We start from the raw sequence: 119,160 nt of genomic DNA, 5'->3' as shown, positions 1-119,160 counted from the left end.
CCTAGGCTTTTGCAGCCAGAGGCTCAAACAAAATGTAAAGGAGGGAAAGCAAACAAACGACCAATAGGTAAGGCAAACCATCGTCCTGGGGGACGGAACACTCCCCGCTAAATTCCCAGGATGTGGGAATTTACCAATCAAAAACATACAAACACCTTTGTATACACAACAATAAAACAGTATAAAACTTACACACTTTGGACAAGCAACACGAGATTGCTGGTTGGTCTGTCCAGGACAGACATTTTGTCCTTACTATGAGTCTTTACCTGAACTTTTCTAACCTTACCGTCAGGGCAAGGAAAGGTCTTTAGTATAATGCCCATAGGCCAGGCATAGCAGGGCAAGTCTTTGTCCTTTAGCAACACAAGGTTTCCCACCTTGAAATTGTCCTTTGGGGTTTGCCAGAGTCTTCTGGTTGGAAGCTGGCTTAAGTATTCGGCCTTCCACCTCTTCCAGAAGTGGTTGGCTAAGGTCTGCACATGCAAAATTGGTGCCACAGTCCGACCAAATTGACTTAATTGGCCCTCTGAGGGCTACAAACCTTTTCAAGGCATTTATGAATGATGAAGTGTCCATTCCCTCTACATCCTCAATATAGACAGCTCGTACTGACAAACAAGTAAACAAAACCGCACATCTTTTGTTATTTACAACACCACCCCTGGTTTTCCTAGTGACAACCTCCCAAGGACCAAACACATCGATTCCCACATGGGAAAGGGGTGGGTCTGTCAAAGTCCTATCCTGAGGTAGTTCTGCCATTAACTGACTTTGACAGTTACGTCTGAGTCGCCGACATTTGACACACTTAAAAATAACACTGCTGACCAAACTTTTAGCATTTACCACCCACAGGCCTTCATTCCTAAGGGCTGCCTCAGTTAGAGTTCTACCCTGATGATGAATCCTTTCATGGTGATGCCGAACGAGCAGCAATGCAGTGTGACTATTAGGGGGTATGATGATGGGGTTTTTTATGCACGCCTTGAGTTTAGCTTTGGCTAACCTTCCTCCAACTCTCAAAATACCCTCCTTGTCTAGAAATGGGTTTAACTCATTTAGAAGACTTTGATTAGGGATGTTGAGCCCTTGTTCTAGCCTAGCTATTTCCTGCTTGAAAACAGATCTCTGCACTGACTTGAATATGACGCTCTTAGCCTTTATCATATCCTGGACTTGCGAAGGCTGACTATCTTTGCAGACTAAGCGATGTATAAGCCTAGCAACTGCTCTAAGAAGACTGTGCCACTCCGAAAAACGTTCAAAATGGTGTCGTTCCAGACAAGATCTTTGGCCCATCTTGATTTCTGTGGTTGATTTGCAGGCTTTCACTTCTGCACTTCGTGAGACTTGAGCATTCATAATGTCCAAAAACCTTTGCTCATCTTTCGAGAGCGCTGTGGCTTCGTCTCTCTCAGAGACTTTGAAGATGGAGGAATACTCTGGAGTTATTGCTTGGCAGTAGACTGAGATATGACTTAGGCAACTGCGCACAAGTGTAGGACGTCCACCTTTAAGCACCTGTGCTTGATTGGAGTCCAACGACGATGGTGGGTGCATCTTGTTTATGCACACTGGGCCTATGACTGTCCAGCCTAATGGCAATTGTTGTGCGATAGGTGCACCTGGAGGTCCTTTAACTTGGTCGTTCACACAGAACAAGCTCGGGCAGTCCGAGCCAAGCAAAAGGGCAATGTCCACATCTGGCCGAAAGGCTGGTATAGCATTCTTTAACCGTCGCAAATGTGGATGAGCCTCCACAACTTCTCTAGTTACAATTTGTTTTTTGTTCCGAGGGATGGAGGAACACTCAATCAGGTCTGGCAACTTGAACTGTCTCTTCTGGTCGCAAGAGGAAACAACAAAGCCGGATGCTATGCGACCCTGCAACTTCTTCTTCCCTACACAGGTGGACATGGTGTAGTCGACCGTCTGGGTTTTTATGTCAAACAGTTGGAAAAACTCTGGAGTCGCCAGGGAGGCGTCGCTTTGTGAATCCAAAGCCACGTAAAGTCTCTTTTTAAGCCAAGGTCTTCTGGCTGGATATAAATCTGCTAGGCAGATGGGATGGCAGACTCTGAACTGGTGCACGTCAGAGCATAGTTCAGTGCAGGCGACCGATGGAGCATCCTCCTGCATCCGTGACGCGGCCTGCATGTTGGTGGCTTCAGTAGATGATCCTTCTTTGGAAAACGTGTCCCCTTTGGCGCGGGAGACAGCGTCAGAGTTGTGCATCGCGGTGCAATGCTTAAGGCTGTTACACCTTGCGCATTTGACGTCCTCTTTGCAGTTGGATGCAAAGTGAAGAGTTGCTCCACAGCACCTAAAACATATGCCCAGCTTCTGTACAATCTGTTGTCTTTCTTTATAAGGCTTCTTGCCAAATTCCCGGCAGTTGGCCAAACTGTGAGGCTTTTGGTGAATGGGGCAGAGCACCTCTTTTACCTCCGAGCTGGGTTCGTCAGTCTTGTGTTGAGTTTCGACTGCCTTTACGCTGACAGGTCTATTGGCCTCTCTAGGTGGTTTCTTGTCCACTTCAGGTGCCTTCTCTGGCTGGGTCCCTTGGTATAAGGTGGGGAGGCCCGTCTGCGGATCATTCCTTTCTCTGGCCGCCCTGGTGATGAACTGGACCAAATGAGAAAATGGAGGGTATGCCTGGGAGTGGGCCTCCTTGTAGTTGAAGACCTCCTGTCCCCAGCGTTCTTGCAAAGTGAAGGGCAGCTTGGTCAAGATCTGCCTCTGGGACAGGTGCTGATCGAGGCACTTCAAACCGGGCAGTTCTGGATTCTCCTTGGCCGACTCTAATTCCGTAAGGAGATCGCTGAGGTCCCACAAGAGTTTGAAGTCTTTGAGTTTTAAAGCTGGGAACCTTTGGAGCTTGTCCATAAGAGATGCTTCAATCTCTGTGCTGGCCCCATACCTCTGCTGCAACCTGGCCCAGGCCTTTTCCAGGGCTTTGTCGGGATCGGCTACGTGGGCTGCGTAGATCTTCTTAACTTGTGAGGATGAGGCTGGGCCCAACCATGCAGCCAGAAGAGTCAGTTCTTCCTCAGGCAATAACTTTAAGTCTCTGATTGCTCTCTGGAAGGTGGCCTTCCAGAGAAGAAATTCCTCAGGCTTGTCCGAAAACTTTTCGACACCCTTGTCCTTAAGATCTCTTCTGGGGCTTCTGATGATGGAGACAAGCTGGGACTCCGGCGTCGAAGGGAACAATTGAGGAGTTTGCTGTTGTGGAGTGGACTCCCACCGTGTACCTTGCGTCAACCTTTGGCCTCTTGGAGGGATGACATTGACCACTGACGAATCGATGGTTCCCTGTGCAGCTGTCTGTAGGGGCCAACTAGCACTCGGCCTTGAGGCCCTGATTGACTGACCTAGGGTTTTAGCAGGAGGCACAGGTAGCTCGAGCAAGGGTGAGCTCCCCGCTATGACGCTCTGCTCTGCAGGAAACTCAAAAGTGACTTTGGGGCCCTGCTCTGGGTAAGGAGAGAAGTCTCCCTGTTCCTCATCCGAAAACTGGCTGTACATGCTGCCAAGGTGCGCAAACACTTTGGCAGAAGGGTCCTGTATTGGTAACTGGCTTACATTTTCTTCTGTGAGTGGCTCAATTAGGGCCTTGGCCAAAGTCTCAGCCCTTACCCTTTTGGCTGCGGCATCCATCTTTATTCTAAGCATCTCTATACGAGCCTGTTCTATTTGCATTTCGCTTTGTCTACGGGCCTGTTCTATTTGCATTTCGCTTTGTCTTTGGGCCTGTTCCATTTGCATTTCGCTTTGTCTTTGGGCCTGTTCCATTTGCATTTCGCTTTGTCTACGGGCCTGTTCCATTTGCATTTCGCTTTGTCTACGGGCCTGTTCTATTTGCAGTCGTTGCTCTTCTTCTTTAAAGGGAAGGGTGAGATCAGCTGCCTTAGCATCAGCCTCCGCCCCCGCTACCTTGCTCTTTAGCTCCAGACGTGCAGCCTCCTTAATGTGCTAGGGAAGAGATGGCACTCCCAGCAGCAGAAGACTTGCTAGAGTGGCTATGTTTAGATGATGCACACTCCCTTAGTTTAGATACCTGGCTAGAGCGGTTGGACTTAAGACTAAATGCCACAGCAGGTGATTTTAAAAGATTGGTCTCATGGCTGCATAAGGAAGACTGATTTCCCTTTGGCTCAGACCTTAGATTAACAGGTGGAGAACTAAATTCCAAGGCATCTAGAATTGCCCTCACCTTATTTTCTTTCTCATTAGTGTCAGCTAAGACACTCACTATTTCTAACTCTGAATCCTTGGCGTTAATGCGCTCGAGGACCTGGACTATCTTAGACACCAAGCCCCTCCAGAGACCGAAGGTCTCTTCAAGGTCTGTCTGTAATATGGATGGCACCCTTGTAATACCCAAGCTCTCAATTCTGTCCATTAATGTTACAATTCGCTCCCATGCCGAACCTAACCTCACATGGAGGAGCTCCTTTTCATCTATTAGATGGGCTAGCATTTTGGCTGAAGGGTGCTTTATCCTTTGGGGCCTTTCATTCCTACTTTCAGCCTCAGAAGGAGGTATACCATCTGTATCATCTTGAAATTGCATAGACATTATGTATTCTTAATAGCAAGTAAATTTACAACAAAAGCAAATACAACATACCAGCAAGTAAATTTACAATAAAAGCAAATGCAATATATAATACAATGCACAGCACTTAACCATAGCAATATATATCACTAAGTAACTATACTTTACAAAGATTGTGACCTTTGGCGCCAGATTTTGGTGGGCAAGCTGCAAAATGCCAACTGACAGCAACTTGCCACTTGATACCTCCCTTGCCCGAGTGACGTAAACTGCCAAAATGGCGACTTCGCCAAATTTTCAAGCACCTCGTGCTCTGCGGCTCGAGGCCTGCCGCCGAAGGAGCACCGAGGCTGGCTTTGGAAAGGAGGAGAGAAGAGACGCCTCCTCCCCGCTGTGAAGGGAGGTCACCACCGCAGGACGATGAAACAGGTCACCACCGCAGGACGATGAAGCAGGTCACCACCGCAGGACGATGAGGCAGGTCACCACCGCAGGACGATGAGGCAGGTCACCACCGCAGGACGATGAGGCAGGTCACCACCGCAGGACGATGAGGCAGGTCACCACCGCAGGACGATGAGGCAGGTCACCACCGCCAGGCGATGAGGCAGGTCACCACCGCAGGACGATGAGGCAGGTCACCACCGCAGGACGATGAGGCAGGTCACCACCGCAGGACGATGAGGCAGGTCACCACCGCAGGACGATGAGGCAGGTCACCACCGCCAGGCGATGAGGCAGGTCACCACCGCAGGACGATGAGGCAGGTCGAAGCCGGCCGAGTGCTCCGGCCGAACTCGCAGCAGCGTTGCCAGGCCTGTCCAGGTTCTAGCCTGGTTCTGGTGGGCTTCACGCCTCAGAGCCAGCCAAAGAACTGTCGCTGGTGCTCCGCGGCTCGAGGTCTACCGCCGAGGGAGCCCTGGACGTTGCTGGGAACTGCACAGCCTGTGCAAACCCAGAAAGCCACTGGGCCACGTGCGCACACGCGAGCCAAATAGCAAGGAAATAGAGCCCCACTATTTGACTCCTTCAGGTCTGAGAGCGGGCTCCACTGCCTCAGACGCTGGTAGAGTCTTTAGGTATGCAGACTGAGCTCAGGCGGAAAAGCCGCGGCCTATACTAAACTTCCTAAACTATAAAAAACTATAAGCCGTGCAAGCTAGCTCAAGCGGAAAAACCGCTGATCTACCTCAAAACTGTGCCGTCCGCCGGACAATAAAAAGCTATAAAACTGAAACGTGCTGTCCTTTATCCGGGCGAACTGCAAATCCCTATAAGCTGTCCTATAGATATTGAACGACTGAGTCTGGATAACTTCAAAAAAGGATGTTTATTCATACAAGGTTGTAAACCTGGCACAGATCTTAAAGTTGCAGAAAATGAAACAAATTTCCATAGGTTTTAGTTGCAGAATTATCCCTGGTTCCAGAAGGCAAAGGTGATTATAAAACCACTATACCCTAATCACGCTGTCTATATTAGAAGGAGAAACACTTTCCTTCCCTATCTTTACAGCAAAGATTAGTTCTAGAAGCGATGGAATAACTCTGCTCCTCTAACTAGATTTCCTATTCCAGATCAATATAATTCAATACTTATCTAATTTGGATAGGCTTAGATTGGCCTGGTTTTGAGGATGATTTGTCCCAGTTAGCCTTGCACAGCTCCAGCACGTTGGAAGACTATAGCCAGAATGAAACTCCAAAATGGAGACTAGACCCTGGTAAAAAGGGCGGTCCTAAGATGTTGCACTCTTTGACCAATCACTGCAAAGAAAACTGCAGCCAGCTCTTGCAGATTCCAAGCCACTTTTCCTAGGCTTTTGCAGCCAGAGGCTCAAACAAAATGTAAAGGAGGGAAAGCAAACAAACGACCAATAGGTAAGGCAAACCATCGTCCTGGGGGACGGAACAACGATGTATTTACAAATACTTTGTCAAAAGTCCATCTCAATACACAATGCACAAACTTGCATTGTGCAAGACTAAAATGTTTTTATCAGTAAAATCCACCATGAACAAAAGAGCCATAGATCATGCCTGAGGGACTGAGAGAAGTCAAAGAAGTCTCAGAATAAATAGCTTACCCCCTGCTATTTGTACCATGCAGGTTTTTGAAGGAAATGCAGTGGTGCTTCTCATATAAGTATTACAACTGTACAGTATTTTGTTCTCCTTTCATAACTGCATCTCTTTTCAAAGTTCAGATTAAGTTTTCTCTTGCTCTGTTTATTTATGCTCCTTCCTGGTGGGTTTAGGGAACCATATGAACCTGCCTGTGGTCTGATTTAAGAGGATTTCCTTTGTCTTGCTGTTCACTCAGCTCAGTTTGGAAAGCTGCCTTTGGATGTACTTTCTGTCTCAACCTGTTTGGGAAGACAGACATAATCTCTTGGTTAGAAGGTTGGTTTCCTTCTCCTTTGTGGATTGCTGTCCCTTAAATGTTTCAGTCTAAAATCCTAGATCATAACTATGAAACTACTGTTTGTGTATCAAGTCATTTCCAACATAGAGTGAACCTCTTACAGGGATTTTTTTGGCATGATTTGCAGGAGAGGCTGACTTGGTCTTCCTCTGAGGCAGGTGTGTGCCTTGCCCAAGGTCTCCCAGTGGATTTCTATGACTAAGTTTTGAATCCTTGTCCTAGAGCTGGCATCACTAAACCACCCTGGCAATCTTTTGACACCACTCATCCATGCAACATAGCAGGCTGAGCTACATGGTTTTTCTTCCAGTATTCTGACAGCTTTTACCAATGTCCTTTGACAAATGTGTGTTTACCTGCAATCTAGTCATCTGTTGACTTAGGAATTCCATAGGGTCTCTTAGACAAAGAATATTCAGAGATGGTTTGCCATTACCTATTGCTGAAATATTGCCAATGAAAGCTTTTATTCCTTGGCAGCCCTCTCTTCCAAAGAACCCTGATTTTCCTTCTCTTCCAAAATCAAATAGGATCTGGTGCCTTTACACTAGTGATGTGCTTTTGTATGGAATTGCTATTCGTTTTGTGTAGGGTGAGACAGTCTTTCCAAAGAAGAGCTTTGGGTCAAAACAGTTTGTTAATTCAGGTACGCCTGTAGTGTTCAGCTTATGAACTACCACAGCCAACAGATGTGCCAATTAGTTCAAACTAAATTGTTTCACTAAATTCATGTAGTCACTTTTTCCATTGAATTCTGGGCACATGTTTTACAAACCAAGGTCATGGAGTACTTGAAGACAACTCTAGCCATGTGTTGATCTGTTTGCTCCTTTGTTACTAAACATATTTATGTCATGTAAGGATACAGTACTAATTTAAAATTAAAACCAGAGGGGGGAAACCCCCAGCATGTACACATGTAAAAGCAAATTAGGCCCCAAGGGTTTCAGGTAATAAAGTAGCAGCAGCTACTTTTCTGTCATGACAACACTTTGGAATTCTTGCACAGGGAGATATCTGCTGGGCAGCCTACCCTACAAAACCTGTCAAGTGGTAAATATCGCAGAAGGCTTTTCCCAATTATTTATGGAGCAGGTGTAAATAAATATTGCATAATACACTCTTACAATTTCACAGATGAGAACTGCAACACATGTGGTGAACCTACATCATAGAGTGGGTAGGATGCCAAAAATGATTGCTGGGGAAGAACATACAAGCTAGGTCAGGCTGCAGCAGTTTGCATTTGCCAGAGCCTATGGGAAAGGACAAGAGTCAACCTCTCCTTCCCTCCCACTTCTGAGTTAACTAAATGCAAACAGCTTAAGCTACTGAAGTGAGCTGAAGACAAAGGGGGGAAGTGGAATGAGGAAAGAAAATTGGGATATTTTAAACCATTTGAAAAAAGCAGGATAACAGAGGAATAATTGAAAATATCTCAGCCAAACTGTGACTGTGTGAAGACATGATGTAATTATTTTTATTGCTACCGAGAAGTTAAATGTGGAGTTTTCAGCAGATGTTGCTTGTCATGCAACCAGGTAACAGGTTGCATGACAAGCATTTAAAATGCAGAAGTCATCTCCAGTTTTTAGTCTGGCAACCCTACCCACTTACTTGAGGCATTGAACCTCTTGACTTAATAGACCATTTTTACATTTTTCAAAAGCTGGAGGATAACATACTTTAGATGCCAGTTGTTCAGTAGATCTAAGAGCATTGTGGTATAGTGGTTAAGAACTGTTATTCTCACAATAGTAGAGTGCCATAAGTATTTATGTCCAATGCAGCCACAGAAAGAACAATTTGAATCAATATGTAGGCGTAAGTGCTGTGCCAAACAAAAATAAACTAAATTTACTGGTAACTGGTTCTTAGATAACTAATTAAAAATAACATTCTAGGCACAAGCCATCACTGGATGAAAGAACATACAAGTAGTTTACATTTCTGTATTAGTTGCACTGCCTGAAAAACTCTAGATACTTCCTTACTCAAAACACAGACGAGATTTCGAAACCACAAGCGTTCACACAGCCAAGCTTGAAAAAACATCCCAGCTAGCAGAGCTAATAATTGGCAGGTTCTGGGAGTTATAATCTCAAAAAATAAGCCTTCCAAGCTCTGTCATACCGTGTAAAACAAACTGAAGAAATTGTATTGTTTTTCAATTTATTGAGTTAAAAAGCAATTGAAGAAAAAAACTTTAAAAGTGCAGCACATACTCCAGCAATCCTTTATTTGTCAAAACCTGTTTGAGGAGTATCTGTTGGGGGAAAGACAACTTGGAACAGGTCACTTCAGCCTCACTTGAAAGGAAATTCCACAGGCTGGTAATGCATCCACTCTATAGAATTAATGCAGTTTGAAACTACTATAACTGTTGTGGTACAAGGCTATGGAATCATGGGAGTTTTAGTTTTACAAAAGGAGAAACATGCCAAGAGAAAGGTGCATCAAGCAAACCCTTGTCATGACCACCTTCCACCTGGAAATCAATATCATTGTGAAAGACTATGTGGGTCCAGAATGGGTCTCCACAGTCACTTACAGACCCATTGACAAGACTCTGCCATTGGAAGACAATCATACTCAGCCACGAGTGTTTGCCTATAGTAGTATAGTAATAGTAGTTTTACAAGGTCTTGAGCCTGCTCTGCCAAAGAGCGCTAGTGCCTCACCTGTCACCACAGGCCAGAATGAACAGCTTCACAAGCTTCAAGGACAGGCAAAAATGACCAAATGTTTCTTGGATCAAGAGTAAGGATTATTTTAGGCTTATAGAAAAGCAAAAAGGAATAGAAACAGAACACATGCATATGGGTGGCAGCCTACCTCACAAAGGAAGAATCCTGGGTGAACCTAGAACAATGACGTTATTGTGGCTTTACCAGTTAGCACCACCATTTCATGATCCTTCTAGCCAATGAGAACTGTATATTTTTCTCTCTCTGACATGTCTGGTCAGGAGCACACGGCTTTGTTTGTTCACATGATTTGTTATTTGCCATAACATTGACTCTGACTTATGGCACCTGTATCATGACTTATGGCACTTGTTTGCTTGGCAGAAATTTTCATAAGAGTTTGCCAGTGCTATCCTCTAAAGCTGAATGGGTTTTACTTTCCAAGGCCACCCTGATGGTTTCCATGGCTTAGTGAGGATCTGAACCCTGATCTCCCAGAGTCCAAAGGTGCATCCAACTTATAAAAGTAGATAAAATATTTAAAATGTACTTTACAGTTTATTTTACCAGCATAGAATACAAGAGGAATATATCAAAGTAGTCAGATAGTAATAGTTTGACATCATTTTAACTGTTATGGCTCAATGCTAGGGAATGTTGAGATTTGTTGTTTTGTGAGGTACTAGTACTATTAGGTGGAGAAAACTAAAGACTTTGCAAAACTACAGTTCCTATGAATCCATAGCATTGATCAATGCCAATCAGAGCCGGCCTTAGGTATTTTTCAAGTGTAGGCGAACAGAATTTTGCCCCCCCCCCCCAAACCAATCACTGAAAAATAAAAGCGTTGGATAAGTGAAAATGTTTGATAATAAGGAGGGATTAAGGAAAAGCCTATTAAACATCAAATTACATTAAGATTTTACAAATTAAGCACTAAAACATCATGTTTTACAACAAACCAACAGAAAAAGCAGTTCAATACCTTGCGGAGGCAGGCCGCAGGAGACAGCAGTTGCCTCGATGGCGCCCCCAACAAGATGGCGCCACAGGCAACTGCCTAGTTGGCCTGGTGGTTGAACCGCCTCTGATGCCAATTAAAGTGATATCAACCTGTATTAAGTTTTTTGCTGCAGATGCACTCCCAGTTTAATGTTCAAATGACTACACTATATTGGTTCTTGCATCCAGGACTCTTGAAAGAAAGAAAGAAAGAAAGAAAGAAAGAAAGAAAGAAAGAAAGAAAGAAAGAAAGAAAGAAAGAAAGAAAGAAAGAGGGGGAAAAAAACTAAAGTCCACATAGCATGAGCTTTGATGTCGTCAGGGTGTCAGGCAATTGCATTTTTAATTTCCCAGGCATTCCTGCATGTTTTACTGCATATTCTCCTTCTGGTTTAGCATTAATGGATTGCTGTTTTTAATGTATGAACTGATTTATTGGTTCTTGCCTGCTGCTTCTGCAATTTGTATTGATTCTGAATGGTATTTGTGTTGTTGAGTTGCTTGTACTGTATTGTTTGCTGCCTTGAGTAATAAGTGCCAAGTGGTGTTTCTAAAGCAAAGCTCTCAGAGATTGTTCTGAATGCCTTGTAAATAGCTCAGAATAAAGTTTGATGAAAGGCAGACCTACTAACTATTTCTGGTTTCATGATCATTATCCCATGATAGTCATTTTCAAACTATAGGAAAGGAGATTCCACCTGAACATCAGGAAGAACTTTCTCACTGTGATAGCTGTTCGGCAGTGGAACTCTCTGTCACGGACTGTGGTGGAGGCTCCTTCTTTGGAGGCTTTTAAGCAGAGGCTGGATGGCCATCTGTCGGGGATGCTTTGAATGAGATTTTCCTGCTTCTTGCAGGGGGTTGGACTGGATGGCCCGTGAGGTCTCTTCCAACTCTATGATTCTATGATTCTACCACAGCTGATTCTGCGCTGTGACGGTGCTTCCAAGAACATACACAGCACTGCAGTTTCCTCCAGACACTCTCTGCGGCTTTACACTTTGTGTCATCGCGCCTGGGGGCTATAACTCTTAGCGAAAGAGGCATGGACGTGACATCTTTCATCTGGGGATTGCTTCTTGCCCTCCATTAGGGAAGTGGAACTCCCAAGGATCAAAACACTGTAGATAACTCAAAACGGGTTTTAATGTTTCAAAAGGTTATCCCTTTAAGAGGCAATAAGCTGGAAGTTTCAAAGGGGTAAAGGAAATATACATTACAGTCTCTGATTGTCTTAAGTCCAAGGAGTTCTGCAGCTGAGAAGCTTTTCCAGGTCCCTCTTTCTCAATGGCTGTGAATGCCGGAGCAATCCTCAGCCTCAGTCCAAATGGCCTATGTTTGAAGACACTGTCTTCCTCTGGTGCCAAAGAACTGATCTGAAGGCGCTTGAGACTCCTCAACGTCATCCAGGTTGGCCTGAACATGAAGCATAAGTCTCAAGGGTAAGAACCTCAGAATTGGTGCTGAGAGGTAACTTAATCAAGGGCTTTTAGAGCCAGGTCTCTCACGTCCATCTGATAGAAAGCTTGATGGTGGAATGAAAAAGGAAACACTGACCCACTTTAGGAAAGGGTGGAGTCAAACAATTGAGCTGAGGGAGCAATATAACTGGTGCAAACAATATTGATTGACAGCTATAAATAACCAATCAATCCAATTACATTTACAGGGTAAAGGCAAAATCAGGCGTGATACAATTAAAGTCTTGCAACGTACAGTTTGACATATAGATGGCGCCACTCGTGCCGTCACACACTTCCTGATTTGTTAATAAATGGCATAAACAGAAAGTACCTTTGAACAAACAGCTGGGAAACAAGGCCTAGTTTGGCAATGGTAAATCAAAAACAAAAGCACCCTCAGGTCCCCCCCCCCCAATATGAATAGAATTCATATATGTGGTTTTGAATAAGAATTCAACAATACAGATATCTTTCTGCATCCATACTATGTCACTTGCCTTTGCATTCCTCATTGCTTAGTTCCTCAGCAGGTTTTGGAAGGATGTTAGAACCCTGGGGTGGATTTAAGAATCTGAATAGCTGGCGGAGATGTTTAAACCTCTAGAAAAAGTAAACAGTGCCAAACCACTTCTATGTATTCCTTGCCTATGAGAACCTTATGAAATTAAAGGGATCATCATAAGTCAACTTGAGGCTCACAACCACACTTCCATGAGTACCCTTAATTGTATAGGGGAGAAAATAATTTGCTGTATACTATGTATTTTCTGCATTGTGTTATTTAGGTTGATAATTTCTTGGGAAGTGCTGACAAAGAAATATTTTGCATTCTTCTAAAGAGCCAGAGTATCATTTACCCTCAGGTCAGGTTTCTTGCTAAGAAGTACATAAAAGAGTTAAACTGGTCCTCTTTCTATGGAACTGGTAGAAAGATATGGAAAGATAAAGACAAAGCAAATCCTGTTTAACTGAAACTAATGCAAATACAAGAAATGTAGGTGGAATGTGCATGAGACCACACGGGGAGATTTCTGGCTGGTCAGTCTGAGAAGTAGGCATCTATATTCACCTTTATTAGGACAAAGGGGTGGAGAAAGGAACACTTTTAAGGAGTAAGCAAGCTACCTAATCTGACTTTCAAAGAGATGGGAGTAAGAGCAAAGCGAAGCAAAGCCAATTTTCCCACTACATCAAGAGTGGAGATTGTTCAGCTTGGGATACTTTTTAGCCCCTTTCAACTGCTAAACAACAAGGAAAACATGGAGAACCGTGCCTCTAGAAGTGTAAAGAGTACAATTATTGGATAAAGACAACCCTTAGTGGCTTATTGCATCTCTTCCCCCCTCCTCTTTTAAAACGAAAAAACCAGTTTAATGCTATTCTGAGCTTTTGGTTGAGAAGGTGCAGGATTGAGGCAAGAAATGGTGCACCTTTAGCCCTCTGAGACTTTCTTTGCTCTACACATGATGTGGGGAGGCAACTGGAATTTCAGTTGGTCACACCTACCACTGAAATAGCTGGCATCAGCTGCAGGACAACTATTAAGCTCTGATGGCTGTAATATTGCCAAGGTGACATGACCACAACTGAGGCTATGAGAAATGCATAGCTTGCAGCATTTACCTCAGAAGGAAAACTGGATAAACTGAGGAGGGAACCTCGTCTCACCGTCTTCACAGTGAGGAATAGAATGAGGAATATTTTGATGGGAGATGTTGCTAACTGCCTTTATTCCAAGGAAGAGAGGGTGGAAATGCTGTGATCAACACAAATGTCTCAATTTTTTACAAAATCTTTCTAAGGAATCATTCTTTGGGCCATTGGGCAGGCACTTTGTTGATCCTTCATCGGGAAGCACAACACTACCATCTTAAGGTCAAAGAAGAAACATGCAAGGCTCTACCTTTGAGTTTCCCAGTTAATTTTTGATCTGTGGCTATTTCAATTCTTCCTTTTGACTATGATTTCACATCTGTTACTTTCCTATGCATCTTTTCCCTTTCAAATTCATGTTCTTACATGACACATCCTGCTAAAGTTCTTCTATATGATCTGGCCCAAGAAATGATTGTGCCCTGAGGCCCGTTCACACTACAAAATTCCAGCACTATGATTCCAGTTTAACTGTTATGACTACATCCTATGGAATACCAGGATTTGCATTTTATGGAGTGACTTTTCAGCCAGAAGACTTTTCACAATTCCCAGATTCCACGGGATGCAGCCTGAAGGCACAGCAAATTGTTGATGTTAGCTTTTGATTGAATCTTTTTTATGTCAAAAGAAAGGATTAAAAAAAAACAAACCACCCCCCCCCCCCCCCCGCTACATTCGGGTTCTTACTGATGGAAAATCTGCTTTTATTTGAGCACATAGTTTCCAGTCTCTCTGTGGACCGGTGTCTACCTAGCACTTCTATTTCAAGCTGTTCCCTTTTGTGCAATACAAGTATCCGCATTTGTATGAATATATGGCAATAATTATGATTGTGAGAATAATAATAATGATTCTTATGCATAATATAAATTTGTGCCATTACTTATAGTCATTTAAAAAAATAGGTGTAAGAACAAATCTACATAATCTATGTTGTTTGTAACTTGGGGACTGCCTGTATTTTAAAAAGGAAATTATGGTAAGGACGCTTCTAGACAACCTCATATTCTGGGACAAATAAATGGGGCAAAAAATTACATTCTCTGACAGCAAGTCCAAACAGGAAGCTGTCAGTCCTGGTAAATGTTCCCCTGGTGTCCTGATACATGTGCTTGTAGCGGATTTTAGAAATCCGCAAGATGGATGGGGCACATTTGCTAGAAGTTTATTTTAATTTTTTTTTAATTGACTCTCCGAGATGTTCTGGACCTCATTAAGCGCTGATGTGGATATATGAATGTGCGCACAAGCATATTTCAAGTCATTATCTCTCCTCACCCTCCTGTTGCCTTTACTTTTTCCCTGTTGAATCCCATTTCTTTTGGGGGTCACATGCCTACCATGCTTGTGCCCACTGTGTAAATTTAAGCTTTGTTTAATTTTATAAACATCAGAACAAACATCCTGCTGTCTTCCATATTTTAGGGCCTGTGTAGAAGGGCCCTTAGTCTTCTTGTTACTTTTAAAAAACAAGGATGTGAAGAGTAGTTTAAAATTGTGTAAATGTAAGAGTAACTAAATTCATTTGGGGACCCTTGAAACTGCAATTCAAAAAGGTAACTTTCTAAGTTCCAAAGGAATAGCTATACTAGTTAGCTGGAACAAAAACAAAAAAATAAGGTCAGCAGTGGGCTCAAATAAGAATGAAAAAGATTTTTGAATGGCAGGAAAACAACCTGCTCTACTCTGTTCAGATGTGAAACGCCTATTTAAATAAAATAAATAAATAATATATATTTTTCTGTATTGCCTCCCAGCCTATAAGAGCTCTCAAACTGAGGAACAAATACAAGCAAATTAAGAATTTTAAAAAACCCATAAAATTATTGTTTAAAAACTTCTAAAGACAGTCTAAAAATTATCATAGAATTCAGTTTTAATGCAGTTTAAACAGCAATTTTAAACAGTGGATCAGCAGTTTTGGATGTCCACTGGAAACTTAGAAGAAATGGAATCAGCCTAATTTCCTCAATCAGGGAGTTCCACAATTAAGATGATATTATTGAGAGAGTCCTGTTATGCATACTTGTAAATCTAATGTTGTAAATCAGTTGCCCCCCCCCAACCCCAAGCCTCTTAATAGCACCTCAGAGACAGCCAGTGGAATGCATACTACAATTCCCTTCTCTGACAGAAATGAAGCAGCTGACGGCTTAAGTTTGCCTTAGATTTTTAGTTTCAGTGCTTTATCAGCATGATCTTTGCTCCTACATTCCATTGACATTCCACATACCCCTGAATATGTGTCTTAGATGTGAAGATACCTCATTTTTCTGCCCAGGAGGAGTTGCTTCACTACTGTGAAGGCATTTGCAATTTTAATGCCCCTAGATCTGTCCTTACAGGGCAAAAAGGTGGAAGAGGCATCTGCCTGCTTAAGCTCCCTCAACTGAACAACATGAACATCATCTACTAAGTTTTAAAAAAGAGGCCCGTGACTGCAACACCATCACTTTCTTATTGTCAATACCTTTGGCATGATAAAGAATTCAGTAGAACTTTGAAAGATTGCACCATGTGTTTCATGCATTTTTGGTTGGCCAATAAAATCCACACTTTTGTGGATTTTAAATTTTGTTTTGGTGCATAGCCAATATGGCTATCTCTAAATATGATTCCACTAAGAGATTATCTCCTTACATGTGCCATGGCTGAAATATATATTCAGTTGTTTTGTGAACCATCCTACCATCTTCACAAGATACACTACTCCACGTTTATATTTCATGTAACTGTCTTAATTATGAGGAAAAATTGCTGAATAGTAGACCTCTCTTCATACTTGATCTTTATCTCTGTTTTTTTTTCCTTTTTAAAGATAGCTTTAAATGGTATTCTCCATTTATTTGAGGAAAAGCCCTATTGAAAACAGGGGCATTACTATTCACTCACTGTATCAACTTGCACTGATGATTAATGCTTAAGCAACTTTAATATTGCACAAGTTCAGAATTTGATACCATTTTAACTGCCAAGTAGGGATCCCATAGAATCCAGAGATGTGTAGTTTGGTGAGATCCAACATGAGATCCAACATGTGCAGTGATTTGAGCATTGGACTAAAATTCTGGGAGAAAGGGCCTGAATCAATCATAGGAAGCCACAGAGTGATCTTGGGCAAGTCACATACTCTCGGTCTAAAAAGAAAGTAATTGCAACATTCCTTTTAATAAATATTGCCCCCAAATCTCTGATAGGTTAGCCATAACACAGAGATGACTTGAAAACACATAAAGGCAACAATATATTACAGATATCCAGCAAAGACAGTTAAATACCTCACAAAATTCTAAGCTCAGAATTCTATAGGATGAAGCTATGGCAGTTAAAGTATCAAATTGCTATAACTATGGAGAGTGTCATGATTGCACACTGATTTTGTTTGCTTTTGCACTATATAACCCTTGGGAGCCTATCAGCCTAGTAAACCTGGTCACCAGACAAGAATAGTATGCATAAAACTTGTTATTTAGGGCCCCAATTCTACCATTGGTCTTGAGGGAATGCTAGGCCCATAAGCTAAAAGCCTGGAATGTTGCTCTGCTGGGTACCATCTACTGCATCATTGATTGCCAATAAGCTTATCTTATAGCAGCAATATGTATCAGTGTCTGGTATTCTTGGAATGGCCTGCAACTACACCCAGCTCTGGCACGGAACTCACTGCGTGCCCTTCCTTTGACACTGCCAGATTTAATCTAAAATTTAAAATGCTGCAGCTCATCCCTCTGTGTGGAATTAACTTCCCCTTACTCACTTTGTTGGTTCACACACCCACACAAACACTTACTACAGAGGATCTGTTCAAGATAAATATTTGCAATCAGAATGGTGTTCAAATGAAAAGGTCAAACTGCTTTATATTTTTTCCAAGCCCACAGATATTATGCCTCCAATAATGTGTAAGCAATTCACAGTTTAAGCATGTTTCTATATAAATCGAAACAGCCACAAAACTATTTTTAATCTTTTTTAGATGAGCTTACTACTTGCAGTAGCATAATGCGGGAAGGTTTGGGCTGTTAGAAACTGACAGCAAATTCTTGGTTCATCTGATTTATTTTGATCGAATTTTTAGTCAGCAAGAGGGAGTGGAGCCTGTGGGATTTCCTGCCTCTTTGTGCCAAAATAACTTGGCTGCCTTCAGGAACTATGGCTCTTGCTTTGTAGCCTCGGAAGGCTGCATTTGCTAATTTTCCTCAGGTAGCAAAACATATAATAATAATAATAATAATAATAATAATAATAATAATAATAATAATAAATTATTATTATGATACGAAATCCAGCATGTCGATCTTGTTTGCTGTGTCATAAAATAAAATAATAATAATATTTATTTATATCCCGCTTTTCTCCCTAAACGAGACCCAAAGCGGCTCACAACATTATATAAAAGACAGTACAAAACTATATATATATATATATATATATATATATATATATATATATATATATACATACACACACACACACACACACACACACACACACATACATACACACACACACACACACACACACAGTATATATATATATATATACACACACACACACACATATATATATATACACACATACTAGCTGTGCCCAGCCACGCGTTGCTGGCTGTTAGGAATTTGTGGGAGTTGAAGTCCAAAAACACCTGGAGGGCTGAAGTTTGCCCATGCCTGTTATAAAGCATAAAAATAAAGTAAATAAATAAAATGTTAAAACCCTAATAAAACTAAAAGGAGAGCTTTGAAATCCATCCAGCTTCCCACGGCTCTGGCCCTTCCATACATCAAGAGTCCACACTGTAGAAGTAATGCATCCCTGCTATGCTATATTTTGATGCTAGGAAAATTTGACTTGCAGTGGAATCAGGGGATGAGATGCAGCTTGATGGGGCACTCTGGCAGAGAAGACGACAAACCTTGTGGAACTGCAATCCCCAGGATTCCATAGCATTGAGCCATGGTAGTTTAAGAGATGTCAAACGGGATTAATTATACAATACAGCCTAAGCCCAAGTCCTTAGGGTTGCTGCGAGTTTTCCGGGCTGTATGGCCATGTTCCAAAAGCATTCTCTCCTGACATTTTGCCCACATCTATGGCAAGCATCCTCAGAGGTTGTGAGGTCTGTTGGAAACTAGGCAAGTGAGGTTTATATATCTGTGGAATAACGCCAAGGGTGGGAGAAAGAACTCTTGTCTGCCTGAGGCAAGTGTGAATGTTGCAATCGACCACCTTGATTAGCAGTGGCCTTGCAGCCATTGAAATCCACAAGCATGTGGACAATTTCAACAGAAAGGAGGAAACCATGAAAATGAACAAAATCTGGCTACCAGTATTAAAAAAAAACTCTAAAATCAGGAGAGTAAATAAAGAACAACACCCAGAAAATAGGGGAATTCCAGACACGAAGCACTCAGGGCCAGCTAACACCACCCAACAAAGAATTCCCCCAGGCAGGAATCAGCCAGGCTTGAAGCTGCAAGGCCATTCAATGCTAATCGAGGAGGCCAACTGCACCATTGACACTTGCCTCAAGCAGATCAGAGTTCTTTCTCCCACCCTGGACCTTCCACAGATGTATAAACCCCACTTGTACAGTGGGCTGCTGTGAATTTTCCGAGCTGTATGGCCATGTTCCAGAAGCATTCTCTCCTGATGTTTCGCCGACATCTATGGCAGGCATCCTCAGAAGTTGTGAATTCTGTTGGAAAAGTATACAAATGGGGTTTATATATCTGTGGAAGGTCCAGGGTGGGAGAAAGAACTCCTGTCTGTTTGAGGCAAGTGTGAATGTTGTAATTAATCACCTCACATAGTTTTCCAACAGACCTCACAAACTCTGAGGATGCCTGCTATAGATGAGGGCAAAACGTCAGGAGAGAATGCTCCTGGAAGATGGCCATACAACCGGGGAAACTCACAGCAATCGAGTGATTCTGGCCATGAAAGCCTTCGACAAGGCATTGGCTTTACAATACAGCCAAAGCCAACGTCCTTTTTCCCCCCCACTCGGCTTCTTCCATTGCGTCACTTCTGCAACTGGCCGGCAGATGGCGCTGAGGTGCGCTTATTCAAGATGCTGCGCGGCGGCCGCGGCGCCAGAGCCTTGCGTGCGACGTCGGGAGGTCCGGCTTGTTCCGCGCGAGGGGGGCTGGTGGGCGGGGCTCCGGGCGTGCGTGGTGACGCGCGTGCCCCGCTTGGCCCCGCCCCTTGCCGGAGCGGTGGTTGCAGGCTCAGTGGTTGCTGAGAGAGCGGGTGGCGAAGGAGGAGGCGGAGGAGAGGAGAAGCACCTGAGGCGCAGGATCCTCTGCCGGGCCCTTTTCCCTTCAGGATGTCTTCGGCACCGGACGCGGCCTCCGGGGACGAGCTGAAGCAAGCCAAGGAGATGGAGGACGCGGAGAAGTACTCCTTCATGTCCACGCTCACCAAGGCGCCCAAGAAGGTGAGGGCCGGGGTCACCTCAGGCCTCAAAGTCGCGCCCTCCGGGAGAGGAACTCTGCACAGGCCCAGGGGAGCGGCTGCCCTGATCACCTCTCGGGGGAATAAGGGAGGAGGAGAAAGACATGTCTGCACTGTAGAAATAATGCGGTTTTGACGCCGTTTGAACTGCCATGGCTCAATGCTATGGAATCATGGGAGTTGTAGTTTTACAAGCTCCTTATCCTTCTCTGCCCAAGGGTGCTGATTCCTCCTAGAATCCTAGGCGTTGGAAGAGACCACAATTGCCACCCAGGCCAGAGAAGCACAATCAAAGCACCCTTGACAGATGGTCATCCAGCCTCACTCCCAGGCAGAGAAGTACTCCTTCCTGCCCATGCTCACCAAGGTGCCCAGGAAGGTGAGGGCTCCTTGTACACCCTGAGCATGTACAGAGTTCCTCTCTCATCCAGCCTCCGATGGCTATCCAACCTCACACTGAGGCAGAGAGTTCCACTGCTGAACAGCTCTTACAGTAGACATGGGCAAACTTGGGGCCCTCCAGGTATTTTGGACTTCAACTCCCACCATTCCTAACAGCCTCAGGCCCTTTCCTCCCCTCCCCCTGTCTGTCAGGTGTTTTGACTGAAAGCCTTAGTAGAGCCAAATGAATGCAGTTGGGCATCGTTTTAACTGCCACAGCTTAATGCTATGGAATCGTGTGAGCTGTAGTTTGGGGAGGCACTAGCAACATTTGGTAGAGAAGGCTAAAGACCTTGTAAAACTACAAGCATTCAGCCATGGCAGTTAAAGTGGTGTCAAGCTAAATTCCTTCTACAGTGTAGATCAGGCATGGGCAAACTTCGGCCCTCCAGGTGTTTTGGACTTCAGCTCTTTAGTTGAAGTTGTTAGGAATTGTGGGTGTTGAAGTCCAAAACACCTGGAGGGCCGAAGTTTGGCCATGCCTGGTGTAGCTGCAACCCAAGAGAGGTGTTACAGTTCAAAGGGAGTCTGCGTTAAGGCACACTTTCCTGGTGCGTCAGGTGAACAGTTCCTTGCTGCCTGAAGCTTAACCGACTATTAAGATCTTTATCCTGTTCCTCCTAGCTGTCTTTAAAGGAGACTGGCTAGATGTGATCCATGCCTTGTAGCTGTCTTGGGTTATGAGGATTCCCCTTGATTCATACCACAGGCTAGGATGAATGTCAAGGCCAGTGGGCACAGATGATCTGGAAACCCGGTTTGCTTTCAGACTCCTCTGCAGAAGGAGGTCCTTCCCCTTCTCCTTGGTGCTCTGCCTGTTCTCAGGAATGTGGGCATTTATGCTGTGGCATGTGAGCCTCTAAGGGCCATTATGCAAGCTATAAAAGTGGGTTGCAGGTTATTTCGTAGCAGTAAGTGCCTTGCGTCTACTGCACAGACCTGAATGTGCTCTTTTATTGGTAGACAATTGATTTCACTTCTGAATAAGTCTACAAAGTTCCTTGCTTAACTTGTGTGAAGGCTGCACCTGCTAACAGCCTAAAAGGGGACCTGTGCTATGAAGAACATATTCTTAAGTCAGCTCTAGCTGGTATCCTTATTCTAAGATCTTCTCCAAATTCTTCCATTGCTATTTAAGAGAAATTAATAAACAATACTTGCTTTGTGTTCTGTCTGGTTTGGTTTCCCCAAAATTAGCTTTGTGAGCGAAAATGAAATCAAGAATTCTGACTTCTAGCCATATAAATGTAGTCAAAATTCTCCACTTAGATTTATCATAAGACCTCCTGCACAAAGCATGTTATTATTTTCAGGTTTATCTTGTCTGGGTTCAAATTTAAAATTCAGATTTTGTAGTGTGCAGAAAAAAACAGACCTATTGGAGGTTTTCTTGGGGTAATTACGTTTTCCTCTTGATAACTGCAATTGATGCAGAACTGAATTAATTTAAACCATTTATATTTTTTGAAGTCACACTTGAAAGCTTTTGTTGCTCTCTCAGGAGGTCAGACATTTTCTTCTGGGGACTGAAGAATTCTGAGCCCTTTCTGCATTATTTATCTAGTAAACTTATATGGTCTGGAACTCTACTTCAGCAATGTACCCAGGCAGACCTATAACATTCATTTTGTGAAAAGAAAGAAGTTAATTTCACCTTGAATATGTGACCAAAGTATTTGACTGTAGCAAGTGCAACTCTCGTACAAATTAAGCAACAACAAAAAAGATTGATTCCCTTTCAGTCAGATAGTAATATTGAAACGATGAGAGGTTTTTTTCTTTAGCTTTCACAACTTTGTGTGCACATTTGTCTTGGTTCTCTCATGGACACCAATGGCATGCATCCTTTTTCTCTGAAAACTTGGGATAGCATTTATCACAGAAATAGTGTCCCTGAAGATGGTTACATAGGATGTACAGTTAGCACCTGAGACTTATCAATCTGAGCAGTGAAATCTTGAGTGATATGAAATAATGGACCTTAATAAACATTTCAAACAAATAATTTTTCCAAATCATGGAAAATACACTTATTGAAGTGGTCTCACCAGCCATGTTTATCAGTTAAAATGCAATTTGAATTAAGGTTTAATCAACTTTTGAATAGACTCCCTTGTATTCATATTCATCCCAGGCATTTTTTTTGTTTACTTAGATTTTTTCCTGTCAATATTATCCATGTCGCCTTACTCATGTAAATTGACATCAGCAAGGCTTGTCTGTTTGTCCGTCCCCCCGCCCCATGTCGTTTTTCTCTCCAGAGAGTTAGAGACTTCCACAACTAAAAATAGGGTGCTAGTATTACTGTGGCCCTGTCCTTTTTTTGTTTAAAAAACAGTTTTTTAAATGTACAGGTTGATTGTTGGTGCATACTCTGCATTGTGCAGGTGCTTGATAATAATATTAGATGTATTAAAATTGACATTCATAGTGTTTTATGTTTTCCTAAAATAAACAAATTGAAACTTGAAAAGATAGGCAATTCAAACAGCTAGAGGAGGATTGTACTTAAATTATTTAACCTAAGATGCAGTTAGAAGGCATGTTCTTACATATGCCAGATCCCCAAAATGTTTCTTGTTACATATGTGTGGCTTTTATATGTTACACAAAACACTGAGTGTATGTAACATACATACATGCATGCAATGCTAATCACTGTCTATATTAGATTCTTGGGTTTCAAGTTAGTCCAAATTAGAGTTTAGAAAGATTGCTTTTTAGGACAAAAGTTTCTAAGATCCTATCGCCAGCATCATAAGTGGCAATGCTGCAGAAAAAGTATTGTTTCTGAGTTCTGATTGAATTGGATTCTTGGCTGTGTGGCACAAATTATTTGAAAGCCTTTTATTTTCATAATAGCAAAGTTTACACATTAGACATAGTTTAGTACATCATGTTCTATCCTGCTAAGCATATTTCTTAGACGTTTCTGGCCATTATTTCATTAATAGAACATTTAACATCTGTAAGGAGAGGCAGGCAAGAAATATAATTATTGTTATTATTATTATTATTATTATTATTAATAATAATAATAATAATAATAATAATAATGCCAGAAACAAAAATAACATGGAAAGAGTAAAAATGAGTTCCTGTATCACACCAAATGTTTTTTTTAAATGTAAGATCTGTAGCTAAAAGGATAAATGAGCAATTGCAACAGTTCTTTAAAGTACGATAGCATAAAATAACATTTTTGTTACTGTTAGCTACCTTGCCATTTTTGATACAAAGACAGGATATCAATCTGATAAGCAACAATAGAATTGTGGAAATATATTACTGAAAAAGCTGTCATTTATGTTGATCTGGAATAACAGTAATATGTATATCTATCTATATTTATATCTTCTATATCTTCTATCTTCTATATCTATATATATCTGTATCCATAATAAAAGTGAAAACCCGTATGTGTGTATGTGGCACAGGTATCCGCTCACACAGACAGCCTCTGGCCTCCTCGAACAGGCTATAGTTCCTAGTGCTGAGAAGCTAGCAAGTCCATGGACATTGCGGTTACAGCGAGCTCCATGAACATGTAGCGCAACCCCTGCCAATGTCCTCCCCAAACACTATGGCCCACCACCCAAGGAATGCTTTCATTTGGGGACCTCATCCTAGATTTTGCTTTTTCCACCACAGGCAGGCATCCCAGGGTTCGCAATTGCTGGGGAATTTGCATGACCCCACCTCCTGCCCTTGCACCATAGGCAGGCATCCCAGGTTTTTCCATTGGTGTGGAATTCGCCTACTGCCCTTCCATTTCAAATCTGCCTGAATAACAAACAGAATAGAACTGAGCAACAACTAAACTTACTGGAGGAGTTTGGGGGATTGAAGTTGTGGTCTGCATCAACTCAGAGCACTGTGAGCTGTAACTCACAGTGTACAATTTAGAGGAGTTGTAGTTCACTTACACCCAGAACTCTATGAACCCAAACAATGATGGGTCTGGACCAAACTTGCCATGCATACCTGATATGCCCAGATTTGAATACTGGAGGGGTTTGAGGGGAATTGGCCTGTACATTTGGGAGTAGTAGGTACTGGGATTTATAGTTCACCTGCAATTGAACCCCACCCATGATGGACCAGGACCAAACTTGGCACACAGAGTCCCCATAACCAATAGAACATACTGGACAACTTTGGGAGAAAGGGACTTATACCGGTAGTTCACCTGCATCCAGAGAAACAGTGACCCCCACTGACAATGGACCAGAAACAAACTTCTCACAGAGAAGCCTCATGACCAGCTGAACACACTACATTGTTGTAAGTTGCCCTGAGTCCCTTTGGGTGAGAAGGAAGGGATATAAATGCTAGAAATAAATAAAATAAATACAGGGGTTTGTGGGAATGGGCCTTGATTTTGGTAGTTGTAGTTCACCTGTATCCAAAGACCACTGAATCCAGCCAATGATGGATCTCGACCACACTTGGCACACAGACTCAACGTAGCCTACTGTGGATACTGACAGATGTTTCGGGACAATTGCCCTGGGAATCTGGGAGTTGTAGTAGTTGACCCCCATCTAGAGAGCACTGCAGCCAGGCAATGACCAGCCAACGACAGATCTGGACCACACTTGGTACACAGACCCAAAATGGCCAACTCTGAATACTGGCAGGGTTTGGGGAGGATTGGCCCATGATTCTGGGAATTGTAGTTCACCCACTCCAAACTGAGAATACATAACATTCAAAGACAAATAATGCCTTTTTCAAATAACCCGGGCACCGCCGGGTCCCCAAGCTAGTAAACAAAAAAAGAAAAGCATGGTGTCCATTACCTTCTTGCTGTTTCACTTTTAAAACTTTCGGTCATTTTATACTGAACAGGAATGTAGTCGTTTATGGTGGTTCTCATGTTTTAGCCAGTGGTGTTTAATCTGTTTATTTTTGTTTGTTTGTTATGTTATTGAACTGGCATTGAATGTTTGCCATTTTTACTTTGGAAGCCGCCCTGAGTCCCCATGGGGAGAGAGGACGGTTTGAAAATAAAGTTGCATTATGATTATTACATAATGAAATGTGAAAGGTGAGCAAAATACTACCCTATATCTGTTTTCCCATGGATGTTGAGACATTGAATCTTGCTATGACCATTTCTTCTCTGCTATCTGAAATTAAAAGTAGTCTTCTCCTTTTTGGACTAAATACCCCAGAGGCCCAGATATCATTTCAGCTTGAAAACTCAGCAGGATCAGCCGTAGTTAGTACTTGGGTAGGAGATTACTAATGAGTATCAAGGGCTGTAGCCTGTTTCAGAACAAGGAACTGGCAAAAAACCCCCAAAAAACCAAACTCTTAATTTTTTTCCCTAACAAAGTACTGTGAATTTTATTGGAGTCACCATAAGTTCACAAGTGACTTGAAGACAAATACACACACCCTCTTGTATTCCCCAGCAATCTCTCCATTGCCCCTGAACCACTCACACCTTTTTTGTTTGTGCTATCTTTGTTGTGCTATGCATTTCTTTCTTTTAACATGTCTGAAGGAATCAGTGAAATTGTGCTGAGATGCTGGAAAGAATGCCAATGCACTGCTGCAGTTTTCCATGGCAGAGTCTGAATTCCTGCTTCAAAAATGTTGGGAAATGGTAGTTGAGAGGAAACACTGATTACTCGTGGAACTAGAAAGGTCATATGTTCAAAAATCAGAGCCCAATTGTTTGACTGAATTCAGTCTACTTGGATCTTAATAAATTAAATGTATTTAACTGTTTTGATGCTTTTCTCTAACTTGCTGACTTTGATTAAAATTTGCTTGCTTCCAAGACCTAGAATAGAGTGCAGGTTCATTCTTCCAATTGCAAATGTGCTATAAAACATATCCTCCCTCCCACCAATTGTTGTTTTTGAGTTACTGTAATGCCACAAAACAAAACAAAGGAGACTGTAGTTCCTTTAGTAGATAGGGAATATTTCCTGGTGTTCCATTTCCCTTCCCAATAGAATTATTTTCCTTCTATATGCATTCATATTCTGGTAATATGATTTATTCTGTTCAGATACTTCAAGCAATAGCATATTCTTCTTCCCATTGAATCAATTCCACTATAGAAATTTTGTTTAATGTATATTCTGTTAAGCTCAAACATACATCTACAAATTTTCTTCAGGTATTTTAAGTAGTTTTTGGATCTCTTTCTTACTTGCTTCTTCCATTCAGTGTTAGTTAATTCCAATATGGAGGTTCGTATTACTTATTTGTAAAAAAAAAATCTTCAAAATAAGAGCTACATTTTAAAATAGTGTTATACCATTTAACCAAAGGCAAAATAGGCAAGGAAGGAAAGTTATTAGTTTAAAATATATTGCATTTTAATACATCTGTGGTTTTTGTGTGTAAATGTGTTTTTATGAGTTGATTTCTTCTCCTTGTTCCTACCGTTTATGTGGAAATCAAATGAGACAAGCAGTTGCCATATGCATTCTCAGGCTCTTTTCCATTTACAATATGCTAAGTGGCACTCCTCCTTTCTTATCATAAGGACAATGGGAATTCTAATTGAATAAAGTAGTTTTCTCAGAGGATTCTGGGAGTCAAAAGAAAATTTCTCCAAGAGCATTCTGAGAATTGTAGTCCAAGGCCCCTTCAACACTGCCATATACAAACCAGATTATCTGCTTTGAACTGGATTGTATGGCAGTGTAGACTCGTATAATCCAGTTCAAACTAGATAATGTGAATTATCTGTATTGATTATCTGGATTATATGGCAGTGTAGAAGGGGCCAAAGACTTTTCTGAACTTTGGTTATTATAGAAATCATTGCTCAGATCAGCTTCTCTGTAGATGACTGATACTCTCACACCAGAAGCAACTTGCAGTATATTCTCAATTTGCTTCTAACACGATTTTAAAAAATTGCTCAGATCTTTTACAGTGTAAATGGACCTATCCTCTCAATAGATGACAACATTTCCTATAGTTCATGCGTCTTTTAGTGTCAGTAGTCACAATTTTAAGTTCCTTCAGTCATTCAGAATTCATCAAGGAACAATATACTTAAGCATTTCGGATAAGATTATTTATTGCATATTATTCTTAAACCTCTCTCTGAAGGTTTATCATAAAATGCATAAAATTTGACTGTCATTTATTAGTGGAGAGTTACAATCCCACAAAAAGGTTTCTAGAATTGGCGAGACTAGCTACAACCTGTCACATTATCCTTCATCTTCATAATAACACAATGGGCTTTAATTCATTGAGTGAACTAAGGCAGTTAGATTTGCTAGCAACAATTCTAACTAGCTTCTTATTCACATATGAATAGAGGGGTTTACCATTATACATTCGTTAATACTAATCCTTTGGAGGAACTGGGATAGATTTTTCAAAAGTCTTGCAATTATCCTAATTGGTGATAGAATTATCAGCTAGAGATCTGTAGATACATTTTACTTCCTTCTCTTCATTGGTGTGCTGTTTATTATATTTAACAACAGGAAAGTGATTGTCTTGCCAATTGGGAAGGACATGTTGGAGAATGTTGGAAAGCAGTGGACTTTTCAACTTTCTTGCCAATAGTCATTTTTCTTTTGCAGTTTACAAATAGCCGTAAACGCTTCCTTGATTTTCTGATGGAGTCCAGCATAACCCATGTAAACATTGAGATAGCATCTTCCCTTGATTAATTTTTTAAATGCCTGTAGAAATTCCCCAACAAGCATACTGTAGTTTAAATTTCAGATGTTCATCAGAATGGCACAGTATGTGCCTGGGACTTTGTGTACATATAGTAAGTTTTGTTCTTGATCCGTTCAGTAACCAAGCAGTAGTACATCAATAATGGAACAGCCTGTCAGGTGTCTCTGTGGTCCATTTGCATAAGATAGTATTGCCCAGTTCAGAAACCTCTTGCACTGGCTTTGCATTATATATTCAGTGAGAAGCGGCAGTTTTGTAAATTGTAAAGAATATTTATCCTTTCCTCCTGATCCTCTTCTTTCAGGTGACCAATGTCTCACAAAAAGGCAGGAAAAAGAAATATATATAAATACAGTATATGTTTTTCCTGCATATAGTAGGTTAGTGATTATTATGGCATTTTTTTCAAAGTTGTCTTCACAGAATGCACTTTAAAGGGTTTGAATTCTTTAGAGTTTTCTGATTCTTCATAATGTGGTGAAAATCTTCTAAAATCATGGAAAATCATCTAGCAAAATAGCTAGATTAAAATTTGATTCATCAAATTTGATTTGGTCATTCAGTTTATCAAGACATAACAGCTTCAAGGGCATACCAGTCTTGAACCTGCTATATTTGGCTGTCCTTTCCTTTGTGAAGTTGAATTATTCCATGGTGAAGTTTCCTCAATTAGACATCAACTGGTTTTAAATGTTCATGGAATACAACTTTAATAACCTTCCTTGGAATTGTATGTAGGTCAACAAATCACAGGACCTAGTTGTGATTTTGAAGGAATGGTAGCAAGCAATTAGTATATGGTTATGCATCCTTTAAAAAAATCTAGCAAGCTTCTTTAGAAAGATTTATTTTGTCTTTGTCCAGGTCCTGGAGGGCAAGGCCTGCCTTTTTCCTATTATACTGAGCTAGGTGAACTATAACATGTGTTCTGATCAATACAGTGTCCTTGGTAACAGGTTTGCTGCTACAGCAGCAGCTGCAAAACCTGTTCATTTGACACTTGTAACAGGAAAAAAGGATTTATCTGGCTGGGAACTAGGTGTTCTAATCAATCAAATGAGAAATATACTGGATTATGCTCAAGATCCTTATGATTGAGGGAGAAGCAGAGTGCTCTAACATAGTATGCTGGTCAATTGTCTTGGACTAACTGCTTAGTGCTCTTGCTATCTAGCACTAGGAGTAGGAAAAGTGTATGTGCTTCAGAATGCAGCTTAGAGATGGAAATTATGGGATAGATAGGACTAAGCATCTTGAAAAAAGAATGATTCAATTAGAATGTCTTATTTCTATAACATTCCTTATATAACTAGGGCCTGTTTTCTGTGAAGGATTTTGCCTTTAGCCATTCTCTCCCCAACTCCCAAGAATCTTGTTCAGAATTCAGTGCATTCTTTTCCAGACCCACAGGAAGAAGATTAATTTCGATCAGCATGAGCGCCAAATAAGAGCATATTGCCAATTCCTGTTAAACGTAAATTGAGTGACTGCATATAACAAAGCATGACCTTCCTCTGCATTCATGAAGCCTATTCTCCTTTCTCCTTGCTGTAGTTCTGTGGACTGAAGACTGCATCCTGTATTTATGCTGGGTAATTAATGAAAAACAAAACAAAACACCTCTCCTACATTCATTTTCAGCATTGGGTTTAGAGAAATGGCAGAAAACATTCTAATAAAGTCATTTTTTAAAATCCTACATACATTTTGCAGAAGTAAGTTTGCCTCGATGGGGTTGGAATGGCTTTCTTCTGTGTAGCAAATAAATCTGCGTAAATGCAATTGGAAGTTAAATACTACTTTCACCAGTCTTCACATTTCTCTATCAGAAGATAGCATTAACTGCTGACCCTGTTTCTGTTTGTCAAGGATGAGATGGAGTTGCAAATAGGAAAAAGCCAAATAAAAGCTTCCAATTGTCATCAGCACCTAGATCATTCTGCTTGCAGATTCTGATTAAGAGTACAGCTCTATATGTAGTCTGTTCCAAAACAGAAGTATCGAAGTATAATTTTAAGCTTCTTAGTTCAACCGTCTCATCAAAAGAGAGATGATACTTGCCATTGTTTATATTTAATTGCTTTCTTGCTCTACAGAATGTAAAGAAGCCCCACTGAAGATATTGCCTGAAGGGCTAATAGCACAGATAACATGTCCTCTGTTAAGTCTGGTCCCTGCCAAACCTTTGGAGAATAAAATCTTGTATGTACTTTTCTGACTTACACGAGAGTATCTCTTGAAAAAGTCCTAAGAGGATAGTCTTTGTGTGTCTTTCACAGGAATCAGTTCTGGGCTTGGTTTTTACCTCTTCATCTACAGCAGCTCTACTTCATTCTCCAGTATTTCGGTTGTGTTTTAGTTCCCAGTGTTTTAACCAACCTCCAGAAGACAAGTCTCTACCCTCTTTCGGGTATGAAGGGGCTGGAAATGAGTTTGCAAGCAGGGCTAGGGAATGGAAAGAGGCTGAAGGGGGTAAAAGGATGATTTACATTCTCCTGTCCATTCAGTTAATTCAGTATAAAGCAAATCTTCCTTATGTTTACAAAATCTATAGGAGCAATGAAGCAGCATAGGAGCTTCTTAATTGTGAAGTATTTAAAAGAAATATATTTGTGGGATGAGGGGGTGAAAGTTAGGGCTCCAAGATTCTCTGGGTGATGTTGCAGTGTTCTAGGAGGAATTGGGTCTCATCAGTCGGTAGGCCCAAATCCTGCTCAATGCAGGATCTCCAGCTAAAACATTTCTAACAACTAACTGTCCAGCCTCTTTTTGAAGACATCTAGAGAAGGGAGACTTAATGTATCACCTCTGGGCAATTGGTTCCATTGCTGAACTGCTCTCACTTTCAAGAGGTTCTTTCTGATATTCAGTTGAAATCTAGTGTTGAGGGAGAGGGACAGCTCTGTAAGATGAATGTCAGAAATAAAATGTGCAAATAGAGAGCAATTCAAAATGACACCCCATCAAAAGCAGCCCACTAGTCAATCTGCATTATTGCCAGAAAGAGAAGCAAACCAGTGCTCCCAGTTATTCTGACAGCCTGATTGAGTTGCTGTAATGCAGTCTCTCTCAGCCCATTCCTGCTTGCCAAGATCAAAGATTTTCTTGCCTCTGGCCTGTTATTGAGCATGTTTGGAGGAAGGCTGTTCGTATGACCTTCAGGTGTTATTCAGTTTCGTGAGTCTTCTGATATAAATATCTCCAACTTCTTCCACTTAGTTTTTGGAGATTTGTCTTGCATTCCCTCCAGAACAATTTGATCAAAACAAGAAATAGCAGCTATTTCCACATGATCTCTTTATTGCAAAGCAATCCAATTCTTTCTACCAGAACAAATTGAGGTTTCTTAATTTGCATATTTTTGGAGCTATTCCAACATCAAGATACTCCACAGAATTGGGTAAGAGCATTCAAGGACACAGTACCTGGTACTCTTAAATGTTTGTACATGGGGTCATTTTTTTAAAAAAATATGGAATAGTTTAGTTGCTCTCTGTGGAAAATCAGCACTTCAAAAATCAGATATGATCTTGGATAAACTTTCCATTTCCTGTACAGAGAGACATCCAATATTTTATGTAAAACTTTCTGTATTACAGAAAGCTTCTAGCGCAGTTGTTGAAGCTGAACTATGATACAAATCTAAAAATTATTATTATTATTATTATTTACAGTATTTATATTCCGCCCTTCTCACCCCGAAGGGGACTCAGGGCGGATTACAATGAACACATATATGGCAAACATTCAATGCCAACAGACAAACAACATATATAGACAGACACAGAGGCATTTAACATTTTTTTCCAGCTTCACGATTCCGGCCACAGGGGGAGCTGTTGCTTCACTGTCCATTAGTGGCTGTACTTCCTCATTCCTTTCCTCGTGTTTTGCTGGCAGTTTTATGATGTTGTAAATTAGTTAAATTAGCCTCCCACATAAAGCGTACCTAAATTTCCCTAATTGACAGATGCAACTGTCTTTCGGGGCTAAATGGGTCAACAGCAAGCTGGGCTATTTAATGGTCTGGGGCTTAACCCGACCCGGGCTTCGAACTCACGACCTCTTGGTCAGTAGTGATTTATTGCAGCTGGTTACTAGCCAGCTGCGCTACAGCCGGCCCCATAATGCATAACAAACAAAAAGTAGAGTCTCATTTATCCAACATTCACTTATCCAATGTTCTGGATTATCCAATGCAGTTTGCCTCCTGCCACGATCCACAGCTGTTTCTCTAGAAAACAAGAATTGAACTTTTTATGGATTTAATTTCCGACAATGTTGCTACTGTAAGTTAATTTTATGCAATTCTATCTTTATTTGTAGTCAAATTGTTAGTAGCCAATTTTTTTTAGTCAATCATTTCAATATATTGCACTGTTTTGGTGCAAAATTCATAAATACAGTAATTACCACATAATGTTACCATGTATTGAACTGCTTTTTCTGTTGATTTGTTGGAAAACATGATGTTTTTGCTGCTTAATTTGTAAAATCATAATGTAATTTGATGTTTAATAGGCTTTTCCTTAATCCCTCCTTATTATCCAACATTTTCGCTTATCCAATGTTCTGCTGGCCTGTTTATGTTGGATAAGTGAGACTCTACTGTAGTAGCATAAATATTTTATAAGAAAATTCAAATATTGGTTAAGAAATAAAATGCAATAGTAGAAGTTCTGATTGATGCTGTTGTATTCTCACATGGCATCATAACTGGACTCTGGGATGAGATTACTCATGGAATAACATAATGCTTAGGTTCTTTGATCTTTCCTGGTCATTGTCAAATTCCCTTAAGATAAGGATAAAGGACTTACCTTCATCCTGAAGTGATTCATGACTTGCCCAAACTGACCAAGTAGAGCAGTGGTTTTCAACCTGTGGGTCCTCAGATGTTTTGGCCTTCAACTCCCAGAAATCCTAACAGCTGGTAAACTGACTGAGATTTCTGGGAGTTGTTGGCCAAAACACCTGGGGACTCACAGGTTGAGAACCACTGAACTAGAGACAAACATAAGATCAATCCAGAAAAAGGCCCCTAAATTCTGGAAAGAGCTGATCAGCACTTGTTTTTATCCATCTCTTTGTTACACTGTTTGAGGCAGAGATGTGGCTTTTCTGGAAGTACAGTATCAAATAAAACTTCCCACTCTCTGAGGTAGATTGATATCTCACCTAATTACTACTAGGAAACTTTAGGTCCTCTAGTGACACTGTGGTCAACTGTCCTACAGAATATCTCTCCCGGAACTTCTGATGGACCTGGAAATTCCTAGAGAGGTCAGGGAAAAAATGTTTTTCTTCACTTTCACAGGGTCCTGCTGACTGTATTTATTAATTGACTCAAGATAGCTCACAGACACTGATAAAACCCATCTAGACAAAAATTATCTCCCCTTGAAGTGAAAATGAGGCAATAATAAATTAAATAACAATACTTTTCCTGCCCTTTCATGACACTTAAAGCAGGTGCTTAATTATACTGTTATTCTGTCTAATGATAGGGCTTGCTATGAATCCATTCATACACATTCAAAGTTTTACTTGGTTATTTTTAATGGGATCCTTTCAAATAACTTGAAAATTTGGCAGTTCAGTAACATGTGATTCCTTTACATGGTTTAGCATTTAAGAAATAAGGCATACTTAAAAACGTGAACTTACTGATTTTAACACATCTGGAAAAACACCTGAAAGTCAATTACAGCATTGGTATGTGTTGTCGAAGGCTTTCATGGTCGGGATCACAGGGTTGTTGTATGTCTTTCGGGCTGTGTGGCCATGTTCCAGAAGTATTCTCTCCTGACGTTTCGCCCACATCTATGGCAGGCATCCTCAGAGGTTGTGAGGTATGGATAAACTGGGATTGGTATGTCATTTGATTGTTATTGCATCAATTCCATTATTCATTCAAGATGTCCAGTGTGATTTGTAATGTACTTCCTGTGTTACTAATTTTATAAAACAGTGTGTTTCTAAAAATGGAAAAAAATTCCAGAGAAAAACGTAACAATTGCCTACAGACTACCCATAAATGTTTATCGTAAAAGCAATACATAGGCATAAATTTTAGTCCTGAGTACAGTAGACCCGCTGAATCCATTATATTTAGCTGTGTGTTGATCCACCATTGAACATCTGACTAAATGAGCGTAACTCTAGTAGGGACCAAAAATACTGCCTGTAGTGAATTTGAAACTATTCATTGGGCTGAGAAGGCGGACAAGTACCGTATTTGAAAAAATGATAACAGTCATTTGAGGTTACTACTTTCAAATGCCATATTTAAAATTCAACATACCTTTACTTTGAAAACATATTTTATTCTTGCCTGTTTACAGGTTTGCCTTGACATCTATGACCTGACTTCTTAAAGCCGCAATGAACTACTGTTGTGAAGCAGAAATGACAATGTAGATATTTTATTTGCTATGTATATTGCTTTGTTCCTGTACAAGTTTGTTGTATAAGAAGAAAACTCAGTTTACACAAGACTATCATTATGGATTCAGAATTGTCAGGCTACTTCTTCTCAGACTAAGGCTGGATTTCATAAACTAATCTGGTTTTTCTTGGATATATTGTTTTTGATTTTAATCAAACATGTTTGATAAAAGATAAATTGTTTTAGTTTTTATGAAGTTTTAAACCTTCAAAACCTTGTACATAGACTAGACATATGCAGTCTAATCCCAAACCTTTCCTGATCACACAACATGTTTAAATATGACACCTGCATGATTGACTTATAAGTATGCACAATCAAATCACACATATTTTTCTGTGTGTTTATTTAACTTTTTGGGAGATGGTCTAAAAATTAATCAATGTTTCAAAATATTAGGAAGGGTTAGCTATTGAGTAGAAATTGATGAACCTTTTACTAGAATGGCATTGAGCCAAATGCACAAATCTGGGTCTGATTCTTGACAATCATTAAGCAAGTTGGTGAAAGGTGACCCATTACATTTTTGGTGGCGGCTCCAGATGCTTTAGTCTCTAAATAAACTAATCACCTGGGTTTTGGACCCTTTCAAATTTGATGGGGAAATTTTATCATTGCTGGAAGATATATCCCACAAATGGAGCTCAGCTCATGAAAATCCACCCCACTCACAATACTCAAGTCCTACTTGCCACAACCCACACAGGAGAGTTGGACATCCCTCAGTAGAGGTCTTGAGTAGGAGGGCTGCCAGCAAAGGCGTGGAAAGAAGCTTCACCTTCCAGTAACTACCTTCTGGTATGATTCTCATGATCCAGGCCTCTTTCTCTAAATTGCACAAGTTAAGTGAGAGCACTTTGTACTCGGAACAGAGAAGTGTTGCCATGGGAATGCCTCCTTTTCACTTACTTGTTCTTAAGTACCTAGATACACTTTCACCTGGAACATGTCTCAAGCACCTATCACCATTTTGTCTTCAATCAATTTAAATATAAAAATGTCACTCTTATCTTTCTGTGTAAGACAATGTGAGAGCAAAGATTAAAACCAAAGTTCAGTCATTTTGTTCACTCTTTTTATTAAGGCAGGAGGCCATCCAGGTCCTGGTGAATGAGAGCCACTCGGGTTTCTTCACATCAATAGAACAAGGGTGTTGTTTTTTAAAAAAAATGTTTTGCGCCCACTCATGGAATAAGTTTGAAGTTTGTTTTCCTCTGCCCTTGCTGTGTGCAAGCAAAGAGACAAAACAAATTTTGCCTCTTCACTGGAGGAGGAGAGCGACATCGATAGTTTCTGTTCGTAGGGGCCTGTGATACTGCTTCTGACGCTTTACTGGCGGCAATAAACTGAAGAGGAATAGTAGAGTTCCTTTTTTTGTTCCCAACTTAGTGCTGTATTGCAGAGATGAGACATTAGCTGTGGTGGCAATACATTTTTATTTGCTCACTGAAGGTGTCCAGAATCTGAACTGTGATTCAAAGGCTTTTTTCATTTTCTGAAGATTTGAGGTTTTGGCCTGTAAGTGTAGATTTTCAGGCATAAAGTAGCATGCAGCTATATATTTTTTAAATTATGAAATACAAAAATAAAGATGGATTCAATATGGGAACTGAGTCATAAGCTAAATGTGACTTTTGATTACTCCCCATACAGATTGTGAACTTAAGGAACCCCCACCCATATTTCCCCATCCCATTAGGTGGGATGTTGAGAAGAAGATTGCTGTTCACAAACTCCTGTAATTTAAAACAGTGGTTTTGCCTACCTTTGGGAGGAACACTAGGAAGTGTTTTTGTTTTTTTCTGTGCCTGCTTATTCCAACCAAGCAAGCTGTCTTCTCCATTTGTGTGTGTGTGAGAGAGAGAGGGGGGGGGGAGCAAGAGAGCATGGGGTGGGGTAAGAGGGACAACTCCCTGACCATGCCTTTCCTGTTACCTGCTTTGTAGTTGTTTACCACTGGTATATGGACCTCGGAAGCAAAAAGCTTGTCTTCCCCAGCATTGACCAATTGATCTTTTTTATGCAGAAATATGAGAGCAGGAGCTGAGGGAAAGGTCAGAATAAGCACCCTCTATGGACTTAAGGAATAGCAATAAATTGGTAATATCCATGATTTCTGCCCATTCATCCATTCACATCTAATTTTTCAGTCTTTAAAGCATGCATAATCTCTTCAACTTGCTTCTGAGTAAAATGGCTGCAAGTAATTAGGGAAATTAGATATCTTGCCTTTTCCGTTAGTAAGTAAGGTATCCTTAACTATGACTGTTGTGTTTTTCTGAATGGAATTCATGCCTGAAAGATATTTAGCTTCAAGTTCTCATATGGTTTCTTGGACTTTAGAAGGTAAACATTTGAATGAATTGAAACTTCTTTTCATCTGTTAGTTTAGTTCTTGAGTATTTATTTGATTCTTATTACCCATACATTTTCATTGCCTTGATCCAAGTGATTGTGGAATCTGAAGCAAGAGAGTATCGTGTTGTGATTAGATGGTCATGTGGAAAATACCTTTCATGTTCTCCAATACATGAAAATAGACAATAATTGACATCAGTAGGGAGAACTTGTAAACTTAACCTCTGTGGAACCTTTCCGACTCCCCCCTCTTTTGTTCTTTTCACAAGAGGGGGGAGAATTTCACAAGAGGATGACAGTCTTTGTTATTTTATTAAGTTTTCCATGTCATTCACCAGTGTGCAGGAGCAGCAGTCTTTTAAACAGTTAAACATGCTTACTTTGTGTTTCCAGCTTTTAACTGCTCATCCAGTTTTTATTAGACTTGGTCATATGGTTGAGCATCTTAGTTAGGTTTATTGGCAAATGTACTAATCTGTTTTGTCTGTCACCATTTTAAAACTAATTATCTGGTTTCCACTTAAGACCTTGGGGCAAGTCATGTCTATGCATCAGTACACTTAACATTAATATGTTAATTTATTTAGGGCCCAAAGGTTTGAAGTGCTGGAAAGAAGGGCACTCTGGATCTACTCCTGACTCATTTATTACTGTGCGCCCACATTATGTCCAGATATAAATTGCATTTTGCAAAGCATTGCCTAATTGCACAATTGAAACCCCTAATCTATCTACCTACATTGTCAAATTATATCACTTTCATTATCAGCCTGTCAGTCCCAATATCTAACCAATCAGTCTCAGTTTCTTATCAGTTTGTCATTCTCATTGTCTGGCAACATTTGATTCCACTCAGTTGCTTTAAGGAGAATATGATAGTGCACCAAAAGAACCAAATAATTGGAGGCTGGTATTAAAACTCTAATTCAGGGCTCCTCCAACTTTTTAAGCCGAGCACCAGTTCACGGTCCCACAGACTGTTGGGGGCTGTACTCTAGTTTGACAAAAACATTATAGTCCTATGCACACTGCACATATTTTATTTGTAGTGCAAAAAAAAAACAACCCACGAGCAATACAGTATTTAAAATGAAAAACGATTTTAACCAACATAAACTTAGCAGTATTTCAATAGGAAGTGTAGGTCTGCTATTAGCTGATGAGATAGTCAAGTTAATTAGGGCTGTTGTTGTGTGCCCTCAAATAATTTCAGACTTAGGGGGACCCTAAGTCTAAAGTTTAGGGCGGTGTGTGTGTGTTAGGAGAATGACCTTGGAGGGCTGCATCTGGCCTGCAGGCCTTAGTTTGGGGACCCCTCCTTTAATCTTTCTTTCAAGCAGATTTAGAGAAATGCAACTGAAATTAAATGCAGGCTCTATCATTTTGGAGGAGGGGGATATTTCAAACTAAGATACCTTAGAAATCTGAGATGTGATCATGTCATTACATGTTAAATCTCTGTAACTGACATTAGATATGTTCAAATATATTTAAATACAGTAGAGTCTCACTTATCCAACATAAACAGGCCAGCAGAACGTTGGATAAGCGAATATGTTGGATAATAAGGAGGGATTAAGAAAAAGCCTATTAGACATCAAATTAGGTTATGATTTTACAAATTAATCACCAAAACATCATGTTATACAACAAATTTGACAGAAAAAGTAGTTAAATACGCAGTAATGCTATGTAGTAATTACTGTATTTATGAATTTAGCATCAAAATATCACAATGTATTGAAAACATTGACTACAAAAACATTGACTACTAAAAGGCAGATTGCATTGGATAATCCAGAAGAAAGTAAATGGTAGGAATAAAATAATGCTATAGACCTATTGCAACTCCATCCTACACTGTGTAACTTGCACTGAAAGTTGTAACTCCTGCTGTTAAAAAATATTTCCAGATCTGAGAATTGCAAGCCTCCTCCTTTGTGTGTAGTCCTTTGGCATTAAAAAAAGTTAATGAGTTGCAGAAATGATTTACCTTTGACCAACAGTATTTCTAACGTTATCCCATTAGATATGAGTAAATTTGATCTTAGATAGCTCTGCTTAAAAAAAAATGTAGGCCCATATTTGACAGTGTTGTATCCCATTGAATTATTGTTATGTTAACAGTAATTGAAAGGATACCTGAAGCAAAAGAAATGCTTACTATCATAGCAGCCTGTGCAACCAAGTGCCCCCCAATAATGACATTAATCCTCTGGCAGCTTCCCTAATAAATGCATACAGAGCATGCATGGGTCACCTTGCAATATTTTCAGAATCTGGGCCTATCAAAATTACAGGAATGGGCAAAAACAATGATCAGTTTTAGGATAGAAGTTTTATGATTAAGGATTTACCATTCTGCTTGAGGAAGACATAAAATAGAGTTGTTTTTGCTCTCCACCCCACTCCTGATCCTTAAGGTCAATTGTTCCATAAACATTACTTTCAGTGTGTATTATAACTAATGGGTAAGCACAGGTATTGTAACTGCTTTGTGTTGTTAAGGTTCAAGGATGTGAGTTTTAATCCCTGAGGGAAACACTAAGTATAACAAGGTCCAAGAAGATCAAAGTTGTAAATCTCTTCACTTCTTTCTGTCACATTAAAAACTTTTGGTTCACTGCACCAGTACATCATAGAGCTGTGCCTCTTCAGCTGTGAAAGAGCACATGGCTTGCATGCAAAAAATATGTTCACCCTAGTATATGTACTGGTGTGAATAGAAAAGACCTAAATGTGAAATCCTGTAACACCCACTGCCATTGTGTAATACTGAAGTAATTGGACTGATGGTCATTAAAATATATTTAAACTTCTTTTAGCTAAAATATTGTCATCTATAGACCCTCCTTGTGATTTTGAATAAAGCTAAAACATCTGTCAGTCCCAGTTGAGAGTCCTGGGGGTTCTCTAAAATAATAGGCAGTCTGGGGGCTCACAAATTATTGAGCATTGCTGTTCACCTTTTCAAAGATTTGGTGAGCATGTTGTAAGGCTATCATGGTCCATAGCTTTTACATCCTTGTTCTTTCTGACCGACCATGCTTTCTGGTCTAATAATAGTTGGGCAAAACAAACAACTAATACAGTTGGAAACCTGTAGTCTCAGTTTACTGGTAGGACCCTTGTTTGTTCTTTTGTATGAGACAGAGCGCAGACTGAATGCTTCTACATATTATAGAGCTGGCTGCGTTCATCGCGCTGCAGGCTAGGAGCAACTGTTGAGTGCCAGTTCACAGCCCTGATTATTGTCCAGAGGCAGAGCTGAGGGTGGTGGATTGAGGAGAGAGTTTATTTTTACCTCAGAAGGCATAGCATCCTCTGACTGAATTGATCAAGTTTTAGGTATGCTGTGTGGCCAGATGAGATTTGTAGTGGTCTGCTGAATTGTCTGTAACTGCATTAGATTTGGTAGTTATTTGAGCAAATTCGGTTGCCCACTGCTTGTCCCCATTGCTCAATTCCTTTAGCACGACACACGGGTGATCACGTCCCTTCTCTTTCTCCATTGTGTTCCCTTCCTGGGACACAACATGGAGATCACGAAACACTTCCTGTTAAATTTGGAACCCGACTGGCAGATTTCGCTTCAGTTTGGAAATCAATAACTACGGACAAGTGGGTCCTAGAAATTATAAGTTTTGGTTATTCAATTGAATTTTTTCATGACCCAGAGATAGGCTCTGTGAAGACCACCCCGTCCTCAAAGGTCTTGCAGGACGAGATAACTACTTTGTTGGAGAAAGGGGCAATTGTTCCCCTCCACCCATCCTTATATTCTCATGCTTTCTTTTCAAAATACTTTTTAGTTCCAAAAAAAAAGATGGTGGTCAGAGGCCAGTATTGGACCTCAGAGGCCTTAATTACTTTATTCATTCTCGTAAATTTAGAATGGTGACACTTGCAGCCATTCTTCCACTTCTGCTAGACGGGGCGTGCTTTGTGTCAATAGACCTGAAGGACGCATACTTCCACATTGTGATAGCCCCTCACCATCACAAATACTTAGCATTTAAGGTGGCACAGCAGGCTTTTTGTTTTAGGGTGCTTCCGTTTGGGATTTCTACCGCACCAAGGGTTTTTACTAAATGTATGGCCGTGGTGGCGGCGCACCTCCACCTTCAGGGCATCACCGTCTATCCTTACATAGATGATTGTCTATTAGTTGCACACTCCAGAGAGGCTTTGCTACGGGATCTAGACTATACACTATCCCTTCTCAATGATCTCGGGTTGGTAGTCAATCAAAAGAAATCACATCTTGTTCCTGTGCAGAGAATACGATTCATCGGAGCAGAGTTGGATTCCATCACCAGTATGGCATATCTGCCGGAAGATCGCTTCCGATCCCTACGAACAGCGTTGCTCCGTCTCGTGCACAATGTGGCGCCAAAGGCCAAAGATGTGCAGTCAGCCCTGGGACACATGGCTTCGACAACATCTGTAACACCATATGCACGTCTGAGAATGAGGCCTCTACAAGCCTGGTTTCTCAAGGTGTTCAATCCTATGCTCCACAGTTCACATATTCGTCTGTCTCTTCCGTCGCATGTCCGTCAATCACTCCAGTGGTGGTTGTCTCGGACGAATGTATGCAAGGGCATTCCATTCAGGCATTGTGAACCAACAGTGACGGTGACGACGGATACCTCTCTGGAAGGATGGGGCGCCTATTCTGGCTCCCTAGTGGTCAGTGGCAAGAGTCTCAAAGTCACATCAACTTGTTGGAAATGATGGCAGTGCGAAGAGCCCTCCAAGCCTTCCAGGACATATGTTGTCACAGGTTAGTCCAGTTGATGACAGACAATACCACAGTGGCGTGGTACGTCAACAAACAAGGAGGCACACGCTCCCGCTCCCTCCTGAACCTCACCCTGCAGATATGGGAATGGTGTTTGCTGAACCATATCCATCTGGTAGCCATTCATGTTCCTGGTCAAGAGAACAAGATAGCAGATCATCTCAGCAGGGGAGACAGTACCACCCACGAACGGTCTCTGTCACCAACAGAAGCAGCTTCTCTTTTCCAGAGGTGGGGCAATCCCCAAATAGATCTATTTGCAACAGCAGAGAATGCAAAATGCAAATTTTTCTGTGCAAGACAGGAACCCAACCAGCAGATGGGGTGTCTCGGGGATGCATTCCTTTTCAGATGGACAGGGCCCCTGCTATATGCATTCCCACCTATTCCTCTCATAGTCAAGGTAGTGGCAAAGCTCTACCGCGACCAGGCAGATTGCATAATTTTGACTCCATGGTGGCCGAGGCAGCCTTGGTTCTCACTTCTTCACACAATGGCACAGGGTCAACACTATCCCCTCCCGCACCACCCGGACCTTCTTACTGCTCACCAAGGCTGCCTGCGCCATCCGGACATCAAGCAGCTCAATCTCACAGCTTGGCGGATCCGGCCCGACCATTTTCACAAGCAGTGAAAGACATACTGTGTGCAGCGCGCAGGCCATCAACGAAACGATCATATTCCTACAAATGGAACAAGTTTGCCAAATTTGCATGGCAGCAGAATGTGGATCCAGTCACTGCTCCCACATCAGTCATTTTGGTGCAGTCTTCAGAGAGTATGTTACGGTAATTTTTCTTCATTGAATAATTTATCGTTAATTATGACAGTAGTCATTCAGAATTCTTGATCTAGCTAAACATTATGATATACATATAGATTAAGCCTGCAATTCCAAAAATTTGATTTCTACTATTGCATGCATTAGGAAGAATTGTCACATATATTGCAAATATTGGTGTTTATATGCCATATTTTTTCAGTTCTAAGATACAGTTTTCCCCATATAAACATTTATAAAAATGTAGTGCATCTTAGAATCGCAGGTGCTTTTCATATACACCTTTATTTATATTGATGATACTGAAATTAGTGTGTCTTAAAATCAGCGGCTTCTTAGAATTGAAGAATTATGGTATAAAGGCGATTTAACCCAGTATTTATTTGTGCTTTGTTAATAACTTCTGTTTTGGTTGAAATTGCCAGCTTTTCTCTGATGAAGCCTTGTGTCAGAATGAGGTTATGAATGAGAAGAACAGGTCATATAAGGACATGCTACTGTGCTTAATTTTTTAGAAGCAAAACAGCACATTAGGGGGAAAGAGTTATGTTTAGGAATCAGCCTAGCTCTTACTCTGGGCTCTGGGCAAAGGCAGGCAGTGTCTTCCCTGCTGAGAAATGCTTGTATGATTAGCCATGGCATGCAAGCCTAAGGCTGGTTGCTTGGCCTGAGGCTTCCTGATGAAAGGCAGAAATTAATTTGGCCTTTATCCTTTATCATCCCAGGAATGAGATTCTGAAGACCAGTAGAAGAATGAATTTATTCTCTTGTCTCTTTTACATGGATTTCGGCAATCTTCAAGTTTTAAAAATGGCACCATGTTGAGTCTTCTAATGGTCACTTATTTTTCAATGCAGTGCATGTTCTGTGTAGTACTGATTTCTTTCCCTCAAACCACCATGTAGTTCTTTTAATGGATTATTGCTAGAACAGCATAAGGATTCCTAAACAATATGACCTTTTAAAAATTAGTGTGACCTCTTAGGAACTTCAGTAACAAACAAGTCTGTACACATATTCTTCTTCCCTTTGAGACATGAAGTTCTACTGGAAGGTCTACTCGATCCGTTGAGTAATATAATCAATGGCTCTCTTGAACAGGGGGTCTTCCCGGACAACCTAAAAGAGGCAAGGGTTCGTCCCTTGCTAAAGAAGCCTAGCTTGGATCCCATGACCCTTGCCAACTATCGTCCTGTCTCCAACCTCCCATTCTTGGGTAAGATGATAGAGCGGGCTGTACTGGGACAATTACGACAATTTCTGGATGATACAGCCAGCCTGGACCCTTTCCAGTCAGGCTTCTGCCCTGGCCATGGGACGGAGACAGTCCTGGTTGCCATTACAGATGAACTTCGTCGCCAGTCTGATAGCGGCGGATCAGCGCTACTGGTACTTCTTGACCTTACCGCAGCGTTTGACACCGTTGACTACGATCTAATGATTCACCGTCTCACCATGTCCGGAGTTCGCGGTCAGGCCCTCAATTGGTTCAACTCATTTCTGTGAAACCGGAGCCAATGTGTGGAGTATATGGATCAAGTCTGACAGATCTCCCTTCCTATGTGGGGTACCCCAAGGTGCAATTCTCTCCCCTCTTCTCTTCAACATCTATGTTAGACCCCTTGCTAGTTTGGCTCGGAGTTTTGGCCTAGTAGACTGCTATCAATATGCGGACGACACCCAACTCCTTCTGCGCTTGGAGCCTGGAGCAACGTCAATACCAGACAATTTCACCTTATGTCTGGAGGCTCTGTCAAACTGTGAACCCGGCGAAGACTGAGATTCTCTGTCATGGCCGCTCGACTGGTCTGATCCACTTGCTACCCTCCTTCGATGGTGCTGCCCTATCTCCTTCGCCTACCATTAAGAGCCTGAGTGTCGTTTTAGATTCGCAGCTGACAATGGAAGCTCAAGTCGCTGCTGCCAGCAAACAGGCCTTTTTCCACCTACGACAAGCGAGGCAACTGGCACCCTATCTATCTGATGAGGCGCTGGCAACAGTCATCCATGCCACGGTCACATCTAGGCTGGACTATTGCAACGCCCTGTATGTTGGCCTTCCGATGTCCACGACCCGAAAGCTCCGTATTGTTCAGAATGCGGCAGCCAGGCTACTCACAAGAACACCCATGAAATGCCACATAACACCAGTGCTGCAGCATCTGCATTGGCTTCCAACTGATTACCGTGGTCTATATAAGATGCTAGTTCTGACCTTTAAAACTCTTTACGGCCAGGGCCCATTGTACCTTAGGGACCGTCTCTCCTTCTCCCATCATCGGAGGTCGCAACGACCATCCCAACGAGACTTACTTTATGTACCGGGACCTAGAGAAGTGCACTTGGAAAGGACCAGACGCAGAGCTTTTTCTATCTCTGCCCTTGCCTTATGGAATGCCTTGCCGCCCTATATGAGAGCCATGCGTGAGTTAGGGCCTTTTACCCTAGCACTCAAGACCTGGCTCTTTACTAGAGCTTTTAATCTATGTTAATTTTATCAATATTTGTATGTATGTATTTTTATCCTTTACAATTTCATCTTGTAAATCGCCTAGAGCATCGTGGATGGAGGGTGATTAATAAGTAATTAAATGATGATGATGATGATGATGATGATGATGATGATGATGATGATGAAGAAGTTAAGGAAGAAGGTACAAATTTGTTTTGAGGTCTTGGATCCCCAGGGCTCTTCACTGATTTTCAGACATCATGTCATGCAGACTTTAGGAAATTCTTGTAGGAGTCCATGGTCTCTCTCACTACTCAGGTTGTGTTAGACACCATAGTAGCTACCTTTAGCTTGTTTATCTGGCTTACTCTTTCTACAGGTCCACTCCTACTTTCTGGACTTAAACCAAAGAGTAGGAAGGAAGCTGAGACTATGGTGATATTTCAAAGTTCTCTGCCTTATGGGAGAGATTGCAGAACAGCTATGACACACCAATGTTTCCCTTTTAAGGAAACATGTTTTGACATTTGCATGCTTCCTCTTTGCCAGGTGAACTAAATAGGTAAGATAGCCATAGCAAGATGCTGACCATATGGGTATATATGTTTGTGTAGTTACTCTATGATCTCCGTTAGTGAGGTTGCACATATTTGCTGAAGGCAATCATTACTTTCTGTGACATCCAGATGGCAATGTGTTGTCGAAGGCTTTCATGGCCGGGATCACAGGGTTGTTGTATGTCTTTCGGGCTGTGTGGCCATGTTCCAGAAGCATTCTCTCCTGACGTTTCGCCCACATCTATGGCAGGCATCCTCAGAGGTTGTGAGGTATGGAGAAAACTAAGCAAAGAGGTTAATATATATCTGTGGAAAGTCTAGGGTGAGAGAGGTCAGTGTGAATGTTGTGTAGTTAATCACTTTAATTAGCATTGAAAAGCTTATCTGCTGTCTTCTTCCTGCCTCTGGGGCATCCTTTGTTTAGAGTCGTTAACTGCCCTTGGTTGATTCATGTCTGGAAATCCTCTGTTTTCAGAGTATTGCTTTTTATTTACTGTTCTGATTTTTGAGTTTTTTAATACTGGTAGCCAGATTTTGTTCATTTTCATGGTTTCTTCCTTTCTGTTGAAGTTGTCCACATGCTTGTGGATTTCAATGGCTTCTCTGTGTAGTCTGACATGATAGTTGTTAGAATGGTCCAGCATTTTTGTGTTCTCAAATAGTATTCTGTGTCCAGGCTGGTTCATCAAATGCTCTGCTATGGCTGATTTCTCTGGTTGAATTAGTCTGCAGTGCCTTTCATGTTCTTTGACTCTTGTTTGGGCGCTGCGTTTGGTGGTCCCTATGTAGACTTGTCCACAGCTGCATGGTATCCGGTAGACTCCTGCAGAAGAGAGAGGATCCCTCTTGTCCTTCGCTGACCGTAGCATTTGTTGGATTTTCTTCGTGGGTCTGTAGATAGTTTGTAGGTTGTGCTTCTTCATCAGCTTCCCTATGCGGTCAGTAGTTCCCTTGATGTATGGTAAGAACACCTTTCCTCTGGGTGGATCTTTGTCTTGACTCTCATGGCTTGTTCTGGTCATCCGCAAACCCAATCAACAATTGGGCCACACAGTTTACAGAAAACCTACACACACAGATAGATACCTTCATAAAAACTCCAACCATCACCCAAGTCAAAAAAGGAGCACAATCAAAGCCCTGACAGACCGTGCACAAAGAATCTGCGAACCTCACCTCCTCCAAGGTGAACTCAACCACCTAAACTGGGCTCTACAGGCCAATGGATACTCCACCACAGACATCAGAAGAGCTGCAAGGCCAAGAACAAGCCATGAGAGTCAAGACAAAGATCCACCCAGAGGAAAGGTGTTCTTACCATACATCAAGGGAACTACTGACCGCATAGGGAAGCTGATGAAGAAGCACAACCTACAAACTATCTACAGACCCACGAAGAAAATCCAACAAATGCTACGGTCAGCGAAGGACAAGAGGGATCCTCTCTCTTCTGCAGGAGTCTACCGGATACCATGCAGCTGTGGACAAGTCTACATAGGGACTACCAAACGCAGCGCCCAAATACGAGTCAAAGAATATGAAAGGCACTGCAGACTAATTCAACCAGAGAAATCAGCCATAGCAGAGCATTTGATGAACCAGCCTGGACACAGAATACTATTTGAGAACACAAAAATGCTGGACCATTCTAACAACTATCATGTCAGACTACACAGAGAAGCCATTGAAATCCACAAGCATGTGGACAACTTCAACAGAAAGGAAGAAACCATGAAAATGAACAAAATCTGGCTACCAGTATTAAAAAACTCAAAAATCAGAACAGTAAATAAAAAGCAATACTCTGAAAACAGAGGATTTCCAGACATGAATCAACCAAGGGCAGTTAACGACTCTAAACAAAGGATGCCCCAGAGGCAGGAAGAAGACAGCAGATAAGCTTTTCAATGCTAATTAAAGTGATTAACTACACAACATTCACACTGACCTCTCTCACCCTAGACTTTCCACAGATATATATTAACCTCTTTGCTTAGTTTTCTCCATACCTCACAACCTCTGAGGATGCCTGCCATAGATGTGGGCGAAACGTCAGGAGAGAATGCTTCTGGAACATGGCCACACAGCCCGAAAGACATACAACAATCCAGATGGCAGTCCAATTGTAAGCTCATACTGTAACAGTGATGGGCAACTTTTTGTCCATTGAGTGTTGTTAAATTGGAGTTTCAGTACAGACCTGAAAATTGCAAGTTTATGCAGTATTTACTTTCAGAACAGAAGTATTATTTTACTGTTCTAGTGGCATTAATTTCTTCAACCATAATTTAATTAGCATACAAAATTGTACTGTTTGGTATATTTATGAAGTTTAAAACTATAAAAGGCTTAGTTTTGTGCAAGCAAAAGTATGAATATGCTCTAAATGTAAGAGAGAGATTCAATGTGTTGTGCCCTATGTTCCCTAAGTAGTTGTTTCATAGGTTTTGCACACTAAAAAATAAGTAAGGATAGGGGAAAAGAAGCAACAGGTTGTGTGATAAATCAAATAAAGAGGATGGAAATTAGATTTAGTTGGATTAAAAAAATTAATTCAGCATTGACAATACTGAACTCTTTAATAGTGTATTATCACAGACAGTGAAAGACTTCCTAGATGCTCATCTCATAATAATGGCAAATGCCCATTAGATATAGAAATATATGTTGAATTTGACTATTGTATATATCTGCAGCACATGAATTATTGCTCTGCAATTCTGTAGACTCTTATAGAACAGTCTTCATATTGTGAGTGAGTAAAATGCTGTATTTAAAAGTGTTGTATTTATTTATTTATTTATTTCGTGTCAAAAGCATTGTACATTTCAAATAATTGGGGGGGGGGGGGAAGGAATCACAAGCAACTAAATAGTTTTGGACCAAAAGCGGGCAACAGCAACCGCATTGTCTGTAGCTTTAAACAACTCCTCCTCCGTACATGAGGCAGGGCATTGTGGGCAAGCATACATATGCTGAGTTGTTTGTTCAGCTCCACAGTCACACAAGGTGGAGGATTCCTCCAGGTAGTGCCACCTTGCCAAGTTGTCTTTTGATCTGCCCACTCCGCTTCTGAGTCTGTTCAGGGACTTTCAAGTTGCCCCTGGAGGAAGACCCTCTTGGGGGGCCATCCAGTTAGAATTGCCAGGTTTAGCTGCCCAGAGAGACACCCTTGCTGCTTTTATTTATTTCGTGTCAAAAGCATTGGTACAGCAAATACATTTCAAATAATGGAAATAAAATAAAAAAGAAAAGAAATCACAAGCAACTAAATAGTTTTGGACCAAAAGCGGGCAACAGCAACCGCATTGTCTGTAGCTTTAAACAACTCCTCCTCCGTACATGAGACAGGGCATTGTGGGCAAGCATACATATGCTGAGTTGTTTGTTCAGCTCCACAGACACACAAGGTAGAGGATTCCTCCAGGTAGTGCCACCTTGCCAAGTTGTCTTTTGATCTGCCCACTCCACTTCTGAGTCTGTTCAGGGACTTCCAAGTTGCCCATTCTTGGTTTGCCCCTGGAGGAAGACCCTCATGGGGGGCCATCCAGTTAGAATTGCCAGGTTTAGCTGCCCAGAGGGACACCCTTGCTGTTGCTGGAGGAACATCAAGAGGAGTGGTGGTTCTCATGAAGCCCTTCCTTGATTTGAGTCTGGTGGGAGGAGGGTGATAGCCATGCAGTGGGTGGCTTTCACAATGTTCGACCTTTTTTCTCTCACCGTTAGCAGCAACTTCCCGTCGCACGTCAGGAGGGGCAATGCCAGCTAACTTGTAGAGTTTATCAACAGGTGTAGGGTTAAGGCATCCCGTGATGATTCTGCATGTTTCATTCAGTGCTATGTCCACCTGCTTTGCATGGGCAGACTTGTGCCAAACAGGACAGGCGTACTCTGCAGTTGAGAAAGACAAGGCCAGGGCTGATGTTCTTATTACTTGTGGGTCTGCTCCCCATGCGCTGCCAGTCAGTTTCTGCAGGATGGTATTGCGTGCAGCTACTTTGTGCTTGGTGTTCATGCAGTGTTTCCTATATGTTAGTGTTCGGTCTAAGGTGACACCAAGGTATTTAGGATGGAAACAGTGTTCGAGCTCTTGGCCTTCCCAAGTAACTTTCAGTTTTTTGTTGGCTTCGCGGTTACGTAGGTGGAAAGCACACACTTGTGTCTTGGAAGAGTTCGGCTTCAGGTGGTTCTCTTTGTAGTAGCTGGAGAGATCTTTCAAGGCATTGGTGAGTTGCTTTTCAACTGTTTCAAAATCTTTTGCTTGTGTTGTAAGGCCAAGGTCATCAGCATATATAAAGCTCTTTGTGAGTGGAGGTTGTGGCTGATCGTTCGTGAAGATATTAAATAAGGTCGGTGCAAGAACGCTGCCTTGGGGTAAACCATTATTTTGCCTCCTCCATCTGCTTTTCTGGCCCTGAAACTCCACATAGAAGCTGCGGTTTTCTAAGAGGGTCTGGACAGTTTTTGTAAAGTCAAAGTCCCGGGTGATATGGTAGACTTTATGCAGCATTTTTCTATGTTGCACCGTGTCATAGGCTGCCGTAAGGTCCACAAAAACTGTTCCCGTAATGCAGCCTTTCTCATAGCCTTCCTCAATATGCTCAGTCAGATGAAGAATTTGACCTGTACAGTTTTTCCCTGGTCTGAAACCTGCTTGTTGTGCAATAAGCTTGGGTTCGATAACAGGTCCTAGTCGATTTAATAGCATCCTCTCATAGACTTTATATAGATGACATAAGAGGGAGATTGGTCGATAGTTCCTGGCATTGGAGGCATCTTTACCAGGTTTTAAGATGGCAATTATCTTAGTTTTCCTCCATGCTCTGGGAATCTGTTCTGTGCCAGGCATTGATTGTAGAATTTCAAAAGCCAGTTTTCAGCTTTGGGGCCCAAGTGTTTGATTTGCTCCATCATCAGGTCATCTAGGCCAGGTGCTTTACCAGTCTTACATCGCTTGATGGCTTCTCTGAGTTCTTTCAGGTTTAGAGGAGAAGACAACTGGTGGGTTTCAAGTTCTGGCACCCTGTTGATTTTCATCTTTATTCTGCTGCGGTTGATTTTCCCATTCTGAATTAGCTAGTGAGCTATCGGATCTGGTGTCACATTCGCGTGTCCAGGGTTGACCAGAGGGTCACTATCCAGGCGTCTCAGCAATTGCCAGGCTTTTCGGCTACTCTTGGACATGTCCAAGTTCTCAAGCAGCTCTATCCAATGGTCTTTCTTAGCATTAGCTAAGGCTGTAGATAGTATTTGGCCTGCTGCTATAGTCCCATCACTGTATGGGTTCTCTTGAAATAATCTGAGATATTCTTGTAGCTGATTTAGTGATTCTTCGTTTAGGCCTGGTAGGTAGCTTGTGCGACAGCCTCTAGGGATTGAGAGCCTCGAGGATCTTTTCACAGCTTCTACAAACAGGTCATAGTTTTCTATAGAAGGTTCTATATCAGAAATAGCAGCTTCCAAGGTCTCTGTAAACTTTGTCCAGTTAGCTTTATTGAAGTTATATCTTCTGCGGAATAGGACACTTTTCGGTCTTACAGCTGCATATGCTATGCAGCATATTGGTCTGTGTTGTGTGTTAGGTATTGGGTTTAATACCCTTTTGGTGCATTGGTGGCTTATGCTTTCCTTTACAAAAATCAGATCAGGGTTATAACCACGCTTCCATCGGCCGCTATTAAATGATGGTGGTAATTTACTGTCATGAAGGAGGCTCATTCTACTATTGTCGGCCCACGTTAGAACTGCTTCGCATCCATTGGATGAATGGATGTTGTATTTATATAGAATACACACACACACACATATTCCCCAAAATTTCCAGGTTTTATTTCAACTAGAAGAACTGAAAATGTGCCCATGGGGAAAATGGTGAATATTTTTCCTGAAACTTTTGGATTCCACCCCCCCCCCCCCCCCCCCCGAGAACTACATTATACTACTGAATGCCTATCTTATAAGAATAAGATTTGAGTGATCGGAAAGTCCAAAAATTTACCATTGAAGGTTTCTGCATGCTCCTGTTTTAAATCCAGAAGAAGATAGATACTTTGTTTTGGAGAATGGAGAATAAAGTGAATAGGATTACAGGAATAGACATATCAGAGATTCAGGTGAACCAACATTTCATGTTGTGATATAAAAATGTACAAATGACTCTAAAACCATGAAGGTGCACATTCATTTTTGATATAATTGTTTGACTTTTAACACTTTTCAGGTTCAGAGGTTTTGATGGCAACTATTAAGTGAGCGATTTCCCTTTTCATCAAATGCTGAATTTTCTCCCACATTATTCTCCTATGTTAACCTCTTTTCAGCTAAGGATTTCTTCTTTTCTTTTCATTCTAACCACTTGCACGCCAAGAAACAATAGATGATTAATAGCTCTAATTTGATACATTTTATAAGGTCTCCTCTCTATAGTGTATTCCAGCCTCTTATTCTGATTAGGGAATGGGTTCTTTACATTTACTGCATAAGAACCATATGTACTAACTGAATAAGCACAAAGAAGCTCCATGCAGAGTTCAGATGTGTTCCATTTGTTCTATGAAAAACTTGAATTAGTTGAGTAATCTTAGGTATGTAGAAAACCACTTCTGTGCTGAGCCACAGTAATGATTTGCACCATGTGGAGGTTTTCTTCTTCAGCTTACGCTTTCAATAAAAATCTAAAGGCTTGTGGGTGTTTTATTTGTTCCCTCACTTTGCACTTCAGGAATCCCTCCAGGGAGAGATCAGGGGATCTTTGGCTTGCACATTCCTCTCAACATGGGTAGTAGTAATCACCCAATCAGGAGGTCTTATTTTTCCTGAAATATAATTTCCTGTGGTTAGGAATACTGAGTAATGCAGATCGTCTAGTTCAGTTGTTCATTTCTCCTGGAAATAAGTGGAATGGGGGAAAGAAGTACAGAAACATATCCAGTTTTCAGGGCAACATACCCACCTTTATCATAGTAACAACTTTTCAGTATTTGGCTTTTCTGCCTGAATACAGCTTTTCTTCCCTGTCATCTGTACAAGCTAGAGCCAGTAATTAATTGGTTCATGCAAATGTAAAGCATTACTCCTAGGCAAGTGAACTAAATAATAAAAAATGCATTTTAAGGCATCATGGTTTCACTTGGGTTGTGACTATAGCCATAGTTTTACTTAAGGTAATGTAACTGACCTGGTTTAAGTATACTGCTTAACATAAATGTGGATAGCCACCATAAAACTCAAAATTGCAACTATAATTTTCTGGAACAAAATAAAGTGCCCATTTGAAAGAGCTATTGTGTAAAAATCATGGTTGGTGTTTTCTTGATTTCAGTCTTAACTACTTTAACATGTTAATACCTTACTGTTTTGCAGCAATGGCAGCAGCTCCTCTTAGATTGCTCCTGTTGCCCTTTTCTGGGGGTAATGGGAGCAAGCAGCCCTTGACATGCTTGCCTGAATGCAGGTTATTGCCACATCTTAAAGAAAGATTATGATTTCTTCTATTAGTGTGAATGTTTAGTGATCTATGTCTTCCGAAGTACCATATCACACAATTCTCCTGGCATTGTATAAGATCTAGGTGCAGCTTTTTTCATCTAATTAAATGCTTCCAAGTGTAGAAAACTGCACATAACAGAAAATTCTACTTTTATATGTTTGCTTTCTGTATCTGAGGAAGGCTGCAGCTTATTTCTTGGGAAACAAATTTAGTCAGCCTATACTTGATGCTACATCAACTTTTGGATGGTGGCACATCCAAAAGTTGCCATTGTATTTATTAGCCATCTTCTTACATTACTGTGGATTGGTCTTCCTTTCCCTGCCCTCCACAAAGCAATTCAAGTCAATACTATAGTAAGTGCAATATTTAACACAACATTTTTCAGTTAAAATTGCTGGAGCAAATGTGATGCTCTATTTTTAGCATTTAGCCCTACAATAAAGGCTTCATTTGTCCTTTTCCCAGGAAGAGAAAGTGAATAATTTAATAATTTGTCTAACTTGCTCCAGGAGTAAATCTTTGGAACACTGACTGCTTGTGATGTAGGTCAGTCAGAATATTGCATGTTCTGTTTCAAAGGGCTAACTTTGCAGTAGGGACTGTAATATTTAGCTTTTGCTTTTTGCTTTTTAGGTTGTACTCTTTAACTGAGAATTCACTTGGAATGTGCAGTAACTTGACAATTTTGTTTTCATGATTCAGACCTACACAATCTGGAAATAGTTTGGCATCTGTTCTATATGAGTCTGAGAGCATTAAGTATTGGGTGAAAAAATCTGCAGGAAATGTTTCATAAGGATCAGTAAGTGGGTAGGGTAGGAGTTGAGTTGGGAAATCGCTGTCCAACAGGAGCTTTGTTTGGTCCACTTGATTCCTCAACTGACGTCATACACACCACAAAAAAATTTCATCTATTATTTTAGTTGTTCAACCTGTAAGTATGCTTTAAACATGAGTTTTTGGGACATTTTAGTCATTAGTTTCAAGCTGTGAATGCAGAATTGGTCAATACAGAGGGCCAGCTGTTTCCAAACATTGACAGGTTTCACAAAGGAATCATATATTACACCAATCATTTTAGTAGGTATCAGATCATATTGGGAACAATGTGGTTTATTATTATTATTCTCTACAGTACTTTGGTATGATTCTTGCACCTGTTTGCACCTACAACACAAGAGTGATATAGTCTGTTGTTTCAGCTTCATGAGTTAGAACTCTAGTAAAGAACTAAATTATTTTCATTGCATTGTTCTGAAGTACTGGGATTAATGTATTTTCTTTTCTGCTAAATACTGCACTCCACCCGGTTAAGAAAACAGTTTCCAGCAGTGAAACAAGTATGAGTTCCAATCAAAAGATGATACTGTAAAGATTGCTTTTGGCTTTGGAAACATGGAACCTCTACTCATAGTGAAAAAAAGAACTGTTTTCTGCTTTCCTTGGTGAAATCAAATTAGCTGGCCCGGAATTTGGCAAACTGTCCATTTTGTTCCGAAAACAAATCACATGGAGGGCTAAATTCCACAGCAATGTGTTCTGGAGACTCTCTGCAGCAGTCAATATTGGTGTCTGAAAGATTTGAGGGAGGATTTTCCCTGTAATGTCAGCTAGACATTCCATTACATGAACAAGAAGGCAGATGTTGTGGGGAGGTCAACTTGTAAGGTTGCGGTTCCCCCCCCCCCCCCCCCCCCCCAAGAACTCTATTCCTACCTCTGGCCAGATACCTTTTGGCATGTATAGTGAATTTAAAATTGATTTAATGCTGGAATAATTCACTTAATTAGCCATCAGCTTCCAGTGTTTGATAATATTTTTAGACAGGGCAGATTTTACTAAGCTTCAGAGTTCAGATGAGCTCTCTTAAAGCTGGTGCAGGGATTATGGTGGTAAATTGAGCAGTTGATTTCATTAGCAAACAGTTTCCAAGATCCAAATTGTCCTTTTTAGAGCTTAAAAGCCAGATCCAAGTACAACCATTCTTGTTCCTCTTTGTATTCTTGTCAAATACTGGTAAATAAAATGAGAACACCGGGCAATTTGTAATAAAATAACATTTCTGGAAATAAGTACACTCTTTTTGTGGAAATAAGAATTTCTGATAGTCAGGAATTAGAAACATTGGGAAAACGTTATTTTGCCTTAGTGAGATTTTGATTTTAAAGATCTTAAGTATCAATAATGTTTGAAACTGGTATGTTATGTAGACAGATAGATTATCCATGGCTTATGGCTTTTGTTGAAAGGTTTGCCATGTGGTGATCACCATGAATTTTAAATTTATTTTTTAACCTGATTTCTCTTTTTAAAACAGATCTTTATTATAGTTTATTGCCGAAAGAGAGAAAGCCACCATGATGTACTGGTTTGAGCCATGTTCTATCACTTTGGAGACCAGGGTTCAAATTCCCACTAGCCATGGATACCTTCTGAGCAACCTTTGCCATGTCTCTCAGCCTCAGAGGCAGACAAAGGCAAATCCCCTCTGAACAAATCTTGACAAGAAAACCCCATGATAGGTTCACTTTTGGATCATGATTAAGTCAGGAATGAAGTGAAAGCACACAAAAAAAGCACACCCAAATTTAAGGATTTGTCCAAAAGTGAAACTGGGCAGCAGTATTCTGGGTGGAAGTGGATGGCCACCATATTATTAGAGAAGATGAGTGGTACTAAATCAAAGAAACTTAAGGGCCTATGGAATAAAGAAGAAGAGATAGTGATCATCTTAATCTAGCCCAGTGGTTCTCAACCTGTGGGTCTCCAGATGTTTTGGCCTTCAACTCCCAGAAATCCCAATAGCTGGTAAACTGGCTGGGAATTCTAGGAGTTGTAGGCCAAAATACCTGGGGGTCCACAGGTTGAGAACTAGTGATCTAGACACATGACTGATTAGATAGGTTGAGTAATAAAAGTATAGTCAGGTGCTGAGCTGATTCGTAATTTAGATGTAATTCACCAATCCAAGGTAAAATTAGTCCACAAGCTGAATAGACTAGAACTCCAATTCCACTGCTTACAGGATGGTGCTCCTGACCTAGTCATCCCAATCTCACTGAACTTCCCATTGCTGATTTATAGTACTTGTCATTTTCACCATTGACCCCCAAAATTATCAGTAGCCTTGCAAAATAGTCAATACAAGCAGTTCCCAAGTTACAAACATCCAACTTACAAATTACAATTAAGAATGGAAATGAGAGAAATCTACCCCTCAGAAGGGTCACTCCTGAAAGAGTTATTATGGGGAAAAGGTGTCCCAACTGAAGCTTTCTCACCAATCTTTGTTTCTACAACAATCCAAATTTTTCAATATTCAGTTATTACAGGGACAGAAAGTGGGGTGAAATCTTCTGAACAGGAGCACAGGCAGCAAAACAGGGTGTTAAGCTTTCCCTATGCTTTGCAAAGCTTGCCTGTCTGTCTGTCTGTCTGTCTATCTGAGAGGCATGGTTCATTAATTTCAATGGAGGTGATTCAAGCTGCTAATTTAAAATCACCAAGAAGAGCAGACCTATTTTAACATTCTCCGTAATTGTACAATTTAACCCATGGTTATACTTTATCCCTCAACCAGCAAAATGTTAAACACTTGGACATATAATCTGCATGCCTTGTGGATTTCAAAATTATCTGCTTTAAGAATAAATAGTGTTGAGATAAGTTTATCTAGCTATATGGGGATGAAGTAAGTAAATGGTAAATATTTTACCATTGCTTTTCAGAAACGGAGATAGCAGTTATGGAGCATAATGATGTTTCTCTGTAAGATGGATTTTAAGAGCAAAATCTCACCAAATTTGTCTCCTGTTTCCATCTGTGGAAACAATACTATTGCATTCCTACATGCAGTTACTGGGGAGAAAGTCCCATTGGACAGATCTAGCCCAGTTGCTTTTGAACTCAGTGGTCTATATCTCCTTATTCCTCACAGCTAAATATATTTATTTATTTACTACATTTATATCCCGCTCTTCTCACCCCGGAGGGGACTCAGAGCGGCTTACAAATCAAATGTACATACAATATATTATTAACATAGCACAATATAAGCATTAAATTACTATATTGTACCATATCATTATATGGTAATATCATTAGTAATACTACATTTAATATACAATATCTAATTAATATTATTATATTATATTATTAGTAGTATAATATTGTATTACATTATAATATTATCAATATAATTATATACAATATATTATATAATATATGATATATTTATACATTATTGTATATTATATATATATGTGTGTGTATGTAAAATTAGCATAGCATGTTGCTATGGCACAGGAGACAAGATGGAACCATTTTCTTGGCTCTCAGGTTGGTATGATGTCTTCCTGCCCCCACCCCCCCACCCCGTTCTTCACTCTGGTCCCAGAGTGGCAGCTATTCCTTAATGGGAGGAACTGCCAATTGATGGAACAGGAGACAGGATGGTATGATAGCTTCCTGGGCCCCCCGTTCTTCACTCTGGTCCCAGAGTGGCAGTTATTCCTTGGTATACTGATTGCATAGCCAGATTTCATTTTATGACATTGTTTTAAAACAAAGAAACATAATAGAACAATTTAAAAACAATAAAACTAATTTAGATTAATAAATCTAACCTACCTTAAAGTGGTTTCACTTTTTTAATATGATGATTTAATTTTTCTCTATCCTGTGGAAATGCAACAGTATTGAGCAGAATAGATTTTTCTGAATTTGGGAAACAACCATAGGAAATAACTTTGATTCACTGTTGCTGTAATTCTCTTAACATTCAGATTAACTAAAAGTTTAAACTTTACTTAGTACTCATTACATTTCCCTTCACATCTTTCTATTTAAGCCTTGACTTGTTGGATGTCATATTCTGATAAGATGTGAATATAGATGCATCATACAGTTTCTAGTAATGCTCTAGCTAAATATGATGAATTGGTATTTAAAGCATAAAACTTTTGAACCCAATTCTTATTCATTAATCTTATAATCAGTGAAAGTTATAAAAAAATCCCACTCAGTATTTGTTTAATAAGGATTAAACTGTTTTGAATAAACTGATTTATTATAAAGAAGAAACTTCAATACTTCGATATCTTACAAATAAACATACTACCGGAAGGTATGATGAACAATATGCTGATTTTGTGGAACTTAAAATGACACTTGTAAGTAGTGATTGGTTAGATCAAACCTCATTTTCTTCTTTTCCAAGATATGGATGGAATCATAAAGATCATAATCAAGTGTGGTTTACGAAAACTCACTTGGCAAAATGAGGTGTAATCCTAATTATAGCAAATTAATGAAGAAAGATAAAACCTGGGATGTGAAAACTAGAGCCTTTCAGCCCCATCACCTCAGGTCATTTTCTAGCTTGGACTAATGGGAGTTAGACAGGATATGGAGGTTTTTTGTTTCTGTTAGCAGATCCTCTGGTTTTTCAGTTATTACTTTCTGTGCTATAGATATTCAGTTATTTAGAAACATGGTTGCAAACTGTTAATCTCTTTCAAAGACAATTATTTAGAGTTTACAGTGGGCCCTTGGTATCCCTGGAGTTTGATGCCAGGAGACAATGTGGATATCAAAATCTGTGGATGCTCAAGTCCTGTTATATACTGTTGTGTAGTAAAGTGGTGCCCCTTATATAAAATTGCAAAATCAAGGTTTGCTTTTGGGATGGAGATAGATAGATAGATAGATAGATAGATAGATAGATAGATAGATAGATATTCAACCCATGGATGTTTGAAATACAGAATCTGTAGATGGAGGGGGGAAGCATTTGTTCTTTTCTATGTAGAATAGAAAGTATGTGTTTTGGGGACTTTTGAGGTCATGTTAGCCACTTCATTTTTTTTATCTGTCCAACAAATTGAACCCTGGAATCAATAATCTACATTTCATGAATAAGTTCTCAAATGTTTGTGCAGAGGTGAAGTTCATAGTTTTAAAAGGCATTACTCAGACAAATCCAATGAATAAATGTGGATTTAAAAGTCAAATTCTGTCATATTTAATTTTCTGTTTTTCCATCTCTTCTTGGCACTCCTGGTGGTAACATGCTGCTCTTAATGCCACACAAGCAACCTGTGTGGGTGGTCTGTAGAAGTAATCAACTTGCATGATGATAACTGTGGCCATGCTTGAATTGTGTGGCGTAAGATTAAGTGGTGAGTTTTATATTTTTAATCAGGTAGGGGGATCTTACATCTTTTCCTGTAAGTGGGTAAGCTCTTAGTACTTTTTCTGAAACTTTACCAGTTGAATAAATTATTTTAGTGCTATAAAATGTGCCATTTATGTGAAAATGCAGATAGATGTATTTCTTGTTTTTTAAATTGGTGGGTGGTATAGCTCATCTTATTTCTACTTGAAGCAATTCAAAGCGGCTTTGCAATAATTTTTTAATTATTACTTTTTTGGGACCAAGATAATAACATTTCCTTTTTGGTTTCCCTTAAATCTGTTGATCTGTGGAGGTTTGTTTTCTTTTGCTCCTAAATTGAAAGGACTTTTCAATACATTACTCAGTTTTGTTGAGTCTTGTAAGTGGTATGGGCAACTTATTCTAGAATTTGGATAGCAAGAATTGTCATAGATCTTTTCCTTTTTTAAGTTTCCACATTCTCTAACTCATCAGCAGATGGGAAGCAAAGAAGAGGAACAAATGTCTGACTTTCCTTGGAACATGATTGTGAGCCACTGTGCAGAGCTAGTGCAGATGCATTTGACAAGGTATCCTAAGTTAGTAAAATAATCCTGCTTTGTCTGAGCCCATCTAGGAATATGAATGTGGAATATCCTATACATTCAGTTTATTGTGGAGATCAGTATGTTTTGGATACTGTGCTGTTTCAAGATTTCAAGATATAAGCAAACTATTTTGTGCGCCAGTTGCGCCCATACCTTTGGAAGTCAGACTTGGTCAAGGTAGTGCACGCTCGCATTACATCTCAGACTACTGCAAAGTGCTCTGCGTGGGCTTGCCTTTGAAAATTGCTACAAAACTTCAAGTAGTCCAATGAGCGGCAGCTAGGTTGCTCACCGGGGCAGCATACAGGGAGTGTACAACCCCCCGTTACGTCAGCTCCACTGGCTATTAGTCTGCTACCGCACACAATTTAAAGTGCTGGTTTTAGCCTATAAAACCCTAAATGGCTTCGGCCCAGTTTATCTGTCTGAATGTATCTCCCTTTAATGTAAGTTCTTAATTTTAATGTAATTTTTAATCATACAACAGATTTTTAAATGTGATATAAATGGTTTTGATGTATGTGCTCATATTGTAAACCGCCCTGAATCCCCTGAGGGGTGAGAAGGGCAGGGTAGAAATGATGTAATAAATAAATAAATAAACCAGCTCGGGCATTAAGATCTGCTGTTCTCAGTCCTACCCCCTTCTCAGGCAAGATTGGTAGGGATGAGAGGCAGGGCCTTCTCGGTGGTGGCTCCCCAGCTGTGGAACTTCCTTCCCAATGATATCAGATCAGCCTCCTCCTTCCTGGTTTTTAGGGGGGAAAAGTAAAATCCTGGCTTTAGAAACAGGCATTTGGCAAGTAGGTTAAAGTGCAATAGACCCTCACAGAACTGACATAAGGAGCAACCTAGATCATGACTTTGGGATTGCTGATATGTATTACAGGTTTTTAATTGTTTTAAATTGTGTTTATATGTCTATTTGTTTTATTTGGTTAATTTGTGATACGTATTGTTGATTCTTCTATAATTTGTGGCATTGAATATTGCCTAAACTTGGAAGCCACTCTGAATCCCCCTCAGAGTGAGATAGAGCAGGCTAGAAATAATGTAAATAATAATTAAATAAATAAATACATTTTAAATTTTTACACAGCTTACCTGTCATAAAACTTTATTATTCAGTAGAAGCCACGGGAAAAAAGGCAAGTTAACTTAATTAGAACCCTTGCTCAACGGGTTTAAAATCCAGTTTGATGTTTCATACTTTTCTTACTGGGTTGCAAGGTTACATATTCATGTGTTCTATAAGTGGTTTCAAATTTATAACTAAAACAATTCCATACAGCCTGGATAAAGCATAACACTCCAGTAAAAATTATGTTAGTCAAAAATCAACAAAATATTAAATGTAGAGCTTTGTGGGAGATATGAATGTAACATGAGTGTGTGGGGTGTTTGTGTGGGTACAAACTGTTATTAGAGGTGATGCTGTCTCATTTTTGTAGTTACATTTGTTCTCACTCAGCATACATAATTAATGTCTTGTTAGTACTGACTTGACTACACATAATACATCTCATAGTTTTTTGTGTTAAATTGGCGTAATTGTTATTAGGTTGAATCTATACAAGGAAAAGAATCCTCAATCTCAATCCTGGTATATCATATAATGTCAGATCCTTTATGTGCCAGAATGGCAGTATATGGTCAACGTAGGACCACATAATTTATTTATTTTTATTTTATTTATTACAGTATTTGTATCCTGCCCTTCTCAACCAATAGGGGAATCAGGGCAGCTTACAATAAAAGCACATATATAAAAATAATACAGTACATTTCAAATAAATTAAAATTAAATTATGTTAGGCATTCAGAAAAATACACGTATAAATATACAATTGGTGCATTTCGAATCTAAAAAACTGGGTCTGTCATTGAGTTCTAAAATACATAGTAGTAGTTGATGCTGCTATTCGAAGGCCTGGTCCCACAACCAAGTCTTAACTCTTATACGGAAAGATAAGAGGGAGGGAGCCTGCCTGACTTGGGAGGGTGTTCCATAGGAGGGGAGCCACTACTGAAAAGGCCCTGAATCTCGTCCCTGCCAGCCACACCTGTGAGGCTGGCGGGACTGCTAGCAGGGCCTCACCTGAGGATCTTAAATTACGAGGTGGGTCATAGTGGTAAACACGTTCAGACAGGTAAGCTGGGCTGGAACCGTTTAGAGCTTTATAGGCTAAAGCCGGCACTTTGAATTGTGCTCAGTAGCTAATCGGCAGTTTGAACTGCATTGAGCTGCATTATATGGTTCTGCACTGACCATATAATGAACTTCGGACTGTGTTATGTGGTAGTGTAGAACTAGTCTGAGTCAGTGTTTTTGAGAAAGAACTTATATAGCTTTTCCCTCCACGTGTCTTTCATTTAGGATTGGAATCAGAGCAAACTCAAGATGTGGTGGGATAGGAGCATTTCAGGAGACCTGACTGTATCTACATGGCAACCAGGAAGGGCCAGTGCCATTTTTATTCCTTTGAATTCTGGACATATGGCTAGCTTATAATCTGAAATGCTGCTTGCCTTTTGATATCCTTTGGAATTGGGCTGTTCTTGTGAAGCAATAATCATAAACCACTTGCCTGGAAATAAGAGTTATTGAACTCTGTGGCACTTATTTATGAGCACTGCATAAGAGTGCTGTTAAGACTGCAGTGCTGTAAACTCTTGGGAAGATGCCATTGTCATTTGGATAAATTGGAGGTGGTGAAAGGAACATATTGAGGGCTGAGGTATCCCCTCGGATATGCATCCAATTCAATGGAGTGTAGGTGGGCTGTCAGAAACTAATAAACCCATTACAGTTGCTGTCACGGTCGTCATCTAATTGGATATAAGCCAATATGGTGAACACTTATACTGTATTTACACAAATCTAACACTCACCTTTTTTGGCTAAATTACCTTACCAAAATTAGAGTGCTCATTAGATTCACGTAATAGGGTAATTTTAGTGCTGAGCCAAAGCAACAGGGGAAGCCTCTTCAGGGACTGCACGTGGAGCTTCTATTTGAGGGATGTCATCTGTAATTTAATTGTCATAGCTCAATGCTATGTAATCCTGGGATTTGTAGTTTGCTGAGGCATCAGCGTTCTTTAGTAGAAAAGGCTAAAGACCTTGTAAAACTACAGCCTCTATGACCCCATAGCATTGAATCAAGACAGTCAAAGTGGATTCATTCCACAGCATAGATGCATCCCAAGGTTACTTTTCCATTGCTGAATGTCTTGATATTCCAATACAATTGGTTTTAAAGGAGGAATGCTTAGCAGGCAGCAATTGTAATGGCCATATTACAAAGAGTGTACCTTTTGCTGCTGCGCATTATATTAGTCAGAAAATCCTTTTTTTTTGTTTTGTTTTCAGGGTTTTGAAAATTGAGATGCACTTTAGAATCAATGGCACCTTAGACTCGAGTAAATACGGGTACATAGTAGAAACATCTCCTTGTACCAATGTGACTATATAATATGGCTTTCCAAGATGTGTGTGGCAATAAAGGGGTCAAACTGGCACATAGAGCTAGGATACAGCCCTCGTGTAGATTCAGCCTTAGACTACTGAAGATTCTTTGAATTTCTGAAAAAAGGAGTTTTATGGAAAAACAGTGGGCCCTTCGTATCTGCTGGGCTTTGGGCCCAGGATGCCCAGTGGATATCAAAATACATACATGCTCAAGTCTCATTCTGAACAATAGCATAGTAAAATGGTGTCTGTTTGCTTTTAGGAATTTAAAAAAATGTTTTCAAGCCATGGATGGCTCAGTCAGTAGATGCAGAATCCATGTATATGGTGGTGGTGGGGGGGGGGGGGGGAGTTAACTAATTAGCATGTATTTTGGCATAGCATCTAGTATGTGGCCTAATTTTTTGAAAAGGTGCTCATTTGTTTGTCTTTAGTGTTCTGGAGAAGCAAATCTGTTAAGAAAATGATAAAGCAGTATAAACATCTGTGTTATCTTATTCCTTTTGTCCATAGCAAATCCAGTTTGCAGACGATATGCAAGAGTTCAGTAAATTTCCAACCAAGACTGGCCGCAGGTCCCTATCTCGTTCCATTTCACAGTCTTCCACAGACAGTTACAGCTCTGGTAAGTGCCTTCTTTTCTTTGATTCTTAGGTCCTCTTTGGCCTATGCACCACTGTGAAGATTAACACGATTAGAAATGATGAGTGATGATGCATTGTACTACCACTAGCATTTGGGACTCAAAGGGAAAAGCTTACCATTTCTTTTTGCCATCCTTATTCTGGATTTTCAGAAGTATTTAAAAATATTGAATTGCATTACAATTGTTTGTGTTGAACTATCTACAAAGATAAGGGCACACACCCTTTGCTGTAAGACATCAGCACATTGAGCTTACAATAAAAGGACGGTACTAAAGGAGTGGGCTACAGAAGCCGCCACATCTTATCCGGTTGCTTCAGTGGTCTGTTAAATCACCAACAACATATGACCCTTTTATTTCATAGTTACAAAAGCCAGTCTTTCCTCCTCTTCCACATATATCTAGCTTGCAAGAAAATGTTTCTATAGGTGGAAGGAGCCTGTTTTGGCATAAATAAGCACAGATAAGCTATGCTGTTAATTGAGAAATAATTAAATATTGTATTCACTGCTTTACCATAACTGTAAGCCATATTATCATTATAAGTAGCTTGAAGGAATAGATTTGTTTGAAAATCAGCTTTACATTTGCAGTAAATATGATTGGATCTGTCTGCTAGTAATTTTCCAAAGGTATTGATATCATGCACTATTTGAAACCCACATGGTGCCACCTTATGCCAGTATAGATCAGCCAAGAAGTGAAAGATTTGAAACAGGAAGCCAGATTGACCTGGATATTTTTCCTGTTGGAAAATGAATTATTAGAATGCAGTTGAAATAGCACAGATGGTAAAATGTCAGCATTGACTATGACTTAATGATTGTCTTAATTTCTTTCATGTCTATTCTGTTCTCACCAAGCATTTTTGTTTTTTTCCTCTAGCGGCATCCTACACAGACAGCTCTGATGATGAAGTTTCCCCTAGAGAAAAACAGCAAACTAATTCCAAGGGCAGTAGCAATTTCTGTGTTAAGAATATCAAGCAGGCGGAATTTGGGCGCCGCGAGATAGAGATTGCTGAGCAAGGTAAAGAGCGGTTTCTCCTTTGGGTATCATAGTCGGCAAACATTATGGTGGCAGATCTGCTTTGTTGAAATGACAGCAAAAGAAATAAGCCTTTAAAAAAACCTTTTTCTGGATCCTTCCAACATGTTGTTTTAATGATGCCAATTGCAAAAGTCTGCATACACATGGTAGGTAATGACCAATATGTGAGATGGTTTTGAACATTTAGGTGCTAAGCAAAAAAAAAAAATGATCTTTTCCACGCAGCTCCATTTGGGAACAATGACACCTTCTTGGCAACTTTCTACCTTTTCTGGCTATAGCATCCTTCAGTGACATTGTATCTATTTCACTGATTAATTTTCCTGTTTTTGTCTGTGTCATTTATTTATTTCTTTCTTTATTTATTTATTTATTTATTTATTTATTTATTTATTTATTGCATTTCTGTATCACTTTTCTCACCCCTAGGAGGTGCAAAGTGGTCTACAGCATAGCAAAAGGCAAAAATTTGATGCTTCACATACATATAAAAAAACAGTACATTACATATCTGTAACCCCTGTTCTCATTATTTCTTTATAAACATAAATATACAGACACATTTCTTTGAACTAAACTAATTCTGTGAGTTCACTGTGATTATCGTTTGGCAGCTTGCTGGCCTGAGCTTAATTTAAAATGGTTCTTTTACTTTTGTAGATATGTCTGCACTGATTTCTCTAAGAAAACGAGCTCAGGGGGAAAAACCGTTGGCTGGAGCTAAAATAGTGGGATGTACGCACATTACAGCACAGACTGCAGTAAGTACCCCATTCTGCCATTTGTATAGGAGCTAACATTCTATTAACTGAAAATCTTACCTCTGCAGGTCATCCTGATCCATTTCAATCTAAAGAGATAAGAGGAAGTATTTCTGTAAACAAGAATATGGTTTAGTTACTAAGCAATTTTAGTGTATCTACATACAAATACTCTGTTGCAACGACATCTATTGTAATAAAACGTCATTATGTCAAGATGTATGTACATGGAGTTTGACAGATAACTGCATTTTCTTTGATTTGGAACTGAATGCAACCCTTTGTGTAGCTTAGAGCTGTGGTAAAAATATTGGGAGTGGGGAAATCATGTGTGTTACATCCAACAGAACTATGGTTTGTTTCACTGATTGACTGAGTGTTTTGAGCAGGATAAGCTATACATTAAACAAAATGAAAATACTTTTGTTAAGGTACAGTAATATTCATATCCATTAAGCTGTTGCTACTACTTTTTAGTTGATTCTCTGCCTGCTTTGCCCTTCAGGTCTTGATCGAGACACTCTGTGCACTAGGAGCTCAGTGCCGTTGGTCTGCTTGTAATATTTATTCTACTCAAAATGAGGTGGCTGCTGCTTTGGCTGAAGCTGGTGAGTACAGCACAGTTGTACAGAAATTCAACATCAACAATAGAAATGCTGTTTGTTTGTTTGGTGTTTTGAGTACTTACTTAGCCCATCAAACCCTTAAATAATGGCGCAAAAGAACTATTTGACTGCATTTGAAGCTCTTTACTTTTTTTAACATCTCAAGCTATGTTATCAGTATTTTGCAGTTTGTCATTAACTGTGTAAGGTTTTGACAGTTTTTTTGGAATATAAAGTTATGCCTTTAATTTAGAAAGAAGGACCAGATTACTTCATGAACACAAAATGTGAATCATTATAAAACGTTGTATGAAAGAAATGGGATTGAATGTATTATGTGTGTGCATGGTAGTCATGCAAAATATCATTGATCTGAGGTACAAAATCAGAGTTTCATGTTTCATTAGCTGATCTATCAGTTAGTGTACTAGAATCAGATAAAACTAGATCTAGAGATATGGATGAAGCAATTTCTCACAGCTGCTTTGCACAAATATATACTATAGGACAAAGATTAAGGTATAGAGTAATTGGGAGATAAGACAGAGAATGACAATTCTGTAATTTCTGTGTATTAGGTATTTTACTGTAAGTTAATACATGGTAACTCTTATGTCCAATTGTGAAAATTCAGAAAGCATAAAAATGTCATTATAAATGTCATTGTTGTTCTATTTTTTCTGATTTTTCTAAATGTTCAAGCTGTTGAGTATTCTGCCAGCCTTGTTCAGACTCCCATGAATTTGCTGGGAGAGGCTACATTTAGCTAGAGGACATGTTTCGCTTGAGGTTATTTATACTACAAGTATGTTTTGCCTTTGAAAACTTATGCCACAGTATATTTCATAGTTTTAGCCTTGAGATGCCATATAATTTTCATCCTCTGTGCTTTGTGTATTCTGTGAAGAATACGCTCTGAAAAATGGTTAAAAACCAATGAGAAGTTTCTGAACTGCTATTACTTGCATAGTTTCACAATACCCAAGCACTTTGTAGACTGTACAGATTATTTTAATACCAAATCTTTCTTGTCACAGGAGAAGACAGTATAATTTTTAACCAGCAGATGTTTGACTGAGCCTTAACCTTCAATTACATGTCAGTGACTAGAGTCTGCTATCACTGTCCTAATGTTTCTGGTTGTATAAAGATAATGTACCTTCAAATAACATTGCCATTTAAATCTGTCATACAAAGAACAAGAAAAGAATCAGGAATAAAGGAGTGAAATTCTTTCCTGAATCTTAAGCATTCCATCCAACAACTTATTGAAATCTTATACAGCTTCCCCAACAGTAGTGCTTTTTCCAAATGTACTACACACAGAGACAGGTATTCTCCTGGCTCTTAGATGAAGTGGGTAGGGGTAGGAACAGCTTGATATGCGTGTGTATCAATAATGGGCTTAACAGGAGAGGGTATCAATTATTACTGCTTGAAAAAAACAACAGGTTGTTTGATTATTTTTCCCTCACTAGGTGTTGCTGTGTTTGCCTGGAAAGGAGAATCAGAGGATGACTTTTGGTGGTGCATTGATCGGTGTGTCAATGTGGATACCTGGCAGGCCAATATGGTAATTAACATTCCTTTGATCTTCCCCATTACAGGCAGTCCCCAAGTTTTTTTTTCTTAAGTTGGATTTGTATGTATAAAAGTGTAACTCCAACCAGATAGATAGATCGAAAGGGTTAGCACCAAATGAATACATAAAATGAACCAGGAAGGTAGTGGAAGGGCCAACTTTCAAAGGGGCAGCCTAGGCTCCTCAAGGTTTGCCAGGTTCATGTCAGTCCCATGGGAAGGGCGTGAGCCTGGCAAATGGCTCCTGGGTTTCCCCTTCACAGATTGGCCCATTCCTTACCTGCCTGAACAGGAACGGGAAGTCCAATACCCTTCTGGCCCACAGGCTGTATGTTACGAGTCAGACGGCAGCCAATATAAACAACTCAGTTTATTGCAAAAACAACACAAAAGAGTCTAAGAAACAACCAAAAGGAGGCTCAAAACACTTTCTCTTCAGTGTGAAGTAACAATGTCCAAAAAGGATTCAAAAGACCCAAACTTGGTATATAATCTGGATTATCCTGGGAAATAATCCAGATTAAAACAAACTTAGTTGAAAAGGCTGGAAACTCGCTCCACCTGCTGGTTGGAGCTAAACAAACACATGAAAGCTACCAGCAGTAACCCACATTGACCAACGGCCACACAATGCCCCAAAACGTTGCTAAAGCAAAACCACGTTGAAAAGGAGAAGTCACAGCTACCACGTCCGGTCCGCATCGTTAGGGAGAAGTCACAGGCGTCGGGTTCCAGTCCAAGTCATCAGGGAGAAGTCACAGTCACCGAATTCCAGTCCAAGGTAAACACAAAGAGCCAAAGCGACGGAGGCAAGCCGGCAGCTAATGCATAAAACAAACACAAGACAATCCAGCGCAAACCCACACAATGCCAGCCCCCGTTGCCACTAAAAACCCAGGTTAACACTTACGTCCCAAAGCAGTCTTCCAAACACGTCTTCTGAAACAAAGATCCCGAAAAGCGCCCAACAAAACACCTTGCCGATTGCAAAGTTACATTAGCAACAAACTTACCTTTATCTACAAGTCCTCCTCTGAACTTGAGCCAGCCAACGCTCCATCCACAGCTGGTTGCTGCAAATCCTCATCAGAGCTGGAGTCACCCAACGTCCCACCTCCAGCTGCAGCCCTTCTACGATCTCTCCAGCCAGACCACCTTCTATCCAAACCCATATCTCCCCAGGATCCATCTGTATCTTCTCCGTGCCATCCCTCAAATGTACCACTGCTTGTGGGCTTCCCTAAGAATCTCCCGGATCTCCTGAACCTTAGTCCAATCCATCACCTCACTCCCAGAGTCTGACATCTCATCCTCCTGACTCCCAGTCCCACAATCCCCTTCAAAACCCTCAAAGGTATCATCATCAGAGGGCTCCATAAGTATTTCCCGGATTCTCTTCCTTTGTTGCTCCTCATCAGAGTCTTGCTCACGAGCAGTTTTCCTGCCTCTTCTAATACAACTAGTAGGATCTCTACTTGAAGACTCCATCACAACACTGTATGTTGTGCAAGCCTGCCTTAGAGTAACCTTTCCTCCCATATATTCATTGTGTTTCATACCACATATCATAATATGGGGACTTTCCTCCCGATGTTGGTCTGGTGTGCTAGATCATGTATGTATTAACCCCTACTGTAACAATACTGATTTATCATTAAAGGGTAAATAATGATGTTACCCCCCTTCCTATTGATGTATTCGGTTGGTCAGATAATATTAACGTAAGTGGAATAAGCAACAGTACCTTCTTTCTGGTTTTATGCATTGACTCTTTCTCATGTCTATATACACCAGAAGTGACTTGCAGTTTCTCAAGTCGCTCCTGGCACGGAAAAAAAATGTCCATATATCAGGGAAACCCATATTGCTCATTAATATCATAGTTACCAATGCAGTTAAACATATTCATGTTGGCTATGGTCACTGGCTTTAAAAATGAAAGCTGTAGAAGGGCAGCCTGAAACCCCTATCTAAAGAACAGGCAATCACTACTCTAAATATGTTTTTGTAGCAGCCTTCAAGCTTCTACTTGAATTTGTTTGGAGTGTACTTTCCTTCAAATCTCATTGCAGTGTATTCCATTACATTTTGGTTTTTATATTTAAAAAATAGGCCAGGTATTTTTTGCTTGTACATCATATTGCAGTACATTAATGGAATATGAAAGGAATCAGAGTTCTGATCCCTAAATCTCTATTTGAGTAACATTTATTCTAAGTTAAATGTGAGTGGCAGAAGATCTGAGTTGTTTATACTTCCTATATTTTCAGATCTTGGATGATGGGGGAGACCTAACCCATTGGGTTTATAAGAAATATCCAAATGTTTTTAAGAAGATCAGAGGTATTGTGGAAGAGAGTGTGACAGGTGTACACAGGTAACAAACTCTAAGGGAAATGGAAAATTTTGCATCTTATTTGTTCCGCTTATTAAATACTTGGGGCAGTTTTAGGGTATCCTCTATATTAAGTGGACACTTAAAAGCTGCTTGTTCAGTTTAATAATGATGGGCCTATGGGATAATTATTAAGGAGGGATGAAGAAATAAGGTATAAGAATGATAAAGTATAATTGGATTGTTTTCCTACTAGTTTCCTTCCTTATCTGATAAGCCATGTAAATTGTGCCACTTCAAAAGCTGAAGAACTCTTCACAAAGCAGACTTGTTTCTTCTTGCCACATATTATGTTTTTTAAAAAGGAAATAAATGTCCTGGTCATATTCTCTAATCAGCCTGTTTTCCTTTTAGTTCATTTGTCTTAGCTTAGCAACTGCCTAAACTGTTGCCATTCAGTCTTTTCAACCATCTCGTTGCCTTCATTAGTATTTCAGTACTAGTTGTTTCTTGGAAATTTATCCAGTGCTAAAGTTGCCAGTGACAATGACCTGCAATATTAATTGATGGTCATAGGAAGCTCACATAGACCACGTTAAATAGTTGATCCATGTAGCTTAGTACAGGAACCACCCACATATATGAAAGTAGAATAGAATGAAAAATGAAACTCAGGGTTTTTTAGCTTGCAAGTATATCTTGGCTGCTGAAAAATGTAAATAACACACTTTTGAATGTGTGATAAAACTAAAGGTGCATATGTTCAAAATTTTCAGAAAAAGGTCAATTATTTCCATAGACAAGCCTTGAGATCACTTACACGTGTACACAGGTAGTCAGGAGCGATTATCATAGGCAAGAAGAACTGATGCAATGAAATTGATAGAATGTGTCTGTTATTTGCAAATGTTGCAAGAGTAAGGCATCAAAAGGTAGAGGAAGCCTGTTCTGGCTACACAAACTCACACCGCCTTCAAGAGATGGAAATAAGAGTCTTTATCATGTCAAGGAAAGACAAGATTTCCATGCTAGGTGGGGGCTCTGTTCCTGAACTACTCTGTGCAGTTGAATAAAACAGATGAGAAGAACATGCTACTGCTCTGCCTCATAAGGAAATGTGTGAAGTGACAGTCATTAATACCTTTCATAGTAGTAAAAGGTAAAGGTTTCCCCTGACGTTAAGTCTAGTCGTGATCGACTTTGGGGGTTGGTGCTCATCTCCATTTCTAAGCCGAAGAGCCGGCATTGTCCATAGACACCTCCAGGTCATGTGGCCGGCATGACTGCATGGAGCGCCGTTACCTACCACCGGAGCGGTACCTATTGATCTACTCACATTTGCATGTTTTTGAACTGCTAGGTTGGCAGGAGCTGGGGCTAACAGCGAGCGCTCATTCTGCTCCTGGGATTTGAACCTGGGACCTTTTGGTACGCAAGTTCAGCAGCTCATCGCTTTAACACACTGTGCTATCAGGGGCCCCCTTCATAGTAGTAGGAAGCATTTTTCTCCATTATCTTTTGATTACATTTGTCTATTTTGTTTTTGAGTATGTTTGATAAGGGGAGCTATTATATGGAGCACTTTCTAGCATCACAATTAGTTTTGTTCTGTTCTTCTAAAAGTTAGAAACAGTATACATGTTAGAAACTGTTTTGTTTCTGTGGAAGAAGACTCACATTTTTATAGGAACAGGCACCTCTGTTGCTGTTTGATGACATGATGTAGAGATTTGTGGCTAGCCCAAGAGGAAAATAATGCTTTATTCTAATTATTCAATGTTCATCTCACAATTTAACTCAGTATTTGAATGCTTAAAATTATTCATTTAATTTCCTCTCCCCTTTTCAGGTTATACCAGTTATCAAAGGCTGGGAAACTGTGTGTTCCAGCCATGAATGTCAATGATTCTGTCACAAAACAGAAATTTGATAACCTGTACTGTTGCAGAGAGTCAATCTTGGATGGGTGAGTCGGTCAGAAAACTTTGGTCGCTGGAAAGAAAAGAAATTCAGACTAATCCCCAGCATTCATTACATGTCTTCAGGACTGTGGAGTTTAAAAACATTGTGGTGATGTCCAGTGATAGCATATGGCCATACTGCTTTTGATACTCAAAACAATGTGTTAAGAATGTAGCATGTTGTGTGGTCATGATTTTCAAAAATGTCTCGTTCTCTTCCATAGCCTTAAGCGAACAACTGACGTGATGTTTGGAGGGAAGCAAGTGGTGGTGTGTGGCTATGGCGAGGTGAGTTTCAGGAGCTAATTCAGGAGGTCTCATTAGTGGATCATAATGATACACCATTGCTTAGCATTAATTGTACACTGTACAATGCACTGTATTCAATATCAATTTCATATTAGTAATATCCTATTTCCTGAAAATAACAGTAGCACTAGGAAAATACCTTAATAACAGAAGATTGTGTATTGACTCATAACAATCCCCATCATATTTGCAAATTACGATACCAGAAAGTATTTTCATGCTGTATTGTTGAAGGATTTCATGGCTGGAATCACTGGGATGTTGTGTGATTTCCTCCTCCAAATCCGTCATTTCAATGGCATGATTTTGAAGTATATATATATATATATAAATTCTACAGTAAATATATTGTTTTGTTTTTGTGACTGTTGTGCAGGTTGGAAAAGGGTGCTGTGCAGCTCTGAAGGCCCTGGGAGCCATAGTTTATATTACAGAAATTGATCCCATCTGTGCTCTTCAAGCCTGGTAAGTGATGAGCTGTTACAAACACTGCTGTTTGAGAACACCAACCTCTTTCTAGTGTTTATTATAGGCTGTTTTTCAGAGCCACTTCAAGAGTTTGCACTAAAGTCCACCTACTAAAAAAGAGCTTTCCTGTACCCAGCCCTAACAATATAAAATAATCTTCACAAGAAGGCATACATCTTCAGGGATCAGACATTATGTTTCATTTGGAAGTCTTTATAATTATGTCACCGTTTTGCTCCATATCTAACACTCACTTTATGGATTTTCAGGATCTCTGTTGCCTCATCTGCTGCTTAATACCATGTATATTGATTGAGCAAAACACATTTGCTAATATAACATTTTTATTAACATAAAAAGTGTGTGTGTGTGTAAAACGTTTAGGGAAACCTACATGCATACACTCTAAACCAGGGGTCCTCAAACTTTTTAAGTGGAGAGCCGGTTCACGGTCCCTCAGACTGTTGGGGGGCCGGACTATGATGAAATAGTCCAAAATTAGGATTGTTGTTGTTGTGTGCCTTCAAGTCATTTCAGACTTAGGTCAATTCTAAGTCTAAAGTTTAGGACAGGGGCCAGGTACCTTGGAGGGCCGCATCCGGCCCACGGGCCTTAGTTCAGGGACTCCTGCTCTAAACAGTACATAGTACACACAAAACAGCATACCATGCTGTAGAGAGGAATAATATGACTTCCTCTCCCTTAACCAGAGAATATAACTGATACATATTTGAATGTCCATTATATCTCAACATATGAAGACTATCAGACAAGAATAGTTAATTTCTTGGGTGCTTCCTTTGATAAGAAGTAGTAGATCTTAACTAAAAGTAGAAACAAAGAGCCCTGTCAGTATTCTGAGGCAGGATGGAATTGAAAGACAATATTAATGGATTGACTCCAGCTGTGCCTTTCCAGTGGAGGCTTTTATGAAAGTAATAGGTGATTTTCACTGGTTCACCCCAAACATCTTCAATTTCTCTCCCATTTGCACCAGAGATGGGAAAAATTAGGAATAGCAAAGGAGTCAGCCAGAGGCAGCATGATGTAGTGGTTTGAACATTAATCTATGATTCTGGAGACTAGGGTTTGAATCCTTACTTGACCCTGGAAACCTTTGAGCGAGTCACATTTTAGCACACCAAAACTCTCTCTGAACAAATCTTATCAATAATAACTCCAAGACAGCTGTAGGAGCATCACAAGTTAGAAACTACTTGAAGGCAGGCACACAACAACAACAGCCAAAATGGCTGCTGGTGAAACAAAATATTAACAAAATAACCTCTTTCTAAAGCAAAGAGCTTTCCATGAGCAGAGGGACACAAATGGATACAACCTAGAAAGATTTATAGGAGTAATAAAATGTAATTGGACTTGCCATTTGACCACTCTGTAGTTATTTTTTAGCAGAATGGAATGTCACCTCTCTTTAATTGTTGAACTCTGAAGGACATTTGGGGCATGCCGTCTTTAACAGGTCTTGTAAAGCATCTATTTACCTCTGAAGGTTTTGTCCTCTGTCCTGTAAAATGCCCACCTCTTTAGACTGTCACACAATCCAGTGTCTTTTTACAGGTCAGCCAAAGATATCAGGAAATAGATGGACATTATTTCTTTATTCCATGTCTACAGGGGATAGAAAGAGCTTTGGGGCACAATAAAGCAATCTTCTGTCACTTAACTTTAAATCAGCTGTTGTGAGACAGTTCCACAGCTTGTTCTGTTTTTCTTCATTTCTTTTTCTGCTGCTGGTTTTATTTTGTTTTTTGTTTTTTTGTTTTTTTGGCAATGGCAGTGTTTTTAATAATGCCTGTGAAATGGATGCCCATATTGGGAATGGGTAAAAAAGGGTATGAGTTGTCAGATTATGACATCCATTGGGAATATCAAAATGAATTAACATCAAGTAGCTCATGAGGCATTACTCTGTGACCCTTCTTTTATCTAAATGTACTGTTTTGCATTTTTAACAATATGAAAAAAGATCCAGTTCTCATCACACAGGAGCCTCACACATTTAATATGAATTACTTTACTTTTAATCCAGTAAGAGGAAAATGATGATGTATAAGGGTTTTTTTTGCCTCAAATGTTTGCCCTTAGTATCTATTCAAAGCTTAGCCTCCATGACTTCTGAAAAATCTATTAATAAAACTGAATGGTATCACTGAAGTAGGACTTTCGTCTATGTAACTGCTTGGGAATATTTGCACAAATTCATGTTACAACTTTGCCAATTGATTGTCTGAACTTATTAAATGTTGAGAAATTCATTTTAAATTGTCAGATCAGCCATTTGTTTTGCACTGTTGTGGTCAGTGTTCTTTTACTCTTTTGTCTTTTCTTTTGCAGCATGGATGGATTTCGGGTAGTAAAGCTCAATGAAGTCATTCGCCAGGTGGATGTAGTTATAACTTGTACAGGTAAAAGCAATTTGGTATGTGTGTGTGTGTGTAAAAGGGATGCCTTTACATCTATACGGTCTTTCTTCTAGTTGTATCTTTTTACTTGTTTCCAAGAAGCAATGCTTCCACTTGACATGGAACTGCTTCCCTACTCAAATTTTCAGTGTTAAAGTAGATTAGTAACCTTCTGAGGATAAATAGGAAGTATAAGCCTCATTACCCACTGTTCTGTTCTATATGCAGTTTTGGAATTAATGTTTTAAGTACAGACAAGTAGTAATTGAGAGTTCAAAATCTTGCTGCAGCTTGCTTTCACTGTCTCTTTTCTCCTTAGGAAATAAGAATGTTGTAACCAGGGAGCACTTGGACCGAATGAAGAATAGCTGCATTGTGTGTAATATGGGCCATTCTAACACTGAAATTGATGTGGTGAGTCTCTATTAATCTTAATTCCTCTTTCAATTCACTCCACAAAGTCTAGTTCTTGACCCCGGACTCAATCTTTCCCTTTCAGGCTAGCCTTCGTACCCCAGAGCTTACCTGGGAGCGTGTACGTTCTCAGGTGGATCATGTAATCTGGCCTGATGGAAAACGTGTTGTTCTACTAGCTGAGGTATGTCTGGGAAAACCCAAAAAGAAACTTCTGTTGTTTATCTGGCTCTTTGCTTCAAAGGAATTGAAGCATATTAGCATGGTCACCTAAATACACACCAAGCAAGCAAGAGGTAATTAATGTACTGGAAGGAGAAAGGGGTTGGGAGCGGGAAAGGGAAATTGTCTGTCTTGAGTATCTCAGAGCCATCTTGCTGGTGCAAAAGCTAGTAAGACCAAAATGCATATAAAAGTCACAAGCTTTCCGTTAAAAATACTTCAATTTCCCATACAGCTCTGAACATCAGAAATATGCGTCAGAAAGATAAATTACTACCTTCATCTAGGAGCATCTAGATGATTTGTCTCAGATTGGAAACACACTGTTTCTAGTCCAGACAATGTAGGCATATCCTAAATTTGCAGAGGACAACAAAATTTGCTTGCAAGCATGGCTCATGGTATATCTGGTCCTACGTTAGATATATTGATAGATTCTTGGTAAAGTAAATTGAACATGTAAAGTTTTTCATACGTTTGATTTCCATATTGTTACATTTCTTAGACTGTTTTTATTTTTATTTTTTGTTCTGTTGCTTTAGGGACGACTTCTCAATCTGAGCTGTTCAACTGTTCCTACCTTTGTTCTGTCCATCACAGCAACCACGCAGGTACTTCACTGTGGGATACTTTTCTGCAGGTCTTCCTGATTTTCCCTATGCTGTAGGTATCATGTGCTTGGAGTGTATGTCTTCATCTAAAGCAGACCAGTACAACCTGTCGCCATCCGGGTGTTTGGGACCAACTCTAGATAGCTTGTCCAGTGGTCAGGAATTCTTGGAGCTGAGGTCCAAAACACCTAGAGGACCACTGGTTATACAGGCCTGATCTAAAGTCTGAGAAAAGCCAGTTTAGAGAATGTTTTGAACTGTGTTTTATTTGTCATTTCATTTATTTTAGCTGTATCCTTGATATTTAAAATGATTACATCTAGAATACTAGTGTAACTGAAAACATGGCTTTTAGATATTACAGGACATTAGCATTAACTAGCATAACGAATGGTGAAGAGTCACAAGGAGGGCTTTACTTCACCAACCTCTGTTGAACCACTTGTAAACCTACATACTCGTATTTATTCTGCAGATTTTATTGTTGTTGTTATTGTTCCCTAGTTTCCCCCAGTTTGGGACCCAAGGCAGTCCACCACAGTTAAAACAAATGCAGTTAAGAATTAACAGTGTATGAAAGTTAAAAAGCAAACCATATTAAATTTGAAACCACTTAAAACAAATTGAAACAGCAACAACAAATAAAAGTCCAACACATTACACAAGGACTTTTGCCCAAAGGCCTGGTATAATAAAAAGGGATATGCCTGCTTGCAGAAAGATAACAAAGAGGGTGCCACTTTACCTTCTCTAAGAAGGAAGTTTCCAGAGCCTTTTCCCATGTTACCACCAAATGTACCTATCAGGCTGGCATCAGAGATAGAATTTCAAACAATATCTGCCCTAAGGGCAAGGAGTCAATAAGAAGGGGAAGGACATGAGAACCTCAGACAAGTAAATATATCAACTGAGGCAGCAAAAAAATATCCACTGGATAAGTTGTGCTGTTTTCTGATTACTTGAATCTCTTGATCACTTGAAATCCTGCTTAGGTTTCCTTTTATTTCTGAACCTCTTCTGTGGTCATCTTCAACTTTCATCTATTTTTTGTTTTTGTTTTCCTATAAAGTCAAGGTTTTTGGGATGTTACATATTTTCTAATGCAGTACACCTAAAAATAAATACTTAAAAATTGTGCCTTCTTTCCTCATTATTCTCTTGTTGGCATCTTTTAGAGTAGCACTATTATTTTGATATCAGATCATGCCACTTTAAGCAGAACCTGAAATGTAAAGAGCTTGTCATCACTGACAGACTGGTGAGAGCAAAAAGAAGCTTAATCCAGACAAGATAGTGGTGCTCCTGCTCAGTGAAAAGACAGATCAAGGAATAAGGCTTCCACCTATTCAATCATGTTATTACCCCCCCCCCCCCAAAAAAAAAACCCACCATCACCCTAGCCAAGAAAGAGTTTTGCAGTTAGGTGTACTCCTGGATTCAGCTCTGAACTTGGAACCAGGGTTTCTGTGGTGGGCAGGAGTGCTTTTTTACCAACTGCCCCTGTTCATCGAGACACCAGATCTGTCCATGGTAGTATACACCTTAGTTCCATCCCATTTGGAATACTGTAATGTGCTCCACATGGGGTTGCCTTTGAAGAGCGCTTGGAAACTTGCTAGTTCAAAGAACTGCACTCACACTTTGCTAACTGGAGTGGGTTACAGGGACCATACTAGTCCTCTGTTAAAACAGCTTCACTGGGTCCAATTTTGTTTCTCGGCACAATTCAAAGCCCCCTGTATAGCTCAGGTCCAGGCGATGTGGTAGACAATATCTCCCTGTGTGTTCTGGCCTAGGCTCTGAGGTTATCAGCACAGGTCCTTTTTTCGCGTCACCACCATCACTAACTTGGTTGGTGAGGACACATGCAACGGCCTTCTAGTGGCTGCCTCTAGACACTAAAACTTCCTTCCCAAGGAGTCCAGAATGGCCTTCTTCCTGCTGTCATAAATCTGTGTTGATTATAAGTTAATAGATTTGACTCAAAGGTATACAAAAGCATAGCAACAGTGTGTTGAAAACAGTGGACAAAGTTTGCAGGTGTTGCTTTCTAAATCTCTCTGATTTTCACAGGCTCTGGCTTTGATTGAGCTTTACAATGCTCCTGAGGGACGATACAAACAAGATGTGTACTTGCTGCCTAAAAAGATGGGTGAGACAATTAAATGTTAAAATCCTTGATTGTAGCCTCATAGTCATTAAGCAGCAGCCTTCTTAACATGTATTTGACATGCAAGGACAGTGCTTCCATCTTACATTTGTTTTGGCTAGCTAAACTTTGAAAATGGAAATGACTCTGGAAATATTATATGTACTGGAATTCATGGATTCTCCCATTTTATGTATGGTCTCTGATCCTTACGGCCCTAGAGTTTAGATATTCTTACATAATGGTCTCCTGTGCTGGGAAATAGTTTTGTCAATCTTATCTGTTTCATTATATTTATGTGGTTGTAAATGTAAGGGTAAACTCAAGAGATAATTAGCCATGGAATAAATATCAAAAGATGGGATATAACTCTAAAAATAGATGCATGCCAATCATCTGGATATTTAAATTTTATGTTAAGTCTTTAAAGGCTGAACCCTTTGTTTTATATAATCACGAAAGAACTGTAGTAAAAAATTTTAAGTATCCATTTTTAGAAGGACCTAATATACTTTTGGATATTTCTGCCTAAAAATATATTGATGGGATGTCTTTAATATGAAGAAAACACAAAGCAGAAGCATTTCCTGTGCCCCCTGGCAAGAATTGTACAATGAAATCCTTTCAATATTGAGTCAAGCTTATTCCTCCTTTTAGCTTGTAACTTCTCTCCAGTAACTTTGGGAGACTATTTAGAAATAAAAAAGTCCCATGTCTGAACGCTGGACCGAAAGTGCATAGCTAAGAGAAATGTATGCTGTCCTAGACTTTCCCCCTAACTGTAATGGTCGCAATCCTGCATGTCTCAGTGTAGCATGGTAGTTTCTCATGCAGAAATATACCATACTTTTGCCACCTCTTACACCTACCACAGAGCTGCTGAAATTCCCTCCTGAGGTCATTCCATGCTTGTTTCACTATTGTGATAATCACAGAATCATCTGGCTACATAATAACTCATATTAACTGCTGGGGCCTCCAGACACTTTATCACCTGATGTAACCATTTCATATCTATCTACAAGGAAAAATCAGGTGCTTCTTCATTTCCCCCCTTTGGTCTATACCAGGCATTGAATGGCAAATGGCAGAGCAGTTCAGCAGCTCTGTGGTAGAATAGGAAGCAGTTGAAAGGTTACCTTACACCAGCATATGGCACTAAACAGATGCCAATCCAGACTGGTTGTTCTATAGTAGGGCTGAAGGGTGGCTTTATATTAAGTATTTTATTAGTACAAATGGCTTTCAGCATTATCTTAAGTCTAAGGAGTATAAACAGGATTATTAAAATCACACTGAAATAGAGTTGAAGAGACTACAAGGACCATCCAGTCCAACCCCCTGCTACGCAGGAACACCAAAACAAAGTCCCTCTGAAATATGGCCATCCAGCCTCTGCTGAAAAGCCTCCAGAGAAGGAGACTCCACCTCACTCCATGGAAGCATATTCCACTGCTGAACAGCTCTCACCATCAAATAAGTTCTTTGAAATGTTTAGATGTAATGTGGGTTGCTGTGAATTTTCTGGGTTGTATGGTCATGTTCCAGAAGCATTCCCTCCTGACGTTTCACCCATATCTATGATAGGCTACCTCACAACTTCTTAGGATGCCTGCCATAGATGTGGGCAAAACATCAGGAGAGAATGCTTCTGTAACATAGCCATACAGCCTGGAAAACTCACAGCAATCCAGTGATTCCGGCCATGAAAGCCTTCGACAATACATTTGCGTGGAATATTTTTTGTGGCAATTTGAATCCATTGCTCCATCATGTCTTAGTCTCCAGGGCAGCAGAAAACAAGCTTGCCTTCTCCTCAATGTGACATCTTTTTAGATATTTAAACATGGCTTCATGTCTCCTCTCAACCTTCTTTTTTCCAAGCTAGACATATTCAGCTTCCTCAGCTATTCCTCATAGGACTTGGATTCCAAAATCATTTTGGGCAACCTTCCCTGGACATGTTCCAGCCAATATGCATCTTTCTTTGTTCTTTCTAGATGAATATGTCGCAAGCTTGCACCTGCCTTCATTTGATGCTCATCTGACAGAATTAACAGATGATCAAGCGAAATATCTGGGACTCAATAAAAATGGGCCCTTCAAACCAAACTATTACAGGTAAACATTCTTCATAAGAGAAAATGGAAACATCTTGAAATATGAATCTATAATTTAGCTATAACTGCATAACATGTATTGTAGTCTTGTCAGTGATCTATTGGGATGAAAAAATTCAAGTTCAAAGACCTACTCAGTCCTTCTGAAATGAACAAGGGAAACATTTGACAGCTCCCAAGATCATGGTCAGGATGTCCTGAGCACCTCAGAGGGAACTCTTGAGATATAAAAAATTAACAGAAGAATAGTGTCTTGAATGAAAATATCTGTTCTTGATGTTTAGTTGTCAGTGAAATTTGATGTGATACAATGAGTAAGATATTAGAAATAGGATGGCTGAGATAGCAGTCTCCCTTGCCTGAGACAGGCATGTCTGTAGGACAGTGTGTCTTGGTGTGATTCACATTGCTTAACACTAGCGTTCTCTCTCCTTTTCCATAGGTACTGATGGACCATAATGCTGAAGGACCAGATCACATAATCTACACAAGAGCTTTAGCAAGAATATTTTTAAAGAACATATTTTGTGTTAGTTCTAAAATGTATTTTTTTCTTTTATTCATGTGATTTTATTGTCTGCTCTCATTCTTTTAATATTTCTCAGTCTTTTTGTCTGACCTTGCAGACAACCTGGGATTTCCCAGCCGCATCACCATTGCTTTACTATGGTTTCAGCTCCTTAGCTCTGCTACAACGGAGTGGATTCCCTTTGGTGATGTGAGGCTTTCATTTCCTGTGGTGATTTTAAATTTTAATTTAATATTTTCCAGGGCACCTTAGTTGCAGTTGATTGATCTGCAAAATATTAAGAATACTATTTTTTTTCTGTGGAATTATCTGCAAATTCTAAATTGCCTTAATGAGCCCCAGTTCATTAGCTGCCAGATCAATGCTCCTTTTCCTGCAGAGAGAGTTGATACCTTGTGGCTAAATTATAGGTGTATATGCAGCAAATGCCTAAACCCTGATTTTAATAGTATTGCATTCAGAAAAGTCCTACTGATTTCAGCGGGGCAATCTTAAATATTATTTATTATCCATTTTTTCTAATGAAACATGTTGCTGCATGCTTGGCTTCACTAAGCCAGAGTTTGAGTCATGCAGCTCTCCAAATGTTGTTGCACTAAAATTCCCAGCATTCCTCACCTCTAGCTAGAACTACTGGAATGTTTAGTCCAAGAACATTTTAAGGCCTTCATGATTTCCCACACTGAAATAAGGCTAGATAGATTTCATCTTCTCTTATGAGTTGCTAGGGTGCTAATATGAATTGAACTGGATATTGCCTATCCACTATCTTCATCACTCTGTGGATTTTAGGCTTTCTTCTTCCTCTTCTTCTTCCAATCAAGACAGCCCAATACCTTATTTAAAATGCAGTTGATGAGAATTCCTTTTGATTCTAGTCTGGAGAATTTTTAAAACAGAAAATTTCAGTTAATGTATTGCAGAATTCCTAGGGGCCACTATGAAGCAGATCAACATTTTGAGCTGAATAATCTCTTGTACTTTATTCCTTTATTTGCACAATACAGGAGATGCTTGGATGATAATAGTAGCTTAACTTCTCTGATCCTATAAAGAATTAGTTATTTATGTAAAACTCTTCCATCTTCAGGCTCCATTTGTAGCAAATGAAAATTGAAGGTGGAATCCCATCCCATTGGCACTGCTGTTTTAAGTGCTCTGTTGTTTTAATGATCTCAGTTCTGTTAGGCTGGCATGTCAAATTTGCATACTATCTCTCTTGTGAGATTACAGTGCAGCCCAGTTTATATTTTAGTGCCATGAAAATGAGGGAAGGCTTCAGCATCGATGAGGGAGGGAAATGTTAAGTTAAAAATGACAGTTCAGGCAAATATTGCCTTGGTCTGAGTATTGCAAACTCAGTATTGTGCTGAAGTCTTGAGGGGAAGTAAGAACAAGCCAGAAACTACTGTGAATCATCGTGAATACATGACCAACCTTGAACTTTCTGCCTTTCATGTAATCTTTGCAGAAGACATGATGTAAATACAGAATATGACATTCCTTATTCCATCTTCATGAAATCTGTCCCATTATTCTGTGATGTAGGTTGTTATCCTTCACTGAGAAAAATAAATGACCTGTGATGAGGAGCCTGAGCTTAGCACAACCGCCATGCTTACTCTCTGCCCCTAAATGACCGTCCTGTAGTATCTTTTGTACCAGGTGGGTGTTTGGTTTCAACCGGCCTTGCAAAATGGTGCTGGCTATTGACAGACTTGAATTCAGGATCTCCCTTGGCCTTTTCAACTTGTATCCATCCCATTCCCCAGAATCTGATTTTAGATTTGGCCAGCCCTAATAGATTCAGTTCTTTCCTTTTTGTATCTCAGTCCTCCTCTTGTTTCTCAATTCCGTTATTACACGTTTTTATCCTAGAATTGGCTTGGCCAATGCGAGCGAATCTACAAGACTCCTCTGTGACGCTCAAGAAGACACCTTCATTCCATTTGTCTGCCTCTGTGTTGCAGTGTCAATAGATAACTTAGCTAAGGGCTCCATCTCTGTATAAGCCATGGAATAAACTCTCATGCCTGGCAACACCTCAGTTTGATTGGAGGGAGCATGTTATAGCATCAGCCCAGGTGGGGATAGGTTTATTTTGTATATGAATGATTTTTAATGAATGCAATATTAATTCTTGCAGATGAGCAATAAATCATTACGCAAAGTCTAAATAAAATGGTTAGAAAATTACCTTTGCTTTGATTTCTTTCCCCTTCTGGATGAATAGCTAGAAGTAGTAGTTTCAAAGGAACTGGAGAACAGACTAGCTCCCTGCCAGTTTCAGTGTTAGATATTGGTTTTTATACTGTTCTCTTGGAGAGGCATGTACAGTGTAAAAAGGTATATATAAATTGAGTACACTGATTGATACCCGGCATATTGATCAGCATAATACTGATTTGCTTTTCCAAGAAGGAAAATATTTTTGAGATTGAGAAAAAATGGATATTAACCATAAAGAACTTATGAAAAGCCCTGGATTCATTCTTCCACCATCATTGCTAATTGACGTTTTAAAAGGGGAATTTCAATTACAGTTATCTTTTTACTACAAGGCATGTTACTAGCTAATTAAAACTGAATAAAACAAGTTACATTATTAATATTGAACTGAGGAAGTAATTGACAGGACATTGCTTCAATACTCTTAAATATGTATGGGATCCTTAATAGGGGATTTTACAATATAGGATGCAAAATTGTGTTTAGACTTAGCTTTCCTAAATGAAAATGCAATGGGGTCATGCACAAGTCATGCTTCCTCAGCTGAAAGTGAGCCTGCTTTTGCTAATCTTTCATTTGAAACATTAAAGGGACTTCCATTTTCATTTATCCGTTTAAAAGGTTGCCCTGTAATAGGAAGCTCTCAGGGTGACTTAAAGGATTAAATACACGGGATAAAATCAACAATAGTAAAATGCATGTTACGGAAATTACAATGCAGCCTGAAAATTGATGGACAATGATCAAGTGCAGAGAATACAAAGAGTGAAAGAAAGGTAAAAGATAATGCACCAAGATTTAAAAGCTCTCTCGCTGGTACCGAAAGAGCAGTTGAATTGGGTGTCAAAAGTATTGCATTAAGAGGGCATTATGTAACTAGGACACTACTAAAAAGCACTCAGTTTTCTCATCTTGTGGAGTTATCTGAACAAAAACCTCTACATGTAGGATCCAGGTGGGTATAACCAGGAAGACAGTCCTTCAAGCATCAAGCTCATAAGCAGCTTGGAGTCACTTCTGTTCAGTCTTAGAAACAGAATAAGAGCCAGTAAAGATGTCAAGAGTATTGGAGGATACTGGCCAACACACCTTTTAGTGCCTTAAATGTTAGCCATGTTTCTGGGTATGTTTGACCTGCCAGTTTCAAAAATAGCACCAGTTTTCCCCCTTCAGCTCTAGTTTTTGAGATAAAGAACATATGGCACCTACCAGTCGCTATCTGCTCTCCCACTGAAAATCATAACTGTATCTAAGAAACTATCCAATGCAATTTTCTAAATCAGTACCCCAAATAACCACAGCAATAGCCTTAAAAGCCAAGATGCCAAGGTATTTTTTATTGGGCTGTGGAATAGATATTACTGGACTTGAGATGCAGAATAGGATGTAAGAGCTAGCTAAATTTGGGATTTAGCATAAGAATGGAAAGAAGCCATGAACAGAAACCCTCCAAAAAATGTAGAGATCAAATAAGTCAATGAACCCTGCCATGATCTGTCAAAGAGGATGCAGGAAAAGAGCATCAGATCAGATATACGTATACTGGTGGAACCTCAATTTGTGGACTTTTCAGGAGTCTCATAATAAATAGCGGTACTGTTCCATTATTCTAAAGTTAACTGACATTTGAACCGAGGTCAATCATCTTGGTTTGAAGAGGTAAAATTTCCAACCCAACTGATCATAATGAGTTGATTTCTGTATCTGGGTCCAACCCTGTAATTTTTTTCTCTTGCTGCCCTCTCACTTTTCCACACGCATAAGGACATAAGGGGGAGAAATGTCAACAGTTAAATAAGTTGTTGGGTACCTTCAGGTTGTTTCTAACCAACACAATCCTAAGGTTTCTTATTGGGTGTGTTTTTAAAGCAAGATTTGTTCAGAAGATGTTGGCCCTTCCAGACAGGCCCTATATCCCAGGATCTGATCCCAGGTTTTCTGTTTATCCCAGATTATCTGGCAGTGGGAACGCATAATCCAGGTAAAAGCAGAAAATCTGGGATCAGATCTTGAGATGTAGGGCCTGGCAGGAAGGGCCCTCAGAGGCTGAGAGAATGTGATTTGCCCAAGATCACCCAGTGAATATATATGGTAGAGGAGGGAATCCAACCCTGACTCCAAAGGTGCAGCTACACCAGGCTGTTTGGGCCTCCATATCCCAGAAGCCCTAGCCAGCTTGTTCAATGGTCAGGCATTCTGGGATTTGGAGGTCCATGCAGCTGCAGGGCTGCAGTTTGAGGATGCCAGATCTACAATGTAAAATGAATGCGGTTTGACACAGTACTTATGGAATCCTGGAATTTGCAGTTTGGTGAGGTTCCAGCACTCTCTGGCACAGAAGGCTAAAGACCTTGTAAAACTACCCAAGCTTTGAGCCATGGCAAGGGATGTCAAACTGAATTGTGTCGTCGAAAGCTTTCATGGCCAGAATCACTGGGTTGCTGTGAGTTTTCCAAGCAGGATAGCCACGTTCCAAAAGCATTCTCTCCTGACCGTGCACAAAGAATCTGCAAACCTCACCTCCTCCAAGGTGAACTAAACCACCTAAACTGGGCTCTACAGGCCAATGGATACTCCACCATGGACATCAGAAGAGCTGTAAGGCCAAGAGCAAGCCAGGAGAGTAAAGACAAAGATCCACCCAGAGGAAAAGTGTTCTTACCATACATCAAGGGAACCACTGACCGCATAGGCAAACTGATGAAGGAGCACAACCTACAAACAATCTACAGACCCACAAAGAAAATCCAACAAATGCTACGGTCAGCGAAGAATGAGGGATCCTCTCACCTCTGCAGGAGTCTACCGTTTACCATGCAGCTGTGGACAAGTCTACATAGGGACTACCAAACGCAGCGCCCAAATACGAGTCAAAGAATATGAAAGGCACTGCAGACTAACTCAACCTGAGAAATCAGCCATAGCAGAGCACTTGATGAACCAACCTGGACACAGTATATTATTTGAGAACACAGAAATGCTCGACTACTCCAACAACTATCATGTCAGACTACACAGAGAAGCCATTGAAATCCACAAGCATGTGGACAACTTCAACAGAAAAGAGGGAACCATGAAAATGAACAAAATCTGGCTACCAGTGTTAAAAAAACACAAAAATCAAAACTGTAAATAAGAAGCAACACTCTGAAAACAGCGGAGTTTCAGACATGGGAATCCAGGGGCAGCTAACAACTCTGAATGAAGGATGCCCCCAGGAAGGAAGAAGCCAGGAGATGAAGCGATTCAATGCTAATTAAGGTGATTAACTACAACATTCACACTGCAACTAACAAAGAGTTCTTCTCTCACCCTGGACTTTCCACAGATATATAAACCTTCCTTGCTTAGTTTCTCCATACCTCACAACCTCTGAGAGAATACTTCTAGAACATGGCCATACAGCCCGGAAAACATACAACAACCTATTCTCTCCTGGGTTGTTGTATGTCTTTCGGGCTGTGTGGCCATGTTCCAGAAGTATTCTCTCCTGACGTTTCGCCCACATCAATGGCAGGCATCCTCAGAGGTTGTGAGGTATGGATAAATTAAGTAAGGAAAAGAAAGAATATATATCTGTGTATAGTCCAAGGTGTGGCAAGAGTTCTTTGTCACTGGGAGCCAGCATTAATGTTTCAGTTAATCACCCTAATTGGCATTGGAAATGTTTTGTCCCTTGCCTGGGGGCATCCTTTGTTCAGTCAAGTCGTTATTGTGTTGGTTCCCATCTACTGATTTGATTTTGGAGTTTTGTAATACTGGTAGCCAGATTTTGTTCATTTTCATGGTTTCTTCCTTTCTGTTGAAGTTGTCCACATGCTTGTGGATTTCAATGGCTTCTCTGTGTAGTCTGACATGATAGTCGCCCACATCTATGGCAGGCATCTTCTGAGATTGTGAGGGCTGTTGGAAACTAGGCAAGCGGGTGGAGTCCAGGTGAAAGAACTCGTCAGTTTGAGGAATGTGTGAACGTTGCAATTGGCCATCTTGATTAGCATTGAATGGCCTTGCAGCTTCAAAGCCTGGCTGCTTACTGCCTGGGGGGATCCTTTGTTGGGAGGTGTTAGTTAGCCCTGATTGTTTCCTGTCTTGAATTTCTGTGTTTTCAGAGTGTTGTTCTTTATTGACTGTCCTGATTTTAAGAGTTTTAAAAATACTTTTAGCCAGATTTTGTTCATTTTCATGCATTCCTCCTTTCTGTTGAAATTGTCCACATGCTTGTGGATTTCAGTGGCTTCTCTGTGTAGTCTGACATAGGACTCCCCCAGACAGGAATCAGCCAGGCCTCGAAGCTGTAAGGCTTTTCAATTCTAATCAGGGTGATTAATTGGCCTCCAACAGACGAGTTCTTTCTCCCACCTTGGACATTCCACAGATATATTAACCCACTTGCCTAGTTTCCAATATACCTCACAACCCCTGAGGATGCCTGCCATAGATGTGGACGAAACGTCAGGAGGGAATGCTTCTGGAACATGGCCATACAGCCCGGAACACTCACAGCAACCCACTCAAACCGAATTCTTTGTAATCGGGGCAATTGCTTGCCTTCCCTCAAGGCATGCAAAATGGCTGCTGGCGAGAAACCTTTGGACTCTGCGCTCGCTTTAACAACACCGTGCTATGTAGCTTTATAGCCTTGCCACTCGAAACATGGCTCCTACGCGGGGAGCTGCCGTCACTAAGTCTATCCGCCACTCTCAAGGTGGCGGCGTTTCCGGAAAGATTGAGGCCCTGCCAAGTCTCGCGAGAGCTGCCGGCGTTGGCGGCGGCGTCGTCGTGATGGAGCCGGGCGGTGGCGGAGGTCCGGGCGGCTTGCTCATTGTCAATAACAAACAACGGAGCGGGGCGCTGGGGCTGGCCACACCGCCGACGGGGCCCGGAGGAAAGGGTCGGGAACCCAACCGCAACCAGCGGAAGGACTCGGAGGTCGGTCGGCCGGGAGGGGAGGGGGCCAGGAGCCTCGCCTCACCTGCCAGGCCTTGTGTATTCTTTTCTAGGCATAGGCCCATTGTCAGCCAACGGAAGCTGTGGCGAGCACGCCTAAATGGGCATGGGCAAACTTAAGCCCTCCTTCCAGATGTTTTAGACAACTCCCACCATTCTTAACAGCCTCAGGCCCCTTCCTTTTCCCCCCTCACCTGCTTAAACTGAGGAAAAGGACTGAGGCTGTTAGGAATGGTGGGAGTTGAAGTCGAAAACACCTGGAAGGTGGGCCCAAGTTTGCCTATGCCTGGCCTAAATGGTACCAGATGCTGGCTCATCTGGGAAGCCAAGCAGGGGCAGCCCTGGTTCGTACTTGGGTGGGAGGCTGCCAAAGAGTACCAGGTACTGTACTTTCTTCAGAGGAAGGAAATGACACGTTTGATACCACTATGTGACATGTTTTCTGTTTCTGGTTTAAATGTGTTATTTCCTGTTTAATTGTGCATTCAGGTGAATGCAGTAAGAAGTGCCTGTGGGCCATGTGATGTCTCTGAGACCCATATAATAATAGTAGTAGTAATAATAATAATAACTTTATTCTTATACCCTGCCTCCATCTCCCCGAAGGGACTCGGGGCGGCTTACATAAGAAAACAGTCCATAAATTTAAAACACAATATACTGTAATAACATAGTTATACAACAACATAACATGACCATTATTAAAACGAAAACATCAGTTGCTATGTACAGAGAGTGATTCGTGCAAAACTCTGAGTAAAGTCCATGAGTAAAAGAGAGACGGGTGGGGGAGGACAAGGAACCAATTGTGTTGAAACACTAAAACCTATAAAATGGGGGGCAATATTAAAGTGCGGCACAGTTTGAAAACAAGATACGTGGCTGGTGGCCCCTTCACTCAAAAGCGCACTGAAACATCCATATTTTTAGACTCCGGCGGAAGGTGGGCAACGAAGGAGCCAGTCTAATCTCCCTGGGGAGCGAGTTCCAGAGTCAGGGAGCCACTACCGAGAAGGCCCTCTCTCTCGTCCCCACCAACCGTGCTTGAGACAGAGGTGGGGGTGAGAGAAGGGCCTCTCCGGAAGATCTTAGGGCCCGTGTGGGTTCATAGGGGAGGAGGCGATCACGGAGATAAGCAAGTCCCGAACCGTTTAGGGCTTTGTAGGTGATAACTTGCACCTTGAATTGGGCTCAGAAAAGTATCGGTAGCAAGTCATTCAGTCATTCATAATAGTTGCGATCAGGATGTCACAGTCTTGGAATTATCCTACATCGCATGCAGGTAGAGATACAGTGGGGAGCCCCAATATCTGTTTCAGATCACTGAACCAGGAGCTATTCCCCAATCTTTCAAATAGATCTGAGTACAAGTTATTCTTCATCAGGGATTCTGAAATCCAAGATACTCTTAAATTGGGTAGATAAAGTGGTGATACCTTTGCCTTCTGATGATTTAGTACAGAGGTTCTCCACCTGGGGCCCCCAGATGTTTTTGGCCTACAACTCCCAGAAATCCCAGCTATTTTACTAGCTGTTAGGATTTTTGGGAGTTGAAGGCCAAAAACATCTGAGGACCCTAGGTTGAGAACCACTGATTTAGTATATACACAACATTTTAAAATATTGTGTATAAAATTACTTTCAGGCTATGTGTATAAAAAGTGTATGGAGCGTAAATGAATTGCATGTTTAGACTCGAATGTCATCTGCAAGATACGTCATTATATTCAAGTTCAGGTTCACTTTATTACAGTCAGTGACCAGTTCGATATTATATGGAGGTATGCAAATGCAATTCTCTCACACCAGAAGCGACTTGCAGTTTCTCAAGTCGCTCCTGACACGAAAAAAACAGAGTTGTAATACCCCAGAAACTTTGTTTTTGTGACTGCCACAAACTATGTTGAATTGATTGAGATTCCCATTAGATATTCATTGAAAAACTATAGCAAAATGTGCTGCATGATGTTCCGCAAAAACAAAGTTATTCTTATGATGTTTGCTTATATCTCGCTTTTTCTCTCCAGAAGGAGAGGGTTTTTTTTGTAATTTAATAAACTTTTTCCATGTTTTTATGATAGAATCCATTAGGAAATAACATTTATACAACTCCCCTGTTACGGCTGCCAGCTCCACTGGCTGCCAGTCTGCTACTGAGCACAATTCAAATTTCTGGCTTTAGCCTATAAAGCCCTAAATGGTTCCAGCCCAGCTTACCAGTCCGAATGTATGAACCACGCTATGAACCATCACGGAGATTAAGATAATAATAATAATAATAATATTATAATAAATCTTTATTTATATCCCACTTTTCTCCCTAAAACGGGACCCAAAGCGGCTCACAACATTGTGTAAAAGTCAATATAAAACTATGTACATATATAAAACACAAACTATAAAACAATTTTACAATCAGAGGTAAGTATACATATTTTAAAACATTCATCTCTAATACAATTTTTGCAAGCTACTCAACAAGACAGATGGTAAGGTTAACATGACTCAATAAAAGTTAGCCTTCCTGTCATTACAGCTAAGATCTTCTGGGGAGGCCCTGCTCTCGGTTCCACCTCCTTTGCAGGCACGGTTTATGTGGATGAGAGACAGGGCCTTCTCAGTGTGGCCCCTCAGCTATGGAACTCCCTCCCCAGTGATATTCCATCAGCGCCTTCTCTTCTAGCCTTCAGAAAGAAAGTTAAAACATGACTATGGAAACAAGCTTCATTGAAATAAATGAACATAGAATCTGTGCAATGACAATTGGAATGGCCCCGGATTACAACTTTGGATTATGAGATTTTAATAGTTGATATAACTGTTTTTAGATGTTTTAATTCTCTGGTTTTTAATGTATATATTTACCAATTGTATGTTTTTATGGCATTGAATAATTGTCGATATGTGAGGCCGCCTCTGAGTCCCCCTTGGGGTTGAGAAAGGTAGGGTACAAATATGGTAAATAAATAAATAATAAACCAGGAACAAAAATTGTGTTGCATAGTGTACTCAGCTTGCAGCTATTAGTTCAGCCACACGTAACACTGTTAACCTTGTTTGAAGAGATGATGGTGCGTACATTCATTCTCGCTGATTTAACATTTAACTTTAAATCTTGGCTTGGAAAAGTAGCCATGAGTGCATCTGGACTGTAGAATTCATGCAGTTTGACACCACTTCAACTGTCCTGGCTCAATATTACGGGATTATGGAATTTATAATTTGGTGAGGTGCCAGTGCTCTTTGAAGAGAAGGCTAAAGACTTTGTCAAACTGCAGCTCACATGATGCTGTAGCAGAGCGTAGAGTTAAACTGCATTCATTTTATAGTACAGTTGCACTCCTGGTTAGTATCTGGGTGGGAGACCGCCAAAAAATAGTAGGTGCTGAAGACTATGCTTCAGAAGAAGAAACTGGCAAACCCACCATTGATTTTCCGTCATCTAACAAAACTTGCAAAATTAATGTTATCTCCATAAGTCAATTGACCATTTTAAGGCACATATACACATACAGGTAAATATTGAGGAATAAATGCAAATAAAGATGTAATTAGAATTACGAATTTAATCTTAAATTGCAATTCGTCTGTCCAGCCATGCACCCACTGCTGCCATTGTTAAAGCACAGAGCTGCAAACCTCATTCAGACTTTTATAATTTTATGACACTTCTCTACATGTGAAATCTTTAATCCTGTTACAGGTGTATATTCTTTTTATTACAAAAATGCCAAGAAAAATTCCACAATTGCAAGAGTGTATACATTTTTGGGGGGATGCTCTATGTGTATGTATATAGATAGATGAATAAAGAGAGGGAGAGAAAGAGATTGAACTATCTACCCCTCCTTCATGGGAGCTTTTGCTCCCATTCTCATCTAACTCAGGAGCATAGACCTGGAACTTGATGTACCTTACTTCCAAGTAGACAGTCTAAGGGTGCATATGCACTGTAGAATTAGTGCAGTTAAACACCACTTTAACTGCCTTGGCTCAGTGCTATGGAAATCATGGGAGTTGTAGTTTAGAAGGTATTTAGCCTTCTCTGCCGAAGAGGGCCGGTACCTCACCAAACTACAAGTCCCATAATTCCAAAGCATAGAGCCAATGGCAGGTTAAGTGGCTTCAGACTGCGTAAAAATCTACAGTGTAAATGTATTCAGTGACTTTCAGAATGACTGGAGATTGACACTTGCATAATGTGGCAAAGCAGGCTTGAGGGAGTGGGAGATTTCAGAGTGAACAGGTTACCATGGTAACTATGAAGCTGTGGGTGGAAAGTTAAGCAATGTTTAATATTGAACCTGCCTTAGTCAGCAGGATTCTACCTGTAAAGGGGTGTTTTTTTATTTACATTGCCTTCTCTCAAATTTAATTTACTTTTTGTAGGGTTTCTCAGAATCACCAGACTTTGAATTTGAATATGCAGATACAGACAAATGGGCTGCTGAACTGTCAGGTAAAATTGAAGCCGGCTTAAAGTTGTTGCTGTTCTTACTTTCTTCTGAAACACTTCATTAATCTTTGTAATAGATACTAAGATTTCAGAAAAATTAAATATTTGGAGAATGATACTGTTGAAATTGGCACTCCTGTGCTCTATATTTGTTCTCTTATTTTTCTGAGGAATGTTGTATAAGGAAAGTATATACATAAATCTTTGTAAAATGGAAAAGGCACTTGTTGAACATTATATTATAGTTTCCATTTTTGTTAAATGCTGTTGTTTTTGCAAATTTAGTTAGTGTAATAGGTTGGATCCAGATTGGCGTCTCTGTATCTAAAAAGCTGTCTTGTGCCTATGTATTTGTTAAATTACAAAACTATCTCCAAGCATGAGGTTGATGTTTAAGCAAATCATTGTCTTCTTTAAATTGTGCTCTAAGCGATATAACATCTGGTAATCACTATTCTGTCTGGACAGAATTATATAGTTACACCGAAGGGCCTGAATTCCAGCTCAACAGAAAATGCTTTGAAGAGGATTTTAGGCTCCATGGTAAGAATGATGTGTCATCTCTCTTCTATGAAACTGTGAGGCTGGTCTGTGTCAGTTCTAAAGTGTAGTCAGATTTTTTTCTATTTGGAATGGAATTAAATAGCAAAATATTAGGTGTTTCAATATCACATGGTTTTTTTCTTCTTCGACTAGTTTAATTTCACCAAATTATCATGGACTGCTTTAATTTGATTTATGAACCAAAAACTTTTGAAGGAAAGGTGAAAACTTCATTTTTTGGAAGATTATTGAAAGGAAGAAAGGTCTTTAGGATTGGAAATTCCTTTTTTTAAATGTCTGCAGTATTGCTCTGCACTGTTTAGCATTAAGGAAAAAACTCGAAACCAGAACTGGACTTCCTGCTATTTCCCCATCTCTCCTTCCCATGGTTTTATGGGTATTTTTGGCAGTTCTTGCACCTTGTTCATGTTATTTAACCGTGCAAAGACTGTGAATGGAAACAGTTACCAGATTGGTGTTATGATACTATCTTCATATATTCATATTGCAAAGAAATTGTGGGTCTTACCCATAAATAATATCAACAACAGCAACACAACAACAGCAACAATAATAAAATTAATTTTTACTTGCCTCCCTTAACGTCTCAAGTTGGGGTACAACAAAGTCAAAACATGAACATAAAATACATGCAGTAAAATACACAGATAAAAATACACCATTTTAAAATACATACACCAAATGCAAGGTACAAAAATCAATGTATGGTCGCAATAGAATATATTCAGGAAGTTTGGGTGCTCCAATATTTCTAACATATGGATTTCTCTTCACTGGCTTTGTGCTGTAAAAAACTAGACAGTCTTATAATGCCATCCCTTTCTTCAGAAAGCAGCATCACATCAAACTGTTTGCTTTTGCAGTGCTTGATAAAAAATGGATAGAATTGGACACCAACCAGCACCGTACTCATGCTATGAGACTTCTGGATGGCCTTGAGGTCACTGCGCGGGAGAAGAGGCTCAGGGTGGCTCGAGCCATCCTTTATGTCGCACAAGGTACATTTTTGTTACTTTTGTAGGAAGTGCTCAGTTAGGAAATGTCAACAAATGTCTGTTTAATGCCTTTGTAGAATTTTTTTTCAACATGGTAATTTAACATGCTTCCTTGAAATCTCTTTAAAAAGACAGGAATTAAAAACTCTTCCCCTCTGCAACATGAAGCTGCCATTAAAGCTAACAAAGCTGAACTAATTCAATGATACCTACTCTATTATATTTTATCCCTTGAACATGACAGTTAAATGATTGAATCTTTATTCTTAATTGTTTGGGACTGAAATTGGTAATGAAATAGAATATATCATTCATCTTTTTTCTTGAATAAACCTGAACTGTGTTTCTAAGCAAGAACATTAAATACAGTTGTCACTAAGTGTGTCTATGGTTTGCACATAGATTACACAGCCTATGGTTCATACATAGATTACACAGCCCAGCAACAACAATAACATTTCTTCGTGTCTTGGTTTTTAGGCCTGTTCCTGGAATTATTTGGGGTGCTGATTCAGAAAATTGCATTGGATAGACCACATCTGCTATAGTTTCTTAGATATGATTATCATGATTTTTATGGGTGAACAGATAAAAGACTGGTATATGGCATATGTTTTGTAACTCAAAAACTAAAGGGGAAAGCTGGTACTGTTTTTGGAATCAGCAGGTCAAATATACCAAAAAAGGACTAACATTTGAAGCACCAAAATATTGTTGGACAGTGTTATCATAACTAGATAACATAATAGTACTGTAATTCATATTATTTTAGTCACTAGAATTTCTCTAAATCTAGATGCTAGTTTACTAGAGAAGAATGCATTGAATGGAATTTATGTTAGAGTTGTCTTACCTTGATTGTATTTGGGACTAGCAATTGAATCTAAACCACAATCTTTTTTTATGTAGTAAAATTGTCGGGTAACAAGAGTATCAGATATATCTGTTCATGTGGGAAATATTTACTATTAGTATGATCACATATTCTCAGGCTTTAAATATAAAATCCTGTATCAACCTTGTGTTACAATCCTGTGGTAAGTCAATATAATTCTGAAGACTGGATTCCTGGAGAGACTGGAATTCTAGTCAGCTGTTTTCAAATTCTGATGTCATCATCTATTGAGCTTCGAAAATCTTATACCCTTTTTCCTGGGCAAAATGTCTTGGTTCTGGTTGGAACAATAGCATATTTTATCTGTAAAATAAATGGGGATCACTGTGATTTCTGTAATTTGCAATGTAATATGTATTTGTTATTGTAGGTACATTTGATGAGTGCAGCTCTGAAGCTGAAGTTCAGTCCTGGATGAGATACAACATATTTCTTTTGCTTGAAGTTGGCACTTTCAATGCTTTGGTGGAACTTTTGAACATGGAAATAGAGTGAGTTCATTGTCAATGCAGAATCGGGCCTTTGGGAAGAATGTAGCTATTCTGCTCCATTATTATCTGGCCCACCACAATATATATTTCTGAACAGGTCGTTTAATGAGTCTGATGTTTGATTGTCTTTCACAAGTAATAACAATATACGAGTCAGATGCTTGATTAATTTTGTTGTCTGTCCAGCATTCATCTGATTTCATAGAATATTATATTTTCTTTACATTGCAAAAAAGGTCAGTAGGTGTTGCAGCTAATACTTTTCATCTGCGTATTAAATATGTAACTTAGATTTTTAAACTTTTTCCAATTAAAGAAAAATCAAGTTATTTAGAATTTATAACTTATGTGGATGACTTTGGTGAATTTATTAGCTAGGAGCCAAACTTTGACTAATACAAAAATTAATTGTCTTGGGCTCAAACAATCTGCTCAAACTAGTACTTCCCTATCCCATTATTTTGATCCTTATTTTACCCTTTGATTCTTGATGTTTAACTTGCAATGATAAGTGCTAAATGGTGAAAGATGAACCATAGGCAAAATGTGACAGAATGGAATGATTTCTTACAAATAAACACGTATTCATGTAATCTTTTCATTCTAAGTTATACTGGTTGTCCTCCTGGTGTATTTCATTTAAAAATTGGCAGTAGGATCAGCCATTCTGGGAGGATTTTGTGTAGCTCAGAGTAGATCAGTATTACATTTTTAATAATATGGTAAGAAAGAGTCTTTTCTATTTTTACCCTGTAATAGAAGAAGTGCACTCAGTTATCCAGTCAACCTTGGGTTAGTGGCCTTTATCCTCTGTACCCTCATACTTGGATGATAGGATTTTCTTATTTCATTTCTTGCATAGAATGTCCCAGCCTTTCATCAAGGAAACAGACTACTGTATTTCTTCAGTTAGAAGGTGTACTTTTTCCTATATAAACTTATCTAAAAAATGGGGTGTGTCTTAGGTGTATGTTAAACATTTTTGTTGGTGGTGGTGAAATTAGGGTGTGTCTTACAATTGATGGTGTCTTACAGTTGAAGAAACCCGGTATTTTTTCCCACAAACATATCAATTTAGTCTGTTTATGCCTATTGAAGACATAAAGATATTCAATTGATAGGATTTCATTCTTCTTTTGGAGATGTCACCTACCTACTACTTTACACAAGGAATGCTCTCTGAGCAAGCTTATGAAGTGTAGTTCTCTTTGGTTTGACATTGTTACATTTCAGCAATATTTTCTACTTCTTTTTGTCCAGTAATAGTGCTGCCTGTAGCAGTGCAGTGAGGAAGCCTGCCATCTCCTTAGCTGATAGCACAGACTTGAGGTGAGAAAATACGTTGCTGATGAGGTAAAATTTCCTTATGAAACAGTCACGTTTGCAAAGATGCCTTTTCTTTCCCCTACAGCTTTTGCATTTCATGTATTTTCTGCTATCAGCAGATTTTTACAGCATTCAGCTTTGTAGATTTCTTGTGGTGTAGTGTTGTGTCTTAAATTTCCTTGATTGAGGCAGTCAGAGAGATCAGTAAGTCAAACAAACTGAATATAAAGTAGCAAACACTGATGTGTATCTTGGTGGATCATGGACACAACTGTTATCTCAACTGTAGCTGAATTAATGAAGCTGAAAAATGGCCAGTTCTCCAAAACAGATGCTTGTATCCAATCTTTAATTGACAGAGTTCTGAGTGCATTTTTTTCTGAAGAATTGCAAGTGTCTAAAAAAACCCAGTTGGTTTTGGAAATAATGGACTATGAATAGGAGGAAATTGTTGACCCTTTATCAATGAAATATGTTTTGTTGTTCCTCCATGCATAACATTTTCCCACCTCTGAGGAAGATAGTTGAAATATACTGAGCAGATTTTTTTTCTTTTCTGTTATTTTCTTCAGTCCCTATTTATATACTTAAATGGATGGCTTATTTTACTTGCATCTCTGTAGAATAGTTTTGAATAAGCTGAATTATATAGTTTTTTTTCCAATTAATTTGCAGGGTGCTGCTGAATATTATGTACCTTATTGTAGAAACTGTCCGTCAGGAATGTGAAGGAGACAAGCCTGAATGGAAGACAATGAGGCAGACTTTCAGAGCAGAACTAGGTATGTGTTCTTTTGTTGCCCATCTAGGAGCTGCTTGATAACTCCTATGACTAAATAAATATCAGTCAGCTTGGAAAAGAAGTGTTCTGCCTTTGATCTAATTGCATACAACCATCGTTGTGGAGATGTGGTTTTTATTAATTATTATATATTATGTTATATATTTATATTATATATTATTATTATATAACCGCTGCCTCCAAATTATAAGGATGTTTTTATTTAAACGCTGCCACCAAATGTAAAGATGTTTATAATGCGGCCACCAGATTATCAATGCTTGCCACCACTATGGCAAGATGTAGACCAGGGGTCCCCAAACTAAGGCCCGGGGGCCAGATGCGGCCCTCCAAGGTCATTTACCTGGCCCCCGCCCTCAGTTTTATAATATAATATTTTTATATCAGTTTTAATAATATAATATATTGTATATACATATAATATTGATAATAATCTTATGTTATACAATATAATACTAATAGTAATATCATACAATAATATTAATTATATGTTATATATTACATATTATATAATAGTATATATAGTTCAATATACAGTAGAGTCTCACTTATCCAAAACTCGCTAATCCAACGTTCTGGATTATCCAACGCATTTTTGTAGTCCATGTTTTCAATACATCGTGATATTTTGGTGCTAAATTCGTAAATACAGTAATTACTACATAGCATTACTGCGTAATGAACTACTTTTTCTGTCAAATTTGTTGTAGAACATGATGTTTTGGTGCATAATTTGTAAAATCTTAACCTAATTTGATGTTCAATAGGCTTTTCCTTAATGCTTCCTTATTATCCAACATATTCACTTATCCATCATTCTGCCGACCCTTTTATGTTGGATAAGTGAGACTCTACTGTAGTAATATATAATGCTAATATTATGTTATGCTAATAATATAATATATTGTATGTACATACAGCTGCTCTGAGAAGGGTGAGATATAAATGTAGTAAATAAATAATTAATTTTAGACTTAGGCTCGGCCAAAGTCTGACATGACTTGAAGTCACACAACAACAACAATCCTAATTAACTTGACTATCTCATTGGCCAGTAGCAGGCCCACACTTTCCATTGAAATCCTAATAGGTTTATGTTGATTAAAATTGTTTTCATTTTTAAATATTGTATTGTTCTTTCGTTGTTGTTTTTGCACTACAAATAAGACATGTGCAGTATGCATAGGAATTTGTTCAGGTTTTTTTTTTTTCAAATGATAATTTGGCCCTTCAACAGTCTGAAGGATTGTGGACCGGCCCTCTGCTTAAAAAGTTTGGGGACCCCTGATGTAGACACTAGCTACTCAGAGAGGAGACCTTTTAAATTTTGTTTTTCTTCCTTCTTCTTGTTTACTCTTGATGGTAATATATATGTGACAGAAGCTGAGATGTTTAAAAGAACAATAACATGTTTATTCAGGCACAAAATGTCATGGTTACAGTAACTTTCTCTTTAGAGGCACTTTGATTAACAGTTGCAAAGCTAGAATGAGGTGTTTCAAATTCCTTAAAATGTCACTTCTTTCTCTGCTGCTCTAAACTGCAGTCACCCTGTGAATTACAATCACACATTATCTGTTCCTTATCAGGAAACAGACTACCTTAAAATAAGTCACCAAACCTATTTTAAACTGACTCAAAAATAAGCATTTGAGTCTCTCTGATCCCTTCAACAAGGATCAGTCTTCACTGTACCTCATCAGGGCACAGACTAACTGCTTCTTTTTTAAACCTGCACTTCTCCATCGAAACGCTAGTTGGCTCCGCCCACTTCTCCATGGCAACCAACTCTTGAGTGCAGAGTAACTAAACATGACATCTGTAAACCAAAAATTCACACTTCATTACAGTCGTAAATATGAGGTTAGCCCCTATCTGAGGTAAAAATTGTAAAGGTGTGGGAGAAGAGAAAGTCATAGTTGTACACAGCATAATGGCAGATAGTTTGAAAACAAGTGAATTCACTACTGCAGGGAATATATCTCTGCATATAACATGGCTGTTACCAATAAATTGCCTTTCAGGGGCACCTCTGTATAACAGTGAACCATTTTCTGTGATGCTCTTTGGAATGGTGACGAAATTCTGCAGTGGCCATGCCCCTCACTTCCCTATGAAGAAGGTGTTGCTTCTCCTGTGGAAAACTGTTCTGGTAAGAGGCTATTATACATGAATAAGTATATACCAATAAAAATTAAGAATGCCTGCTTTGTAATTTGTTGGGCTTATTCTGGTCAGTGTATTTTTTTAATGTATTTCTGCATGAAGTTTCCAAAACATGATTTTCCGACAGTGCTGTAAAAAATGGATGCTATGAGGTTACTAATTGGCCATTTTAAGATAATGACTATGGTATATCAACTTAATTAAACATCAGAGATCATGTAGCCAAAAGACTCCAAAAGTATCTCCAGTTCTTTGAATGATTCCCTTTTTGTTCAGCACAATGTGGCGTACTTGCCTTTTTGCCAAACATCCCAACCATATAAGTTGCTTTGACATTTCTCTAGTGGTTTGGTAATGAAATCAAGAGTACAGTATCATAAATCAGCTCACTGCACACCTTGAGAGAAAATGTCACTTAGTTCAAGCTAATCTTATCACTTCCTAGATATGAAATTAGCTGAAAGCCTCATGTAAACATCTCTGAGCATGTTTTAAAAGCAGGGCATGTTAAGAGAATTTCACTACTACAAATACGATCTTCTAAGTTTCATAAGTATACTTCATTATTTTTAAAATGTTAATCATGAAAACGGGGCATAATAGCAACACTGAACCATTCTTAAAATGTGAGAATTCTTTGCTTGCACTGTGCCATCCTACATTCAGAAATGATTCTCTTAGGAATCTTGGGTATATTTGTGACAGCAGCTAATTTTCCATTCCTGATACTGTACTTTAAAAAATCAGTAGCCAATCAATTTTTCACTTTGAATTATCAAAGGGTTAATGTAAGGGACTAATCTGGCTTTCTCTTCTTGTGTAGTGTACTCTTGGAGGATTTGAGGAACTTCAAGATATGAAGGCAGAGAAACGGGAGATGCTAGGTCTCCCTCCACTTCCTGAGGACAGCATAAAAGTAATTCGCAACATGCGAGCTGCCTCTCCTCCAGCCTCTGCTTCTGATCTGATAGAACAGCAGCAGAAACGGGGGCGGAGAGAACACAAGGTGAGTTTGAGAACAAAGGAAGGTCTTGGAGAAAAAAATCCGTTCTTGAAAGGGGACCAAAAACGGCTAGGCAAGTTCTAACCCAAAGATTGCTTACATCTCTGTTATTTGTGTATCCTGATGCTGAGGAAATGACTCCAAAAAAACAAGCTGAACTGAAGGTTATCCTTAAGGAATGCTGTATATGACCAACTGAAGCCTAGCTATCTAGTTTAAATTCTATCTTGTTCATTAGCTTGATGAGATTTTCCAAGATTTCCATTTTACAGTAGTGACTTAGCAACTTTGGAAACTATATTAGGATGAAGAGCTTTGAGCTTGTAACTCAAAGCTCACGTTCTGCTAGAATACTCATTTGTCAAGGTGGAAATCAGAAGTGCATTTCTTTCTTGAAATAATATTGGATCTTTGATTCACTGAGCCTGTTCTTCTAATTTCTAAGTATCCTTCACTCATATTTTGGAAGATTTGTGCTTGACAAGAAAGAATCATAGAATCATAGAATAGTAGAGTTGGAAGAGACCTCATGGGCCATCCAGTCCAACCCCTCGCTAAGAAGCAGGAAATCTCAGCTCCCTTTCACTGCTTATTTGTCCTTCCAGGCTCTTATTAAACAAGATAACCTAGATGCCTTCAATGAGAGAGATCCATACAAAGCTGATGACTCACGTGAAGAGGAAGAAGAGAATGATGATGATAATAGTCTTGAAGGGGAGACATTTCCTCTTGAAAGAGATGAAGTGATGCCCCCTCCAGTCCAACATCCTCCTACTGACAGGCTGACTTGCCCCAAAGGTTTGCCTTGGGCTCCAAAGGTTAGGTAAGCAATTAGACTGGATTGTTGTTTTAGAACAGTAGTTCTCAACTTGGGGTCCCCAGATGTATTTGGCCTTCAACTCCCAGAAATCCTAACAGCTGGTAAACCAGCTGAGATTTCTGGAAGTTGTAGACCAAAAACATCTGGGGACCCCAGGTTGAGAACCACTGTTTTAGAAGCACCTTGGAAAATACATGGCTTGGCTAGTTCTTTAATAGATATTTGCAGGAAATGGCAGTAATAAAAATGTCCTCTGGTTTTTTTATGTCGATATAGTAACTGTGAGAGTTGGGACATGATACAGAATAAATTGGGGTTTCTCCCTCTCCTTGAATGTAGCTAGAGTGCTAATCAACACAGTGTGAAGATTTGGAATTTCTGGGATGAAAAGAGTCTTGGTTAGTATTCTTCTTATTTATAAAATACAGTGCAAATAGGGTGAATGAAATACAGCAACAATAGTGAAGAGCTTCCCTAAAGCATAAATAGAGAATCTACAGACCAGATCTTTCTATGAAGCCTCCCCCTCTGGCCCATGTCCTACTTTTATTTGATTCACCCCATCAAATTACATTTTAGAAGAAACCTTCAGTTTGTCATTTGTGGGAAGTATTCCCTGGCTGTAATGTGGTGGTGATTTTGGAAGTACGGGTGGAGGTGGTAAAGATCTGTCAGGATATGTAAGTTCCACAGCATTTCTTTTAAGTGATAACAGGATGAGTGTCTCAGGCTTCACCACAGTGTCATTTTAATTGCAGTGTGGTGGCTAGTGCTGAGACTATATTATATAGGATGCAGTAGCCTTGTATTAGTTTTTAAGGGTTGGTGTGGATGCAGTGTTGTAGGACTGGAGGACTTGTGTTTATAATGCTGCTGCAACTAAAGGAAAAAATCTTCCTTTTGGAAAGAACAACTTTTTTGCATGTTCTTGTGACTGGAGAAGACCATTACAACTATCTGATGGTATTTGGCTTCTTAACTGGAGCTAATAGAGTCCCTTCTGCTCTAACAGGAATTGTATGACTGCACAGAACCCCTGACAGGATCAACCCTCCCTACATATTGTCACCTCCCCCCTCACCCATTGAACCGAAATGTATAGTTTCTTCCAATCTAATTTCTGTGGGAACAAAGCACAACTTGGATGTAAAAGGATTAATAATACGTTGCAGCTAGTCTAGGGAAAACCCTTCTGTTATCATAAACAGAGTTTTTTCCCCCCAAGAGTCTGGCTACTACTATATGAGTAGAGAGGTTGCCTCCATCCATTTCCAGCACTGTCAGACCTACTTTGCATTTGACCAGATGTGGTGCCCATGGTTCCTGACAGGTTCTCATGAGACAGAGCCCTAAAAAAGCTTTGAATGTTTTTCTTGCCTCTTTTCTGCAGGGAGAAAGACATTGAGATGTTTCTGGAATCTAGTCGGAGCAAATTCATTGGCTACACCTTGGGAAGGTGAGTTAGACAGCTGTACATGCATTTGCTTTACTTACAGTAAAATATTTTTTCTTGGTTTAACATGTGGAAGAAACTTTTAAGTTACAAGAAAAGTGACACTTTTTTTTGGGTAACCTATTCCTGTGTATGTTTACTCAGAAGACAGTCTGATTGTTCCCAGTAGGTCTTACTCCTAGTTATTTAGAGGCTTGTAGCTTGCAACTAGCAGATTGCAGTCAGAATTTTTCAGTCAGTTTGACTGGCCTTTAATTCAGTTTTATTAATACAGCTTTTTTAAATATTTTGTTACATCATTATATCACAGATTGCCTTGTTTTACTTTTTCCCTCTAGTGACACCAACACAGTAGTAGGATTGCCCAGGCCTATTCATGAGAGTATCAAAACTCTGAAGTTGGTGAGTTCTCACTTTGTGAACATTTGAATTTATTTATGTGGAGACATCTCACTCATGTGTTTTCTGTCTATTTCATTTAGTGATTTCCCAGGCTAATAAGTTTTCAGTTGGGAAATATATCGTAATATATTGAAATCTATTGTATTGGTTAATATGGTGTGGTTGACTTTTTAAAAATATCTTTCTTTTTAGCACAAATATACATCTATTGCAGAAATTCAAGTACAAATGGAAGAGGAGTATTTACGTTCCCCATTGTCAGGTGTAAGTATTAAGGGAAAAATGCACAGTGAAGAGGGAACTAGCAGAGGGACAAAAGCATCTTTATGAAGTGTCTCAATCTCTATTCTTGAATTTGGGTGGCAGTCGCTTGCACCCCTGTTGTCTGCAAACTTTACTTTTCGTATGCATGTCCTACGCGTTTCTACCATTTTCTTCGTGGTGTCTGCGAAATCGCACAGACGATATTTCCTGTGCCTGCGCAGTCAGTTTCGGAATTTTCTATAAGCCACCTTGAATCCCATTTTGTGATAGACATTCAACCAATTAATAAAAAAATAAAATGGGAAGCTCTTAGTAGAAGTTGTAGAAAGGGGATTTATTCCTCCTTCCTGTTACAGCCTCCTGTTGCTCTATTACAGGGTTTCTTAAACTTTTCCACTTGGGACCCCTTTTGGCCTAAAATATTTTACATGACCCCAGGTATGTAGGTATATAGAATAAGTATAAAAATCAACATTTGCTGATAACAAATCAGGATGCCTAATGCTTGCTAAACAGGCTGGGTCTCCTATTTATGAAGTGCAGTTGAAGCTTCTTCTGCAGAGTCCACTGTAAACACTGCACAAGAGATTTGTGAAAATAGATAAAACAGCCACTAAGTGATCTTCAGAAACCTTTTAGTGTTGACAAATTTTTCGGAACCCCAACATTGAGCTAAGGGAACCCCATTTGTAATCAGGACTCACAGTCTGTAGGGTTGTGGGAGGGACCCTACAGAAACATGGAAGAGAGGGTACAAAGAGACAGTCTTGGTACAACTCTTTCTGTGGCACGACGTGCAGCAGTTGTCTGTCTCTGCAAGATCTTCTGAGATGAAATGAGGTTTTGCCTTATGTGATCAAAATTAGTTATGTCAGCTTAGCTTGCACTTTAGACTGGAAAATTGTTATAAAAATCTACTTGTGTTACTAGGGAGAAGAAGAAGTTGAGCAAGTTCCTTCAGAAATCTTGTACCAAGGTCTACTTCCCAGCCTGCCACAGTATATGGTAAGTTGCAGTTTCTTTCACTGTATAATCACCCCGAAGGTCCATTCCCATCTCTTTTTTATTATTCCATTTTCTTGGTCATGTTGCCTCTTATCTTTCTTTCCAGCTATGGTGAAATTATCAATTTTCTTGATCATGGAGACTTTAGTTCTTTGCAAGTGTATTTTAAAAATCATCCTTTGATGTATTATTTCTGTCTAAATACCCTATTTCTTCTGCAATATTTGGGTACTTTGGCTGTCTTCTCCCCTCATTAAAGTAAACTTTGATTCACAGATTGCCTTGCTGAAAATTTTGCTGGCTGCAGCACCCACCTCCAAAGCCAAGACTGATTCCATTAACATCTTAGCAGATGTTTTGCCAGAGGAGATGCCGTGAGTTTCATTATTGCGGAATTTAATATATTTAGTTAATGAACAGAGAAAGCAATGAATAGATTTTATGTGACTGTCTCTAAGTGTTGAATAAACATTGTGTGTGTATTTTATACCCCTCCATTTCTTTATAAATAAATTTGAAGCAGGTTACAAAACAACTAAAACACACTTCAGCCATGAATACAATAACAAAAATAATCCATATGAATCGGTTAAATGAGTTTACTAGAGGAAGATTATATTATACCACATAAAAAGAATAGAATAAAAAGGACTGGCACTCTCACTGCTATCTTTTAATAAACAAGTGTTTATATTTGTTGTAGTTCTTCTAGTGGTTTGCTTTAATTTTTGGTTGAATTAAATATTTGACTTTTGTACAATGTACTTGGTTAGCAGTATTTATTTGAATGTTTGTAAGCCACCAGACTGGGAAGGGGGGTGTTATGATTGAGCCTCATGGCTCTGTTACTGACAGACGTGGGCGTAAGACTCCTCGAGAGTCAGATACTCTCGAGGAGCGAGAAAGAAAAAGACTGCGAGACATTTTTGCAGCACCATCTGACGAAGAGTCTTTTGAGGGGTTTACGGAGAGAATGGAGGAGGGGCTGGTTAGCTCGGAGGAGGATGAGATGGATTGGACTCGGGTAAGGGAGGAATTGGGTGCCACTGGTCATGATGGGATAGAAGATGAATGGGGACCTTCAGGATTAGACCCATGGCTTAGCTGGAGGGATGGGACGGGATCCACAGCTGGAGATGCTGTGGGGCGTAGTCAGAGGTGTTCCAGCTCTGATGAGGAAAGTGATGAGGAAACGCCCGGGTTAAGGAGGACAGCTGACAGTGATGAGGATTTGTAACTGGCATAAAATGGGGCTTGGGAGCAATTGCAAATTGCGTTGGGCAAGGTAATCTGGACGAACGCTTGGGATCTGTGTGGGACGCTTTCCTGAAGACTGGTGTTTTTTCCTGTGCTGAGACGAACTGGGTCTGCTCTACTGCTACAATCCTTGGCTGATCTGTTCGTGTTGGAAATCCTGTCTGCTGTGTGTGTGGGAGCAACGCAAGTTACTCTAAGCACAGTGTTGGCAGCAGAGAGGAATCTGCTGCCAATTAGTTGCATTCTTTTGTATCTTTTGTTCCTCGGCTTTTGTTTTGTTTATCCCCAGGCTGAAGCAAGCAGTTTGTTTTTACCCGGATTAAACTCCGGTTTAATCCGGTTTATCTTTTGAACGTTTTTCCTTGCCTCTTTTTACTCCTAAAGGCTAATACTGCCTGGCCCTTGTATTTTACGGGCATTTTTGAGTTCTGTAATCCAATAAACTCTGTTATCTTGAACCTTGTGGCGTTCTGTCCTTGACAGATTGCCCAACGCCATAAAAAGTTTATTGCAGCAATAAACCCATCAGGAAGACGATGGAGGAGTTAAGGGCCAAATTTGACCAATTACAAACGGCTTTTACCGTCAGCCAAGCAGCTCATGCTGTGAAAGGACATGTTTTGACTCCTGAACGCTTTGACGGAACCAGGTGCAAGTTGCCAACCTTTTTGGCACAAGTGGAGCTTTATTTTTCCCAGCTCAGTGCTCATGCTTTTCCTACAGACACTAGCAAGGTGGCATTTATTTTGAGTTTGTTGACCGGTCCCGCAGGACAATGGGCCACTAATTTAATTTTGGGAAATGACCCAGTCAAGGACAATTTGAATAATTTCAAAAAGTTATTAACTGACACTTTTGGGGATCCTCTCCGCACGGAGAATGCTGGGTGGGCTCTGTATCGGTTGAAACAGGGAAAGGGGACTGTTTTGGATTACTTAAATAAGTTTAACTTGTATCGCCACCAGCTGGATTGGGGGGAAAATGCATTCATGCTTTTATTTACTGCCGGGTTAAGTGATATGCTCCAGGATGAATTAGCACGCTTGGAGCCGGCTGAAAATTGGGACGCCTTAGTAGCTAAGGTGCTGCGTTTAGACGCAAGGTTCGAGGCTCGTAAACACTCGAAAGCAATGTGTGCGCCACCCATGCATATTACCAGGGCACCTGTGGTGATGGGGGAAGAGCCTATGGAGCTTGGGGTCTTTAAAAAGCTGTCTACAGAGGAAAAGAGCCGTAGGAGGCAGCTGGGGTTGTGTTTGTACTGTGGGAATGCGGGGCATTTTGCCAAAAACTGTAATGTGAAACCTTCTCAGCTTTCGGGAAAAGGCCAGCCCTAGTGCGACGTGAGTCCAACGCACTAGGGCTCCTCAAGCAGTCAACTGAGGGGAGGAAGCATGTTTTCGTACCCATTACATTATCTGTTGGGGGAAGGGAACTTGTTTCTACTTTGGCACTGCTGGACTCAGGGGCTACGGTCTCTTATGTAGATATTGAGTTTGCTAAGAAGCATGGCATTCCTAGAGTGCGCAAGGCATGCGACGTGTGGGTGGAAGGAGCAGATGGGAGACTGCTGGAGACTGGGGTGGTTAACCATGAAACCTCAGCAGTAATGTGGGAGGTGCAGGGAGTAACGGGAACGTTTGTGTGGGATATTACGAGCTTGCCTAGATATGATGTGATCCTGGGGATGGATTGGCTAGCTGTAGTAAACCCACAAGTAGATTGGTCGACACGTAAAGTGACCTTAAAGAGGCAGGATTGTTGCACTCTGAATGTTACTCAATCTGATATGGAGGGAGTGCCTGCTGAGTATGGGGAGTTCTCTGATGTATTTTGTAAAAGAGAAGCGGACAAATTACCACCGCACAGGCCATATGATTGCGCCATCAAGTTAGCAGAAGGTGCGAAATTGCCAGCAGGAAGGCTGTATGCCTTGACTGTACCGGAAAGGCAAGCTTTGAGGGAGTTTCTAGATGAAAATTTAGCCAAGGGGTTTATTCGCCCATCTAGCTCCCCAACTGCGGCACCAGTATTCTTTGTAGCCAAAAAGACTGGGGAACTTAGGCTGGTCTGCGACTATCGGATCCTAAACAAATACACCATTCGGGATAGGTACCCGCTACCTTTAATCTCGGAACTATTATCAAGGGTGCAAGGGGCTAAGGTTTTTACCAAGCTTGACCTGCGGGGGGCATATAACTTAATCCGTATACGGGAAGGGGATGAATGGAAGACGGCATTTAACACGTGTTTCGGATGCCACGAGTTCCGAGTCATGCCTTTCGGACTTTGCAACGCTCCTGCGGTCTTCCAGAGGTTCATGAACGATGTGTTCAGGGACCTAATTGACCAATTTTTAGTGATTTATTTGGATGATATCTTGATTTTTTCTAAGGACGAGAAAGAACATCGTCAACATGTCAAGCAGGTTCTGCACCGTCTGCGGGCTAATGGGCTTTTCGCCAAGGCTTCCAAGTGCGTTTTTCATGTGCCTGAAGTGGAGTTCCTAGGTCATGTAGTGTCAGGTAGGGAACTTAAAATGGATCCACATAAGGTCGACGCCGTTAACTCATGGCAGGAGCTAAAGACTAAGAAGGATGTACAAAGGTTCTTAGGTTTCGCTAATTACTACCGGGAGTTTATTCCGAATTTTGCAAAGCTCACGGTACCTTTGACGCAGCTCCTGCGTAAGAAACAGCCATTTGTGTGGGGGCGGGAAGCTCACGATGCGTTTCTACAACTTAAGTCTAGTTTTCAATCGGACAACATACTAACACATCCTGATGTTGACAAACCGTTCGTGGTAGAAGCGGACGCTTCTAGCTACGCGTTGGGGGCTGTATTGTCTCAGAAGGATTCCTCAGGGACCTTGCGTCCCTGTGGATTTTACTCGCGGCAACTAACACCCTTCGAGCAGAACTATACCATATGGGAGAAGGAGTTGTTGGCGATTAAGGTGGCGTTTGAGGTGTGGCGGCACTGGCTTGAAGGGGCACGGCACCAGATCGTGGTCAGATCTGATCACAAGAATTTAGAGCACTTACAAACAGCAAAGAAGTTAAACCAGCGTCAAATCCGATGGACTTTGTTTTTCTCCAGGTTTAACTTCAAGGTGCAGTTCGTGGAGGGGAAGGCAAACTTGCGGACGATGCTTTATCCCGCAAGCCGGAGTTTAAGACCAATGAGCAGGTAGTATGTCAGACCATCTTGCCTACTGCCTCTCTATGTGTTGTAGATAATGAGCTTGGGTTACATGACCAGATCCTTGAGGCTCAGAGGGATGATGTGTGGACTCAGGAGCAACTGATGCTGCTATCAGCAGGTAACCGTACAATACTGCCGCATCTACAAGATCAAGACGGAGTATTGGTACGCAGGGGGCAGGTCTACGTACCAGTGGGGGCCCTCAGGTTGGAGGTGATTAGAGCCCACCATGACGAACCCATGGCTGGGCACTTTGGCAGGTTCAAGACCGTACAGCTTATCACCAGGAGCTACTGGTGGCCAAAGATGCGGCAAGACATTCTGCGCTTTTGTGACAGCTGCGCTGTTTGCCAGCAGAGTAAGACGCCTGTTGGGCGCCCTAGAGGGTTGCTGTCGTCTCTACCTGTTTCGGAGAGGCCATGGCAAATCATTTCCATGGATTTTATTTCAGATTTGCCTAAGTCTGGGGGTTATACTTGTATTTGGGTGGTGGTGGATTTATTTAGCAAACTGGCTCATTTTATTCCTTGTTCAACCATTCCGGCGGCCCCTACGTTGGCCTTACTATTTACTAAGCACATCTATCGTTTGCACGGAGCACCTGAGGTGATTATTTCAGATAGGGCTCCGCAATTTGTGTCACGCTTTTGGAAACATTTCCATGAGTGCTTAGGGACTAAGTTAAACGTTTCTTCAGCCTTTCATCCGCAGACGGATGGACAGTCGGAACGGGTTAATGGGCTCTTAGAGCAGTATTTGCGTTGTTTTTGTTTAGATCAACCCACGGCTTGGGTGAAGTGGTTACCGGTGGCGGAATTCGCTTATAATAATGCGGTGCACACGTCTAGTCAGCATACGCCATTTGAGCTAACTTATGGTTTTCACCCACGGGGAGGTGTGGCGCCGTCGACCAATGTGGTCTCTTCGGACCCTGTGTACCGCTCTTCGGAAATGGCTGCATTGCATGATGTTGCCCGTCGCTTACTGTTGGAAGCTAAGGCAACGCAAAAGACTCAGGCTGACTGCCACAGGCAGGCAGGGGAGGAGTTGGAAGAAGGGGATTTGGTGTGGTTATCTTCCAAACATATTAAACAGGCTGGGGGAAAGTTTGCGCCGCGATATTTGGGTCCCTTTCCTATCGTTAAAAAGATTTCTTCCGTTGCGTTTCGTTTGCGTTTACCGTCTAGTTTAAAGGTCCATCCAGTCTTTCATCGTTCGCTGTTGAAACTAGATACCTCTAGTCGTCGTGGTGCTATAGCGGAGGGTATCACTGCCACTTCTCCGCCATCGGGGGAGGAGGCCTTTGTGAGAGGGGATAGTGTTATGATTGAGCCTCATGGCTCTGTTACTGACAGACGTGGGCGTAAGACTCCTCGAGAGTCAGATACTCTCGAGGAGCGAGAAAGAAAAAGACTGCGAGACATTTTTGCAGCACCATCTGACGAAGAGTCTTTTGAGGGGTTTACGGAGAGAATGGAGGAGGGGCTGGTTAGCTCGGAGGAGGATGAGATGGATTGGGCTCGGGTAAGGGAGGAATTGGGTGCCACTGGTCATGATGGGATAGAAGATGAATGGGGACCTTCAGGATTAGACCCATGGCTTAGCTGGAGGGATGGGACGGGATCCACAGCTGGAGATGCTGTGGGGCGTAGTCAGAGGTGTTCCAGCTCTGATGAGGAAAGTGATGAGGAAACGCCCGGGTTAAGGAGGACAGCTGACAGTGATGAGGATTTGTAACTGGCATAAAATGGGGCTTGGGAGCAATTGCAAATTGCGTTGGGCAAGGTAATCTGGACGAACGCTTGGGATCTGTGTGGGACGCTTTCCTGAAGACTGGTGTTTTTTCCTGTGCTGAGACGAACTGGGTCTACTCTACTGCTACAATCCTTGGCTGATCTGTTCGTGTTGGAAATCCTGTCTGCTGTGTGTGTGGGAGCAACGCAAGTTACTCTAAGCACAGTGTTGGCAGCAGAGAGGAATCTGCTGCCAATTAGTTGCATTCTTTTGTATCTTTTGTTCCTCGGCTTTTGTTTTGTTTATCCCCAGGCTGAAGCAAGCAGTTTGTTTTTACCCGGATTAAACTCCGGTTTAATCCGGTTTATCTTTTGAACGTTTTTCCTTGCCTCTTTTTACTCCTAAAGGCTAATACTGCCTGGCCCTTGTATTTTACGGGCATTTTTGAGTTCTGTAATCCAATAAACTCTGTTATCTTGAACCTTGTGGCGTTCTGTCCTTGACAGGGGGGGATATAAACTGAAGAAGAAGTAGCAGCAGTAGTAACAGTAATAAAATGCTGGTTCAGTTAAAAATGCACTGAAGTGTCCATAGCCACCTTGAATGCTGTATTGGGAGGCAGGATATAAAATTAACTATTCAGTAAGTCTAAGGGTGAAGGCATATCAAGTTAATATTACTTTTTTGGCTTCCAGAACAACTGTGTTGCAGAGTATGAAGCTGGGAGTTGACGTCAACAGGCACAAAGAGATAATCGTAAAGGCCATTTCTGCTGTTTTGCTGCTGTTGCTCAAACACTTTAAGTTAAATCATGTCTATCAGGTATGCATGAGCTTCCATGAATTAACAGCATTGGAAGGTGTGGAGAAGGGAGAATATTGACAATAACTTTGCATTTTTGCTTCATAAACCCTCTTGTTTCTGTCCCCTGCATTAGTTTGAATACATGGCCCAACACCTGGTGTTTGCCAATTGCATTCCCCTTATATTGAAATTCTTCAATCAAAATATTATGTCATATATTACAGCCAAAAATAGGTAAGTGGGACTATCACTGCCATACTTGTGTTCTGAAATATCCAAATACATTTTTATCTTTGGGACCTTTGGGATTGTCTAGTCACTCACTGAAATTGAATGTGGAAGGTTTGCCGAGGAAACTTAATTTCTAGCAACGCCATTTCTAGTTTGATAAAAATATGTTATCTGAACAACCCATGTTGAGTCACTATTCACATGCCCTTCTAAGGCCATGTAATGCCACTAGACTTCTTTGATAGAATTTGAAATAAGGTTTTGCAAAACTTCATTAAGTAGTTCGTTGATTTATTTCTTTTGCTAGATATTGGATCTTTAGATATTGGATATTTAGAGTGGATATGGAAAGATGTGCAAATAAGTATCTCAAGCTAAAAAGCCAAGATGTGAATTGTCACAATCATTTTCTTACATGTTTGAACAAGACTCCTGTCAGCAACTCTTAAGAGATAGTATAATTGGCCAGATGGATCATCTGTTCTGAAGTTTCTGGGATATTTTATGTCTTTCAGCATCTCTGTTTTGGATTATCCATACTGTGTGGTGCATGAGCTGCCTGAGCTGACTGCAGAGAGTCTGGTGAGCTAAGCTCCCTCCATCGTTCATCCTAAAAGAGATGGACAAACAGAGGAAATAGAGATGTCTTTGTGTTGTTGAAGGCTTTCATGGCTGGGATCACAGGGTTGTTGTATGTTTTCTGGGCTGTATGGCCATGTTCTAGAATACTTTCTTTGGCTTCTTTGTCCTCTAGGAGGCTGGAGATAACAATCAGTTTTGCTGGCGGAACCTTTTTTCCTGCATTAATCTACTAAGGATATTGAATAAATTAACTAAATGGAAACACTCAAGAACTATGGTGAGTAGAAGCACCTCTGTAGGGTTAAATTTCTGTGTATCTTGTTCCTAACACTAATATGTCTTTACTGAGCATTTAAATCTTGAGCAAATTGTTGGTAATGAAGCAATTGAACTTCTATTACCTTGCCTTCTCAGATGCTAGTAGTATTCAAGTCAGCTCCCATTCTGAAACGAGCCCTTAAAGTGAAGCAGGCCATGATGCAGCTCTATGTTCTGAAGCTTCTCAAGGTGCAGACAAAGTATCTGGGGCGACAGTGGAGAAAGAGCAATATGAAAACAATGTCCGCAATCTATCAGAAGGTGCGGCATCGGCTGAATGATGACTGGGCTTATGGCAATGGTATGTTCCGAGGCTCCTCTTCTCCCCTAACCTTGATCTGTGGTTATTCGTGAATTTTCACCTGTCACAAACCACCCTGAGTCCCCTTGAGGAGATAGAGCAGGTTATAAATAAAGTATTATTATTATAAATATGACGAAAAGTCTGCATTTCCCTGTACATTTCAGTTGTATAACTTGTATTGTTAACTGAAAAGCAACTCTGGAAATATATATATTTTTCTGTAACAGTCACAATCCCATGACTTTCAGTAGTGTTGCCGTTATGGCCAGTCTTGGTATTTATTTGATATAAAATTATTCCTGATCCTCATCTAATACTGAGGATCTTTCCAACAGGAAGGAGTTTTTATCTGCTCACAACATACAGGAGGTTGCATAGGAACATGTTCCTTGTAGTATTTTTTAATACAGTGGGATGTATGGGCCTTGGCTGCGTTGGTTGATTGCTTGCTTCCTCTCTTCTGCAGACTTGGATGCTCGTCCATGGGACTTCCAGGCTGAAGAATGTGCACTGCGTGCCAGCATAGAGCGCTTCAATTCTCGACGCTATGATCGCACACATAACAACCCAGATTTTCTGCCAGTGGATAACTGTTTGCAGAGCGTTCTGGGCCAACGTGTTGAGCTACCTGAAGATTTCCAAATGAATTATGACTTGTGGCTGGAAAGGGAAGTTTTTTCTAGACCCATCTGCTGGGAGGAATTGCTGCAATGAGAGGGAAATCTTCAGAGACTCAGGGCTAGTCCATGTGCCCAGGAATGAGAGCTCTCGTGCTTCGGTCAGCCCAAACATAGAGAAGATAAACTGGTTTTCATATGGCTTGTAATCTGCCGTTCGTTTCTTATCCATGTGGCAGCATAAATTTTACTGCTTTCAGTGACTTAGTCATATGACTTTCCATGGTTCCTGGATGTCTTAGAAGGTGTTAAATCTTTGGGGGTTCTTGGGTGGTTTGGAACATGCTCAATGGATCCAAAGTTGTTCACTTGGAGATATCTGGACAATATCAGTGTCGGCACTGATGGCTATTCAGATCGCTGTTCACTGGACTTGACTAGCTTGTCTCTTTCAAACTACAATGCCATCTTTTTCTGCTCTGCTCCCATCTATGTCTCAGAGAGACAGAATGCTGCCCCTTTTCTGTTAGCTTCTAGGAAAAAGAAGCTTCATGAAGGTATTAGTAGAAGGTGGGAAATATCTTGGTATACCAATCCTCAATCTGTCACAGGAAAGAGATCTCTGAAGTCCATCTAGTGCATGTTGTGACAACATTGAGAAGGCAAAACGTTCTTTTTTTGTTTTCAGCATTACCAGAATTCCCATCAGCTAGTTGGCAATGAAAGCTTTGCAGTTGGCTTGTCCTCTCTTGGGGAAGTGATCAGGCAACTTCATCCAGAAATGTTGGCCCATTTTGTTTGCTGGTAAAGCCAAATTGTGTCTAAGAATAATTCCAGATAATAACTGGCATAATTTAGTAATATCTGTTTCTTTTCATTAAGCAATCTTTCATATTTGCATATGATAAAGCGAAGTTCTCGCTTTTATCAGCATGCTCGCGTTTCATCATTTTGCGCAAGACCATGTAAAGCAATTTTTAGTGTAAGTCCATATGGTAGGGTAGTTTCCTTATTCCACCTGCCTACAGTATTTGTTCTTTCCCAGTCAATGTAGCAAACTCAAACATCCTTATTTTTGATGTTACTGTTCTCACAAAGAAGTTCATACGTTTGGATTTTGTCTCTACTACCCCAAGCAACCCTATGAAAATCTGAAATAGCATAATCCAAGGCCAGGTTTGCCGCCTTGTTTTGCAAGAACCATGCCTCTAATGGTCTTGCAAAACTGAACTGTGAATATGGTGGAAGCGAAGCCATCTACTTGAAATAGGCAATACATTGATATGTTTGTCAAGTGGGTGATTTCTCTTCCTCAAGAGATTTGCAGTGTGTCTTGAATGTTAAAACAGAAGTGCATGAACCTTAGCATTAAATCCAGCAGTATGATGGCATTTTCCATCTGTCTGCTTTGTAATCTGGTTACATCCTTAGTCTGAAATCGTATGACAACTTACATGGAACTAAATCTTACTGAAATTATTGGGAGCTTTTGAGTAAATATTTTTAGGACTGGGTGTCCCTAAAATCCTATTGCAGAACCATTGACAAAAAGTTCTCCAGCACTTGTGCTCCGCAGGCATTACCTTGTACTCAAACACTCCTCCAAGCCTTTTCATTTGTCTTGCCCAACTTCCATGTACACATCGTCTCTCAAAAGAAGCCAGGGAATTGACAGCCTGGGGCTAGAGAGAACACATAGCAAGTTTGCCATGGGCCATCTGGGAAAAGAGCTCATACATCCACTGAGCATGCGCTTCGTCTTTTTGGGGCTGGTAGATTTTTCTAATTTCTGTTGTCTTTCTCTTCTCTCTGGAGGTGTTGGTTACAAGGAGTTAAGGCTAAGCTGTGCTCTCTAGATGAGGGGTCATATTATTTATAGCAATCTTGCAAGCATAGAATGATTTCCTTGTGTCAGTTGGTATGTGAGACGTTTCTCTGACTTTTCTTGATTTCTCAGCACACAGTCCTCATAGATGTAGTTGTTTGATGAATCTTCAAGAACAGAGATGTTTGTTACAGGTAGATGAAAAGGGACATGGTTTTTCCCATCCTGGACATAAACTAGGCCATGTGGTCTGCACAAGGTGTTGGTGCAGCCTGCTAGGTGCTGCCACCGCTTTTCCCCGCCCACCCCTGCCACTGCTTCCTGCCTGCAGCCCACGCTTGCCCTGCCTGCCATTTACTGCCAGTTGTTCCAGCTGCTGCTTGCCTCCACCCACCTACTGCTGCTGGCTTCCTGCTTGCTTGTTGACCCCGCTTGCCTCCTACCCGTTGCTGCCGCTTCTCCCTGCCCGTCGCCCCAGCTTGCTACTACCTGCTACCTGTTCCTGCCGCTCCCTCTTGCCATCACCTGCCAGTCCCCACCACTTGTCCTGCCTGATGCAGCCACTTGCTGCTGCTTGTCACCACTGCTGTTTGCCCCCACCACCTGACATAGCCCATGCCATCACAGAGCAGCAAAGGAAACCAAATAAATGATGGTCAGTAAAGTACTATTCCATGGACCACACACCAGCCATGGACTACCTCTGTTTTCTTTTCAGAGATGTCAGTTTTTATTTCCTTGGTTAGGGCCACAAGAGGAACTGCTGGAGGGACCTGAAGTTTTTGTTCTTCCTCTGCATTCTTTTTTATTCAATGTGTTGTCGAAGGCTTTCATGGCTGGAATCGCAGGGTTGTGTGCTTTCTGAGCTCTATGGCCATGTTTCTGAAGTATTCTGTCCTGACGTTTTGCCCACAACCTCTCAGGATGCCTGCCATAGATGTGGGCGAACGTCAGGAGACAATACTTATGGAACATGGCCATACACACAATCCTTTTTTGTTTTGTCTTTTGTATTTTTGTGTTTTTTGTTTTGTTTTTTTGCACTTACCGTTTTCTTCAGAGGTTCCTTGTGAAAGGTTTTCATTCTTTCTATAAGTTCAGAATTCCCTTTTGGCAATACTTGAATTGAGCTGGCTGCTCTCTCCCTTACAGCGGCAACCGAACCTTCCATTTCAGTCACTGATTCTCAATTGCAGAGAATCTCTTCAGCAAAGACCAGTAAAAACAGAGGCATACCTTCTCTAACCTAGAATTAGGATCAAGTTTAGTAGAACAAGTACAGTTAGTCTGATCGGGCAGCCTAATCCCCAGATTTTTATCCATCCATAAGTGGGAATTCAAGCTTTTAAAAAGGTGTACATACCGAGAGAGCGAGACTCCTTCTATTTCTTCATTGTGAACAATGTGACGGTGGCATGATCATGTAAAAGAAGCAAGCAGTCATGTAAAACAGTGAACAAACATTAAAAATAGCAAAATGCCTGACATTTGATATTGTGTGTTTTATATGAATCCTGAAATTTTTGAGCATTTAGTGGAAAGAAATCCAGGCTCTATTTACCTGATGAAAATTGGGACCTTTGACAGGAAGATGAATGGTCTATTTCTACTAAGAATGGAAACAGGTTTACTGGGGTGTCACAGATTTTGTTTCCTGGAAGTGAGTTGGAGAGTCAAGATTAATAGGAAGAATAAGACAAACTTTAAGGCAGGGAGATATTTTCTTGATGTGAGCAGTAGCTGACTTTCCTGAGAATTATTGTCCACAAATGGTTCTTTGTTTTGGATTGTTCATGCTTTTTCTCTAGCATAGAGAAGAAGGGCTTTACATGCACTATATTAGGGTTAAAATAAGACTGTATGTCTCAAGCACATTTTACCATATTTGTAACAGCCTAAGTTTTCATTCAGACCATTGTTCTTGTTGAACTGTGTGGATGTCCCTAAAATCCTATTACAGAACCATTGACAAAAAGTTCTCCAACACTTGTGCTCTGCAGGCATTACCTTGTACCCAAACACTCCTCCAAGCCTTTTCATTTGTCTTGCCCACCTCCCATGTACACATAGTCTCTCAAAAGAAGGCAGGGAATTGACAACCTGGGGCTGGAGAGAGCACATAACAAGTTTGCCATGGGCCATCTGGGAAAAGAGCTCATCCATCCACTGAGCATGAGCTTTCCCATGCTTCTTCCTGACAAGACATCACCAACCTGTGGGTTGGTGTCCTCTCCTCCTTGACAGTCCCAACTGATAGATCTGTCTCCCTTTACATTTGAAGAGGAGGGCCCCAGAACTCACTACTAGAACTGATCAAGAGGGGTATGGGCAAATGTTTGCTCCCCAAGGGACCATGGAGAACTGCATTTTTCATAACATCCTTCTTCAAAATCCCTTGCATGAAGCAAAGTCTAAATTATGTTTACACAAGTGAATGAAAGAAACCACTTTCAGTCTACTGGACTCCTGATTGACTGAAAACAAGTTAGTCTGGTTTTTGCACTGAGAAATAATATGGGATTTTTCTAGTGGGGGAGTGCTCACTAGAAATGTCTTTGCCAGATCACCCTTCTGTCTTCAATCTACAATGAAAGGATTGTCTACCTAACCTTGTTTTTCTCTAAAATCAAGTGGAAAATGGTAGCAACTCTGCAACTGGAAGAAATTACTATTGTCTTTCAAGTGGAATATACAATACGACATCAAATGTAACATGCAATTGGAGTTTGCTTTGGGAGGTGTATGAAAAGTCTGCCCACTTGATCCTATGCAGTAATAGGTACTTCAGGTTA

At 40.3% G+C, this 119,160-nt stretch overlaps 2 protein-coding genes across 3 annotated transcripts; both read left to right on the top strand.

Annotated features, from left to right (window-relative positions):
* Window positions 1–19,980: 19,980 nt before the first annotated feature.
* Window positions 19,981–83,870, top strand: ahcyl1 (adenosylhomocysteinase like 1). 2 transcript variants are annotated; one of them, XM_008109440.3, is made up of 17 exons: window positions 19,983–20,235; window positions 64,004–64,115; window positions 65,022–65,165; window positions 65,847–65,947; window positions 66,453–66,555; window positions 68,031–68,125; window positions 70,404–70,510; window positions 72,318–72,434; window positions 72,654–72,717; window positions 73,115–73,203; window positions 75,562–75,632; window positions 75,949–76,043; window positions 76,129–76,227; window positions 76,808–76,876; window positions 78,950–79,028; window positions 81,026–81,146; window positions 81,588–83,870. In XM_008109440.3, the coding sequence occupies exons 1-17, from the start codon at window positions 20,125–20,127 to the stop codon at window positions 81,592–81,594; spliced, it is 1,584 nt and encodes a 527-aa protein (XP_008107647.1). In that variant the 5' UTR covers window positions 19,983–20,124; the 3' UTR covers window positions 81,595–83,870. The 2 variants fall into 2 exon arrangements, with proteins under 2 accessions (XP_003220281.1, XP_008107647.1); XM_003220233.4 differs by lacking the exon at window positions 81,588–83,870 and having other exon boundaries at window positions 19,981–20,235; window positions 81,026–81,150.
* Window positions 83,871–88,637: 4,767 nt separating this feature from the next.
* On the top strand, window positions 88,638–117,853 carry strip1 (striatin interacting protein 1). Its single transcript, XM_003220234.4, has 21 exons — window positions 88,638–88,832; window positions 93,240–93,309; window positions 93,775–93,849; window positions 94,734–94,868; window positions 96,131–96,251; window positions 97,512–97,580; window positions 98,253–98,359; window positions 100,404–100,531; window positions 101,369–101,551; window positions 102,154–102,371; window positions 103,759–103,824; window positions 104,160–104,223; window positions 104,416–104,487; window positions 105,418–105,492; window positions 105,769–105,866; window positions 112,383–112,509; window positions 112,625–112,725; window positions 113,238–113,304; window positions 113,477–113,581; window positions 113,719–113,923; window positions 114,393–117,853. The coding sequence occupies exons 1-21, from the start codon at window positions 88,686–88,688 to the stop codon at window positions 114,638–114,640; spliced, it is 2,481 nt and encodes an 826-aa protein (XP_003220282.4). The 5' UTR covers window positions 88,638–88,685; the 3' UTR covers window positions 114,641–117,853.
* The last annotated feature ends 1,307 nt before the right edge of the window (window positions 117,854–119,160 follow it).

The sequence above is a fragment of the Anolis carolinensis genome, chromosome 4, assembly GCF_035594765.1.
Source record: "Anolis carolinensis isolate JA03-04 chromosome 4, rAnoCar3.1.pri, whole genome shotgun sequence".
NCBI classification, from domain to species: Eukaryota; Metazoa; Chordata; class Lepidosauria; order Squamata; family Dactyloidae; genus Anolis; species Anolis carolinensis.
Note: the sequence above shows the minus strand (reverse complement) of the source record. Positions and strands in the feature narration are given on the sequence as shown.

What these genes read in the sequence shown, in the direction of transcription:
- ahcyl1 (XM_008109440.3), top strand. Translation starts at nt 20,125, where the DNA reads ATGTCTTCGGCACCGGACGCGGCCTCCGGGGACGAGCTGAAGCAAGCC. An exon ending in GATAGAGATTGCTGAGCAAG is followed by an intron (nt 65,166 to 65,846) that starts GTAAAGAGCGGT and finishes TTACTTTTGTAG; the next exon opens with ATATGTCTGCACTGATTTCT. An exon ending in CTTGCTGCCTAAAAAGATGG is followed by an intron (nt 79,029 to 81,025) that starts GTGAGACAATTA and finishes TGTTCTTTCTAG; the next exon opens with ATGAATATGTCGCAAGCTTG.
- strip1 (XM_003220234.4), top strand. Translation starts at nt 88,686, where the DNA reads ATGGAGCCGGGCGGTGGCGGAGGTCCGGGCGGCTTGCTCATTGTCAAT. An exon ending in CATCCTTTATGTCGCACAAG is followed by an intron (nt 94,869 to 96,130) that starts GTACATTTTTGT and finishes TTGTTATTGTAG; the next exon opens with GTACATTTGATGAGTGCAGC. An exon ending in AGTTAAATCATGTCTATCAG is followed by an intron (nt 112,510 to 112,624) that starts GTATGCATGAGC and finishes CCCCTGCATTAG; the next exon opens with TTTGAATACATGGCCCAACA.